Source organism: Acanthochromis polyacanthus, chromosome 1 (genome assembly GCF_021347895.1).
Source record: "Acanthochromis polyacanthus isolate Apoly-LR-REF ecotype Palm Island chromosome 1, KAUST_Apoly_ChrSc, whole genome shotgun sequence".
Classification (NCBI taxonomy): domain Eukaryota; kingdom Metazoa; phylum Chordata; class Actinopteri; family Pomacentridae; genus Acanthochromis; species Acanthochromis polyacanthus.
The window spans coordinates 25,093,445-25,237,623 of record NC_067113.1 but is presented as its reverse complement, the minus strand read 5'-3'; the positions used below and the strand labels follow the sequence as shown (position 1 = coordinate 25,237,623).

Below are 144,179 nucleotides of genomic sequence, written 5' to 3'. Positions count from 1 at the left end.
AAGTAAGTGAGACCATTGTTGTGCTTCATACATGCCAAAATACAATGACAATAACACAAAAGGCTAGGTATGTATTGTCAGTGAAACATCTTTTACATGTAACACCGCTTCACACTTTTCAGGTGCCCCCCTATTGAATAATTCAGTAATTACAGAAGCTGTCAAAACACAAGATATGTAAGCATTCAGCAGCTCATATCACCTGTGTGATGACACCTAAGGTCATCTAATAATCTGTGTTTCAATTTGGCTCTGCTCAGTGTGGTTCTGGGTTATTACTGATCCTCACAATCCCATACTGTTCCTGGCTAATTTGGCTTTAATTTGGCTTGATTTAATTCAATAAAACATCCTTTAATTTGTATCCTTGGTGTGTCTTCCATTTTTGTTGTTGCCATCTGAGCCAGGCCATAACACTGGCACCTGCTGTGTGAGTCTGAATGTCTTTTTGATGAATGACAAACCTCATGTCATTACATTAGTCAGACAGAAACATGTGGGAAACCACCATGCAAGGTCAGATGTGGCCAGTTTATTAAGATTGTTAATGCCTTTCACTGTCGGACAGGACGACAAACTGAGTATCTCTGAGTTGTAGATTGTTGATGAGGCAAAATAAAACAGTTTACCATTTTACAATGGCGCACATTTTACAATTTTGTAAAGCTTTAATGACAAAATGATAATGAAATGAAAAGCTGGTTGCTGCCTTATGTTGCTAAATCAACTACTCGCCTTTTTTTACTCCAAAATTTCATATTATTTTGAAAATCTTGTGTCTGTATCAAACCAATTTGGAGCTCAACACATTTTTGCAGCATTAAAACACACATAAACAACTAATTAGATGTTTCCAAGGCACTGAATTTGCATGATTTTGCTCTTGTTCTCAGTTCACTTACATACTGACAGTCTCTCTGGACACTCCTGGAAACTTTTCCATTGTTGTGACCAAATCTTGTCTGTCATCCTGATCTGTGAAGGAGAAGGTTTTATACACTTCCACCTCGTCTTCTCTCTCTGGCCACATGCAAAAACAATGACAAGTGAGACTGAGCATCTGCCCAGAATTGACGATTTAGGCATAGAACAGCAGTAAGAGAGTGAAAAAGTGACGTTATTCCTGCTAACAACCACATCTGCTGCAGGTATCATCACAATTTGACTTTGAGATGTGCAAACAGAAGTCTCATGCTCCGTGCACCATCTAGTCATGTACAGTGGGGAAAATAAGTATTGAACGCGTCAACTTTTTTCTCATCACATTTATTTCCAAAGATGCAATTCAAACAAAATTTCTACCAGACATTGGTATTAACTCAAATATTCCACACATGAAAAGAAATCATGACATTCAAGTCCATGAATAATGATTATGTGGAATTAAGTACAATAACACAGGAAAAAAGTATTGAACACACCATGGAAAGGCTGTATACTTTGGCAAGGAAATGCACCATACCACCTGAAATCTGTCAATAATTATTACTTGAACTTCCAATTAGTGCAAACCAACATCAGCTGGGCTAGAGCAAATTAATGGTCCTGTAAAAAAGGTTGTTTTTTCATCAATTCAATTCAATTCAATTTTATTTATATAGCGTCACTTACAGTCAACTCGTCTCAAGACGCTTTACAGAACCCAAATGCCTGACCCCCAGAGCAAGCCCAAAGGCGACAGTGGCAAGGAAAAACACCCTTTTAACAGGGAAGAAACCTCGAGCAGAACCCGGCTCTATATAGGGGGGACCCATCTGCCTGCTGGCCGGGCGGGTTGAGAAGGACAGAAGAGGGCAAGGGGGAGGGATGGGAGAAGAGGGAGGGGTGGGAAAGCAAGGAAAACACAACACACATTTGGATACATGCATGACAGGATATGTGACACAGACAAAGTATAAGCTAACATTGAAAACTGACTCATAATTTACTCTTATGATGTACGGCTCTGACATTAAACATACTCCTTATATAGATAGCAGTAAAATTCAAACAGTATGTAAGTTAGCATAACAGTATAGTGAAGGCAATGCAGAGTTGACTGGTGGAAAAAGGGAGTTGGAAGCAGAGGGCTGGAGGAAGGTCAGCAGCAGCATCCCACAGTGGACATGGTGGAGACTGGACCAGTTGGTGGAACATCAACCGCAGATCTGAAGCATCCAGCTCTGGGACCAGGGACACTCGGAGAAATAGCACAGGGGGAAACAGAGTGAATGTACTGCAATAACGGTATACATATTAAATGTAAAGGTAGATAGAGAAGGGCTCAGTGCGTCAAGAAAAGTCCCCCAGCAGCCTAGGCCTATAGCAGCATGACTAGAGGCAGAACGAAGGGACGTCCAAGAAGGAGTCAGCTGTGCAAATGAAGACACAAGCCGAACCCCTGTGGGTCACCCAGTCAGCCCCAACTATAAGATTTGTCAAAAAGGAACGTTTTAAGCCTGGTCTTAAAAATAGAGAGGGTGTCTGCCTCCCGAACCCAAACTGGGAGCAGGTTCCACAGGAGAGGCGCCTGATAACTGAAGGCTCTGCCTCCCATTCTACTTTTAGAAATTCTAGGAACAACAAGTAAGCCTGCAGCTTGAGAACGAAGAGTTCTACTAGGATAATAAGGTACTATCAGATCTTTAAGATATGATGGAGATTGGTTATTAAGAGCTTTATATGTCAGAAGAAGGATTTTAAATTCTATTCTGGATTTAACAGGAAGCCAGTGAAGAGAAGCAAGTATAGGGGAAATATGATCTCTTTTGCTAACTCCTGTCAGTACTCTCGCAGCAGCGTTTTGGATCAACTGTAGATGTTTGAGAGAACTATTTGGACAACCCGATAATAAGGAATTGCAATAGTCAAGCCTGGAAGTAACAAAAGCATGAACTAATTTTTCTGCATCACTCTGAGACAGAATGTTCCTGATTTTTACAATATTACGCAGGTGCCCAGGTGCTTCATCAAGCAGTTAAATACGACACACCTCATGATGGGTAAAGGCAAAGAGTTCTCTGAAGACATTCGCAACCTGATTGTTGCTCAGCATCAGAATGGAACTGGTTACAGACTTATATCAAAGCACCTGAATATTCCAGTCAGCACCGTTGGGGCCATTATTCGCAAGTGGAAGAAGCACCACCTTACCATCAACAGGCCACGCACAGGAGGTCCTTGCAAGATTTCTGACCAGTGAGTCAGAAAGATAGTCAGACTAGTACTCAACGAGCCAAGGACCACCCTGAAAGTGCTCCAGAAAGACTTGGAGGCAGCAGGTACAATTGTTACAGAGAAAACGATAAGCAATGCACTCCACCGCCATGGCCTCTATGGACGCTCAGCCCGCAAGACTCCATTCTTCAAGAAAAGACATGTTGAAGCTTGTTTAAAGTTTGCTAAACAGCATCTTGACAAGCCTGTAGAATACTGGGAGAATGTGTCTGGTCAGATGAGACCAAAATTGAACTTTTCGGCTGTCATACTACTTACCATGTTTGGAGGAGAAATGGCACTGCACATCACCCAAAAAACACTATACCAACAGTGAAGTTTGGAGGCGGAAGCATCATGGCATGGGGTTGTTTCTCATCTCATGTATTGGCAAACTTCATATAATTGACAGAGCAATGAATGGAGCCATGTTTCGGGAAATTCTTGATATGAATCTGCTGCCATCCACCAGGATGATGAAGATGAGACGTGGCTGGACCTTCCAGCAGGACAACGATCCAAAGCACATGGCGAAGTTGACTCTCAAATGGTTTCAAAAAAGAAAATCAATCTGTTAGAATGGCCTAAATGGCCTGACTTAAATCCAATCGAACATTTGTGGAAAGAACTAAAGAAAAGGGTTCACCAGAGGGCACCAAAGAATATTCAAGATTTAAAGACAATCTGTGCAGAGGAATGGGCTAAAATCACACCTGAGCAGTGTGGGCGATTAGTTAAAACATACAAGAAGCGTCTGGAAGCTGTCATTGCAAACAAAGGCTTCTCCACCAAGTATTAGATGAGTCTCAGTTAGCGTGTTCAATACTTTTTTCCTGTGTTATCTCACTTAATTCCACATAATCATTATTTATGGACCTGAACGTTGTGATTTCTTTTCATGTGTGGATTATTTGAGTTCATACCAATGTCTGGTAGAAATTTTGTTTGAATTGCATCTTTGGAAATAAATGTGATGAGAAAAAAGTTGACGCGTTCAATACTTATTTTCCCCACTGTATATCCACAACCCCTCTCTCAGAAAATGCAACCAAAACTATGCAAACATTTGCAGGTCATTCAGTCTGCATACAACAGATCTGTGAACTTACTGCTTCACTCCTGCCTGCTTTTCTGAATTTTAGCTCCCTCCGCCTCCCGTCTTCATTCAGTCACATGCACATTTTGACGATATCTTTTTGTATGTATTCATCAAACATCTCACTTGTCTCACATCTCTCCTGCAGCAGCAGTTCCCAACTGATCTTGCCAAACACTGATCTAGCTGTCCTGGATGATGAAGAAACTCCCATGCTTGTGGATATATGAGGCTCTAGTGAGCAAAATGCTAACATCTGCTTTAGCATGATAGATATTTTAATTAGCCCTCAATGGGAGAGCAAGTGATGCTGTGGTAGGGACCAAGAGAGAGCTGAAAGACGGGGAATACTCGGCTAACATTCCCAAAATGGAACGAGAATGTATTATTATTATTATTTTATTAGATCTCCAAATCAAAAAAAAATGTTATTGATAAATTTTGATGAACTGTGTGTAAAGATGTTTCAGCTTACATAATCTAAAAGTCCCTGAAACTTATCAACACGCTGCCACAGGATTTGACTGCAGGAAGCTCTAAAGGAATCCATCATTTAACACCATTCTTCTTTTCTACAGACTGTCAGCGCTGAAACGTAGGGCGAAAGGAAAACTCCTAACAAATACACAGATGTGCAAATTATTGTAGGAGGTGACGGAGACCTTTTGAGGTGATTCTGTCACGTGTGAAACCAGTTCACCTACAGCCTCCACCTGCTGTACAAGAAACATTTCAGTCTGCAGAAATAGCTTCGCATGACATGTTCATAACAGTATGGTTCAAGTCAAATCAAGCTTTCATGTGTCTGCTTTTTCCCCATCCCTTTCTGTCAAAACAATTCGAAGAGACGCTGAAACAGAAAACTGCACTATATGTGGTTATTCATATGTGTATCTTTGTCATTATTCCTGGTAATAAGAATAAGGCAACAGATAAAAAAAAAAGCAGCCGCCGCTGTTTGCTCTTTTCATCACAGAGGGTTTGGTTTGTTCTTCTGTTTGGTTTTAAGATGTTCTTACTGAGCGAGGTTTATCTCGCCGCCACGCTTCGATGGTGATGGCAAGAACAGCATGCATGCTGGTATCTTTATTAAAGCGAGTTAGCGAGGAATCGCCCTCATGCATGAATCACGTACCAATAATGGCCTAATTTTACACATAATCCAGGATGATGACGGTACAGAAAAATGGAAAAGCGTAGCAAAAGCAGCACAGTGCCAATATTTTGGAAAGCCCCTCATAATTTCTCAAAATGTGTTTGTAGTGGAGCTTGTGTTTATCTGGAGGAGTTAAGCCCTCTTGGATTTATACCATCTCTGCACTATCTAGTTGTTTAAAAACCCAGTTATAAATGCGTTCCCTTATTCATGCATTTTATTGAAAGCTTTCAGACCAAGACAGACGCTGAAACTTTCAGTTGTCTCCTGTGCACCTGTTGCTCAGGTGAAAGAGCAGGTCTACCAGTTGGAGAGTGGGCAGTTCGATTTCAGCCTCCTCTGCATGCCCAAAAATGTACAAGGCATTGAAGCCCAACTTCCTTCTTACATGGCAGCTCCATTAGTGTGGAAATAGGTGAATAACAAAGAGTTTTGGAACTGCAAAGGCAACACAATGTGCTGTATAAGAGCAGACCTTTAAGACTATAGCTTTAATACATTCCCTGCATGCATCACTTCTCCACATCTTTACGTTTTTCCATCATACAGAGCTCCAGATTCTCTTGCTCTTATAGGGAGCCCTTCAGGTGCAGCAGCCTCCTCCAGTCTGATTGTGTGCTCTCTTTCCCCGCAGCCCAAAGCTGATGGAGACATCCTTGTATTCGGAGAACAAATCATCTGTGTTGCCATCTGTTCTGCCACCGTTTCAACTCTACTTATTCTTTTGATCATTTTTTCACTAGGCCTTCAGACCTAATATCAACTTCACCTTCCACTTTAGCATGATCAATGTGAGCACATGCATCACGTTCACCTGAGCACCAGTATCAAGTTTATTTCATTGTTCTCTGAGCCCACATTCGCTGTCCGTTCTCCTGCTGTCATTGTGTCCTTCCTTGATTTTGCTGCACCAGGGAACAGACTGTTCTTTCATTAATGGCGTCGTCTGAATGTTTGCATCACTTTGTACTTGGACAGTGCGTTCGTCTCCACACCCGTTGCATTCAAGCTTTTCTTTGTGCTTTTCTTTTGCTGCTGTTTGCCCTCCTGTGTATTCTTATTGTCTGCACGCATCTGTTTCACTTGTGTCTTAGCAGTTTCTGATGCTTGACAAATGATTATGGCTTTTTCCAGGGAGAAATCCGGAACGTCTCTCAGCAATGTCTCGCTCACGGAGTCACAATTGATCCCACACACTCCTTTTTCTCTAATTAGATGTTTCCAAGGCACTGAATTTGCATGATTTTGCTCTTATTCTCAGTTCACTTACATACTGACAGTCTCTCTGGACACTCCTGGAAACTTTTCCGTTGTTGTGACCAAATCTTGTTTATCGTCCTGATCTGTGAAGGAGAAGGTTTTATACACTTCCACCTCGTCTTCTCTCTCTGGCCACATGTAAAAACAATGACAAGTGAGACTGAGCATCTGCCCAGAATTGACGGTTTAGGCATGGAACAGCAGTAAGAGAGTGAAAAAGTGACGTTATTCCTGCTAACAACCACATCTGCTGCAGGTATCATCACAATTTGACTTTGAGATGTGCAAACAGAAGTCTCATGCTCCGTGCACCATCTAATCATGTATATCCACAACCCCTCTCTCAGAAAATGCAACCAAAACTATGCAAAGATTTGCAGGTCATTCAGTCTGCATACAACACATCTGTGAACTTGCTGCTTCACTCCTGCCTGCTTTTCTGAATTTTAGCTCCCTCCGCCTCCCGTCTTCATTCAGTCACATGCACATTTTGACGATATCTTTTTATATATATTCATCAAACATCTCACTTGTCTCGCATCTCTCCTGCAGCAGCAGTTCCCAACTGATCTAGCCAAACAATAAACATTTTATTTGGCAGAATAAATTACAAAGACGTATAAAAGGAAACAAATAATGATTTACACATCAGTCAGGAGGAAAATTTTTCTTCAGATGCCTATTAATAAACCACAAAACATGACAGTACACCAGCTGCTTTTCCTCGATGTCAGATCAGAATTTTTTTTTACGGTATCTCTCTTTTCTAGCAGTTCGAGCTAGTTAATTCATGCCAGCACTAATGGGGTGAAGCTTCCTGTTGTACTGCTGCTGCGAACACAGAATGAATGCCCTCTCTGCAGGTTCACTACATTTTTAGATAAAGTTTAGCAATCTTCAAATTGACTTCAAAGTTCAGTTCTGTTTAGTTTAGGTGCATATTTTGGCTGTTGTGTGTCTGTACATCTCATCCATCAGCTCTACCCTTCTGATCTCAGCAGCCCTGCTGTCCTTAGCCAGCACCTCGCTCACATTGGTGAACAGTTTGTCTTTAAAGTCACACAGTCAGGTGTCCACACGTAGTTTTTCAGCGGCCTGCTGTGTCCGGCTACTGATTGGGAACAGAACGATCCCACAGATGTCCCACGCAACCATAAACTTTGGCCCAAACATGTTAAACGCTTGATGTGCCGAGTTCTGCTCCACTTTGATGCTCAGCGATTTGCTGTAATGGTCACACCACTGACAGGTGAAGGGAAGAACATTGATTGTGCTGCTACAGTGGCGCCTATCAATGTGTTGGATGTGTTGGAAGCAGGGAAAATGAGTAGCTAAAGGACCTGAGCAGCAGACATTGCCCTGGTATGCAGTGATTACAGCCTACTACAGGTGTTTCAAGAAGCATGGTCACTGATCACAAGGCTCACTGATGTGCATGAGGAGCGAATTCTGCCTCATGCTATCCCACAGAGGAGCTAGTGTAGCACACTCTTAATACTAGCGATGATAGGGAGGGGTCAGAACATACAGTGAATCATAGTTATTTGATGTATAGCATATGGACCCGCAATTCCGCTGACCACAGCCGAAGGTGGAGGTGAAGAGTCAGTTCTTGATGTGTTGGAAACAGAGAATTGAGCAGTGTAAGAATCCGAGCAGTCAGTTTCTAATGGCTGGGTTACATCATTTTCCTGGTATGCAGTCTTTCGTACCTACAAATGGTGTCCCAAGAAGGTTCAGTGATGTGCATAGGGGATGAAGTCCTCGCGTGATTCCATATAGGAGCCACTGTAGCACAAAACCTTCATACAAGTGTCAGAACGGGGCTGTAAATCTGCTGTCCACAGCCAAAAGGGGCAACGAGAGTATCAGAACAGGACCATGAGGCAATGGAAGAAGGTGAAGAGTTGTGTGTGTGTGCATCCTTTACCTGGGAAGAGATGGCAGAAAGATGGGAAGAAGGGAAGATAAAATGCGAAGCTGTGGGTAATGTTCGACTGGGAAACCTTACCTTCATGTGGATGTCACTTTGACACGTCCCACCTACCTAATCACTGCTGCAGACCACATACTGCATGTTACAGAGTGTGTGGGTATTTCCCTCATGTCCTTCATGAGTGTTACAGTGCCCTCCAAATGTTAACAGTAGAATAAAATGTGATGTTTTCTGCGATTAAATCGAGAATTTTGTTATTGAAATCACAGAGATAATTGTGTTGTGTTGATTATACCGACACTTTCAGGTCTGCGAAAGTGAGTTCATGTGTGACTGACAGGTGTAACTCATATCCCAGGTTGTTTCATTTCGCCTGTTTGCACATAAAAGGAAATCTTGTCTTTTCATCTGGAGCCAGAAGGCAAACGCCCACATGAAGACCGGAGAACTGAGTACGACAGAAAAAACAGCTGCGAAAAGAGGTGAAAACAAAAAGAGGCACTGAGAACCAGGATGTATGAAGTAAAGCAGTGTGGAAAAAAAAACCAAAGCAAAAAAATAAAACAGTGATAGATTTGACAATAAGCACATGACAGGTCGCCCACGGAAAACAACTGCAGCTGATAACAGAAAAAATAAATAGATAAATCCTTAGAGCTGTGAAGAAGAACCCGAAAACAACGGTCAGCGACATCACTGCCATTCTGGAGAGCGTAGGCGTGAAAGTATCGCAGTTCACAGTTCGTGGAAGCAGCAGCAGGATTACAGAGGATGTACTGCAAGATGCAAACCTCTAATTGGCAACAAGAAAGGAGAGATTGCCAAAAAAAGAAAAGATACAAAGACAAAACTTGAATGAACAACTGAGGCCAAAATGAAGCTTTAGCAAAGTGGTAGAAAGCCAAACATGTAGAAAAGACAGGTCCATCATTCATACCATTCCAGGTGAGACATGGAGGTCATTGTCAGGTGGCTGCTTGTGAAACTCAGAAGTGTGTAGGCAAATTTTATGCAGCCATGTGCAAAGCGGTTCTCATTAACCTACACTCTGCGACTAAACAATGACCCCAGACACGCTTCACGTCAAACAAAGCTTCCGTCGGGGCCAAAAAACTGAAAGTTTATACCCTAATGAGCAATTTACCAGCTGGAAAGGAGACTGAAATAAGCGAGCATCCGTCACATACATCAACGGAAAGCAGGTGCTTTGAAGGCCAGGAAAAGCATTTCCAAAGGAAACACTGAACGTTAAGTCGTGTCAGCGGATCGCAGACTCGATGCCGTCATCGTATCAAAGGACTTCGCAACCAGATATTAGACTTTGTCACTTTTTTACATCCTTTGACTTTCGCTCTGTTAACTTACATTTGTGGGAAAAAAGGGGGGACTCGACATTAAAATAGCTCTTTGTATTATGTGGGTATAAATAGTCTGACATAAAGGATAAACGTCGGTCTATGCTTGTTTTTCTCGTTGCTGTATTTTGAAGTTCAAATGCCTAAAGTAGAAAAATATCACATATCCCTCCTCTGTTAACATGCTTTTGGAGGGTGGCGGGTATTTTCAGATGATGTGCCCTTCATTCTTTCTCTCATGGGGCATGAGAGCTTCTCTGTGAACAGCGATGCACCTCACATCCATAAAGACTCTCTGATTGACACTTACTGTCCATTGTTGTTGAATCAGCAGGACCCTTGAGGAGGACCTCATGCTGTCCGAAGCTTTGCAGTTGGAGAGCTCCATGTTGAGCTTTGTGAAAGGCTGGAGTCGCTATATTCAGGGTACAGATGCAGACAGAGTGATAACTGAATACAGAGACAGCTCAGTGTGTTATGATATTATGACAGTATTAGGACTCCGACATCAGGACTGCATATGCCAGACGTCTAGTGCAGGGTGACTGATGTGAAAATAGAACTGTTTCTATGGGTGCATTATCTATCTGTTGTCTATCAGTGAATAGATGTTTCAATTGTAATTTTCCTTTTTTCTTTGAAGAGATTTTTCACGCCATCTCTAATCAACACTTTAATTGGAACCCCTAGAATTGGTTTTAATTAATTTGACCCGTTTCCACGTTTGAATTGTCTCAAATTCAGTTTTTTCTCTCTTTTCCTCCCTGAAATTCTTTCACTTTGTGGCGAGGACACGCCGACAAAAAAAACCAAAAAAAACAATGTGTCTTTGTTGTTAGAACTGATTTATTCTGTTCACTGGTTCTGACTTTACATTGCTGCAAGAGATTAAGCCGAACAAAACAGACACAGCAGTATGCTGTGAAAAACACTGCATTCATCTCCTCAGGGTCGGACGATTGCAACTCACTGAACCTGGGTATTGACCAGACCTCATTATTATATTTACAATTGGGGCAGAATGATGCTGCAAGACTCCTAACTGATACCAAAACATGGAAACCATGACAAATGGGTAGCAGTAGCATCCCTGCACTGGTTGCCTTTTGATTACAGAATCAATTACAAGTTTTTTGTTTTGTTTTTTTAAATTTGTGGGCAGGTTGGCATGGTACAACTACTCTGCTGCTACTTCACCACAGCATCATTTAGATCCTCAGAACAGATGCTTAAAAATCACTTAAATGTTCCTCCTCCAATGACATTCTGAAGGAAAATCTCAAGGTCTTCACGTTTTCAGTTCTTGCTTTTGCTCTTAGTGGTTTTGATATTTCATTATTTTATATTAGTTCTATTGTACAATATAAGTTTTTACAATGTTTTCTGTCTTGTTTCTGCTTAAAATGCAGTTGCTGCCTGTCTTATGAGGCTTACAGCACCAACTCCGGCGGCTCTAAAACATGCTCTATTAATGGCCTTGATTTAATTGTCATGTTAGCACCACATGTATGGAAATGTTGGTTTGCCCGTGTACCACTGTGGTTCAGACTGGCAAATCCCTGCAACTATTATAGAGAATGGTTCAGATTTAGAAAAAGAATTCTGCTCCTGCATGAGGCACAGTGACTTCATAAAATGTCATGTTTTCTCTATTCTCTGCTGTCATGTTGCAGATTATTCCTAAAGTTACCAGCCAGCTGTGGCACTGAATTTGAAATTCTACTGTTCACTTCTGAAGCACGTCATGGTTCTGCTCGCGGCTACGCTGCTGAATTGCTGCTCCCCGTCTGATCCAGCCTCAGATCCTCAGGCGGAGCCCTGGCGGCTGCACCTCAGTCTCAGTGTAAGACTAAAGGTGGCCGGGTTGGAGCTGGAGCTGCCTCCCCGCGGATCTACAACCTGTTGGATCAGTGACATCCTTCGATTTTAGTGCAAACATGTGTTCTCTGTTTTATTATTTATCTTTACTGCTGAAGGTTTTCCTCCCGTATTACAGCTTGATTTTATTTGCCTCAGTCCCAAAATCCTGGTTCAACCATGCACATCACCCTATAATTTTGTTTTGAGAAGTGCAGCGTAATTCAATTTTACCATTTTTGTTATAAAGTATGCCAGTAAACCACGGCAGAAGGAGCTTCCCTGTTTTATGCTCTTGGATTTACTTTAAAACTAGATTCAGAAGCAATAGGAGCACCACATTTTCTCACTTACTTTTACTTCCATTTCACTTGCCACGGTTTTCTAATTGCTGTGATCTCCGTGGGACCTTATTCTTGTTCAATTTAGTAGCAGTAATGGGTTTATTTAGGCCCTAACGAGCAATTTTCCAAAATAAATGCACACAGAAACAAATAGCAATAAGGCATTAAATGAAAACAAAAGAACAAAAGATGTAAGCGGGAGATTTAGATTATTATAAGTACGCTTTTCTACACAATATTCTGTTTCTCTTCTGGTTCAAAATCTGCTCCCATGAAAATAAAACTATAGTGAACATCCAATTGCACTCAGTGGCCCATAATGACAAAGCATAAACAAGCTTTTATTATTATTCAGATTAAAAATCCAAACCCGAAGTCTCTCATTTACAAAAGTATTCAGACCAAATGAATCTAAATTGTGGTCAGCTGCATCCTGTTTGCCTATTATCTCTGAGATGTGCTGCTGAAGTGGCTGCTGCCTTGAAGTGGTCCTGCAGAGGCCCCTTGACTTAAACCCCTCGGAGCATCTTTGGAGAGACCTGAAGACAGCAGCTCACAGACGCTTCACATCCGATCTGATGGTGCTTGAGAGGATCTGTCAGGAAGAATGGGATAAACTGCACAAATCCAGCAGGAAACTAGCCCAAGAAGAATCATAGCTGTGAAGGATGCCGAGTTCTAACTTCTGAGACTTTTCTGAATGAGAGAATTTTGGATTTTTAATAAATTTACAAGAACATTTGGGTAGATTGATGGACAACAGCTGTTCCATCCATCATGTGTGAAGATTTCTTGGAATGTCCCACTACTAATTGTTATTCATGTTCCTTAAATACAAATAATTAATGAACTATTCCCACCAAAAAGCATCACCTGTGCAGCAAAAGCCTGATATAGTATTCTTCTGTGCTGCACAGCTCCAGTGTTCGAAACCTATTAAAAACACATCAGCTAACATCACCCCTGCACCCTGTGACGTGCTCCTTTATTGCATTGCACTGTAGTTTATTTTGACTCAATCCCAAATACAATGTCCTGCCGCACTGAATAACTCACTCAAACACGAAAATATTCCCCTACGAAAGCCGACTGCTGACTCCAGCCTGAGTAATGCTTGCGAAAAATAGGAGATAAAAATGCTGTAAGAAATGAACGTGGGTGGACAGAACTGGAAGTATTAAGGCAATAATACCATTAGAAGCAAGAAGAACATTTAATTTAAACAGAAAATACTGCACATTCTTGTATAAATATAAAATTCACAGCACAAAAACAGAAATGAAACAGTTTGGTTGCTGCGGATTTTCAGTGTAGTTGTGATGGATAGAGGCAATTTTGGACAGGAGTTCACTCCTGGGCCCGTTTCAGCGTCACTTCCAGGAGACGCTGCGGTAAAAAGCCTCTTATTTGCAGAGTTATATCAAGATATATGGACAATCTTGTTGCAGTTGTCATAGTTATTTTTGGCATGCGGGCGAAGCAATAAAGCAAGATGATGAATTGTGACTGTATTTATATTTATAAAGCTGCCGGGGCGCCACACTTGAACTGTCTGCGTATGTGTGAGCGTGGCATTTCTCAGGTGTTAATAGCTATAAATTACCATTTTAAAGCACTGCTCTGTTGAGACCACTGGCTACAGATGCTGTAGGCGTAGAGAATACAATGAAAAAGATATAGCAGAAAATGTATTATTATTTTTACCTAATTAGACACTGTATTCTACTTTTTACATTTTGCACTGCAATTTGCATTTTCAGAGGTTTCTGAGCGAAGAATAATATGAGTCATGGATTCATTTAGATGTTTTTTTTAAACCTCTGATACTTCTGGGGAGATTGGGGATCAACAACAAAACATCTTCTTTTAAAATCTTTATGATGGAGTTTCAAGAAAAGTAGTCGTTACCTCCTCTGGAATCAAAGTGACTCCAACTCTGCAAAGCCCCTCCTAGACATTTATTTGTATTTTGCTCTACCCATTACCAGATAATGTGAATTTATCTGCCTATAAATGCAAACAATGAATGTTTTGCATGTACAAATACAAAAATTCCTTGTAGCCACTAATAAGTCATCTTAAAATGCCTTGTTGCAATCTTATTTTAACAGCTGATTGGACTCAGGTTGCAGCCAGATATTCTTTTTTTTTGGCTTAGGAAAGTAGGCAATAAAGAAGCAATAAAGATTTGCAGTGCTTCTTCGGATGCTGCAGGTGAAGCAGCTGGTTGCTGGAGGAGCTGCCTAATGCTGCAGGATTCTCATGCAGGAGGTGGAAGATGTTGTCTCTTAAGGATAAAAGCCTTGCCATCATCCTTCTGTCTCCCACTACCTCCTCTGTATCCAGGACGGAGCCCCGATCTGTCTGCTGATGAGATGCTGCTGCTTCAACAGACCACTGCAGAGAATAGGTCTGACACCACCACAGAGTCATAAAAGGTCTTAAGATTTGCCTCCTGCACCCAAAAAGAGCTGAATCTCCTCAGCAGATAAAATCTGTCCAGGCCTTTCCTCTACTGTGTAGTATATTCATATTGTTGTCCTTTTTATATGCTTTTTCATGGCGGCTAGAGCTATAATGTGCTTGTTGTAGCTGAGCTGCAGCTGCACATCTGCTTGACTAGTCGGGCCTAATCACAGCTGTATATAAACAGCTGGATGAAGCTGAAATCTCATTCTTCTGACACTATTTCTACATTGTTTCCCACAGTTGGCACCCACTTCTTCAGCACTGACTGATTATCTTGAAGTTCTCCACTTCTAATATCCCTCTGAGTGCTTTTTGATGTGCATCTATTGACATTACCATCATGGATTTAGTTGAGCGGCCAAACACTGAAGCATCGCTGTGTTCACATTTTGGTTTTGAGACAAATTTAAAAGTCGGGCCCAGTAACTTGGAGGATTTGCAGCAAGTAGGTGGTGGTAAAAAGCACTAAAACCACTAATCTAAAGCTAACAGAGGCATACAATGTACAGAAAACGTCGATTTGAATGTCGATTGCAATTATTTGTAAGGTATTTAGTGGTCAACTAAAATCTCATTGTTGCGACAGCCTTGTGGGAGGAACCTTGTATGAAAGTGAAGAGAAAAAAAACTTCATGTTTGTGTTTTGATTTGCTTCAAAAAAGGGGGGAGGGATGAAAGCTGAGATCTATCAACTACAAAATGATTGTCTGGGCTTTTGCCAGCTTTTCAAAGGCCACAGCGAGAGAGTTTTCATGGCCAAACATATTTCTGGAGCTGCAGTGCTGCTCGTTAATGTTTTACTTGTATTGAGGTGAAACATCCTTGAATTAAAAATTAAATAAAGATCTTAAAAACTAAATGTGCTGTAGATAGTAACAGAACAAAAATATGTTGCAATTATGCCGCTGTGATTCTTGCAAAACACTTCTTGTCTAGTATCTCTTAGACTGCGTCCTGTATGCTGTAGCAGAAGCAAATCCAAATGATTTCTTTCTGGGTGTCTTGACTTGACCTCTTCTGTGTCTCTAATTATTTTACATGGATCATCCTGAGTACTGTTTCTCTTAAAGTGTGACCATATCTGAGAGTGAAGCTGATTTAGCTACCACATTAAAACACCCTGAATAATACAGCGCATGTCCCTCCTGTGCAGCCAAAACAGCTCTGACCTGTCGAGGCATGTGCATGTTGCCTCTGGGGGACCCGAGGTTTCCAAGCAGAACATTACATTGTAACAAGAGAATTAATTAATCTGTCTGTGGTTTTAATATTGTGGCTGGCTGGTGTATAAACCCCCAAAACCCACAAGAAAGTGTCATTTTTTTTACGCCTTCCCACCATTTTTGCTCTGTTTTCGGTCTTTCTGCTGAGCTAAGTGAAACCAGTCTTCTTACAAATATAACAAATGGATGTATTTTTCAAAATCAAGTCAAGCAACCCTCAAAAGCTGCTGCTTTCAGGTCGTCTCGGAGCAGGTATTGATGGCCTCTCCTTGAGGATGCATTTATGTGTAGAGGCAGAGTGTATGCAAAGCCTTTTTTTTCCCTTTTTGCTGTATGCGTGGTGCTTGACCTCGGCCCTGACAGAGCATATATCTGAAGAAGAGGCAAAAGGAGGTTAACCTTCATTGATTTTTTTTTCTTTTGTGCGTGTGTGCATTCAGACTACATTACAACCACTGTCGGCACTTTATGACATCTTATTTATACAAGAAAAGACATCTGTAGGCACTTTACTGCAGATTCTAACATGCTTTTAGTAGTTTGTTTAAAGATAGAGACACATTAATATGTTGGATAACACCCAGCTCTTGCTCTTGTGTGGTGTGAATGCACTAACTGTAAATCACTGCTGACAAAAGCACCGGCAAAGTTAATTTAATGCAATTAATTTAAACCACTCTGTGCCCCAGGTTGGACAGAGTGGTGATCTCTAACACCAGCCTCTGCTCGGACCTCAACCACCTGTTGCACAGTTGCAGTCAGGAGAATTTTGTAATGATTGACTTCATTTACAGGCTGACTTCAAAAAGAAAGCCATAAAGGACAATGATGCACAAAAATGCACAAAAAACAACTTTTTCCTCGTGACTGCAAACTCAGCCTCCTCCTTAATTCTTTATTAACTGTAAGAGACTGAATCTATTGCCTCATATACACTGGTCACTTCCTGCTGTTTGCTCTTTTGCACTGTCATTTTGAGTGTTTTATTGTGTCTTTTATCTTTATCTCTTTATGGATTGCACTTTTTTGTTGCATGTTTTGCACCATGACAAATAAAGGTCTATGTATCTTGTGAATTCTCAAAGAATGAAAGTGATGTGCACCAGTGTGAGCAGTTAGCCACGATCAGTGCCACGCTTTGAATATGATTTATCATATTTAATGGGGATTTATTCTCTACTCTCTACCCATCAAACCTTGAATTCATGTTCTGCAGACAGGCATATTCCTCACTGAGAACCACATCCTTCCCAAGCAAGGAAACTAAATGGCCCCCTGCCTCAGTGGAGGAGGGATGTCAGCCTTTAATATTCTATAAGTGGGAGCCTGACAGAAAAGCGGGCATATAGAAGGTGATAGTTCAGCCTTTTCAGTATGGAGATTTAATCCCATTTAAAACCAGTATAGTAAGAATGGGCCGCAGTGCTGTGATAATCGGTGAATTACCCTATTTGTAAATGCCTCACTGGATGGCGGAGGAGACTTCAGTGCATTTGGCGCTTGGGAAGTTTGGAGAGCGGTTCAAGATTCCACCTGAGTTGTGTCGTATAATTCAAACTCCACTGAGCTCCCCCGCCGTTCAGCCGCTGGAGAAGATCCATGCCGACGTCCGACTGTGGGGCTTCAAAGACGAGCTGATCCCAAATGTGAGCAACATGCTGAGGACAGCGGGGCTTTTGTGTTCAGACGGACAAAGCTGGTGGATGGCATGAACAAACACCGAGGGATGGAGGTATTTAGAAATGATGTATGTTTATTTCAGTTATATCTACAGTATTTGTAGCCATATGAGCGGAATGTTTCTACAGAATGTATCTTAAAATGCACTGGAAAGATTGCAATTAAATTTTGTGCAAACATTCATGATCCCCTGAGGATGAATCTTACTGCTTTCTGTAATCCCGACTTTTCCTCCAGTGACACCAGCACTTCAAATATTCACTTATGCAGTGACAGATCTCTTGAGTGTTTTCACGCTACTTTCAGGTCACATCTCACCTGCGCTTTGTGTTTAAGTAGTAATGTGAAACTCAATGATTCAGAACTAATCTTTAAAATGACAAAAGGATCTCCGTCTAATTGAACCACACCTAGTTTTCTCAAGTAGTTTTTCTCTCCTTATTGTGCCTTCACTCACTACCGTTGTGTATTACTATTATTTCATTTAACCGCCAATCAGGAAGCAGCATGTGGACAATGTAACGCTGCCCTTCTGCAAGTATCAACTGACTGAAAATAGCCGAAGCCAATCTTTCCTCTTATTCTTCAACAATTACCACATGATCAATGAAAGAGCTGCGCTACTGAAAAGCCATTTGAAATCTCTGAGTTTAGAAATTACCACCACGTTACTGAGAAATATTGTTAAACCATTAACGCTGCCACTTGTCGTGACGCTACGGCCCAACGCTGTCATTATCTCTGTGCTGTCATTATTGTCACGCTGACATTACCATTTAGCTCAAAGCACCTCTTTGCCTCAGTGCAGCCTCACAGAGCTGCTGCCAATGACTCTTAGTGCTGTTTAATTGAGCTTTTAGCTAAAGGTCACGCAGGAATACAAAGCCCATGCCGATATTTTGCAGTCTCTTCTGTCATCATTATACTTATTTTGTCTATGCTGTCTTTGCAGGTAGTACTGTTTTGCTCCTTCAGCGCCACAACACCACCGGCATCGAGGCCCTCAGGGATCTGCGACCGGCTCTTTAGAGTCTTAATCCTTACCGATAGATATAGCTGACAGGATCTATGCTGAAGTAGTAAAAATGTGTCACTACTAGTGCTGGTACCAGACAATTTTTATGGGGTTTGTCAGACTGAGACCATTATTCACATTAGGATGGCAAAATGTCTTGTTAATTTGTTTTTTCAGCAAACCGCCGCAGGCTAAATAGTCAATTTTAGTCACTTACTCCAATAATTTGCTTATGCAGGCAATACAAGCACATATACAAGCACACGAGAAGTAGCACATAGTTCAATGCACTTTTTTATAACACTCTTGAATGGTTGCCAAAGCTATGATTTAGTTTTAAAATTGCTGATAAAGCTCAAAAGGCTATTAGAATTTAAAGTACATTAAAAAAAAAATTGGAAGACATTTACAACCATGAGTGTTCCTGTTCTGCTCAGGAAACCCACCAGTCGAGACATCACGCTGCGTCCTTTGGGCCTTTTGTTGCATTTTCTGTCTTCTGGCTGCAGGTTCTGGGTCAGTGTTGCATTGTTCAGGAGTTTCCAAAGTTCTTCGCAGTAGGTTTCATCCACACAGTTGAGTTAAATCCTCAGGTAACCCTAAATCATAGACATTTTATTATAAACATAAACAACAGGTTCTTTATTTACATATAGGAACAAGTGCATTTTGTACTGTGTAGACATTTTTCAGGAACAGTGATACAACATCTTTGAATTTCAACAAAATCACGGCTTGAAAATCGGAAGCTGTTTAATTGCAAATTTTGAACAAACAGCACGTAGCAAGAGATAGAACTTAAAAGAAAACCAGCCCAGTTTGCATTCAATAGTTGGGACTGCTGTATTGTGCCACATTCATGAACAAACTTTTCCCTCTCTTCTCTCCCAGCATAAAGCAGGGGGCTTGTCCTTAGAGTTTAAACTGGCCAATCAAGATGCATCTAAGATCCCGCCTACTCGGAACCTATAACAGAGCTGCTCTGGAGGCATGGCCCTTTTTTTAACCTTCAAGACAAGATGGCCTCTGCAAAGAAGAAGCTCAGGTGAGAACTTCTGTTAACTTCTGCACTTTCTCAACAAGATACTTGCTTTAATCAGACAATTTCACTTTAAGAAGTACTATTTTCCTCTGTAGCTACTAAGAGAAAAACAAAACAATGCATGGTTCAGGTCCACCTCTCTACATAAAAGGTCTGCATGTGCTCAGGTGGGCAGATTGAGCTTCCTAATGAGATGCCAACATATTCTGTTTGGTCAGAACTACTGTGTTGAACGTGGTTGAATCAGGGGTGGTTGTGCTTTTAAAGTACGACTGAATGGAAACAACTGTGAAGTAATGGATCTTGGAAAAAGTTTCGATTGCATTCAGCTTTATTGTCATTGCAGAGTACAAGACAACAAAATGCAATTTAGCATCTAACCAGAAGTGCAAAAGCAGCAAGATAGTGTACTATTTACAGTGTGGTATCTACAGTAAAGGATACACATTACTGCTGCTTTTGCACTTCTGGTTAGATGCTACACTTAAAGTTGCTGGATACAGCTGCAGTTCTGTGTGTCCCTCTAACAGGCTTCATTATTTGTTTGCAACAGTGTCTGTATACCTCTTTGTTTTGCACCTGGTTTCTATTTTGTTGTTCTAAATCCTTGATGAAGTTTGCATGTTGTCTTGATTGTGTTTTGACAGGATACTAGATTCGTCTCACCTCAGAAATACGCTGTGTGCACCTTGAACACCCACCTGGGGGAAAATGGCTACATTTAAAGCCTATTAAAACTAGACAAGCTTAGCAAAAGTTTTCTCAGATCATCTTGGATCATTAATCATCCCGGTAATTGCACACCTTTGCTGTCTGAACTGTTGTCAGTCAGCTGATTTTGCACAGTTCAAATGGCTTAAGAGGCTGCCGGATTTTCACACTTTCACATTTACGAAGCTGATTCCATTCTGCAAATTACTCTTAATAACCTGCCCAGACACTAAAGAGACACCTGAATGGCTCTTTTAAACCCCAAGCGCATCATTTCTGCATGTGTCCATATTAGAAACGGGTACAACATCCCAGTGCTCCACTTGGTGAGTTTCCCATAAGGTGTTTTTTCCCCCACATCCCAGAATTTAAATATTTGTATTTAATGAGAAACCAGTTATGAGAAATTACACTTAGTTCTAATTATGGCTGACAGTTTTGGGCTTGCCAGCCAGACAAAAAGGTACGCGGTATACTAAAACCAATGAGGCAAAAAATTAGCAGAAGATTCAAATCTAATCTTGCTGTACATAATAAACAGTTTCAGTAGTTGCAGCGAGTTTCTGTCTTTGGCTGTTTTTCACTTTGAAGCATGCATTAAAATGTTGTTTTTATGCTAATGTGGTTCTGCTAAATTACATTTATCTGAAAGCTGTAGTTAGAAAATAAGACATAATGTCAAAAATGTGATTATTTTATGAAGTCGGGTGCATTATTATCAATCAGCTCCGCCTCAGAAAAAGCTACACTGAAATAACATATTCAGGCAACACAAAACAGCATCTTGCTTTTGATACTTGAGTATATTTTGATGGTAATGCAGTTCTAAATTCAGGATTTTTAAATGTAATGGGCTTGTTTTGCATATTAAACTTGTCTGTTTCTATTCTTAGTTAAGGACAGAATCGGAGTATTTCTTCCGCTGGTGGATTGTTACTTGTTTTCTACCTTTACCTTAACTATTGGGAAGCTCTGCGCATGGTTCGCTTCACAAAGCCGGTAACGCCCTCAGATGCATCAGCCAGAGAGACAGAGACGAGCTCAAGTGAGGAAATCACAGAGATTGAAAAAAAGAGGCTGCATGAAACCCTTTATTCTGCAGTCAGTGCTCCTGCATCAGGAGGACAATACACATCAGCTTTCAGTAAGACAGTGCTGATAATGTATTAAAAGCACTAATGCACCAGAAACTACCTGCATGTTAAAATGTGGTTGATCAAAATGTGTTTAAGCCCACTGATGAAAAGATAAATCTGCTAATTATGAATAGAAAATTGGACGGTGGCACTCCTGTGAGCCCCATGATGCCTTTAATCACGAACCTATTTCTTTGAAATGTATCTTGCGCTTCTGTAATGTGCATATATTTGTTGCACTCAATGATTTTCTCAGAGATTTGTTGCGAATCATGAATGCAGTAGTCCAGTGCTGTTGGTGAAATATAGGCAGTCTGTTCTCCTCTACAGTGATAAAAAAATTTCCTGAATTCGCCATGAATACTTATGAATGAATTTGAGCACAAACATGATTCATAAATTAACAAAAACAAATAAGACACATTTCATGCTAAATGAATGCTGTGTTCACCATATTATCATCATCATATGAGTCACTTTGCACTCAGCTGTCACTGCATTACAACACATTAGTGCGAGGCTGTTCGCTCTCACAAGCACATTATAGGAACCTCGTTTGATCCATAAACAGACATAAATATTGAAGAAACAATCATGTTAGATCATTAGCACGTGAAACCAGCCACAGAACATGCTGTCGATACAGGGTTTGTTCTAAAGATGTGTTTTTAATATAGTTACAAATCTCTGTGGGGATTTGAATGAGGTTTTTGTACTTTCTCGTGCAGATCATCGCTTGTGTTGCATCTGCTCTCAGATGTACGTCACTTTGGATAAAAGCGTCTGCTAAATGAAATTGTAGAATCTGAAAGTTGTGGTTCCACTGATGCTCTCTATTGCTTCTTTCCATTGCAGGAACTCAACAACTTCTTCCTCCAACCTGAACCTTTGGGAACTTGTGGAATAAAGTAAGTTTCTTCTACATTACGGCTGTTGCTAGCAGTTCATTGTCTCATTTCTAAAACAAAATCTCTAAGCTTGTTCTGCAGAATTTAACCTTTTATTTATTCATTTATTTTTTTGAAAATGAGATGAACTCCTAATGTTGAATCACATCTTGCTTTTGCTCCTGTGTGGTCTGAATGCACTTATAGTAAATCACTATTGACACAAGCATCAGCAACAATTAGTGTAGTGTAATGAATTTAAACCTTTGGTACACTTTGCCCCAGGGTTTCTGGGTGTGGACAGACTGCTGATCTATATCACCAGATTAAGGCCAGACCGGAACGCCATTCTGCAGAGTTACAGTCAGGAGGGCTTTGTGGGAATGCTTCCTTGGCCCATCAACAAGCATCTCGATCCAAATTTTAGACCTTGTGAACCTTGAATTGCCCATTTGAGCCCATTTTTTGTAGCATTGCAGTTAGTGTCCACGTAGCTATGATAAGGTTTGTGCATATTTAGGTATGTTGGTGACATCAAACAGGTTTGAGATGACAACTTTAAAGTCAAACTGTAAATTTTCCACTCATTCTCACTGGACTTTTGGTTTCTTATGGGTAGCCTAACCTGCCTGTATAGCTTTAGTGTCCAGCTGAGTCAGAAAACTGATGCTGGTTGCCTTTCAGTTTTCTGAAATCTGACGAAAGATGGAATTGTTTCCCTTTGCTTTAATAGTTGCTTGACTTGTGGATGAAGTCTCTATTGAATATGCCAATTCACACACCTAAAACCCATTGAGAAGCTGTTAAATACATATATCACAGTCAGAAATGCAATATTTGCCCAACAGTTGCAATGGAATTCAAGGCTATAGTAGCAGAAAATGAAAACAACCAATGGCAAAGATGTATTACAGCACTTGAATTGATCCTTTACGACTGGTTAATATTGTTTTTGTTTTTTTTTGTAAAATCTTACTTTGGACTTCTGAAACACTAACTACAAAACAAAGCAAAAGAAAACTCTGCAAAAAGAAAACTATTTAAAGACAGCATGACTTCATACAGAGTCATTTTGTTGTTAAACTGACATTTAATTTCCTGTGTTTCAATCTGCGAGTGACCTTTTCCTGAGGGGTGGGAAAAAAAACACCTGTTAAAACTGCTTTTAACTGCGCAACCATTATGCAATGTGTAGATAATCCTTTGTGTGTGTGTGTGTTTTCCACAGTGCAATATATGAGCAGTATGTTTATTTTAATCACCTTTTGTCTGTCTGCTTTCTGATTGTTGCAATCAGTATTGCTGGTTGTGGTAAGAGAGTTAATGGTAATCGTCTGATTATAGTTCTTCAACAAAAGCTTTATTTCCGCTTCTAAAGATTAGTGTTGCTTTCCACCAGCAGATGTCACTGGAGAGCAGACATTTAAGCAGGATTCTCTGTTGTCTGTGTCTGTCTGGGCCTGGCTGCCATGTATTTGTTGTGCTCACATCCTGACAGATGGCACTTAAAAAACAGCCATCTTTGATATGAGAGATAAAAATACATCTTATTCCATAAAAGTCGAATCAGATTGTAAGATATATCGTGGGCTGCGAGTGAACACACTGTAAAAATGTAAATATGTAAACAGGCAAAGCTGGGAATCCTTTCAGTGTTCCAAAAAGATTCCCTCCATTCTTTGAAGTCACTGATTATTTCCCCACAGAGTTTTTTTTTTCACAATCATGAACTGGATTATCCATATTAGGGAGGGAGCTCCAAGGCAACAAAAAAATTCTGTTGTGCCCCTTTTATGCGTGTGCCCAGTCACTTCCAAGTTGCAGCAGAAAGCACACAGCAGACTATAGAAGGCAGTTTTTATTATTCACCCAGAGACTAACCACTAGTTTGTGACAATTTGATTAAACAGAACTTTATTTACGAATGTGACCACTGCGAATGCAGTATGAATTATAAAAGTATTAGAGTCTTAAAAATAGAATTATCAGAACAAGTTTCCAAGTTTCCTATTGTGATTTTAGGTTTTGTTGAGCCAACTAACACAAAGAAAGCCTGGACATGTTAACCCTGCGCCATGGTGCATTCTCCTTGTGAATATGGCTCATTTTCATGTTGTGTCTCGACCATCTCTAGACGAGGCATAAAAGACAACATTTGTAATTATTTGGAATCTTGGTCACGTCCACCTAATAAATGTGACTCCCTTTTAGCTCTGTTTTGGTTTCCACCAACTCCAAACAAAATAATTGGCTCCTCAGTTGCAAAATACTCCATTTCACCAACTAGTCAGTAACTTTTTCTGTCTGCTGCTTAGTGCTGAGCAGGTAGTGTTTGCATTGGGTTTTTCAAATCCCTGTACAACCCCTTTTTGCTGAACACAGCTGCCTGCAGCTGGGAGCAACAATGAGATTAGTGAGAGTGAATAAAGAAGTCGAGGGCCAGTAAACCCACACAAAGATGCTAAAAAGCTCCAAAAAAGAAGCATTTTTCTGTGTGATTTTCACCACAAACAACCATTGACACATACTTTTTTAAGCAGCAGAATAATCAAAGTAAATGTGAAGCCCCTGGAGAGAGTTTTATTTATTCAGGGAGTTTCTCTGCTGCTTTCCCAATGTGAAATGTTGAGTGACCTACTTTGCCAAACGTGATTCTTGTCCTTTATCAAGAACATTCTGACATCCAGACCTGTCCTTACTCACACGTGCAGATGTAAACAGCCGGCAGCAAAAGGTCATTTTGTCATCACTGCTCTTGCCAGCTCAAACTCTGCTGTTTAGTCATACAGAGCAGGGAAGGAGTTGCACTTTTATGTTGTCTGTACCTGTCATATCCAGCACACCACCTTTCCCTCGCACTAAAGGCTGCCTTTATCAGTATAAATCTATGTATACCAAGTGCAATTCCTGAAGAGTTTGAATATGAAAAGCTGATGTTCAGCTGTCGGATTCATTTTAGTTTGAATGAGTTTCCTTATTAACCTGACTTCAAGCCAGCAAAGGAGTCACAGGAAAGTATTAAAGGGGCGCATGCAAGAATCCACCAGTCATCCAGACGTCTTATTAGCATTTGAGCAGGTTATGTAAAGTGAACTGCTGTGCAAAAGCAACTTTTGTTCTTCTATCTGCATATGTTTAAACATATCCTCGAGCCCATTGTGGTAACTGAACACCACAATGTCCCCCTACCGAAAAAAAAACAGTGCCTCCGCTTGCTGCAAAAATCTGCAGACACAATAATTTATCATACACAGGATAATTCAACTTCTCCTGAACTTATAATGTAATTTTACTATGCTTCAATGTTATCTTCTGAAAAGCTTATGAGTCTACATATTGCACCACCTGTCATGTTTTTCCAGATGAGCTTCCATAGCAGTAGATTAAGGTGCATCCTTTACAATGTAAAGTGAGATTTATCTGTCTATTACACACCCATTTTATTTCTGCTTGTTGTGTCCTGCCAAAAAATACCTCAGAGAAGATACACATCTCCATCAATCCTTTAAGCCCGAGGCTATTTTTTGAAACTTCCACCTGAAATAACATCCCAAAATGTAGTCCGTAACAGCTGCAAAATTGCGAGGCCAGAATGAACAACAAGAACCACTTGAGGGGAACACAATAAGTCTCATCAACCTTATTACACAGCCAGAGTGAGATGTGGAAATCCTCCAGCAAAAAAATGACATTTTCAACTTCCACATAATCTAAACTGTATATTAGACAGTAAATAACAGCCTTTTAACAGTGACTCAGTGACACCGTTGCTACTGAACCTGTCCTTAAAATTTTCAGTTGCAACTCTGCTAAATCTGATGCAACAGAAATGAAGCATCAAATATGACATCCGTTTTAGCCATGGGGGTAGAAGGCTGTCTCTTCACTGAATGCATCATGCTTGGCAAATTTTTAAAAAATGATACAGATTGCAGTTTTCTAACAGATACAGTGCGTATGAAAAGTTTTCACCTTCTATTGCTTTTCAATTGAATCATGGTCCGTATAATTTGGCTTTTTTGACGAGATATTATAGACTCTTTCATGTCAAAGTGGAAACCGGTTTTTATAAAATAATCCCAATTACTATTACCTTTTTCACCATGATCAGATCAAAGGATGTTCTTCCAGTTAGCGTCATAGTCTCCCACATGGCTTCTTTCCATTTCTATTAGACATTTAATATGAGCTTCTTTAAACAGTGGCTTTGTCTTTGCCACTGTACAGTAACAGGCAATATTTGTTGTATGTACAGAGGAGGCATAGGTGTCTTTGTGTCTTCTCATACTACCTTCTTTTTTGCAAGGTCACTCACTTTTTTAAGGATGGTCTTCTCGTGTTGTATTCCTTCGATTTCGTAGTGATTGATTTAACTGTGCTCTGATTTTCTTGTATACTTCCCCTCATTTATGCAATAAATAATTTTATATTTTTAGTTAATTTCCTGGCCTGTGTTCACTTTGACATTAAAGAGTCTTTATTGTGAAATTGGGTTTAAGAAGCTGAATTAAATTCACTGTGGTTTAATGTCGAAAAGCAATAAAAGAGGAAACAATCAAGGGAGGTGAATGTTTTTCACAGGCACCTTCAGGGACCTCCAGAGTGAAATGAGTTAGTGTTTTTACTGATTACACCACCTCTTTTCCCACAAGGAAGGTGGAAAGATGGGTGGAAGATCATTTTTCCACATTACTGAAGAACTCCATAGCTGGATAAGCTAAAGTTTTTGACCCAAGTTAACATATTTAAAAACACTGGGAAATATGCGGTTTAACTATATTATCATTTTGGCAGTATAGGCAGATAGATAGATAGATAGATAGATATCATTAAGTCATTACTTCCTTTCTAATTCCACGAGCAGGTACCATGCAAATACAGTAGGATTTTAGGACAAGAACCTTGGCTTTCATCAGCAAAATTAGTATTGGTACATCTGGTTCATCGGTTTCCTGTCATGTTCAGCAACTCTTGTAAACCTGAAGTTCAGTCTGTATTCTTGGAAATAAATTGCTGCTGAGGTAAAGAGTACTCCACTGATTTAGCATTGCACTCCTGTAACACTGTTGTACCGACGATATAAAGTTTTAAAAATGATCTAAATTGGTACAGAAGAGCCAGAGAGATCTTTTATATTCCACATTTTCTATTCTTTCGCTGTCGAGACCCAGCATTTATACACCGATCAGCTACAGCATTAACCTCAAAACAGCTCTAACCTGTCAAAGCCTTGACTTCTCAAGACCTCTGAAGGCATCCTGTTGTATCAGGCTCCAAAATGTTAGCAGCAGATCTTTTAAGTCTCGTAAGTTGCGAGACGGGGCCGACATGGATTGTGCTTGTTTTTCAGTGCATCCCGCAGATACTCGATCAGACTGAGATTTGGGGAATTTGGAGGTCAAGTCAACAGTTTAAACTCCTTGCCAAGTTTGTGAAACCATTCCTGAACAATTTTGCAGTCCAGCAGGGTGCATTATCCTGCTGAAAGAGGAAACTGCTATTACGGAATACTGCTGCCATGAACGGGTGTACGTGCAACAATGTTTAGGCCGGTGGTACGTGTCAAAGTAAACTTGCTTAGCTAGTCCATTCTGCAGAACATAATAGTCTGGTTGCATCACATTATTATTTTGCTAAGTGAAATATGTGGCCTTGGTGTCCCCTCAGAATAGTGGCGGATGGAATTGTTGTGGTGGAACTTTTGCATGCAGGGAGATAAGCCCCATTAAATTGGATTATCAACCAAAAAAATACTAGCAGAGTGGTCTTACTGCATGAGTCCTTGCTGAAACTTTTAGTTTAAGTTTCATTTAGGTTGCTGTCTGGAGGTTGTGCTGGTGTTTCCTGGGGACACAAGATAGACACAGATAGCAGAAGGAGGGGAGAATGCAAACTGAAATGATTGGTCAAAGGCATTCTTATGCCCTGCATCCTACATCTGTTGAGTCAGACGAGTGTCAAAGTACTCTTCACAAGAATTCTTGGTTGGTTGATTGGTTGAGTTTCTTCCCATAATGCATTCTGCTGCCATCTCTTCTTAAGCTTAACACTCCACATGATGCAAAAGAAAATCTGATTCATTAAATTAAGTCACCCTCTTCGATTGCTCCATGATCTAGTTATATTGTTCAGGTGTCCATTGTAGGTGCTTTCACTGAAGGATAGGTAACAGCATGGGCACTCTGCCTGACCTGGATTGGAACAACATGCTGCCATGCACAGTGAGTTCTGACTTTGTTGGCTGGTACTGAACACTGGGAACACACCACAAGACTCCATTTTGTAGATTCTGTGACCCAGTTGTCTATTTAACACAATTTTACCCACGCCAAAGTCGATCAGATCCTTATGTTTGCCCAATATTCCGGCTTTCAGAACACCAAACTAAAAAACTGACGGTTTACTTTCTGCCTAATTTTAAAAGTTCTTCAAGAAGTGCTTGGCCTTTTCCCAAAGAAAGGGGTGAAACTCACTTATTTTCATAACTGTAAACTCTAAAGCCTTATGTCCCTGTCCACAAAAACTGAAATGTTTGAAACAATCCAAGAAAAAAAGAAGAGAAAAGATTGAAGCTGGCATGCTGTTGCTCCAGTGTCCATTTAAACAGTACAGGTGGCAGAAGCAGCCAAATGTGGCTTTGAATTCCCACTTGTGTTGATGCCATTTTCAGATTGGTAAAGTCATGCATGCTGTTGAGTATCTGGAATTCAAGATGTGACCTTCTTCGTCAAAGGAATAGTGTTGCTGTGACATCAGTGGATGAAGGGCATGTATTTAAAGAACACTATGATGACAATTAAGAGCAATCTTCCTCCTGTTTTCTGGTGATGCTTAGAACATTCTTGAAGTACCGTTTGTCCTACCTGTTTACCATTATATCCAAATAATCAATGTCCTTCACCTTACCTGTGGTTACAGTGGTTTTGATGTTGTGGCAGATCAGCATATTACAAAAGTGGAACTTGAACGCCAACAATTCCTCTGGAAATTCAGGTGCGTTCATGCTTACAGTGGCTAATGTAGCGTCAGAAAAAGAGGCGTACTGGTTTGCAAAGTGAGCTCACTTCTTTCTAAATCAACCCCAACCAACAGTGACTTAAGGGGCATCAGTTGGGGTAATTTTTCATGTTTTGCATGGCTCCCTCAGCAGCCACAAAAGGCTTCACTTTTTCACATAGGTGGTAGAAACTCCCCAATATGTGTAAACAGACAAAGCTACCATCTTCCTCCCACCCATAACAAACTTAATTAATGCTACACTAAGAGCCTATCATAGCAAATTATGTATTAATCAAGTACAATCCAAGAGCTCCCTATAGTAGCATGACATGAAAAATACCCAACCATTAAGGTCATTAGGAACTCATTGAAGCAAGTAATATAGTTCCTGTTTGAATATTATAGGTTAAGTAATGGTTTTAATATACTGCAACCTGCTCTCTGTGAGGAATCAAAGGTTTACACACAAGGAAAGCACATTAACGCCCAGTTGGAAGTCAGATACCCGCGGAAATGTGCTGGCTGAGTTGCTGCAGTGATCATGAAAGATGAAGATGGTGACTAAGTCAGAGCACACATCTCCACCACTGTCCTCAACCTGTTCAGCGCTTCTGACAGCCAGAAGAGATTGGATCAGATAACTGTTTAAACCACGCAGTAGATATCGTCAAATTTGGCTATAATTTCTCGCCTATTTGGAAGTTTGTATCCGTCCTAATTCAACATTCCTGCTCTGTTCTGTGATCCATATGAATAATAGAACTTATGTGAGGCTAATGCAAGGACATCGAAAAGGACATCAGACAGGAAAAAGAGGGAAAAATACAGCTCAACCCAGGTATATAAACATCACAAATTATAACAAGTTGCCACGTCTGGATTGGATGAAGCAGTTTTCTTGCAGAATAATGCTGCCTGTTGCAGCTATAATGGGAATGAAAGCATGTATAAGCTGGAAAACCAACACAATGATCTGAAAGATGCTAAGCTCCACTGTTGAGTGTTTATTTCTGTGCAGGTTCATCACCACTGGAAGCTCAGTTCACATCAGACTATGACTAATTATTAAAATCCCTCTCAGATCATTGATTTTAACCTCTAAAAATTAGTATCTATATGTTAAAGGTCAATACCATATAAGTGTTTTTTTCATGAAAATAATGTGTTCCTGCATTAAAATGGCTTGGATGTAATTCCACACCGTCGCTTCCTCTAAATATTTAAAGTCTACACCTCTCTCCACATTCCTCCCCACTTACTGAGCACACCAGCTCACCTGCTGGTAAAACATTGCGGAGCTACTGTGCACTACATGATGACATATTGTAATATAATGGAGTCATTCAGCCACATATGTTCAAATTGAAAAGCAATTCGGAAGGAGAATATTTACTTGGAAAGCCCCAATCTGCCAATTTACAGGACTGATTCTTTAGGCTTGTTAAATATTAAACTTTTAGAGGTCAGAATCTGTGATTTTAAGGTGATCGTTACTACGTAGCAGCTTAAAAGTCGATATGGTGTCTGTTCACTGCTTTTAGCCCATAAAAAACTTTGCATGGACATGTTAAAGTAAAAAGAAAAGGAGGGAGTCTTCATTCGAGTGCATTCTAAAAAATACCGAGTTTAATTTGAGCTAAAGTATTTGTCTTCAATTCGAACTGTGTAATGGAAATTCTTTAAGATCTGTGAGTCCAAGTAAATCCTACTTTCAGGATTTTACAGGTGTATGCGATTTTCATTCAGTCAGATTTGAGCCCAACATGAAGGGGGCTTAAGTAATTTCGCTGTCTTGTATTTATTCCACTCTCAAGTGACAAACTGTGTTGCAAGAAATGGCATTTTACCTCTTTGGTTAAAAATATTAAAGCTACCCTGTGGAGTTCTCCTGTAAACTAACCAAAGTTGCATTCAGTGTTTCATATTCAATAGCTTTCATCAGTATTTGAAGTTGTGCATTGCTTCAATTTATGTTTCCTCGCTTGCACTTTTCTCCTTTGCTGCTTTTGGAAGTGCATTGCAGCACTTCTGTCAAAGAACAGACTGAAATCTGAGGCAGGACTGAGCTGCTCACGTGATGTGCGCCGAACAAATAAAATGGAACGCCATCCTAAAAACATTGCTTTATTTTGCTCTATTAGTGGTTAAAAAAAACTCTCCGGGGTACCTTTTAAACAGAGAATATCAGAGCATAGCATGTTTTCTTGTAAGTCTGATCAAAGTTTGTGCTTACCAAGCCAAACTGAATCCTGTGGTTTTGCTGCCTCCATGCTGTTGGATCTGATAGCTGCTACTGTTCTCTAATCGTTCTTCGGTGGAGACTCGGGCTGCTGTTTGTGTTGTACTGCAGCATACATCAAACGTGACAATGATTTATGCTGACAAGTACATTTTATACCACATCTTTAATGTATCTGGGACGTAAAAGGACAAACGTCTCTCTGTTTTTTCGAGCCCATCAGATCCTATCTTTGCGACTTTGTTTTTTCCTCACATCCCCTTCAATCCCACACGCACAAAGCCACCGATTTGTTTCGCTATCTTTATTACATCTGAACACAAACACTCATGCTCAGTAATCATCCCTTAACTTTGTTTATGGAAGAATGCCAAAGTCTGATCATTGATTTTCATGGGAGTGCTGCCTTCAGACCATCCTGGTGGTGTTTGGAGCTTCAGGCCACAAAGACGGAGCGGTGCGTGTTGCAAAAGGAGGCTTTAGAGAGCCTGCTTTGCATTTGATCGACCTCTCACTCTTTCATCAGCAGCGATGAGAACTTCTCCTCAGCCACGATTAGAGGGGCATGTAGAGAGATGTAAATTTAGACAAGATCATAGAGAAAGCTGCAAGGCTTAGCCAGCCAGAAGTTAGACAGATAAATCAGGTCAAACAGAACAGGGGACAGAAGCTGCAAGAAGCAATTGTAGAGAGTTTTTAATTCAATACTGAGGATCCATCACTTTAAAAAGCAGTAGCACACACCCCTGACGAAATGCAAATATGTTCATTTTAATCTTTATTTACATATTCAGGTCCTGCGTGCACAATGCTTTCCTGTCAAACCCAAATGTAAAAGCAGACGGAAGAAGCAATATCCTTGTTGCACAGTTAACTGTGTTTTTTTTTTTTTTTTTACCTGCGTCCTTTGTGCATCTTTCTGGATTATCACCTTTGTTAACTTTGTGTCTCCAGATCAGTTAAGATTTGCAGTGTGTTTTTGTAATGATTGGCTCATTCACAGCTTTGCAAGTAACATCTAATCATATTTATTCAGGTGTAGTGCAGACAATACAACCTGTGTGCTGATCATGCTTGCACCAACTTCCTTCTTATTATTTTTGCTGCTCAGATTCATGGAGAGCTTCCCCGAGAGTATTTTCTTCCAAAATATAACTGTTTGACCATTTGTTATAAACACAGACTATGCATCAAAGATGGATGTAGCCTTTGAGCCTGAAAGATTAGGCCGATATGGAACCTAAATCTGCATTCTTACCAGCAGGGGGCGACTCTTCCATTTGCAATTGTATAGATCTCTATAAGAAAATGACCTTACTTCTCATTTGATTTATTTGCTCAGTAAACATTATTCTTGTTAGTTTATGGTCTCAAACCCTATTTTTAGATCTTCTTCAATGCAGCATATTGTTGAGATTGTAAATTATGATCGAGTTTAGCGTAAAACAGACATAGTGCCCTCTGTTCTCACTCAGATCCACCCTTCGCTTTTGGTTCCCCATGACCAAGACAGTGACAGCCATTGGTTTGTAGTCCACAAACTGGTGGCTATGTCCATCTTTTATATACAGTCTTTAGCTATGAATCAATAAAGTATATTTGTCACTCGAGCAGACATCATCTCTACAGGGTCCAGTACAAATCAATATACACTATATCGGACATACAGGCGAGACACAATTAATAAATATATAACATCACTGGAAACTCTGAGGAATTAAATACAGTTTTTTTTTTTTAACTGAAATTTTTAGGAAATTAGTACTTCCCATCTTGCAGAGTTGATCCATTTAGTGACACAGTTGGAGTTGATTTGACACATCTTTTTGCTCTGGTCGCTGTATATGCCACTAACACTGACTCGTCCAATGTACCACTCTGTTCTATTTCACAGGAGCGTCTGTGAAATCAGTTTAATAAAGCTGTGCAAGAGCCACATACTGCTCTGTGGTTTTAATGAGTCCAGAGAGCTCCTCCAGAGCTAACATATTGACAGGCATCACCTGAGGGACACCAATTATCCAATTATGCTTGTCTGTTTTATCGGTGAAAGTCTTATCAAAAAGTTGACAGATGCCTTTTATTGGTTTTGCGGCATTTTCTTGCGCAGGGAATTAGGCATTGTAATCATAAAGTTTTTGTCTCCTCCTGTTAAATTCCTCCACCAAAACAAGCTTCTCTTTGTCACTATTTTGCATAGGCACATTCCCAGCATTGTGTAGTACAGAATGAGCTGGCTAAGCCAGACTACATCTGGCTATGCAAGACTAATAAGGTAATGACCCAGTAAAATAAATTGTCTGTGCATTGCAAATGTTTATCTCCATTGTGTTGGAGTGAAGGTTGCAAAAGCTGTCTCAGAACTCTTGCACAGAAAGTTCTTTGCATGGTTTGTGCAAGTAAAATACGTTTTGTCTTCATGTTAACTGACCCTTGAATATGCAATTTACAAGCAGATCTAAAAGAACAAATCTTGAGTTGGATGTGCAGGGTTGAACAGCAGTTAGATTTGCACAAGCTGAATTTAGTCTCTGGTTACTGCTTTTACAAACATTCACACCTGGCAGTAGAAACCTCTGTCTGCTCCCGTCGAATGCTGAGCAGCTCCACTGGAGCATGTGAGTGCTAACTGACTTTCTCATTCTTTTTTTTCCCAGAGCACACTTTTCATGAGCTGACCTTGGCAGCTCAACCGAGAATTCTTAGTCTCAGGCTTTTACCTTGAAGCTATCAGAGCAGTGAAAATATTTCTGGAATTAGTTAAGTCTTGAGCAATGTGAGATCACAATTTCCTTTCGGATGGATGCGGAGATAAGATAGTGACACTAATACAGCACCTCTCTACGTAGATTCCTAACACGATCATGCGTGAGGTACAGTGAAGTGCTCGCCCACTTTCCCTGGGAAAGAGGAAATTGACAGATTTGGGTTTCAACTCCAGAGCTTGTTGTGAATACAGTGCAGTAAAAAAAAAAAAAAAAGTCAGACTAACAAACAGGATTAGCTGCAGCCACAGTTAATCCCCATTTTATTGCAGATACCTCTGTGTGTGTTATCTATGTATGTATGTGTGCGCGTGTGTGCATGTACTAATACACAAGTGCATTTGAACATGTGTCTGTGTATTTTCATGTGCTGTTCAGGTTTGAAGGCGTAGTGTTGATGAAGGGATTCAGTAGCTTTCTCCTTTTTTTTAGACTGAATAAATTCTTTTGCTGGCAAACATCTGGGTCTGTATGTATCTGTGTGTTGCACATGTGTGTGTGTGTAGCTCAACGTGGAACACACTCCTGCACTGTAAATCAGCTCCCTGAGGTTTTGCCACCTCAGCTCTCTTCACAAGTGGTTTAACCTCTTTTTTTTTTTTTTTTTTTTTACCTGGTGTGCACAGACGTGTTCATGTAAGTAAAGAAACCGAGCATCAGTGGGTGTATACATTCATGCTAAGATCATACAGTATGTAGATGTTTGCACATATAAGAGGCACACGGAGAGAATAAAGGGGAAATAAATAAATAAAAGAGCAACAACAAACACAGGGAGCTGAATAATGTGTTTGATGAGGGGAAATGTGTAAGTGAATGACTATATCGTTGCCTGTTGTTATACACGCTAATTGACTTGATGTTTCTGAGCCGTTGCTGTGTGTTTCCATTGGCCAAGGGGCAATTAGCTTATCAGGCGAGCGCACACACTCTGTAAAACGACACACACATGCACCTACACACAAACATAGATACTTGACAGCTTGATCAATGGATGCCTCACTGACCGTAATGACTCAGTACGGCCCCCTTTCAATGCAGCACAGCTTGAGTCCGAACACAATAACCCTTTATCTCAATCTAATGCGCACGCACACACCAACAGCAAATAAAAGGCACATCAATCACAATCATAGCCACCTTTAAAGACAATGCAGCTGAGAAGAGACGGGAAATGACATATCCCTAATTACTGTCTCACTGTTGTTTACACCCAATTATCACACATAAACACACACATGTACTGCAGGAGTGCACGCTCTCACACTCACACACATGCATGCAGACACTCATGCACTAAGGGAGGATGATGAAGTTTCTTTGAAGAGAAATGACTCGTCGTGCCACAAATCTCTTCCCCTCTTCTCTCATTGTAAATACAATCTGTTTTCTTTCCCTCTCACACATAACTCAACAGTTTCATGGATTGTTGTTGCTCTTCTCCTTCCCCCTCCTCGAGTGTAAGCGATCTATCGATTAGGTGGATCTCCGCCAGTGACCCACTACTGGGTTAGGAGAGCCGAGGAGGTTGGAGCAGCAAAGACCGTCTCCCATTGATTCAAATGTGTTAATCAAGAGCACCTTAAGATTGCTCTTATTTTCCCCTTTCAGCATGTCGGTGTGTCTATATTTGCATTGTGCTTGTATGTTTTATCAGTGGGGGCTTCCTATTTGTGTATTTTGTACACCGTGTTCTGGTTTAGCTATACTTGCCATTGTTTTTAAGTGGAAATGTTTTGGCTTGTTTGCACAGGTATTTTTAGAAGCAGCCTTATTTATTGTCTTTCCCAGAGTTAGATGAGAAGATCGATACCACTTTTATGTCTTTGCGTTAAATGCGGACCTAAATCAAGGAGGCATAGCATGGAAACAATAAGTGGGTGCTTTTTATTATATGCTTCATCTCTTCGCTTCCCTCAGCTTCTCTCAGTGAGGAGGCAGAAGCGAGCGAGAGGCAAGAAGACAGAAGCTGCCAAATGAAAAATTCTTCCTGTGACGACTACAGCTGTATCACATATCACGTCAAACCGACACCCCAAACTGTGCCGCGTTTATACGTCACGCCACTTGATGAAAGACTTTTATGTAGTATATGCTTGTGTTTCTTCCTCTGGAAGCTTCCTCTCTCCTCTCTCTCTGCTTTTAAGTAATTGAAAGATCCTCCACAATAGCGGACAGGAAACAAATTTTTACGTCATTGGAGGGGAGAAGACGTAAGACGGCACATTTGCACTCGTTAAAATGCCTGTTTGAGTCCAGAAATAGTAGCACCTGTAAGGCAAATACATCACCATGTTCTCTGTTTTATTTTTCTTTGAGGTACAAGTAGATTTTTTTTAATATCTAAAGACTAGACTAGCTTTCCCCCCTGCTACTAGTATTTCTGCTAAGCTCCATCCTTAATTCAAATACGCAAGTGTTGATCAATCTTGTCATCTAAGGAAGCAAATAAAAATGACACTTTGTCATCTGATGTCTTAGTAATTCTTTGCTTATCCAGAAAACAATCTGCAACATTAACATTGACAGAACTGTTTCTCTAGTGATCTGACATACCGACTCACAAATATTCCACAATCCTGATGAAATAGGCGCCAACTTTGTCTGTGTACATTAGCTTACTTTGGTCAAGCATTCTGGTGGTCACAAAAGCGGCTCAACAACCCAGTCTCCTACAAATGACATTTATTTTCAACTCGTTTGCAACAGCAAATAAGATTTGATGGAGACGTCACTGAAACTAGATCATTTTTCTACGAGAAAAAGTTAATTTACATATTTGGCAACTTGTAAATACATTGTAAATGAGCAATAATTTTGATATCTAATCTTCCACTGTGCAAATTTTCCATTTGCAGTGACCACAGCATTATTAAACTTTGTTATGCTTTGGTTCAGTCACTTGTAAGTCCTTGGGAAAAGTAGTTTGGAAACGATTGTGGTTTCGGTTTAATGTGAAGTTGTGTATCAAGTCACTCCAAGCTTTATCTCTATTAAACCAGACTACAAGCTGAAGTGTTTTTGTTGCCTAAACCTCACAGCAGACAGGGAAATGCATGTGAACCCTGCTCTGTGGTGTGACAGATGTGTGCTTTTTACGCCCACCATCTACCCCAACCTCCTCCTGGCAACTCATTAATGTAGCATTTCATCATCGGCGTCTCTCAAACCCGGGATCACATAAATAGCAACACAATACACTCATATGTGAAAGTAATTTCTAGGAGACAGGATTTGGCCCAGCAGTGACTAATGTTGCAATGCAGCGAGAAGGTCTTGGTTCTAAATTCAGCTCCTTCTGTATGAAGTTTGCTTACTCTCGCTGTGTTCGTGTGTCTCCCTCAGATGTTCTCGCTTCTTCCTCCCACATCAAAAGACATGCATGTAAGCTTTTGCTCTTATGTCTGCTGTTGGGAATGGTATTGCAAGTGGAAGTGTACCTCAAACACTTACAGATGTAGTCTGAGTCACTGGATGTAGACTGCAGGGTGTAGACTTGTAGCTGCACTGCACCATAGACTGTATATAAAGATGGACGTAGCATCTGGCTCCAAATTTGAAGCCCGTCCGGAAGTGTCAAAAACTTGCAATATCACACCGTCCGCTAGGGTTGGCTCCAAAAAGCTTTTGCTCCATAGACCCCAATTCATCTGATTTTCTACAGCTCAGGATTTTTTTCCCGTTAGTTTTCATGGTCAAAATGAGAGATCAGGTGGCCGATCTTAAAATAAATCAATACTGAATTTTAAATAAATCGTTAAAGTTCGCACAGCCAGGGGGCGTGGCTATACTTGATAGACAGCAACAGAAGCCTCTGCGTTAAAATGTGGGCGGGATAAGAGAGTCCTCAGCCAATCCTGCCCCTAGTTGCTCTCCAGTCCAGTCTGTTTGACGCTTTTTACGTCACTGGCTCCAAAAAAAACAAAACGGCGACCGGGAAGTAGCAAAATCCGGGCTTCATTTTCTCGGCATTAAAAAACAACGGGTGACATCACGGTTAGTTCACGCCTGCACTGCACCTGGTAACGTATGCAGATTGCATGCAGAGTTGATAATGCAACACTACATTGTCATTGTAATCAGTGAAAGTGACAACACCAGGCATGTGAGCAGGGCAGAAGTGGTTCGTATATGCCGTGGAGGTCCACCCTGCAAGCTTAAAACGTCTCCTTATATTTGTATGTGAGGTGTGCAAAGCCTTTATACCCTGAAATGCATCAAAACTGTCTAGATTTTTAATATTAATGCAGCAGTATACTTGAAACGACAGCCTTATATTAAGCAGGGCTCCCACTTCAAAGTCTTAATCATGCCGTCTGCATTTATTTGCCAATACCAGCTGATGATTGCTGAGCATCTTTACATAGTATGCTGCAGTCAATGTCAACTTGCCCATATTACACAAACTCAGTGAAAAGCTGGGTCCAGAAAGTGAAGATACAACAATCCCAGAATGAAAGCTTATCATCTTATTCTGCAATAAAGTTTTGCTTCCATGAAATGCCAGAGTAGCCACTAAGAAGAAGTATTCTGCAGCACATCCACTCCTCGAATGGTCTGGCATAAACCTGCTATTTCCACCACACATTTCTCTTCCCTTGTCACTGTTAGCGCGTTACTGCTTTCTCCTGGAAACAACAACCTCCAAGCAGCATCCAGCACAAAAAGCCTGATAAAGTTATTTTTCACCGAAACAGTGAAAGAAGAAAAAGAAGAAAAACAAATGGTTTAAGCTGAAATATTCAACCACGTTTCTGTTTAAGACTTCATTGCCCATGTAGCTGCTAAGTTGTTGATTATTACAGATTTTATTATTGTTGTTATGTATGAAATAGGACTAATTGCTTAAATTTTGTAAAAATTTTTGTCTTTGCATACATTTCTGAAATTTTTTTGGGAGGTTATAAGAACATTGTGAAGTGAAATTGCCTATTTCAAAATAATAATGGAGGAACAAAAACAAATAGTTTAAACTGAAATATTCAACGAAGTTTCTATTTAAGACTTTATTACGCACAATCCAGCAGCTGATTCTGGACTGCAAACATGACTCAGCTCTTTCTGTCAGCTTAATCAAATCAGGAAACGTGATTTTGACTTATTTTATTTTTAAAGTGTGCTTCATTCTTGGTTCCCTGTGTGCAAATGTTACTCCAAAGCAATTCTCCCTGATGTTTCGAGAGGCACCATCACTGCATCCTGGGCTAAACACCGACAAAGATGACCAGGATTCATTTATAGACGTGCAAATGAGAAGAAGCATTTTCTTTACTCATGCTGCTGAATCTTAATGAAGTGCTGTCAGATACATTCTCCGGTGCTGACAGGTTTTGTCTATGTGGGACTAACAGAGCTGTAACTACTCACTGCTCATAAATAGTTAAAACAGATCAGATAGAGAGGAGCAGCTTCCCAAAACATGAAGCTTAATATAAATTTAATTATGCAGGAGCGATCTTCATTCCTAGCTGTCAAACCAACCCTCTTTTCAGCGTGTTCACAAACAAACCCTTGTGACTCCTCTAAAAATTGCCTCTGTGATGTCTTTTGCTGCCTGGTGGCTTGAGTCATGCTCTAGACTCGTGATGAATGATGCATCGTAATTGACCAAAACATATCTAGGCTAGCCCACGTGCTGATTCTCAATTTAAATTGTACCCCAAGTCTGCACAGCAAAGGGGTAGCTAAATCTGGCGGCCACGCATGAAGCCGGTATTCGGTATTGCATTGCCAGAATGCGCCCTGAAACTCAGCTGCAATACCTTAAAAGGTTGCATGAGGTATTTTCTCCTTTCCCCTCCATGTCCTAAATTTGCAGTGTCTGAGCTACAGCGGGGGGTTTGATGAGTTCAAAGGGCTCTATTATGAGCACAGTCATTTTGTTTTCCCAGCATGAGTCAGTTAGTAATATGATGTCAAAGTCATTTCTTTCTGTTGGTTTAGGAGCTACAGGACAGGAGGGGAAAAAACAACTCATTTTATTAAAACTAACTTTACATCCAAAGATAACATCGAAGAAGCTACAGGATTAGGAACAAAGTTGGATTTAGGCTACGCTGGGTTTCGACGATGAGTCTTTGAGGTTTAAGGGGTTTGGTAAGCCTTGCAGCAAATGAATTGTGAGTCATTATAGTCTCCTCTCAGGTAGATTAACCAACATGTGTGGCAAGTGTGAAAATGCTCATGCAGAGAGGATCTTTTCTCTTAGGCCTGTGGGGATTCTGGCTACAGCCTGCATTGATTTTCTTCGAGGAACTCAGCTGCTGTAAGTGGAAGGTTTTTATTGGATTTATTTATCTGATTCTCCTCTTTCTCCACATCTCTTGTTAATTTGTCCCCCCTTTGTTCTGCCTCTTCCCTTTCATTTAAGGCATCATCTTCCAATATGTTGTCCGTTTCCTCCGATGCTTCCCCTTCTTTTCTTTCTCTTCCCTCACTTCCCCTCTTTCTGTGTCTCATTTCCATTCTGCCTCCGTCTCCCTCTTTCACCCTCTCCTGAGTCCTGTGTTTTCGTCCTCTGCAGCCAGCGCCGCTAGACAAACAGGACAGTAAATTTGCATTGCAACGCCGAGTTCGCCATCACATTCTGCACTGCAAGTAGATACAGCTGAAACAGGAGGCACCTTCCCGACCGACCCCCCCCCCCCCCCCACACACACACACACCTCCTCCTCCTCCTCCTCCTCCTCCTCCTCCTCCGTCTCGCTGACGTTTCCTCCACCGCCTCTTCCTCCCCTCTTCATCTCCACAAGAGCTGCTGTCGACAGGCTGCAGTAGGATAATTGAGAGTTCTATAGATCGCATGGGGAACATCGATTCCCTTCCACCGCTCTATTCTCTTCTTACTTTCAACTGCACCTTCTCCCCTCTCTTCACCTGTTTTTCTCCCTTCCTCCCTCTCCACGTCTGTCACTCTCTTCCTGTCTGCCTGCCTCTCGTTCCTCCTGTGATCACAAGTTGTAACTGCTGTGATTCGCTGCATAGATAATTCAACCACCTCCTGATCTATCTGTCTGGTAATCTGTCTGAGTCTCTCTCTTTCTGTCTGCCTGCCTGCATGCACAGCACACCATCCTCTATTGTGGCCGAGAGCAGAGAGATGGATGGCAAAATAGCCTCAGAGGCTGACAAAAGAAATGAAAAAAAAAAATAGAGCAGAGAAGAAGAAAAATAGGAAGCGATAAGGTGCAATTACACAAATATTGAGTTGCACTTAGCACTTGTCTTTAGGATTTACCATTTTCGTTAACCGACCTCTTCCTCCTTATTTACATCCGCTTGTTAAAATTTGAAATTGATGAGGTATTGTGGCTTTTATTTGCTCCATTTCAGCAACGAAGGTGTCTCATTCTGCAAGCATTTAAGTAATAATACTGTCATCATCCATCTCTACACCCGGTAATTATAATCTTTAACCTTAACGGACAAATAAATGCCAGCTTTTATGCTCAAATTTTGCAGTTAAAGCATCACAATAGTGACTGAAATGCTGCAGCAGAAGGAGCAGTTTCTCAGGAAAAACAGGATTGCTTGCAACTACAGCTGAACAACATCAACATAAAATCCATGAAAAAAAAAAAAGACTTAAAACGCTCAATGATGAGTGTTCTCAGCAGAGTAAAGTGCATAAACACCAGAGCAATGATGCATCACAGACGGACAGGTTCTCACAGACTACAATTTTAATATTTCAAGGCCCAGACTTATAGAAACTAAACATTTCAGAAGCATAAAACGCATTTTTTTAGCCGTAACTTAAGATAAGAGTGCAGAAATGGGGAAAAAAAGAAGTCCTCTACCCAGAGTCAGCCGTTGTGTTTTCTTCTGTGTTGCAAGGCTGGGTTGTTTGCACATTGATCTGCCTTTCACTACTCTGCTTCTCTCCTGATATGGATTCTTTGGCTCGGCCTTGACTGGCTCGCTTATGCTCAGTCATCTCGATCTGCTGCCGATGCTAAGCAGCAAACAAAAACAGCCGACCCTCAGCTCATTTCTCCCTCTGTCTGTTTTGCAAACACTCATTGTTTCACCTTCAAGTGATTACTTACGCGAGCTGTTTTCCCCTGTCATGACTGCAGGTGTGTTATATGAATGTCCACTTCAGTTAGAGCATGTCATGGGAAATATCTTCATGCTGAAAGTCCAATTCTGGTGACTGGCACTGTAGGTTATATTTATATTTTGCTTTCTCTTTGGCTCCTGAATCCTTCTGGCGAATGTCACAAACGCATTGTCACCCAGGCAAAAGTAAAATAGTTTTTTCTTCGTCTGTGAGAAGTTGACATTGCGCTGATAAAGGGGTTTCGCCCAGAGCTGGACAGGGGCTCCAGAACATGTCAAGGATTATCGATATTATGCCACAACTGCTGTTGAGCTCTTGTCATGGAGGTCCTCAGTTTGGAGAATGTAACTGTGGCCACATGTCTGTCAGCTGCAGAAGATCTAATCTGCAACACATGAACCATTAACCAGTTTCATTACAAATAAATGACACGTGCATTTTTAAAACTCAGCCCACCGTTTTGAATCGTTATTGCATCATTTTATTTCAAAAAATGTTCTTTTTCAAAAGCCGATTTTGGCATTTCCCCGATGAAATTTTAATTCTACGTCACACTTCATTTCAGAATGTCATTTTTCATGACAGTAAAGATGACACCAGAACCCATCTTTCTAAATTTTCAGCCAATCATGTGTCAATCACACGAGGTACTTAGTGTTTTTACTCTTTGCAGAGTCTAGTTTCTTCCTGAGATGATACAACACTTGAAGTGATGACATGTGTCCACAGTATCTGTCATTTCTTCGCTTCGCATTCGTTGTCTGGTAGCACCGCATTGCGTTTCGAGTCATATTGGTTGCTCCTCATTTACATAAAGTCGAGGTTTGGACTAATTTATACAAATGAGGGGCGTCCGCTGCCACTTGCTGCCTCTGGAAATTCCTGGAAAAAAGGTTCAAACTATTTAGATTCAGAAATTACATGATTTATTATTCCACTCAAATGTTTTCAGAAGCAAAATCAGTTGAATTATTTTTGTAATATGAGAGAAACTAAATAAAATACATTGAAATGTTTCATAAAATGAGTTAGAAATTGTTCTTGTTTACAGTAGCAGCTAATTGGATGATTATTAAATATTTTATTATTGTTGTTACGTATGTAATAGGACCAATTGCTTAAATTTTGTGATCCTTTTTGTCATTGCGTACATTTTTGAACAGTCTTTGGAAGATTATAAGAGCACTGTGAAGTGAAATTGTCTATTACGAAATGAGAATGAATATCTTGTTCTCTTTCTCACCATATTTCCTGTCTTACCCTACAATGACTGTCAAATAAAGGCAAAATGCAAGGTTTAAAAATTTATCCAGCAATTTATTGGGTAGTTTTACTTTATTAAAATGCACTCTATTAACGTCTGAGGGTTTTATTAAAGATCTCCTGCTGATGTTTTAAAACAGATAAGTGCACTCTGCTGTTAATAGTACTTTTGTTTGATTTCTTTCCACGAAATGTTCAATTATCTTGGAGGGAAAAAAATCACAATACTGCAAATTCTACTTTTCTCTTCCAAAACTTTCACCACTTCACTTCATCACATTTGTGTAAGCTTCTTATTGGACCACGACCGGCTTCTGAACTGGTCATAATGGTAAAAAAATGCATGTGCATGTCTAAAACTGGGAACACAGTGAAACTTTCCCTCTTCAGCAGATGAATGTGAAAACAGCCGTCTTGTGCTGGATTCCACACAGTGAAGGCTGAACATCTCGGCGAAGTAACAAAAAGCAAAATACATTTTAGAGTGTGGAGGGATTTTTAACATTGAACACCATGGAGTTCTACAGTAAGGGTAGCATGGTTGCTTTGTACGCAGAGCTCTACCTTGTACGCTTTGAAAAGTTATTCAAAAATGCTATCTTATTTTTGAGGGAGCCTGGCATTCTTTAAATATTTTCTTGGAGTTGTTTTTCTTTTATGACAGCACCTGGCAAAATCCTGGATTCTTTTTAAAGACTTATTTCCAGTCAAGGTGTTGTTTATCTTGTGCTTTTAGAAGTCATTATCACTTAGCTTAGCTGCATAGCTCCATAGCCTGACCTGTTGCCGAGGCGCCGCCACGGTCTAACCTTCTATTTCAACTTGAAAAGAGTTCGCAGCTGAAGGCACTCCATTTTTTTTGTGTGTGGTTTTCCATCTACAGTTGGAATACAAAACAAAATTTTCTCTTTGAAATCGGTTAGAATTTTAACTCTCTGTGCCTTCACAGGGTATGTGCTGACAAAGGGAATTTACAGTATTGAACAATGGCAATTAACAAAAACGCAGCAAGGAAGCGGCTGGGCCTGTGGAGGCAACCTCTTAAGGAGAGATGAGAGACCCTTTACTTCCTCATCAGTAAATCCTTGCTGACGGGCACGGAGGATTCGCTCTCCCTTCTTTTTTTTCTGTTTTAATGAGCACACACACACTTTCACACTCCCCCACATGCGTACACTCCATTCCTTTCCCCTCATGTTTGCGTATTTCTTTCTCCTCTAACACACACACACACCCTAAAGAGCAGAGATTGCCTCATTCTATCATCATTGGCCTTATTTTGAGCAAAGCGTGCGCAAGCATACACTGCAGAAAAAGCGTAAGTCAGGAGAGGAGAGCAGCGGCTGGTTTCCACCAACAAAGAATCACATTACATTCGGAACCACCTCCTCTGTTTGGTGTTAATCTAATGGCCCATTACCCCACCTGTCATCAGGAGAAAATATGGAGGTTAAAAAAAAAATCTACCTGATGCCTGTCTCCTACGCTTGAATGGGAATGTGCATCTTCTTGTCATAGTGTGTGTGTGTGTGTGTGTGTGTGTGTGTGTGTGTGTGTGTGTGTGTGTGTGTGTGTGTGTGTGTGTGTGTGTGTGTGTGTGTGTGTGTGTGTGTGTGTGTGTGTGTGTGTGTGTGTGTGTGCATATCAGTATTAGTGTGTAGCAGTGTGTGCACAGACGAGGATTGTTCATTCTCTGGCAGCTAGAACTATCTAAACAGTCTAAACAATGCCACTTTAAAAATCCCCCTGATGCACACACACACACACGCTAACACACACACACGCTAACACAGACTCACAGAGGCACAGTGTTTGTGATCTGGCATGTGATCTGTGAGAACAAACCCCAGAGTGGACACTGTGAGGGGGGCGATAGCTGTTGTTTATCTGCCGACAGAGCTGGGTGTTTACCACAGTAACACGCAGCCGAGTGTGTTCATATGCATGTGTGTGCGTATATGTCGGTGCACTTGTGTATGTGTGTGTGCGTCTACATCTGGATGTACATGCACACACATGCCTTTTGTGGACCAACTCAAGGCTTCTGGTTGCCTGGCAACCAGATGGAGAAACTTGTACCTACAGTAGAAATGATTTCTCCTCCTCGTTGACAACACCCAAAATAACCAAACCTGAGCAAACACACCCACCTCCACGTTAACACACACACACACGCACTGTACAGCACTGCTATGAAAAGTGGGATTAACTGCATTGTGACCTTTGTTTTGGTCATCTGTACAATGCTGCTCATGCTCATCAACAGGATCCAAAATAACCAAAGCTGTGCAAACACAAAGACGCAACGCTCATAATACAGAATTGTAAATCAAGAAGCCTCCATTAAGTATGCAAAGTGTGAATAATGTTTTGTTACAAGCTTTTCATGGACTTAAAATGTGTGTGGCTGTGCGCAGAGGCGATTGTTTCCCTTTTTGTGTGAGTCCTTGTAAAGTGAGCTCCAGTGTTTTCGGCGCCTTACACTTTCTGTTACGCTGCTTAACTGATTTGAAACCAATTGGGGAGAAAAAACATAAACAAAACAACACCAACGACATAAAAAAAGGCCTCATTTTTGCAGCCCTGCTTGCAATCTCCTCTCGCTGTGTCTGTCGCTTCGCCCGCCACCTCTTGATCCCCCCCCCCTCGACTTCCATCGAGAAAATAAATGCAATCCATTATCATTATAGACAAGAAGAGATACAAGGACAAAGAGAATGAAATGCCTCGCATCGCGTCTTTTGACACATTTGTCACAGTTGTGATGAGCAGGATAGGGAGGCAGAGCGCCTCACTCCAGCGGCTGACACAAGACCGGGTAAGACTTGGAGACCGGAGAGGCTTGAAGTGACGCCCACACTAATGTTCTAATCTCATTCTTGGGCCTATATTTGGAACCCACCCATGTAAATTTAGCCTCACGGATGCCTCGACACACCCAAGGCGCTCCAGTTTCTATCTCACATTTGAATAAGTCTGTTTTTCATGAGCAAATCTATTCCACGATTACACAGCGAATAATTACCTACAGCTGAATACGGAGGATGAAATCATTATTCACCGTCAGATTATTAATCACTACTCCAGACCTGATCTGGCTCCTCAGCTGTGAAATTATAGTTCTACTTTAGCAAACAACAATAATGGACTGTACTCAGTTGAACAGGGTGAGAAAGGAGGGAGCAGAAAAAGAGAGAAAGAAGAAGATGGAGGGACTTAAAGGGAAACAGACCGAAGGGAAGGAGGAGGGCGAAATATCAACCTGAGGGAGGGGGGGGGGCAAGCTCAGGTGGAAAACGACAGATAGACGGAGGCAGGGAGAGGAAGACAAACAGCAAGAACACAGGGAAAATGAGTTTGCCGAACAGTGTGCAGGAATCCAGAGTAATAATTACTGCACTGCTCCCTCCATTGTATGTCTTGGAAAGCCAGATCCAGCCACAGCCAATTTCAATTCATCTTTATTGAAGCTATTGTCAGCAACCTGGTTGGCAGAAAGTAAGGCGAGAGATGGAAAAACGGGGCAGAGGGCCGTGTTCGGGCAGAGGAGAGGGACAGAAGGCATGGCTGTTGTTTTTTCACGCTTGACACCCATTGACTGTTTGCTATAAGTCCCTCCTCCTTCAGTTGTGCTGACACAGTAGAGGGACTTAATCATGATAGCACGGTGCCATCCCCACCCCCTTATCCCCACTGTCACCCCAACCGGGCAAGGCAGATGGCCCCCTTCCCTGAGCCTGGTTCTGTTGGAGGTGTGTTTTTCCCTCCATAATCAAAGGGTTTGTTGTTCCTTTCCACCGTCCCGCATAGGGAATCCAAAGGCAGCTTTGCGTTGTTGGGTTTTCTGTTCTCTGTTTATATCTTATAAGGTGTGTACCTTAGTGCACTTAGTGCTGTGAGATAACATATGTTGTGAATATCCATCCATCCATTATCTATACACGGGTTAACCCTCATTAGGGTTGCAGGGGGTGCTGGAGCCTATCCTAATTGACTTACGGTGAAAGCAGGGGACACCCTGGACAGACTAACAAGCACACTCACATTCACACCTACAGACAATTTAGAATCACCAATTAACCTCAGCATGTTTTTGGACTGTGGGAGGAAGCCAGAGAACCCAGAGAAAACTCAGGCATGCACAGGGAGAACATGCAAACTCCACACAGATGGATCCCAGGCCCAGGCCAAAATGTGAACCGGGGATCTTCTAGCCATGAAGAACTGTGCAGCCCATGTTTTGAGTTGACACTATATAAATAAAATTGAATTGAATTGAATTGAACAAGGGCTGCACAGTGGCATGGTGGTTAGCACTTGCAGCTAGAAGATCCCTAGTTCGTGTCCCGATTTTCTGGAATCTTTCTGCATGGAGTTTGCATGTTCTCCCTGTGCATGTGTGGGTTTTCTCCGGGCACTCCGGCTTCCTCCCGCAGTCCAAATATATGTTGAGGTTAATTGATTACTCTAAATTGTTCGTAGGTGTGAATGTGAGTGTGATTGTTCGTCTGTAGATGTAGCCCTGCGACAGACAGCCGACCTGTCCAAGGTGTCCCCTGCCTTCACCCATAATCAGCTGGGATAGATTCCAATTCCCCTGTGATCCTAATGAGGATAAAGCGGTGCATAGCGAATGGATGGATGGATGGATGGATTGAACGGTGGCAGTAGCATTCTTAATAAAATAACATATATTTGCTGATATTTTAAATCCATAATATCTGCATGCTGGCTGCATACAGACAGGTGACAAATCCAAAGGAAACACCTGAACTCTTGACTCCTTCAGTGAGGCAATCCGGTGACTCTGTTGCGCAGCAGAGGGCATTTTACTGGCATGGTATGAGTCCGATTAGAGAGACTGCAAAGTTGTTCTGAGTGATCCCCTTTAGCCTGCGATGAAACATTTCCATCCTGATGGGTGTGATCTCTTCCAGGATGACAATGTCCCTGTCTGTACGGCACAAGGGGCCACTGGATGGTTTGATGACTATGAAAATGATGTCAGTCATATGCTTTGGCCTTTGCAGTCACCAAATCTCAACCCAGCTGAACACCTATGGGAGAGTTTGGACAATAAAGCACAAAATGAGAGAAGAATAGTGTTCAGTAGAGTTCCAGACAAGTGGAGAATCAATTCAAAGGTGCAGTGAGGCTGTTCTGGAGGCACGTTGTGTCCCAAGATAGTACTGAGAAACTATATATTGGTTTTTCCTTTTTCTATTTTGTCCCCTATCTGTACACAATATTTGCAAAAGCCTGAGGTTATAGCTGTCAGAGCAAGGGAGTCACACATGTCAACAAAATGTCACTGCAGCTTTGTTCATGTATTGCAGAACAGAGATAGTTTGCGCTAGCAATAGGCACAAAATTAAATCTACAGGCAGCAGACCTCGCCCTGCAGGACAGTGCTTCCTGCCACACTGCATAAACTGCTCAGGAACTGGTTGAGAACCACAACCAAGAGCTCAGGGCATTGACCAGGCCTCCAGACTCGCTCGATGTTAATCTGATCGAGCATCCACAGGACGCACTGGAGCAAGTCCAAACTAACCCAGCAATATGGCCCAAGGATCTGCTGCCAATATCCTGGTGTCAGACAACCCACGAAACACCCCCCCCCCCCCCCCCCCCCCAAGAGGTTCTGTGTCCATGTCTAGACAGGTCAGAGCTGTTTTGGTGGCATGAGAGGTCACCTGCATATTATTAAACAGGTGATGTTAATGTGTAAAATGTTAGCCATTCGAATGTTAGCAGTGGATGGTTCTAGTTTAGTTTCAAAGCATGTTTTTTTTTTTTTTGGCCTTTTTTTGCCTTTATTCATAGTGACAGCTGAAGAGAAACAGGAAATGAGGGAGACAGAAGGAGCAACATGCAGCAAATCGCCGTGAGCTGGAACTGAACCCAGGATGCTCCTATAAGGACTACAACCCTGATACATGGAGACCCGCTCACCCAGGTGAATAATCAGGGTGCCCCGAGTATGCTTTACTTTAAAAAAAAAAAAAAAAAAGTATATTGAGGATGAGGAATAATCCATGAACTTGGCAAACATAATTCCATTTAAATATATGTCTGGCAGGAGCTGGCAGGCCAAATCCGCCAACATTAGCTTTAATGCTGGCTGCTTTCTACGGGGAGGATGTTCCAATTCTGAACAGGTATTTTATGTGGCATGTAAGGCCAGAAAATAATGTAGCTAATATGCTCCTGGCTTTATTTACAATGCAAGGTCACTTGTATAATTAGTAAGTTGGTTAGCTGAACAGATTAACACACTGTCTAATCCATTTCACACACTTTTGAATTTTGGAAAAGACATCCATCTCCAGAATCTGTAAATGTGTAATAGCATCCTTAGACTTGGGTTATATCTTCCAATGTTTTATGAATATGTCTAGATATCTTTTTTTTAAAACCAAAGTCAGAATAATAAAAAAATATAGAAAACAATGCACAATATTATTTTACTGTTAGTAGAAGTCAGTAAGACAAACTGAAGACAAACCTGTCCTATTTGACTGAGCTTTGTAGCAATAAAACACATTTAATTGATTTATTGTAAGTTGCTGTACTTGGATTATAGTTATAATCAGACTAAACATGGGGCAAAAGATTCATTCTGATTATAATAAGGTATTTGTCATATTGTGTTATGGGACATTATAGGTCAGCGTTTTCTACTTACCAACAGCTGCACCTCTTCTGACAATTTTAAGGTCAGTCACCCACAGCATGATATGATTACACCTCTGTAAACCATCATAAATAAGACACAGTGTGAGTAATGCTAGTCTAACAGGCCTGCACTCACAGCGACATTAAGATGAGACATGGGCCCAGCATATAAAGAAAATGGTATGACCTTACATTGCCTCGATCACAGTGCCTTACATTTATTTTTTACTCTGAAACAGCTTGGAAATGGTGGAAAGATCCTAACAACCCCGCTGATGGTTACTAGGATATTGTTGAACAATCGCTGCTCAGTTCAGCTCAGGTCAGATCGCGTCTGCTTCCATATATTATGCACGTTACTATCTCTCAGTATATATTATACATGTCTCCGTCTGCATCTGTGTCTCTGCTCATACCGTTGTTGTTCCTCCTGCTGCAGGGAAACAACTTCTTAATTCCTGGAGGCTTGCTGGGAGCCATGACGAGTGATGCGTCCCAGAGCAATAGTATTCAGGGGCTAGTATTTTACAACATCCCTCCTCTGTTGGTATTGAAGCACTTGGAACGTCGTGCTGCTCATTTTCATACATATTGCCTTTTTCTGTCTTCTTTTGGAGGCACCTCTACGAAGATCCATCACAGAAAGAAAGTGTTTTCTTTAAGACGTATCTTACCGTAGTCAACACTGCTGAAATGCCCCTTTGAAGCGATTTTTCACAGCGGCAGAATGTTTTCAGTGCTTTTTTAAACACACACACACCTCCAGAGGAGCTCAGGAGCAGTCAACCTACAACACTGGCAGCCTTGGGAATCGGCTGTAACCACCAGCGTTCAGGCTTCTTCTTTTTTCCCCCCTCCTTTCCCTTGCACTCAATATAGATTGTTGCAAAGAACATTCAAGTAAAAGCATGACTCGCTGTTAGAAATGAGCACACAGTGGAGAATTACATGCTGCTTTCTGGGCTTGAATTGCTATGTGTGTTAAATATATACACGTTACATGTATAAATGCAGTTTCTTTAAAGCAGCAACAACGGAGTGCTGCTATGAAAGTTATCTTGCTGTTTATGGCTTCCTGTGGAGATGTTCGTGCTAAAATCTGCAAATAGAAACAACTGACACTCACTTGCACAGAAGTAATTGCTGGCATAAGTGCGCGGTCTATTATCTGCAAGTCACACTTAAGATAAAATAAATATAAAATCTTTAAGCGAGTGGAATGCCGAGAGTTATTGACTAATATATTTCAGGTCACAAAAAGCTTCCCTAAATGGATGTGTAGTGTTTTGGAAGAGCATGTCCTCCAAAAGCGAACAAAATAAATAAAAGAAAGAATGGCCCTTTAAAGCTCACACTGTAGAGATTAACAGCTGGAAGGTTACTGACCCTATTTCTTAGTGTAATCCACAGCAAAGCCTCAAAGTTAAGCATTGTACAAGACACCATATAGGGATACTTGTGTGGAGGATTATAAGGTGTCATCAGATAATCAACCCACACAAACCATAGAGCCGAAACCACACGAGAAGACAACATCCCAGGCGTCGAGTCTCAGCCCCCTCGGGCCAAATCTGCAGCCCCAGATAACAGCATTGCCTCCGCATTCAGCAGAGGGTAAAGGGGGTGACTTCACTTTTCTTGTATGAGTCTGACCACTGAAGGTGACCATAGCAGGGGGAAAAAAGAGAGAGAGATCCTTATCCTTGAATGCTCTCCTAGCCGTTGGTTGACATTCATCTGCTGGCAAAGAGCCCCGTCGTTTCAGTGGTTAACCTGACCTGCCATGACACTGCACTAATACTGTTTCAACAGGAAATAACATAAGGTGGGTGGAAGTCCTTGTCCAGCTAAACACCACCTTGGAGTTCGCTTGACACGTTGGCAGTTTCCAGGGTGTTTTATTTAGACACAGCAGTTTGTGCAGCTAAAACAGAGGAAAAGGTATCACACTGTGGGGAATACACTAAAATTAGACTGAAGCAGAAAGCAGAAAGAGAGAAACTACTTGAGATCAGACTGCTAACAGCTAGTGACAAGAGGAAATTAACAAAAAAAAAGGGTGAATTTTCAGATCCTCAGCGGATACAAATGCATAATTGAATACTACTGACAGTGCTGCTGTTGTCAATTTAGTCTGAGTAACAATGAAGCTAAATGTTCTCTCACATGTAGAATTTCTAGTATTTTAAAATGGCTGTAATCAATAATTTCTATCAAAATCAGATGGCAAAATGCAAAGAATGAAACCGGCAGCTCCAATAATAATTCATATACAGAAAAGTAGCTTTAAATATGCAGACTTTCCCAGCTTAACAGATTTTTTTTTTATTGCATCGCAGCTCATTATTCATCTGTCCGGCTCTAAACTTGGAAGCCGCTGAACACTACCTGCTCAGCATCAAACGACAGACAGGCACAGTTAGCGCCTGGCTGCTGAACATAGCGAAGCATTTAGCAGCTCCAGAGCCAAATAGTTCCCCTGAGAGTTAATGGAGATAGAAAGCAGAGCTGAAGGAGACTCCTATAACAACTTTAAAGGTGATATGTCAACTTTGTGTTCCCGACTTGTTTCCACTGACCCCAAGTGGCCGACAAAAAATCAGTTAATGCACTTTCAAAGCTGAGGGAAATGTAAAGTTCTGGGTTAAGCAGTTACACCGAAGCTGGCATGAGCTTTTTCAGACACATGCAGGGGCTATGGTGGCTGCAGAGATACAGAGTGTTGAAAGTGATAAAGTAAGCTGGACATAGACCTGTTAGTCTTCTGTTTTACAGCAGTGCAAATCTAGCAAAGGCTTCTCCATTGGAAACCTTGTACTCACTGTGATACCCACTCTGCATCACAGGCCTCACAGCTACGCAGGAGCCTCCAGTAATGAAACAAACAGTAGTTACTTGCATGCAATTCAAATACACTCATTGTCGCTCTGCGCTGCAGACTAGTAGGTGTTATAATTAAACAGTGCAATGTGATAAATCGGTCTATTGTTGCCTTGTGGCTGTGATCAGTGACTGCAATCTTCATTATTTCTGACATTGTGACTTTTTTTCCCTCTAATTTTCAATTGTTTTTCTGAAGATGTGTCCTTTTTATCATGTCTTACTCTTAATACACAGCCCTGAGAACAGTCAAGGCTGTACAATAGCAATAAAGCATCCTTGAGAGCAGTCACTTTACATTTGACTGCACATACCGTCTGACGCGTATGACAAATAAAAACTCTTCAACCTTGAAATAAAATATATGCCTAATTTAAGTGGAGACATTTGGACTGCAATTAACCCCTTGTTTCAAGTACAGCTTTATTTGTACTGTAACATTGTAAAATAGGAAGATATATGCATTAAGCTACATCACTGTAGTTACAAAGCATAAGTATGTCAACATCAGAACAAAGCTACGGATGCTTTAATATTTCTCCTAAATATGTTTATTGTACATTTATCACAATTAGACACCATTATCAATAACTTAAAGCCTTGATTGCACTTCCTTGTTGATACAGACATGGACAGCTATGGACACCTCAATGCCTATCACTATACTGCATTTCAAGTTCATTAGGGTTCACTTGGAGTTGTTCATTTCATACATGGACAATATGAACATATTCTGTGTAGCTGCTGCACAGACACAAATTTGCAAATGTACATAGCAAAGCCCATGTGGACTCTGCAGTCTTGGGGAAATGATCTGCACTCTTGCAGATATAGAAAATATGAAGTCCAATTCCTGATTTCCACATGCCCCATGCGGCCTTAAAAAGCCAACAATGGAAATGGTTCTATTCATACTACAATAGGTACCCATCTGCCGGCTACGTGTCTGATGAATTAGGACTACGTTTAGGCGCTGTTAAAGGAAAGCATGAAAAATCAAAATACCTTAAATGTGTGCGAACGATTATTTCATATATAGCTTTTTAAACAATGGAAAAAAAAAAAGGGGTTGGATAGTGGGAAATTTCCTCACACACCATCTCCTACTAAATAGCATATGCCAAAGCAAGCATTTGCATGTGCACAGTTCACACACAATCACAAATTTTGCGCTGCATGCAGACATCTACAAAGGGATGGATGACCGTGAACTTGTGAATGTGAAAAGCATGATTCGGCCGCAACACTGGCTTAAGGGTCATTTCATGCTTTCCACGTCCTACTGTGCAGACCGATGTGGACTTTGACAGCATGTTGCCCCTCATATCAAACAGGATATAACAGCTTCTTACAGATTACGCTGCTGTAATGTGCCAGTGAATATTCCTAAGGTGTGTCGAGCACACTGGGCGGACATGGCGCAGAATTTCTGCAGAGGTTTGTGCTCTGCGGATGAAAAGCAGCTGCAAAGTCTTTTAATGATTACTTCAATTAATTCTCTTTTAATAATGAACTATAAACGAGAATCTCCTACAGGTTTGGAAAGCATGTCGCTGTCCGTGGTGCTGAAATAGCAGATGGAGAAGTATGTATATTGTTTTCTCTCAGTCTCACTATAATATTCTATAAACTATGCACTATAGATAGACGTGGATCTGTTTTTTATGCCATATTTGTATCATATGTAGCCTTTATACTCCACTATCAAAGTGGCAAGTCATATATGCAGTTGTGGAAGAACAAGAGCATCATAGAAACACAGCATTGCCTATAGTATTCCTATTGTATTTCCTATTTCTATGATCATTCAGTGGAGTCTATAGTGCTAAAAATATACTCCATGCCAAAACACTACTGTTATGGTATGTTTATCAGGCAGCATGACTAAAGAAATAGTTTGGAAAATAGATATTCTGAATAACCTGGGAGTGGAGAGAGTAATTTGACTGTACTGCAAAGTGATAAAATTTGAAGTCAATGCGCTTTGAAAAATGTGCACATCCACTGAAAGAATAGGCTGACACAAAGTTTGCATTTATCCCCAAAGCAGCTCTATTATATTATAACCCCTATGCTGATTCTATTGTGGATGTCTCCTCTCTTTTTGGGAAGCCACGCTCTAAGAGTTTGGAGCTCGGCTGCAGGGATTTGCTCCCGTTCAGCCTCAAGAATTGTGGTGAGGTTTGCCACCGATGTCGTGCAATCAGGGCCAGCAGTCAGTTTGACTTCCAGTTTATCCCAAAGGTGTTTGATGGGGTTGAGGTCAGGGCTCTGCAGGGAAACCAGCATTTTTATTTTTTATTTTTTGTATCAAACTGGGATTTTTTTTAATGGACCTAGTTCACAGGAGAATGTTGTTTGAAAAAGCAAGAAACAGACACTCAGGGTATATTTTCCACAAAGTGAATTTAATTTAAACTAACAGCAGCGAACAATATAACGTATAAGGGGAAATGTGGATCATATAATATGCTCACTATATAATTCCCAAGTAGGTTAAGCCAAACACGAACCCATTATAACTACAATCACACACAGTATCTCGTCTCAGATCCTGATCCCAACATAACACTGGTGTACCATATCTCCCAGCTCTCATATAAAGTGATGAAGCAGAAGAAAAAGAAGAATTACAAACTGTGCAGCTGAGATAAAAATGGGACTTCTAAAAACATTTCACCCTCTGTTAGTTTTGACTCCTGACTCCCTGCTTCCTACGCTCTCCAAAATACACCTTCCTTCCAATCACATCACTTAAAATTGACAAATGGACACAAGTATATTTCTGGAGCTGCAGATATTGGAAAAAAAAACCTCAATAGTAGAAATCCAAAAAGAGGAGGAGAAGCTTTGACTGAATTGTGCTCCAGGAGAAACTCTAAGACTTTTTGTAATCATTCTAATTCAACCTCAAGCAAGTTGAAGGCAGTTTTTCCACGGTGTGATTTTAAAAACATATATATTTTAACATTATTCCAGATTGAATGCAGTAGATAGTACAGGAGTGAAGCGAGGCAGTGGAGGTGGAAGGCAGAGAGATGATGGCATTCTGCAAGAGCTCTGGAAACAGATTCAAACCCACAAAATTATAGGGGCACAAGGCTTGCTCCCGCTGAGCCCTTTTGATCCACCAAATTGACCTTGCATCAGTTTCGGACTACAGGGAGCTATTTGTAAGTTGGCAGCCATCGAGGCTGAAAAATGTCTTGCAGTTCCCCGACAATCAGCCCCACAGAGCTCTGACCAGAAGCGGAGCGGCGAGATGGGCTCGTATGGCTGTGCTGCCGCCACCGGGGCTGTCAGGCTGTTTGGGAACCAGTGAACTGTTGCAAACATTAGGATGCTTTGTCAACGGGCCCGTGAGCATGGGAGAGTAACTCTGGAAATGAAGATGATTTGTAACACGTGAGGAAAGAGGTGTCACTAGAGCAGAAACCTGCAATGAGGACTGTGAGCAGGAACCTCTTCTTTAAACTGCACACTCTTTTGGCTCGTTATTCGTCATTAATCCAAAGAAAAACTTAAACAGCTACCCTGAAAATGTCTTTAGCATGCTGAAATTAATTTAGAGTGCATGCAAGAGTGAATAAAACAATTAATCAGCCACTATTCAGAAAGGTAATAGGAAAGAGCGAATTTAAACAAAATGTGAATCTTATCAAGCATTCTGATTCTACAACCGCTCTCCTTTTGTATGTTGTCAAAACTGTAATTACATTTTATATTGTAAACCTGACAGCGCATTAAAATTTGCTATTCTCCAGCTGACAAAATGCTTCATTATGCTGTCTTTATATTGACAAATTTGGTTGATGAGCGAGTACTTAGAGAAAAGACTATTTCAACAATACAATAAAACAATTTCTTTCTTGTAGTACGGAAACCGACTTTGTGCCGCTGAATGACACATTCTCCCCGTCGAGCTTTATATTCTGTTTAAGATGTTACTCACAGATGGTATTCGTAGGTAGCTCTGAAAAAACATCAATCTCAATCTGTATTTGCCATCTGCGAATTGATGAACTGCGCTTCACAGGCATCACTGCTGGAAAGACAGGATTTTAAAAACAAATACTGATGCAAAGAAAACATAATAACCAAGTCAGAAAAGAGGACAGGAAATGCAATCTGCATCTGTAGTAAAATGCGACACTCTGGGCTACCACATGTTTTGTGTTAGTTAAAATGATGCTCATCATTAGTTAGAGGGGCTACATCTCCTCCAGTTGACTGTTTGCAGAGAGCGAAATCACAAAATGACAATTTGATGTGATTTGTAATTATGTTTCCAGTTTTTTTTCCGACTGAAAGAAAACCGTGAATTTAAAAGAGGCACCGCAAGAAGCATCCTAAATTATATATCCAGTGACATGACATTTATGTATTATACGCTCAGAGAGAAACACAAAATATGCTTTGCTGCAGCGCTGACATGATGCAGTTTATTCTAATAGGGATCGCAGGTGTATAGCTAACTCACTACATTATGCTGAAACATGCTGTCGTAAACAGTGGTCTACATATGCAAGGTTGCAACCCAAATTATTGACTCCTTCAGTATATAACATGATAAAAAAAAAAAGAGCCTACAGTGTCATTAGTTGCTCTGCAAGACTGAACATTTACTCACCGTTAAGCTCTAATGACAAAAAAATGCAGCAAGTGCAACATTTTTCATGTTCACTGTCTGAAAGTATGAGCAGGTTCGTGGGTTTTATTCGTTTTTTTTTTTTGGTAAAGTATCGCACAAATGGAAAAAACAAATCCTTAAAAGTCCTGTCACAATTCATCCTCAGGGGAATCCGAATGTTTGTGTTCAATTTCATGGCAATCCATGCAAGAGTTGTCTACAGTCATTAGTCATCAGGACAAATCATCTGCTAATGAGGAGGAAAAACTGGAGAGAAAAGAAAGACAGTTCCTCTGAAGGGAACGTGAGTGTCGGATTCCGATTTCAATGCAATTTGTTGAGATATTTCTGCCCAGTCGGCGGTCACATCCATAAAACCATGCTGCAAGTACAACTGTACTCTGTCGGTTGTGCAAAGTGCTGCCATTACATTTAATAATAGTCTGACCAAACGGCAAATGAGTGCAGGCAACACAGATAATCAATACATTGTCTAAATGAAGAGGATCGATACAACAAACTGATATAAATACATCCAGAAATGACCAACAGTTACTTAATTCTGCTCAGTAGAAAAGTCTGACTGCAGACACTGCAATGCTTTAGCAACATTTCCTTGTTCTCTCCGCCTGAAATCTCCCTGTTGATCAGGTAGATTATCACTCCATTTAGGCCTCTCTCTTTGATGTGAATCTTTTAAAGGCCTAATGAGTGAATCGCTTTTGAAATACTCATTTGAAAGCAAGGGACCGGGTGATGGTTTGAAGTCAAATATCAAGACATTTATTAGGACACTTTGCGACATCCAATATGTATGTCACAGTAAAAAACGAATAAAATGTGTTTTATTCTTTGCAAGCAGCTTTCAAGGACCACAGTGGAAAAAGAAATGTAGCTGTTATGTAAGAAGCTCTTGTCCACGTTGAATTCTAAGTTCTTTACTTTGTCTAATGTATGAAATGAATGTTATGAATTTCTGGTTAGACGTGCTACAATGACTCTAGACTGGGCTTTTAATTCACATTAACCATGACATTTTGTGGAGATATTCGTGGTTCTCAAAGGATGAATCTTACTGACTTTAGTCATTCTTACTTTTCCTCTAACTTTACCATGAAGTTCAAGGAGAAGTACTGCATGGACTGCCATGAACCTCGGTATTTTCTTTCCCTTTAGTATCAAAAACAGGTCAAAATACTTTTGCATATGACACTAAATACTTGCAAAACGAGTGACATTCCCACTTTGACTGTGAATAAAGAGGAACAAACCATCATTAATGTTACTCATAGGGTACCTGAACTGTAGTTTTCAGTGTGATGCTCCAGTCATTGCATTCAAAGATGTGGAGTGTGAGTGGAGCTGAGGTCGCTCATTCAAACCTCTCTGGACCCGTTTACAGCACCCACTTGTTTTATTTATCCTTGCTTTGTGTTTTAAGATTTTAAATGAGTTTGCACCGTAGTTAGCAGAACTCTTCAACAGTCATGATACCGCAGGTAGAAGCTGACCACCAAAATGCTCATGGATGTTCCCAGATTTGGCACAAAAATGGAAGTAACTGAGCCTTTGCAGTAGCTGCTTTGAATCTCTGCAACACTTTCCCCTTTCAAGTGAGAACTGCTCAGATTTTAGAGACTTTTAATGCGCTGCTGAAGATTCATTTCTCCTCTTTGACATTCAAGTGACTCACTTCATCTAACATTTTGCTGTAGCTTTTATCCTTCATTATTTAGTTGCTTCTTATTCAACTTTGACCGGTAGTCTTTGTGTCTTTGCATACTTTGGTTGAACTCATTTTGAAATTTGCATTGTATATAAATTAAAGGGCCTCACCCTTAATTAGGCATAACTTTAAGCCTCAAAACAATTTAAATGGATGAGGTTCTTAAAAATTCACCTCTTGTACAGTTTTCATATATAAAAAAAAAATGGTTATAAAGACCAAAATCATTTTGTAAACATGCTTGTTTCTGTTGTTAAGTTGGGCGTTTTAACATGGAGATCTGTGGGGAATGACTCGCTTTTGGAGCTAGCCTCAAGTGGCCATTTGTGGAACTGCGGCATTTGGCATTTTGTAGTTGGCTAATTAGTGAGTGAGCACTATACCTGCTAATTATAAGCATTGTCCCTTTAAGACCTGCTAATTTTTTGATGGAATTTAGCCCCAAGTACTTTTGTGACTAAATAAAATATCGCTTTTGTTTTATGTGACTCTTATATATGCAGTGCTGTTTTTCCTGGTCTGCTTCAAAAAATAGATAAAGTAGTTCAAGTGACTTGCTGTTGGAGATAAAATAGAAAATAAATCAACACAATTCTAAATGGCTCTTATCCTTGATGTTGTTGTCGTTGTGTTTAATTTCCACTGTGTCTTTACATCAGCTAAACCAAATGAAAAGCGTTTCACTGTTGAAATGTTTTCATTGAATCTAGACTTTTTTCGTTTTTAATTACAGCTTCTTCTGAAAGACAACCTGAAATCATTATACAACCACAAATCTGTAATAATTAAACTTCAGTTACATAAATCATACAACAACTTTGACCATAAATCATGAAGAACTGTCTGAACTTAACTGTTAATATTTATTGCTGTTAATATTTGTGGATATAAAAACTGCAAACGGTGTCAAATCTTCCCTCAGGCTCTGGGCAGAAAAGCGATTTTAATGAGGACCTCTGACAGCTGGAGTTTCTCTTTCCCCCCCCCTTTTTTTTAATGATGTCATTTACACAGTTTCCATTCGCCTCGAGTTATCAAACTCATCGGACACACAAAAGGGAAACGTCCTGTCTGAAAATATAAACATTTACAGAGCGTGTAGACACCTTTTTGGTGTTATCTTCCAGCAGGTGAAATAGCAGCACAGGTTTGGATGCTACTTTTAGCAGCCCTGAGCTAGTAGTAAAGTGACTACCAGCTTCTTCTTTTTTTTTCCTCTCTTGGTCCAGTGACAGCCCACCAAGAAGCCTCCTGGCACTCCAGCTGGATGCTCAGTTATTGTGCAGGCGTAATAACGACGAGGCTCCTGTTAGCTGCGATAGACTCTGACTCTCATCCCGATCTGTGGCCTCCCTGTGCGGCCACTGGGCCTCTTCAAAATCGTGGCCTCTGATACCGGAGAGGAATCGGGGAATATAGCAGCAACCTGACGCTGAGGCAGGCAGACAGCGACGGTGGAGAAGGCAGATGGACACACACACTCGGAAACTCGTATCCGTGCAGACACACAAACACACAGACTGTGCCCACACTGCTGTGACTGTGAGTGAAAGCGTGACTGTGACAGTTGTGCTGTGGGGTTATCACTGGCCAACAGAGCATGCCCAGACACACGCATACACACAAACACATGCGCAATACACACACATACACACACACACACACACACACACACACACACACACACACACACACACACACACACACACACACACATACACACAAACACACACAGAATCCTGAGGGCTCTCCAGTCCCTGCTATGTACAGTCAGAGCCTGATGGGAGCAGACTTTGCCTTTTCCTCGCCTGCCATCATCCCTCCTCAGCCTCTTTTTATTCACCGTCTTGTACCTCTTTGCCACCCCCCACCTTTCCTATCGCTCACCTCCTCCTCCTCCTCCCCCTCATCCTCCTCTACCTCTCCTTCCCCCCAGATCCAAATTATCCTCTTAAGTAAAACACCCCAATCATTCTTCCCTCCTGTCATCGGCAACTATATCGCTGAGGTCACGCCGAAGAAGACAGCGCAGGTGGATGCTAGCGAGGCAAATATGGGTGTCATCATCTGAGAGATCATACCGCATGAGCAGGAGTGTCTGTCTGGCTCCCTCCCTGAGATTTTTTTTTTTTCCTTTCCCTCTCGCTCTCTCTCTGCAATAACAGTTTCACACTCCCTTCCCCTCTCCATTGGGAGACAAACATTAAAGAGCTTTCTCATAATGAGGGAAACTACAGAGAAAAGACTTAAACTACACACACACACACACACACACACGCACACGCACACGCACACGCACACACACGCACGCACGTGCACGCAGAAACGTGTTCGCATCTCCCAGAGTTACGTAAAGGTTACGTAAAAGGCATTAATATTAAAAGGAATGCTAGTACTTGGCTGTCATTAAAAGTGTACATACACTTGTGTGTGTGTTTGTGTGTGTGTGTGCATACATTTCTGCGTCTGACCGTCATTATAATACCTAATATTTTATGAAGGAGCTGGATAGAGGATATCCTGGTGGTGGTAAATTAGAGCTGGTAATGCAGGGAGGGGAACTCCTGTCAGTCGGTGAAGTTATAAACGAGCATCCTACAGTCGATGGTGCACCTACACTGAGTTTGCAATAGCAATAATAACAATAAATTTGGTATAGATGGCACTTAATGGGCTATAGGTGTGAGGGCGGGGGTCTGTCTGTCTAGTTTTACACACGTTAGGTTGTGTGGCATCAGTCCTGTATGTGTGCAGGGATAGGATGTGTTCATTTAAGATATAAAGCTCCACAAACTGGGGGTTACAGGTTGACTGAAATGAAATAAAGCATCACTTTTTTTATTGCCGTTTGTAAGGTTGGAGTCCTTTGTGCTGCAGCGGGTCAATGTCACGAAAAAAATCATAACAGTTGTCAAGCTAGGCGAGAGAAGGCAAGAAAAAAATGTACTTTTTTTCTTCCGCACGGCGTGAAGTGTTCCAGATGCTGGGTTGGTTGTCTTTCAAGACAACAGGACACCCTGCATGGGATAAAACAAGCAGATGTCATGCCTGATGCTCATTTTTTTTTGTTCCCAATGCCTTTGTCTGTCCAGTCGGGTCGCTACAGGCTGTTCCTGCAGCGATACCGGCAACGTGCTGTGCCTTCAAACATTGTTCAAGCACGTCCCAGAATTATACTTTGAAATCTGGTGGGGACCCCAAAGTTTTGAAAAGATACCTGCTACTTTAGGCTGCAGTTTGAGGAAACGGTGTGAAAGGATTGACAAGAAAATGTAATTTGAATGAGTGATGCATCTATTTAAGATGAATTCTGTGATTCTAGTGAAAGACAATTATAATATAATAATAACTTTATTTATATAGAACCTTTTTGAACAAAAAAAGGATTTATGAAGCTCTTTGAAGAAAGAACAAACAAAGCAATCAATATTAGAATGAAATTAAGTAAAAACTAGATGACAAAAGAGACAAAAATGTTTATCTAAATAGATAAAAATATGACAACTAATGAAAACTTTGAAAACTGGCTTTAAGAATTGATTTAAAATGTGATTTAAAAGAATGCACTGATTATGCGAGCTCCGTATAGGGACAGATTCAATGCCTCATTCCCTCATTCTTATTTTAACTTTCTTTTTGTGTTGTTCTGTCCTGCGCAGCGCAAACATGCACAGGACACCTGGGGGGATCATTTTGAGCTGTTTTCTCCAGGACTATGGACGCAGCACACACAGAACCAGAGTGAACTATGAGGATACATTTGCTGAATTTGACAAAACATGCACTGAAGTGTAGCCAATCCAGATGTTTTTACCTGTTGAACTACTTTAGAAGGACCTGTTGAACTCATAGAATGCAGTTTTACATTTGCCAAATTCTGAGTGCTCCCCCTACATTGAGACCGGAAAGACTGGTTTCATCCCTGAGGTTATATTTTGAAGATAATAGAATAGAGTACAATTGCAAAAGATGTAATTTCTTAATTTTATATATGAAAGGCATTCGGAAATGGTAATTGCAGTCTAAAAAGAACATCAGACACACCATAGCCTAAACACTAGGGGAAAAAAATGGCATCACCTACAATTATCTTAAATGTCAGGCCTGATTATATAAACTGTGACAAGGTTAAGTTTCACAAAAGTAGTTTTGCTGTGACCACAGAAACAAAATAATGCACATTGTCACATTTTGACTGTTATTGTTGTAACTGATAACAGATGCTTACTTATACAACAAGAAAAGCACTCAAGGAGCACACCACTCCGTCAAGATTGTTCATCCATATGGCAGATAAGCAGCATATTTCTATAGAAATGCAGCATTTATTTATTAGTTACTGATGATGAGAAATCATGACAACATAGAATGTGGCCATTCAATATAGATGTACTCACAAACAAAATGGCCTTGCGCTGAGCACAGGCGTGTTGTGCATTTCATCTAAATCCAATATTTCGTTCTTGAGCAATGTTGTGCGCAGGCAGGCAGACAAACATACCATTGTCACACAACTCCGCCGGTCCTTGGCGGATTAAAAATGCACAACACAGCTTTAACATGAAGCACAATCATTTTTTTGAAGGCTGATCGGTTTTTGGCACAACACCAACAAAGAAAAGCAAGTTCCTAATGCACACACAGGTTCTTCTGAGGAGGAGATGTCTCAGTCCTGTGTCCAACTTTCTGCCCCTCTGTTCTTCCTGCCAATTGGAATTCGCCAAGTATTATTATTGATTGCCTTGGCTGTCCAATGGATGATGAAGTTTCTATTTGTTTTGGAGGCCTGGTTGAGCTAGGCGTTAGGGAGTCTGGGGACTGTGTTTTTTGGAAACCAAATCCTGATTACAGGCTTTGCTGACCCTCAAAAGGATGATGTGGCTTCATAGGAAGAAAATTGGAAAGACTTTTGTGGGAAACAGTGCAGCTGCAGTTGTTTTGAACATTTCAATCTTCTAATCTAATATGAAAATATATCAGTTCCAAACACACAAATGATCTGTGTGGAAGTACATTAGGCTAACTACGTTAAAGGGGAACTTCGTTTTTTTTTCAACCTGGGGTCTGTTTTCATATGTCATTTCATACATGTAAGTGATGGAGAAATGAATTTTCGACATTGCTCCAGTATTTAGCCAGGCAGGAAGCTTCGCAGCTCAGCTAGCGAAAAGTATGGGGCAACTGGCCCCCCCTACGTCAAAGTCCGCCCTAACGTGCTTTTTTCCCCACACTGACCGGCTCGGATAGTCTCAACGAGTGTCCCACAACATACTAGAGATGAGAAGTGAACGAGAACCTCCACATTACCTGGCGATCGCTCTTTGTTGTGGTCTGTATCCAAATCTCAGGATGCTAGAAAGCAAATCTCGTTCCGAAATCGCGCGATAGCTCGTGCGATTTCGGAACAAGATTTGCTTTCTAGCATTGCACGATTTCGGAACGAGTCAGTGTGGGGGAAAAAGCATGTTAGGACGGACTTTGACGCGGGGGGGGGGGGGCAAGTTGCCCCATACTTTTCGCTAGCTGAGCTGCGAAGCTTCCTGCCTGGCTAAATACTGGAGCTATGTCAAAAATTCATTTCTCCATCACTCACATGTATGAAATGACGTATGAAAACAGACCCCAGGTTGAAAAAAAAAATGAAGTTCCCCTTTAAAGGTTTACACTATCATACTATTTATACTACTTACTGATAAGTGAATGTGAAAAAAAGAGCATTTAAACAAAGGAATAAAACATGCAAAACATGCATATATAGATGACCTTTTCCACCACAAAAGGAGAAACCAAATGTCAAGGGGCTGAAAACATCATCTTAGCTGTGAAGAGGAAAACCCGCCTTTTAAAGTAGATGTTATGGTATGAATATAAAATTAGATATGTTGCATAAAAATAAGGGAATATTTCACGAATTTTGTTTATTTCATTCCAAATGTTTATAGTATTATGATTTTTTTACTAGACATCATAATGAGGATCAGCCTAATGTAAGCTGCAAGCAACTTGCGCTTTCAATAAAACATGAACTCATAGTGTTCCGAAAGGTATGATAATATATTTACAGTTATTACAATGGTGCTTGTTCTCTTTAGCAATGCAGAGTGCAGTCGAGGGACATACTTCGCCTTTTGGGAGCCACGCCGACTTGTAAGATATAATCCAAACAGACACTTTGGCTGTAGTATAAACAGAAGCGCTTTTTTTTTTTTGGTAGGTGTTGTTCCCACAGCTCATAACGTTTGCCCGTACCAGATTCCTCTAACTGCTGACACTGACCGAGGGAATATAAAAAAAGATGAGGGTTAATGAGGTTCAGGTGTCGCTCCTTGTCCAGCCCGCCCCCGCCTGCTGCAGCCGTCTCAACGCCAACTACAGTTCAAACTGCTCTGCAACTCCTGACAGACAGAGAGCAGCTGGTTTGGGCGGCAGAACTGACAAAAGAAGACTTCAGTATTTATCACCTGCCTCAAACAGAAGTATCACTGCTCCAGGAGTTAGTGAAACAAACTTAATAGATGGTTTCTAACGCTTATTTTTACTGCTTTCAGCTTTTTTTCTTTTAGTCATGTTTTTATTGATCACATCACGTCTTGCAGTCAAACGTAGCAGAGCATGAAGTGGACCAGATTGCCAAATGCATTTGAACATAATTTGCCTTAAGGCTGCAATCTCATAAAGAATTAAACATATGTGTTGCAATTTTGCACCAAATTCTGGGGATCATGAATGTCTCTACATGAATTTTATGACAATCCATGCAATAGATGGGGATATATCATGATGGATCTATTACTCATAAAGGCATTAAAGCGCAAACTTCCACCATCAAGGACAGTTCGTCTGAGGTTACATCACAAAAGTCCATCATGTTTTCAGGTAAACCTAAAGACAATCAAAAATTTTAGCATTTAGAAAGATTTGAGAACAGAAGAAGTTTTAATATGTAACCTGAAGAGGAAATATTTAGGATTTTGCTTTACTTCAGTGTTAGCAAACAAACCAAAGAAAATTGGCACAAAAGGTTGAAATTCTACATTAGCAATCAAACCAACGTTAGCAATCAAACTAAGGAAAACTTGCATAAAACGTCTGATTTCTACGTTAGCAATGACAGCAATGTTAAAAATCAACTACAGAAAGCTTGCACAAATGGTCTACTTTCTAAGTTAGCATTCAAACCAACATTAGCATTCAAAGAAAAACTAGCATAAAAGGTCTGATTTCTACATTACTAATCAGCCTGACATTAGCAATTAAACAAAAAAAGGTTTGATTTATATGTTAACAATCAAACCAATGTTAGCGTTCAAACTAAGGAAAACTTGCACAAAAGGTCTGAATTCCTTGAGTTGTATCCTTCCACTGAAGCAGCATTCAGGTTACGCACAAGTTGCTTTTGACTGGTTCACGTAAATCACCCTGCAGCCATTGTCCTGCTGTTGTAAATATGGCTATCCCTTCTCCACTATCCACAGCTTTACTAAGCAGCATTGTAATAGTGGGAAACACAGCATCAGATCTAAGTGAAAGTGTCAGAGGTCAAATTGTTACTCTGAGACGAGAGGCTTTCTTAGAGGCAAATCATGGCTAGACTGAAGGTGTCTAAAGGGGCAATGCAAGACAGTCTGAAACGCTTTGGGGAAACTGAATCAGTTGCATCTAAAGCACGATCAGACAGACCAAAAGAAAACACACCATCGGAAGATCAATACATCAAGTTTTGTTCACAGAGAGATAGAAAAGCAACTTCATTACAGATACAGAAATTGCTAAATAAAGAACACTAGATTCAATTTAGAAAAAGTCTTGTCAAAAGGAGGATTTCTAAAGCACTTCTTAGTGGATGAAACAAGGTTAAACATTTTGGGTTGGACTGAGAAATCCAAATATTTTTCAGTGGATGACTGGGGAAAAAAAGTCCTATTTAGTGATGAATCCAACAGTAAGTGGATCAAACCAACATGGAGGTGAAACATAGAGGTTTCACTACTGAATTTATTTGCCATTGACACCAAATCAACTCTATCCAAACCAAGGAAAACTTGCACTTCAGTCTCCAGAAACATGCTCCAGCTTCTGGTTTGGATCTTTGTAAAGAAGAATTCATTCTACAGCTGGAAAATGAGCCCAAACACACATTAAAGCTTTGACAAGAAGACCAAAGAGACTTTCCTACACCGCCAGCTGACATTAACCCCACTGAATATTCATGTGGGCACTTGAGGAATGAGGAAACCAAACATTCCTGACATTGTAAGAAGCTCTTTGGAACATTGTCAGATAATGTTGGGTTATCAAATTCGTGGAGTCCATGCAGCTCGAGTTGCTGCTCTCATTAAAGCAAATATTCTGACTTTCATTTTGCAGTGATTCCACTTTTTACTTTAAATTGATGAGCTGATTTTATCACTTGTAATGAAACATACAAAACACATTGAACATGCATAGTAATCAATCAAATCACCTCAAATTTCACTTATTGTCTCCTTATCAGACAGTGTTAGCCTGAGGATTCGAATTCAGGTCTCATCTCTGGACCTCTGAGCATTTTAATAATACAAAAAAACCAACCAAAATCCAATTGGCTGTTTCTTTAATCAAGGTCTTGCTGTCCTCCAAATTTAATGAAAATCCTTTCATATTTTGTTGAGGATATTCATCCTTGGTGGAAGCAACAAAAAGACTGTTACATAAACTACTTCTTCAGATGCCTCATCATTTCATACTAACCCACACTACTAGAATAATTTAGGACAGACTGCTCTCATGCAACATTGCGCCAATGACATTTGGGAGCCAGCCAAGTTGTATTTGAGTAGCAAATATGTCGACTCGACACTTGACTTGCTTCTTGTCTTTACTGTCTTTAAACTTGACTCATCATTCATGAGAGCCTCTCAAAGATCAGCTTGGCTTGCACCAAAAGGAAGTTTTATTTATTCCAAGTCTTTCCCTCCCAAACCTGTCGAGCTGCAGGTGTTTCAAGCTTTAGAGAGGCTTCCAATGGATTTGTCTAAGTTATAACCTTTTGCATTCAGGGACTTCAAAGACCTCAGGCTACACCGTGTTAAAAAAAAAAAGTGTTATGTACAGAATGTGGGGAAAAAAACAGACAACATTCAACTTTGAAAAGCTGAATAAAAAAACACATTCAGACAGATTGGTGCTTTCAGCTGTTAGCTCTAACTTAGCCTTGAGCTCGTGCCACTGTGGTTTTTCCTGTTGTGTCAGATGTGTTAGCTGTTGTTAACACTGTTCCAATGTTGTACCTTTGACAAGCACTGATTTGTTTCGTTGTCAGACACTTTACAGAAACGGTTAGCTTGCATTAGTGTACTTCAGAAATAGTGCAATAAATAGTTTCTAACTGTTGAAGTCCATACAAAGTGCAGCGAATAGAAAAAACTGTTTTTCAAGGCACTCAGCAGGTAAAGTTTATGCAAGTATCTTCGAGAGCTAAACAGTTTTTCTGCAGATTTAGATTGTCTCATTTGCTTCTCACTCTTCATGTAATCCCAGACTGACTTGATGATGTTGAGATCAGGGCTCTGCGGGGATCCCACCATCTGTTGCAGGACTCTTTGTTTCCTTGTGACTGCTGTTGGGTCTTTATGACTCAGGCTGAATGTTTGGGCTCATTGTGCTGCTGCAGATTGAATTCGAGACCAATCAGATGGCACTGGGTGATGCAAAAAGCTCTAAAATTGAATGTTTCTAACTCCTTTGATACTTTCTGAGATTGAGGAGTGGCTAATGAGATTTCTTGTTTGATGTGACCTAGATGTAAGAAGTAGTAAGTTATCATTACCAGAGCAACGTGTACTACTGTGACAGTAGTACTGCTTTCTAAGGACTTTTTAGTAGTCTTTATGAACAAAAAGCAACTTTTTGCTACCTTGTAAATATGACTATATGGTGTTTTTCAAATGCTAGAGGACGCCATGAGTGAAATAAACAAATGTCAACTCAACTCAGAGGCACAGATTCAGTGTGAAATCAAAATCAGTCATGAGCTCTTAGGTTATTATTTATCTATATGTTAGTTCCATGTACATGTATCTATGTTGCTCTTGAACCCTTTCCGATAGTAAAGCAACTTCCCATTAGCTCAGTATAATTGTCGAAGAATTACCTCAGGGTCAAGAGTTTAGGGTTTGAGGCAAACCAGAGAAGATGTGTTTACACCTCTAAAGGGGCTTTGGGTTTAGGAAAGAAGGAATCAGCAGTTCTTACGTGGCATGGAAACTGATAACAGGGTTACATTTACATATGTGAAAATGAAAAGGAATTTCTGACTGTCTGACAATATTAAATCTGCCAATGACTGAGCAAAGTTTTGTGTTTTTTTTTTAGTTCAATGATACAGCAAATTTCCACAACGTCAGACTTTGGGGCTGTGTAGCAAACCTCAAGAACCACTCTTGTCAACTTGTTGGGTCAGGCTTTCCATATCATTACTGGTTGCATGGCTGAACTTCCATGGTATTACAACTTGTCATTGGGTAGTAGGTAGGTGAGCTGGTGTGCTCAAGCTGCAGTGAGTATCCGGATGGTGGATGGAGAAAGAGCCACATGGATCATAAATAGTTGAAATTCACACCGAAGCCATTTTAAGGCACAAAGGTACTATTTTAATGCAAAAAGAACTTCTAAATTTGTAACTTTGATACACAGACATGAGTTTTTAGGGGTTAAATCAACAAGGAACAAAATGTTAAACTGATGCTTCATATATGTTCACCATTTTACCTTAGCATGTTTGCATTCCAACAGTTGCCAAAACAAACCACAGCTGAGGCTGAAGGGAAATGTCCTCAGTTTGCAGGTGTTTGGTAATTAGCCTAAAGTATTGGACACACTGAATAGTTATGCATCACAGTTCATTCTGTTCAGAGCATGCACGTATCAAACGACATTGCAGTCCTTTTTAATATTCATCAAAATATTTCACTTCTGACCAAAAATGTCACCATGTTGGTGGTGCTAGAGGTACGGTTCTTAACATAGCAAATTCAGTTAGAAACAGGACGCCCTAAATTTCTGTACAGCAGTTCAATCCAGTCCATCTTAGGGTTGCTGCGATATGTCAGACTGGGTTAAAGTGATGAACTGACAAACTGCACTTCCATCCCTAGAGCTTCATCACTAAAAATATTCACGGTCATGAATTATTTTTTTCAAATAAAAATCTCACTGAGGAATTAAAGTGACTTTGCAACCCTAAAGTTCTTATTAGAGCCCGATCTGTGAAGCATTACTGAATTATTAACATTCGTAAAGCCAAAAATTTCGACTAAACCGCTACATAAAAAGTGCCTTATTAGAATGGTTAGCTTATTTTTTTACCATCTTTGTTGGCATGATAAGAATGGAATATAAGAATGAAATTGATCTGAATTTTAATAATGATTAATGAAAAGACACATAGAGTCCTCTGAAAGTGAAGAAGAGGTTTGTAGTACAATAAAAGCTTTAATCTGCACAAAACAAAAACTTCAAAATCAATATTTTACAAGTGTAGAGGGAACAATGTAAAGGTTCACCAGCTTCTGTCAGTTAGTTTTGGTCGTCCTCCCCCTAAACAGCACCGCAGTGCAGAGCATGTCTAGTTTTCCCACAGTTTAAAAAACTGAAGTTGTCTAATGGGTTTTTTGTTTCATTTCAAGTTGTAATTGCAGTGCCTATACACCCTAATTTAATATTAATGGCATACATTCTTCCACAGGGGATATTCAACACTTGTTAGGGGTGAACAAAATGAAAACTTGACTTGAATCTCTGCACCAAATCAGCTGCTTTACATTTCCTCTGTGATTCCTCCCAGAGCTTGCTTATGTTATGCTTGAGATACAGAAGAAAAAAGCAAAAGTGGATCTCTGAGGTCAACGTCTTGTAGAATTTCTGAGAGAAAAAGAGCAACATTTCTGCGGGTTGAAAATGCAAGATGCTTCCCGGCAACGGAGCCGAGGACTTTGAGAACACCAGAGAGCAGTTGTGCTAAGTGGATTATCGCGGTCAGTTAAAGGAAATGAGTCCGGTTCAGTCCGGTGCGCGTGAACCCCTCACCCTTTAAGATCGCTTGTAAACAGGTGCAATTCAGCTTCCTTGATACACTGCTTGATGCTGAGCGAAGGAAAGTACGAGTTTAAAAGTGCACCACGAAAACTGAGGCAGATGATAGGAGGGATGATGAATGTTCCTATGAGGCTGAAATCAGAGGAGGAGAAAGACAGATCGAAGGCAGTCAGGTGTATTAAAGCAATAACTGACTCTGGAGAAATCCTGGTTCAATGGGTAAACTCACAGAACAAAGGAGGCTTCTGAAAATACCACCTGTCACGCGACAACTCGTAAAAATAATGCTGTGCATGAATATATGTATTTACTAGTTTGTTTCTCTATAACAGAAGGTGCAGACTCAGAGCTGCAGATGTGCTAATGCTTCATTTACATTGCAATGTTTAAAAAAATACCCCTTTTGGCTTGGAGTGAGTTGAACAGAACAGCACATCCTGCTTTTTTATATTTACTGTGCATTCATTTGATTCTACAATTGGGTATCTGTAGACTTCTAACCTCTCTTGAAGCACGCAGGGCAATATTAATTGCAAATTCGGTGTCGTAAGAAGTTTCGTCGAGCTTGAGAAAAAAAATTCAGAACGGGGGGGGACCGGTGCAGCATTTGGTTGGGATCTTGGGTGGCTTAATATGTTTTGAAATGATTTACCGCAGCATCTCCAACTGCAGCAAGTCAACATCAGTGGCGCCCCGGTCTCCCATCGTCTCTCATCATCGTGGGAATGAGTGAAATTCATTTTGCCATCAACTGTCCACATGTGGCTCAAGTATACGAGAGCTGTTTCTATAGAGGCAGGAACAGTGGGGGAGAGACAGGAGAAGAGTGTCCTGTGGAGTGACAGAATGAAAGAGGAAAGTAAAAATGAGGGCAAACACAGCAGACTCCGAAAAAAGCATTTTCAAACGGAGGTTTTACACCTTCCGAAAGCACCTACGGCGTCACTCTAATTCCTCTGTTCTCATCAAAACAACACTGTAATCAAGACTCATATAATCCATCATGCTCTTTAGTTCTTGAAACAAGGTGTTGATTAAATAATTAGCAGATCAACAAAACACTGATTTCCAAGTATTTTGATAGTCACTTAATCAATTAATGCAAAAAAAAGGCCAGACCTGAGTTGGTTCCTGCTTCTTAAATGGGAGTATTTACTGTTATTTTTGAAGGAAGTACGTCAGGGTTTTGAATTGTTTGTTGCGAACTGAAGGCATCAAGTCGAGCTCTGGAAAATTGTGACACTATTTTCTGACACTTTACAGACTGAACCAGCAGTTTTCAAACTGTGTGACGACTGGACAGAGGAATGGGGTGCGGATTAATCAGTTTCACTTGTGCGAAAAAAACAACCTGAGTGCTTCTACGCTGGCAAAGCAGTCCACACAAGTGTCATTTAGACAGACAAATGAGACGTAAAGCAGCAGATGGACAGATTCACGGTACTATAGTAATTAATCAAAACTGAAGTGAAGAAAATAGAACTAAATCTTTCTTGCTTGCAGGTTCAATTCGCTGTCAAGGGAACAGTGGAGCCATGACGTCTTTTGTGTCTAAAACCTTGGCAGCAGACAGAACATCTTCTTGAGGTAGTGACACCTCAATTAGATTACACATTTTTGCTGAGAGCCTGTTATCAAGGCTGAAATAGTTTTTAACAAGTTAAAACAGGCTGAAAAGTATAATTGATATGTGCAATTTCTGCATTGAAATATCTACAAACAACACAGTTTTGCTCATTTGTGTACTGTAAATTTCCAACAAAGCTGAAATTCTGAGAGATTTTTCATTCTTTTCAATGAAATGGGGCATTTTATTTAGGTTGCCTGTCAATGGCGTCATATCGCCTTTACCCCCTGTAGCTGGAGGAACAGAAAAAACACCGGATGATGCATCAGAGGGTGCAGAAAGAAACAGCAGCTGAGCACACCAGCAAGCCGCTCTGTTATTTTTTTTCCCCATTCTATTGTTTGTATTGCTCACTCCTTATGGATCAATTTTTTTAGCATGATTTTTTTGACCATGGGCAAAAGCCCTGGGCTCCCTATGATTGTTATCTCAACATAACTTTGGCTGCAGTAGCTGTATTGGCAGTTAACTAATTTAATGGGAAAATAGCAGCTAACTTTACGAAATATAAATATTGTTACGTGCACCATCATTGTTACAATAAAACTACATAACTATATGTGATGTGAATAAAGCTTCACCTCATTCTTTAGCGCAATGTTGAGTCAAGACAGGTAGATTTTCATTGGCAGCAGCAATGAATACAACAATTCCCATAATCCCTTGCTGTTGTGCAATGTCTTGTGTTATTGTTTTGACTGAGAAACACTGTAAAAAACAATGTTTTTGTGGTGTTTTTTGTTTAAAAAAAACACCAAAAAATAAAAAAAGTATTGTAATTTAATAAAAACAGGGAAAATCTGGAAAATAATAGCTTAAAAAATCTCTGTCCTTATTTTTTTTTACATAATGTTCTTTATAATAATGGCAAATGTATAAAAAATGGCAAAAAAAACCCATTGCTTTAAATAAAGTAAAATAGTCATCTTATGATCAAATGTTGTAGAAGACAATAAATTAACATTTGTTAAAAATAGAGATTTTTGATGTATATGTTATTTACATATGTTTTTTCAGGGTAAAGGGTAAATTATCACACTTTTCTGTGCTTTTACTGGATATTAACTGAAATTTAACAAAACAAAGTCTGTAAAATAAAAATATATGGGTTAAAATATTTAAAATGTGCAGTACTTTAAGTTTTCCTTAACTTTTCTATCCTTGTTGAATGGGTTGTCATACGAGAGCAGAAACTCTTTATGCAGGTGTACTGTCAGAAACGGGAGAAGTACTGGTGCATGTGTTGACAGTGCAGCCAAACAGACTCGCTGTTGGTTTAAGGAAGAAGTCAGTCAATAACTGTAGCCACAGTCTGATGTTGTGCTGCACGTGATGCCAACAGTATTTCACACAGCAGCAGTGACATTGGTTCCTTTCCTGAGGAGCTGGATTTGTGCAGCCTGTCACCTGCAGCTCTTCAACTGACTGCTCACTGTGCCTGCAAGAAGGACTGATCCTGTGACCAAATATATGGTGAATGTTTGGGGTCAGCGCTAATCACATGGACAAATGCAATGTGGTTGCTTCCCAATAAAAGCCACTCTGTGTTTTGCAGTTGAAGGATTTCAGCGTCAAGCAACAGCAGTTTGATATTTGATAGTAGCAGGAATTTCAGTACAGAGGGGTGAACTATGCAGCAAGTTTAACATAGCCAGGCTTTCTTTGGGTTAGCTAGTTGGATAAAACCTAAAATCTCAATGAGAGATAAGTATTTTCAGTGGTTTTCAGACTGTGTGCAAACTCGCATAAAGGGGCATTTAACACTTCATTTGAGTCTTCTTCTGCACAAAACCAACCAATTCCAAGCCACCTACGAAGAATAACATTTACCCTAAAAAGCACCGTCACTGCTAATGACGCTAGAAAGGAATGCTGGCAGAAAACTGCTAATCTTGTAAGTTAATATATTTATTCCACCACCCTCAATAACCGCGCTTATTTGTAACCTGACAGCCTCATATTAGAGCTCTTAAACTTTACACTTCACACACACTGCATTGCATTACAGTACATTTAGGTCTGACACTGTTCCAGAATAAAGGATGCAAGAAAATCCCTTCAGTTTTTTGCCAAATCAAAGCGAAATTAATGTCGTCGGATGAATATTCTCTGTGATAAATACCAATAGACTGATCAATTTTGTGTCACATTAACTGAGAATTTAGCTGTGTAAAATAGACTTGGCAGCAATTCAGAACCAAGCATTTCAACATATTTATGCATTTTCTGCATAACCAGCTGAATGCATATAGGTTGTTGTGGCAACACGCCGCATCTAGTTTACCACTGAAAATGCACGGCTTTGTTTAGCGGTAGCATAGAGCTCAACGGGTTTGCAAATTTAATGTATTCCCTCCGCAAATAATCTCCATAGAGAATATCACCAGGGAAAGAATCTATGAAAGGGTGGTGGTTCGTAAAAAAGATTGAAATCCCAAACTCTGAACAGAACCTCCTCCAAGGCAGGTTGGCAGTGTAGCATAAGAAAGCCACCTTCTTGACACTGAAAACTCTGGCTTTAGGCTGAACACATTCTTTTTCCTTCAGAGTACACCCCTAAGGTGTCACGGTCTTTGGGCGTTTTTTTTTTTTGTCATTTTATTCTACAAAGATCCCTTTCCTCATGTTTCTCTTCTTGTTTCATTTCCTTCCTTTGAGCGTTTTCCCTCCTTTTTTGATCTTCTGCCATTGACTGTCATTGGTTTCACCCGTTTCTACTCTAATCAATCAGCCCCTGTGGACATATCACCTATTTTAGATGCTAGTTGATCTTTTGTTTGCCTGCCTGACTTCTGTTTTTTTTTTTAATCCTTTTGATTTACTCAGTTTCTTGCTACAGTTTCTTCGGCATGCTTTTGTGGCCTTTTTTTTATTTTTGGTTAACCTTTGCTGCTCCCTATCAGTTTTTTGGATTAACCTTTTGAACTTTGGCTATCTTTGCATCAGCTTAGTTACTAAGGCTCGTTTTGTGTGATTGGACACCTGTTTCATGTGTCTGTATTTGGGTTTGCTTCGAGAAAAACACACATCAGCAAAGGCGGAACGTGGAACTACTAATAGAAACCAGTTACATGAAATGACTATTTCATAGAAGTAGAGACCACAACTATTACTAAAAATCTTGAGTTATAATTTTAACTGTAATTTTTTTATTTTTTTTTTTTTGCTGTGTGGATGTTAGATGAATGCAAATCAGTGCAGTGTGCTGAAAGGAATGTCTTTTTTCTGCCATTAAAGAGACTCATGAGGGTATAAGGGTTTGACAACCGCTGGAAAATAATCACCAGAAAGAAAACAGTAATGAGAGTCATCATAACACTTGCTCATTAAGGAACTGCATTTGATATCAAGATTTCAATATTCGGGATGTAGCCGATGAAGACATCAAATTAAATCAATCGCATAGTTGCGAGCAAATCGGCAGGAAAGAGTTAGAGAGTTAGAGCAGCTTGAAGAGGAAATCTGTCTCAACAACAGCAGCAGCAGCAGCACTCAGTCGAGTAACAACTGGCTCATGAACTGTGAACACTCCCAGCCTCTGGGTTGTGTTTGCTATTGTGGCCCCCGATCCCATTGTCCCACCATTGTTAATGATAATGTCAGTGGTGATGGGTGTGTGAGGTGTGTGTGTGTGTGTGTGCGCGCGTGTGCATTGCAGTGTGTGTTTGCAGAGCTTTTGTGTGCACAGTGTGTATCAACAGCAGTGTGTGTGTGTGTGTGTGTGACCAGAGGTGACCCAGTGGTGTCCCTGCTGGTCCGGAGCAGGGATAACACCCTCCGGAGGCGACGCTCATTAATCATCCCATTCAAACACGCAGAAACGCAATCCATCCTCCCATCCTCTCCTCCTCCTGCTCCTCCTTTCCCTCCTCGCCTCCTCTTCCTCGGCACCGACGCTCCGTAATGGGGTCACTGCTCCCATTTAACAGAGACAGACAGAGGAGAGGAGAGGAGAGAGAAAGGGAGAAAGACGTGGAGGGGTGGAGTGAGGAGGAAGGAGGTGGGGTAAAAATGAAGTGAGATTAAATAAGAAGTAACGAAGGGGGAAGGACGGCGAGGGAGGCAGAAATAATAAAAAGAGGGGGTGGGAGACGTGGGGAGGAAGGAAATAATTACAGAGGGAGGTGTTTGAAAGCAGGAGCGATTAAGAGGAGAGGGAGGGGAAATACAGTGAGTGGAGTAAAGAGGGACGAAAGGGGGTTAAAAGAAAAAAGTGTGCTGGAATAACAGTAAAAGCCCTGATTAATGTCATGCAAGGGAGAAGCAAAAACATTGTGTTCTTTGGAAATGTGGAGAAGATTCTTTGGAATATGCCGCTGTGGGGACCCAGCACTAATTATGTGACTGTGTGTATGTGTGTGTGATTCATTCTAGTGCTGGAGGACAGGCATGTGTACATAACCAGCACATGGAGAAGCACAAAAGCTGGCAGCGGCACATAGACACAACTAGCTAGCGAGCGATGCCAGGGGACCTCGGTAGAACTAGGTTCCTCCTCCTGCTGCATTATTCTCTTTGGAATGTTGTTTTTATTTCCTGGTTCGAAACTGCGGTGCATCGCCCCCGGTTATCCAGCATCACACACACACACACACACACACACACACACACACACACACACACACACACACACACACACACACACACACACACACACACACACACACACACACACACACACACACACACACACACAAGCTGGAGCGCTTCACTCATCCTCGTCCCACAACCACTTTCGAGAAAACAGCCTCTGACAGATGCCCCAAACAAAGAGAGAAACTCGAGGCCAAAAAAACATCTGAGGATGACAGAAAGCGTCGCTTTCTTTCCCTGTGTGTGCCCTCAAAATAACAAGTTCATTCTTTTTTAACTGGTGGACAACGGAAGTCTTGCAGAAGTCTTTTCCCTTTTGCACTTAAAAGTTTGGGAAATATCCTCATTCCGAGAACAATGATACCGCTCCTCTTTCTCTGTGCAATAAATATAAAGCAACAGCCTGTTAACCTAGATTAGCAACAAAGGCTGGAAGCCGCAGGAAACGACTAGCCTTGCTGTGTCCAGCAGCAACAAAATCTGCCTACCAGCATCTCTAATGCTGAAGAATTAACCGGTAACGTTTCAGTTGCTTAATCATCTGAGTAATCTGGAGGTTTTCCCAACTGTGAGAAGAACCTTCAGGAGAGGGGTGCGGGCAGTGTAGTAATAGAGCTGTGGAAAGTGGTGGGGGAGATGCCAGGTGGAGATACTGCATGGGGTGAAAGGGACAGGTGCATGCCGGTGTTCTAATAACAACTGGAACTTACTGTGGTTGGGCCTGTTGATTTGGCCTGCTTATCTGCACAGCGAGCACTCAGAGCAACAGCAGTGGTTGTGACATGCAGATTATCGAGGCAATTAAGGTTCTTTAAAACCTTTGTGCAGCACCCAATTACTGTAGTTTGCATCAGAAACAGCACTATTTCACCTTGTATCTCAAGTCTGATGCGCATTTCTTGGATTCATTAAGACATTAAGACGCTTAGTATTATATCGGATGTTCATTGCAAATGAACTAAAAAAAAAAAGGAAGCTCAATTTATAGCTCACTGAATCCTGTTTACATCCTTAGGGAGCAAGCTTGCCGTTTCCTTCTGTTTCCAGTTTTTTTTGTGCTGAGCAAAGCGAACATTATATCCGGCGAGAGTCCATCTTCTCCACTAAGTGTTGTGCATATTCTCCCAAAAGGTCTATTCTTTCGCAGCGGCCAAAGAGAAGATCACGGCTTTGCCTTGTAGTCGCAGAGATTTCTCCCAACCGAGTACAGAGAGGTCTGGGCATTTGGTGTCGACACAGAAAGCTCTGTCTGCCAGAGAAGAAGAAGCTAATTTATATAAGAATGGGATGGAGATTAAGACCTCTGAGGGTATTATGGATTTGGGGAATTAAGCATAATGGATTTCATGTAGGGCTTTCTTTTACGAGTCCCTCGTTGGAGAGAGGTACGCAGTCTTGAGAGCAGATCTGATTCATTCCACGGCAGGAGAACTGGCACATGCACATACCAACCGGCTCTCATTCAGTAAAACACACACACAGACACACAGACACACATACATACATTTGCTACGCCCGTATTCATATAAACAGCAGCTCCCCGGGATGAGCCATGGCTCCCTAAACTGTCTGAACTAAAATGCCTTTTGTCATTCCCAAGTGTATATTTATGAAGATTTTACACTTCTATTTCACACTGCTCTGGTTTTTGAAACACAGATTGCCGGAAATCATCAAAACGGCAAACAAATACGACACAAGTGTTATGTTATGTGAGACAAAGTGGAACCGCCAGAAATAAAATCAGGCAACACTTTTTCTTGTAAACAGCCTTAAAATTGTCTCCTCCGGTTAGATTTTGAAGACGAACTGTTCAAAGTGGAAAAAAGAATGGAAGCAATAAGAAGAACACCTGTACAATTTCATGCTATCCAGCACAATAACTACGCAACAACAGCTTTAAAAGGTAATATGAAAATGAATTAACTGCAAGTTCAGGCTGAGAGTAGGTGCAACACATAAACATTTGTGTTAAACATTAAATGTTACGATTAATAATTGCTTTGAGTGATATTAAAATTGCATTGACACAGTATGTATAATGCATTTTGATGGCTGTGTTGCTGTCATCTCACACATTTTAAACAGATAAGGGAGGATTTGCTCTGGATATTCTGCTTTTTCCTGAATTGATGTTCAGTCAAGACTTTAATAATCCTCTTAGCCTTGCATTTTTAATATTTTGTTATATTTACCGAAGGCTAACTAGTGAGCTGGTCTTGATATATTAACGTTGTTTGCCTGTTTGTTGTTCTGATTGTCTAAAGGCAAGTTCTATCAACGGGGCTTGAAGCAGTATTGATTTTTTTCGGCCAGTTGGGGGCAGCGTAACAAGCCGTAAGCATAACATATTATCACCCGCAGAGCCGGGTGATAATTCTGCTGGTTCTTCACCACCAGCTACTCCTTTCACATTACACTTGATCCATTGTTAATATAAAAATATTGACCGTCGTGGCTTTAAAGATTTGTTTTTCTGTGCGATGGTTTGCTAACTACTGCACGGCGAGGGCTTCATAACTCTCGCTCGTGTCAATATTTGCAGTCGATTCGCTTGTTACTACATTATGATGGATAGGTTGATAAAACAGCAGCAGCCTAAACAAATGTTCTGTTGCACTGGGCGCGTTTGAGTCTGTCGTCAGTCTATCCAGCGCGCATGTTGGTGTTTGCATATAGATGAGTGAGAGGAAGGCAGCGTTTGACATTAAACTATTCAGTTTCGGGCATCAAAACATCCTACTAGTCCACATGCTTTCTCTAACTATATTTCCTGTCAGCTTCTCTGCTGTAATCCTATTAAAGAAGAGGCAAAATGCCCCTCAAAGAAATCTTTAAAATACTCCCTTTGGGCACAGGAAAGTTGGGTTCAGGCCTAAATGAATCAAGGTGAGGTTTATATTTTTAAATTTATATTCAGTGCAGTATTATGGAATCATTAACCCCTTGTTTATTCTGAGTGGCTCGTTCATCGAGGATTATTCTTCTGAACTTTTGGTTGTGGCTGGGTGGATTTAGATGTTCGATGCCACAACTGCAGCGTGAAAAACTACATCGAGGGTCCAGATTTCCCCTCTGTGCACAAGGACCCATAAATCACTGTTACGGCCCTGCACTCAGACACATAAACACAATCGCACTCCCAGTTTCAGCGCAGCACTTGGAGGGAGAGAAGATATTCTGGGTTATCTCAGTGAACGGGTGCCTTCCCCTGGCTCCCACTCCACTCGCCTTCCCCTCCAGATAAACATGTTGTTCCAAACACTGGTTCAACACACGGCGACGGGCGGAGATTAAGACCGACTTAAGTTTATCATAAATGAAGTGCAAAGTCGACAGTTGTGTGGCCCACTGCCTCTCAATACTAAAACCACCAGCTGTGTTATTTAGGAGGTGAAGGGAGCTGTGCAATAGAAGCCACCAGGCATTCCAGTGCTGAGGTAGGCTCTAATCCTCTGCTCCTGGCTCGCTCCTGACAGAGGAAGAAACAGCAGAGAGATGCGTGCACAAATCAGAATTTATGGCGGCATCGACGCTGTCTTATAGCTGTTGCAGAGAGACACTGATCCTCATCCTTTGTACTTTTTTCTCAAGTCTCAATCCGGCGAATAATTGCTATGAAGTCAATATTTAAAAAACGGTAAAATGGATTTAAAGAAATCAATAATGCCCATATCCGAGGGAAAATAATATTTGAAAAATACAATTTTAAGCATAAAATCACCCCAGTTTACCTATTTATTTATTTCTTTGTTTTATCACTTCCAGGAGTGCGTGATCAGCATGTCACTTCCCCGCAAAATCTTTTCTATTGGTGGCAGCATTTTCTGGAAAGTTGCAAGAAACCTGAGGTGAGCAGTGTCTTCTTGCAGCAGGAAACACAAAACCTCTTGGATGTGTGGTGCAAGATCTGTTCAAACAGATCTACTTTTCTATTCTTATGTGGAAAATCAGCCATATTCTCCTTATTCTGCCTGTCTCTGATCTTACACTCGCACAAAAAAAAAAAACGTCACACATCCATGAACGAGGATATAAAACCACACACACACATTTCAGCACAAGGCCTGCAAAGCTCATGTGATGCTTTCAACGTCAACCGGGCCGGTCCCTGCCATCTTAGTGTCTCCACACCAGCTTACTGCAACAGCAGAATGACACGGTAACAGACACATATCAGCTTACTATAATAACACCTAGCCAGCACGCCGAGTAATCCGCCATTTTGCTTCACAGCACTGTAAATAAGTATTGTCATGCTACACTGGAAGGCGCAGAAATCTTCATCTTTTTCGACTGTAACTGTTTGGCAGACACGTAATTGAGCTCCAAGTCTTTTACAGAGATCATGTGGGTGGCGTCGCGTGCCAGAGAGCAGACACAAAGCAAAGGCGGCCGGAGATGTGTGTGTGCGCTCACAATGGCAATATCCGAATCTGTACTTTATTTCTTCTTCTCTCTGTCTTGCTACCAACTGTAACTCTCCTCTCGCACACAAACGAACAAGTCCTCCAGCAGCCTTAAGCCTGGAAACACCCGCTCGCTGATCTTTCTCCCCTCCTTTTCATCTCCTCCCATCCTCCCTCAGATCTCCCTCTGTCCTCTTTAGTCCCCCTCTTTCCCTCCCTTCCTTCTCATCATCCTCTCCCTTCCAGCGTCCTCCTCACTCCTCACCTCTCTCGCTCCCTCTCTCCCTCACACATACTCTCTCTATGTCTCTCGCTCCCTTTGTAGGAATTTCCCTTGCTGATGTTGTCCATTGAGAGCCAGTGATTGTCTGTGGGTGAGAGCAGAGGAGAAGAGTGGAGCCGATTGCTGCAATGCAGAGCAACCAAACAACATCACAGCGCCGCAGCAGACGCCGCGTGTTTGCATGTGCGCTCGTATGTACAGTTTGTGTACATATTTAAATTTACTTTGTTTACTCGTGCATTTGTACGTGCCAAGTGTGCACACGTCGGACACAACGATGTAAATGTTTATGAGTGTGCGCGTGTGTGTTTGGGAGCGATGACCAGCTCAACCACAACTATTTGTCATGGCCAAACACCAAAGCTTCTGCAGCTATGCACCATGACTTTTAAATAGATCTCTTTTCACTGACATCAAACCATGCCCAACTGTGCATTTTTAATACCCTGCATGTTTATGCAGAGAAGAATATGGTTTCATGCCTACACACACACACACACACACACACACACACACACACACACACACACACACACACACACACACACACACACACACAGGCGCTCACTCAGAAAAGATCTGCCTATCGCAGCTCAGGCTAAATCTATTATGCAAAATGACAGTGTTTTAATCAGGCTAATTGTCCAGCTCCTCGCCATGTCTCTGCCATCTCTACTTAACCGATGCCACAGCCGCACTGTTTTTTTCTTCTTCTTTTTCTTTTTTTTTTTTTTTAAAGGAATAAATGACACGGTGGTGGAGGAAGAGCGAGAGGCAATCTAAGCCACAGAGGCCCACAGGCGTTTGAAGTCTAAAGACTCTTTCATCCTCGACTCTGGGAAATGAATGATTTTTTTCACACAGTGACAGGACAGCTCTGACAGGACCCAAACACATGAACCATGGCAAAGCTGTCAGATAGTCAAACACACATACACAGACACACACACTGTGGGGAAACACAAGGGCAAAATACATACAAATACACACACTTGGAATCGGTCCAGAGCCAGAGAGTGTTGCAAAAATCACCACGTTCACGGGTGAGGAAGTGAGAAGGAAGTGTTAAAAGTGAGGAAAAAGAGAGTGAATAGGACCGAGAGAATGATGCTATAATTAGTCGTTTGTTGCCTTAACTGGCATTTAGTTTTAACTGGGCTTCTTTGTCTGTAGACACAATGGGGCTGATGTGGCATGAGTGAACTACACAGCTTAGAGGATTAAGGCTGGACTGAGGCTGTGTCGCTGCACTCGCTCGTTTTCGTCACGCACACACAAACAAAACGCGCGCTCAACACACTTTCTTAAACACACACACACACACACACCTACAAACAAAGGCACACCCCTTTGAATACACACACACACACATACGCAGAGAGAGAGTCCCGAGTGTGCACACACACAAACGCACCCACAGGGGGATTATCTGTGCAACAGTGTTCTGAACACTGAGAGTGAGGAGGCGTCTGAAGAACTGCACTCATCACCGAAGGATGGAAGGAGCACAGCAGTCAAAACACACACACGTATACACACACACCAAGCACACACACACTTCAGTGTGAGCTACCTGTGTGTTGAGCAGCATATAGAACAGCATCTCTCCGTGTCCGTCCTGTGAGGCTGAGCTGACAGCCAGAGCAATGAGAGAGAGCCAGGGAGAGAGAGAGAGAGAGAGAGAAGGGGAAATAGAGGAGAGAAGAAAGAACAAAAGAATAAAGGTGAGAGCGGAGGAATAAAAAAAAGGCTGAGGAGAAAGGGAAGAGGGGAACGAATCAGAATGAGAGATGAAAGTTGAAGAGAAAAGGGGAAAATCATTACAAAAAGAAACACAAGCGGGAGAAAGATGGAGCAATCCGTACCCTTGGCCTCGGGGCCACCAGCCTTACATGTCCTTATTTCGCAAATAGATTGTATTGATTTTATACCATTAATGTGGTACATTTCACACTGTTAGCTTCTATCTCCACCCTTTAGTGTGTGAAGAACCCTGCAGGCGCTCAGGCTTTGCTCAACTCTCATCTGATCTCTCCAACACGCTGCATGGACAAGCTTACAGGCTTAGCGTACCTCGAGCCGTTTCTTTAATGTACTATTACGGCAAGAGAGTGAGTGTGCATTTATGGGGGTCAGGGCATACGGTTGTGTGTGTGGATCTGTCACACAGTAGCTGCAAGCAAAAGGGTTTTTTTTTTTTATGTAGCACCCTTTATTGTATTTTGTGGGTCGGCGGTAAGAAGGCTGAACCAGATGCAGAATCATCCTATACATTAATATAACATGATCCCTTACAGGAGAGCTTCAACACGCAAAAACTAAGAATAAATATATTCACAACTGCCTCTACTATTGGTAGGAGATGAAAGCATAAAAAGGTACCTCCGTAAAAGATAATAATCGATAGTTGATAGAAGTGTCTGTCTTTTTTTTATCGTCAAAAAAAATGCCTTTACGTCCCGGTTTTTTTGTCCATTGTTCTTTTTTTTTGCCATTCAATTTTCCTCTGAGAAATATTTAAAAATCAATACAATAACCTCTGTGCCTTTGTCCGATGAAAGAAAAACGTGGAGCAGAGGTCCTTGTGGGCCCATTAAGTCTGGCTGATTAAGAAATCCAAAATGCATCCATTTCCTGCAATGTCCTTCTGCGAATCCTTTGTTTCCTGTTGCATTCAGAAAATAAAAATAATTGTATCCTTTCCTCCATAAAACCTTTTTAGAATTTCTCACAGCAATCAACTATTCCTGGATATGTCCCTCATCATATCACATCGTAGCCCTGTAAAAAAATTCAACTGGATAAGCAAAGTAAGTTAACTGGATGAGATGATGAAAGTGAAACAGAACTGCATACAAACAACTCCAATATTGACTTGGGTATATTATTATTTTTGGCTCATCCAGGGAATGCAATTATTCGGCGGGTTTTTGATTGGTTTTAGTCTCAGTCGTCCATCAGCGTCCCATCCATTGGTAGTCAAACCTCTTTGTTTAGATAAATAGATCTGTATTCATAGAAAAATAAGCATTGACCACACTGCTGGCTGTTCATTGCTAAGGCACTTGGCTGTTTTCGGTTACTTCTCTTCCTCTTTTGCTTCGTCTCTGTCATTCCTCCATCTTAAACTCGCTCCACACCTTCACCTTCTGACTGTCCTAGGGTATGACTCTGCGTTTGATGTTGCAAAGAGCTGGTGTGTTTCACCTCCACGCAGGCCTTTCGAGAGTGATAATATGAGCAATAACGCCCACTCCCCACCACCACCACCATGCCGTCTCCCGTTGTGGTGCTGAGTAGAAAAACCGCGCCCTCGTAACTTTATGACCATGGAGGGAAAAAAATACTGTAGTAGCTGCAGCTGCCTCCAGGCACAGATCTGGGATCAGCTAATCCTTTGCCAAATACCAACCTATATGCCAGTAGTGGGGAAAATACAAAAATCTGACCTCAGCTCGTTATCCAGGAATAAACATAGTGTGTGTGGTGTAGTCCCGCTCCCCCACAGGCTCCTCTCAAAGCCCCGCCAACCTCTATACAGGAGTCATTGTTACTGGGTGATTCATCACCAGAGAGGGAGATGATGAGGAGACAAGAGAAGAGGGGTAGCAGGAAGAGGAGAAATAGGAGGAGGAGGGTGAGGAAGAGGAGGCGCATTAAAACTGGTACGAGCGGTCCAGCACCTCCATGTAGTCCGGTGTGGTCCTCAGTCTGGCTCTCTGCTCTCCTGCCCCCTGCTCGGTCTGGCTGCCGTGGCCACCGCCCGCCGTGGAGCTGGCGGTGGTGACCACGAGCGTTTGGTCGGGCCTCGCTTCCTGTTTGGAGTCTTGAGGGTGGGGATAGCGAGGCGGGGGCCTCGCATACCTGTCTGGCAGATCTCTGAACTCGGGGGTGGGGAGTCTGAAGAGGCAGTCCACCAGTTCCACCTTAGGGGTGGGGCCCTGGCTGTCGATGACTGTGGGGCACAGGATCCCGTTCCCGTGGAGGCCAGCGAGCGGCCCCATCGCCCCCGTCACGGTGTTGATGGGTGACGAGGACACCTCCAGCGCCCACTCCCTCTCCTTCTCCGCTGAGGAGCAGTATCCCCCCTCGCACTCGCTCGAAGCTGCGAATGTCTGTTGCTGCTGCGGCGGCCGCTGCTTCACCGCCGCGTCCTGCTCTTCTTTGTAGATGGGGTTGCTACACATGTGTGAGGCTGCGGCTGGATTGGCACCTTTGGCCTCCGGGGGCAAGATGGTGTCGTAGACGTGGTTGTGTTCGGCTGGAGGTAGAGGCGGCATCTCCGGGAGGCCGTGGTGATGGTGGTGGTGGTGCGACTGCTCGGTGAAAATTCCACACTCCATCTGGATGCCAGCCAAGTCTACCTCTCCCTGGCGACGGAATGGCAGCTTGTCCCTCCTCCTCAGGGCGTAGGCGATTAGTGCCGCTGCCGCGAAGAATGCGGAGACAAACAACACCAGCAGGCTAAGCACTAACACCGACAGAGGGATTGAATCCTTCCCCGGAGGGATCGGGGGTCCCAGCCCTGACCCGGGGTAGCCAACCGATACGCCGCTGTCTGCCGCTGTGGAGGTGGCTGTCTGCTCTTCGCGCTCCTGGTCCTCCTGGGGCTCCAGCTCGGGGCAGAGCAGCTCCATGGAGAGCGAGCGCAGGTCTACACCTTTGGTCTTATCCGGGGAATGGCACACCACCTCTCCCACCACAACCACTGCGCTGAGCCCCTCCAGCCAACGCTTCAGTGGAGCTGCTTCACAGTTGCACTCCCACGGGTTCTGCTGCAGGTCCACCTGGAGAAATACAGCGCATTGTCACTGTGTAATAGTACACTAATTACTGGTCTGTCGTTGCAATGCAAATGCATGAATCATTTTGTGGAAGGTAAACAAAAATAGATAATTTTGTAGATGCCCTTGCAATATTTATTAGTGAATTTGTAAATATATGTTATGCTGAGGAATACGCCAGTAGCACACACTCCAATGAGATGACACCAAGAAAAACGATTTTATATCTGTTACCTTTCAGCAGCAGGAATATATGGAAAGTGGGTTTTTCAGCATTTACATAATAGAATACAGCTCTCCGGAATGATGATTTTCAAAATATGCAGGTTATAAATAGCTCTAATTAATGTAAAAATGTCATTGTAGGGTCAACAGCACATTTAGGCATTCACATTTACTGAAAGGCAGCGCACAGGCTTGATACGTTCTCAATATTCAACTTGCACCACACAAGTGCCCTCTCAAAAACCTGTTCACAAATGCTCTACAGCAGGTTATAGGAAAATTTTAGTTTACAATAAAGACCACTCAGAGTTTACACAAGTGGTTACTCAAAAAACTCACCAGCAGTTTCGGTGTGACAAGCATGCAGGAGCATCACAGCACTTTGCTTTTAACAACAGACGAGATTCGATGCAAGTCTCCCCTGTGCTATAATCCAATAGGTATGCGCGCAAATCCATTTTCTCATCGCCAGCTATTGATTGCGTATCCTAAAACAAACTCAAATATTCACTTTGCCACACTTTGAAAACGGCTAAAGCAGATTATGCACAAAGGGAATCACATCATGTTGTATTGTCTGCAGAACTGATCTGCTCCGTATCTTTAGCAATGACATTGGCAATGAAAGCTGATATTCTCTCTGTCACACTTCCAAGGAGCTCGCACAAATGTTGTCATGCTAATTCGGTTAGGCCATCTCCCCGGCTTGCAGAAAATAGATGGATGCTTTTCGAGATGATTCAGCATTGCTGCTGTGGGAGCCGTGGTGCAGCTACTTCCCCATGCCTCACGCTGAACAACCGGATGCTCCTTCACTTTATTGAAGTTAGCCCACTGTGGGCTTTTGTGTGGCTTTCATAATGACATAATTGCGACTGGAGGGTGAGTAGAAACAACACTCAGCTGCAGTTTGAGCTCAGTTAGTGCACTTCCGCAATAGTAAACTTCCACTGACGAGTGCAATTTTGAAGGTTTCTGCACCATTGTGACGCATCTGGGGCTGTAATGTAGCATGATTGAGCAGAGAGACATTGGAAATAAACACTGCATGAGCAAAATGTCATCTTGTTTTTGCTGTTTCATAAAAACAATCCTACATCTGGTTGAAATTCCTGAAGCATTTTATTGTTTGCCTACACGCAGATCCCAAGGGCTCTTTCCCCGTCTCTTTTGCAAGCATCTGTCCAACGCATCCAGCACTGTTTACGATTTATACGCCTGGTCACCTAGTGTGTGATTTGCTGTCAGCTCGTCAGTCAAAACTCTGCTGTGACGGAAAATTATAGACCCTCAGTTAGTCCGACAGGTGCATGGAAAATATGAGCGTGTGAGGCTGGCAGTAAACTCATCCACAAAGTCAAGTACAGTATGTTAATGATGAAGTGGGAAACACTGAACAAGCCAACGCCAGCATTTTGTGGGGTTTTTTTACCTCCAAATGTTACAGTTATGAGTGTAGCATTCAGTGTTTTTACACATTCAGGAAACCCTTTTCTATCCATTGATGCCGGGTTCACCCCGGACCGGTTGTCAGTCCATCACAGGGCCAAAACAGTCACACAGACAACCTTTCATTCTCACATTTGTGCCAGTTAAAGGTGGAGTATGCAATTCTAATCCAGCACCATTTTAGTTTCTGCACAGCTCTGGCTCTGGGAATTGAATGTGACCGATTCACACATCAATTCAAGCCTGTGCTCAGTCATGCTCAGAAACAGGACAAGAGGAAAAAGAAGACGTGATAGCAACAGTATAAATATGTAGCTAAGCCTCAGTAATGTCTCTCCAGAATCACTCCATGTGCTCCACCTTTTTTTGGTTAATCAACTCTTTTTTTGTTCATTGCAAACTCAAAAAAAAAAAATCCTTAGTCATTGACGTTCATAAGAAAAATCTCAAGTGGTAGTTCTTAATGGTTCTAATTTTAAGTGTGTCTTATACCTTGTTATCCTGTTTTGATTCTCATTCTGACTTTGCCTTGTTTTAATACGTATTTCAATCCTTTTTCATTCTCTTTAACAAACTGATTGCTTTTTGCACTTACTTTGTTTCTTCCTGACTGGTAATTTAGACAGCACTTTGTTCAATTAAGCGTTTTTTGGTGAATGTGCTGTATACATTAACTTGATTTGACTGTGACACCAGAGCATCCAGAGAAAGGGTATGCAAGCACAGGGAGCAACCCAAAATTACATTCCTATACATCTAATCTGCATTCTAAATTAAATTTTTGAAAGGAACATAATTTTGTTATGCATTTAAATGCAATTTGTCATTTGTGTTTGAAAGAGAGACAAAGTACAAGCTAGGAGGCAGAAGGGGTGGATGGAGGCATAAAGCAGTGACTAGACCTTCACGCAGAAGTTCAGGGTTTGCATCAGTCTAAGAATTTCTAAAAGTGTCATATTGTTTACTTTCAGTTTTCACTCACTTTCTGGTCACGCTTAGGCACAAAACCTATGTGGCTAGGTTAAAATATTACATTTTGTTTGACACTTTTACGTGCTAGAAGCCTGGTTAAGGTGAGGCTTCAGAAATACTTGGTTAAGGTTAAAGAAAAAATCACAGTTTGGGTCACAATGCATGATTTCACTACATGTTCTGAGTGTATTTTCCAATTACTGGGTTACCAGGGTGTCACCTCTTCTAATATACACTGACAGTCATTAAAAACTTTTAGACCATATTTTTCAACAGAATTTTTATTTTGAAGCCCAAAACTGGATTTTCTTCATATGAATCATTTGTTTAGCATATTGGCATACAGAAACAAAAATCTAAAGTTTCAAGAATGATTTCAAAATAAAGAATTTCACAAAAGAAAACGGCACCTGCCAAACACAAAGTCACAACAGTCAATACCGAGTATGGCCTCCATTTGCTTCGATGCAGGCAGCAATCCGTCGGCGCATGCTTTGGACCAGGCTTCTGATTGTGGGTTGGGAACAGCCCATACACCTGGCTACATCACTGTAGCTCAAACCGGCCTCCACCATACCCAGTGCCCGGAGACGTTGTTCATGTGATAGACGCGGCATGATGCTGTTCACTGGACTAACAATGGTGGCCTTTTTTGGGCCTTTATATAGGCCTTCAAAACCCATTCTCAAATTGTGCAGATACTCACTGAGTATTGCTTGGTGTGTATTTGGTTCACTTTTGCAAAGTGACCAACCCATGTGCAATGAATTATGACAAAATGACAACTCATCATTATCTCAACTACCAGGGCACTAGATCATCAGTAAATCCACAATGAATAATTACAACCCCCCTACAGGTAGAATTCTGCGTACATTTCTACCTCAAAGTTTCTATTCACTGTCAGTATATAATTGGCTGACTGAGAGATACACTGATTCTAAATGTGTTTTTTAAAACAATACAAATAGGCATTTCCCTCAAAACATAATTTAAAATGCACTTTAGCGGTAGAGGAGTGTCATTTTGTGCCGACTGTTGCAGGAAGAACTCGCAGACTCCACACAGAAAGCCTCCACCTTAGCAGCAGGTTTGAACCGAGAACCTTCCTGCTGTGAGGTGTCAGAAACCTAGCCTAGCCGCGCTAGACAACCCACGGCAACTAATTTAATTCTCTGCCAGGGAGGGTCTAGTTACCCTCCATAAGGCTCGAGGCTGGATTCTCCTAAAACTGGCCGGACCAATCACCATAAAGTGTAGAGTCAGAAGGCGGGCGTAACGAAGTGACGACAGAGGCGTGACGATTCTGACAAACAACCGGCGCACAATAAACAGTTATCTTTCGACTCGGCTTTGGCCACAGCCCTTAAAGATTTGAAGCTAAAATTCAACTTCAAAGATAAACAAAGGACGGCACTTAAGTGTTTCATTGAGAAGAAAGGCGTATTTGGACTTATGCCGACGGGATATGGCAAATTCTTAATATACCAGTTGGCTCCGCGGCTCCGCTGGTTGGGAAGCTAATGGGACTTAGCCACAATCCGCCGGTGCTCTCGGAACCACGTCAGCCTATTCGTTGCGCTGATTGGTTGTATACCTACCCAATTGCTGCAGAGGGATTTGATAGACAACCTTTTAGCCCGCCTCCCTCCCTGTCGAGCTTCCCTAGACCCTTGTGCCGTCAGAAACATGGGATCTAGCATGGCTAGGCTATCAGAAACCCTCTTTTGTCAGAAAAATGCATTCAACTTGACTTAAATAGTGAGTGCCACGCTTTATTTTCTCTTGTGGGTTTTTATCATGATGACAGAGATCAAAGATCAAGCAATAATCGTCCAAAATTTACTTCAGGAGCTATAAAAAATTCACATCAGGGGAGACATTCAGAACGTTCTCGCTGAACTGTGTCTCTTCTAATTGATCACTTTGCCCAAACAGCAATAACCTGTCAGTCATTTGAACTGCTCCAGTTAGTTCACAGAAATATAGTCAATATAAGCAGGTTTTGGAGGTTCTGGTGCAGGAGATTTTTGCTCTAGTCTCTGGTGACAAGACGCCCCTGAGCCTCGGCTTGCCAAGCCCTCTCCATACTGATGAATGTGCTTCATTGTCTTTTGAATAATACACAGAGAGAACATGAAAGGAGTGCATTTGAAGAAGAATCTGCAGTATACGCAGAATTTACTTTGGCTGAAAAATGTGTCTATTGGAAACCTGTCTTCATGGCTAAAGTATGTTATACATACAAAGCCAAGGAATGCCGCCAAAGCAGTTTACGCATGGATTCTTTGCACTTGCACCGTTAGATCTCATGAGCTTATGATGCTGAGCGCATTCCAGAAGATGTTTTTTTTTTACTTTCTGAAGCATTGTCATTTACTTTCATAGTGCACTTGCACTCCCTTCGCCTGTATCGTAGACTTCTACCTCAGATAGTGATTTCCCATATTTCCCAGAGCGACATCGGCAACCCCTCGAGAAGGGGCATGAACTTGTTCTATCCAGTGGTTTGTGTTTCATGTAGGTGGAGAGAGAGTGGTAGTAATAGCAAAGAGCGAGAGTTTCTGGTCCATCGAGGCTATTGTCGGTGAAGAAATTGGCATCTCTGCCTCTGTGTGATAGCTGAACATCAGCGCAACATGGCGAGTCTAGAAAGAAGCCCTTAATCTTTTATTCGGAAGGAAAACAAACACTGACTTTTAATGCAGCCGTAGTAGGGATCTGGATTTTCTTCTGTGTTTGAAATGTGCTGCAAACTGTTAGTATGTAGACATGGCATAACGAGAATGTTTGGTCCACTACTTACAGAAAAATACAACACTGAACAGCAACCAGAAATTTGAGGTTTTTGTACCATGTAAGAAACACTCCAGAAGAAATAGTTTACTTTTCACAGTTGCTATATACAGTTAACAGAGAATCCAGCAATGCAGTTTATAACCGCTTCACACGTTAATGTACTCTGGAAATATTAATAATTTCAAAATGCAGTCACATGTTCCTTGATTTAAGTATGATTTAAAGGCATGTACATAAATTATTTTTCACCTTAATTCTTGCTGTATTCAGTTGTAGAAACTGCAAAATCCATTACATTTTGCTCTTTTGAAAACTGAATATAGCAAACATTTTAGGTCAAAAAGCCATTTTAATTTGAACCACATCAACACTGACTAAATACGAAAACACAGGCTATTGATCTTGAAATAATCCTGCAATAATAGGTCTGATACTAATTAAGTCATGGCGTATTATCCACTCCTACACATAATTGAATACTAGTGCTTATTAACACTACATTACTCTTATCTTAATAGCGAGAATATGCTGGCTTTATTTTTCAGGGAAATTCATCTAACAGTCCAGTAACATGAGCTAAACTGACTTTGTTGGCATTTAATGCTAAATGAGACTGACAGTCAATGAGTCCATCTTCTGAGCTGAAACAGAAAATATGCTTGCCAGGAGACTGCAAACTCTGCAACTGCTGCTAAAAGCCTGTTAATTTCAGAGGCTTTTACTGAGCTACTGTATTTATGCTTAAAACACCTGTGGTGGGGAGTTTTTTTGCTGCGCTGTGCAATTTTCCCTAAAATGCTGTTTTATATAAAAAACAGATAGAACTTGTTTTCACTGCATAAACATATTAACTGCTTTTTATTGTGTTGAGAAGATTCAATGCACAGGATGCGGAGTGGAAATAATGACTATCAGTGGACTTCTAGAATTGGATCATGCTATTAAACCCACTTATTGCTCACCCAGAAGTCACTTAGAACTACGAACCACAACATCACCAAGAATACTAGCTTTAATCGTGAAATTAAGCATGACTTTAATGATTAGGATTATTCTGTTCAGCTCATATTAGTTCATTTTCATGTGAACTAGTCACACAGCACATCACCACAGATAAGTATTTTGTATCAAATATTTTGTTGAAAACATTATTCTAGTGCAGAAAATTCACCTCCTGTCATCTTTACATCTCACTAAGACCTTATGTCTTTTTCTTTACTAAACCATCTACAGCTACACCAAACTGTAAAAGCAACATTTACAGCTATCCTCATCCACAACCAGACTAGCCGTTTGCCTCGTTTCCACCCTTTGTACCGAGCGATGCTAACCAGCTGCTGACTCTTACTCTAATATTTGAGGAACAGATATGAGGGCGGTATCAATCTCCTCATCTTCGTCTAATAGCTTCGCAAACACCTTTTTGCAACAGGGTTATCACATCATGATTGTTTCTGTAGCTTTCCCTTGTCTATCAGTGAGATTCCACCCAGGAAGCATCATGTTGTGTTTATCAAGACTGATCTGAAACCAGTGAAGGATCTCGACTGCTAAGAGCTGCTGAGTCGGTCAGAGGCAGCGATAATTCAGGAAGTTGTGGCCAAGAAAGAGTGAGTGGACTATAACACTGCACTGAGAGTTTCTTTATGTCTTTTTGGACATATTTGACAAACAAGGAATAATTCATAATTAGTGAGCTTTAGAAGTGTTCACAGCGGATTCTGTTATTGCTTCTGGGCAGATCTGTCCAGACTTTGTGCCACATAGGTATATATAAACATAGATGTCACATCCGGGCTTGTGAGGATGTAAACACTGTGTTCTAACCTATTTCCATAGAAAACACTAGATCTTTGTGCTGCTTTTGGAAAGTGGAACAAAAGCAAAGCCAGAACTAAGGGACATCAAGTTATATTTTACAGGTGAGAAGTTGTTTTACATTTTAGTGTTATAATCACTTTACCAGAAATTTTGCACCTTGATTGTACGACATCAGTTTAATTTTTTCTGTTAAATGTAACGTCTGTCTGTCTGTCTCTGTCTATCTTTTAAACTATTACATGTGTTTAATAGTACTATTGTAACATGCATGAAAAGTTAAGCTAGTACAAAATCCCGTGGAGTTGCACAAAATTATTCTTGTGTGATTTAAAATGTAAATTAGCATTTATTCCTCGACTACAAAAAAATCTGAAAAAGACTATACTTTGCAACTAATTATTTGGGTAAGCCTCTTATTAGTATCTACATAAAATAAAGCATTTTTGGTGTGATAAAATGCCACTCCCCATATGATCATTCCTATACATATTTATATGAAGATTCATAGGAGGCATCGAGCTCGTAATCAACAGAAGCAGTGCCTCGAACACTGGCTGCTTTGAAGGTACTCTGTCCTCATAACCTGAAACTGCGTTCCGAGAAAAACTGAGCAATACCTCCTCCAGACTCCCCAAAAGTCTTAATAAGGACTAAACAGAGCTATCAGGTTGTCAGAAAATTATGAGAACATCCTGTTTTGAGTCCCCAAACTCCAAACTTGGCAAAGACATCCCGCTTTGTTGAGTAAGAACGTCTAGGTCGCCAAATGGGGTAAAGATAGGCAACTGAGGGACGTATTATTGGTTGATACTGTTTATCAATAACAGATGTCAAAACAGCAGGAAAATCCCCATTGGTGGGCAATAACAGAAACAGGAGTGTCTAACAGGAAGTAAGGAGGAGATTTTACCATAATAATCCCTGGTATATTTTGTACAATAATTGGGTTTTGAATTCTGCGGAAGACATGTTCGGATTTTTAGTGTAATTAAAGGCTATTTCTACTGCAGATTCTAAACAAATATCCTGTATCAACCTTCCAAAAATCCTGCAAATTCTAATAATTTTATTGTGGATAAACCTCCTGCCTCATGCATTAGGAAGCTTACCCTGACAAATAGGGTGGCTCGGCTCTCCAAGCTATAAATAAATATATATATGAATTTAGGTTTCTGCCAAACAAACCCAATCAGCTGCCGATTCAGGCTTCACATCAAGCATGAAGATATTAGAGTGCTATTGATTTTATCATCCAATTTGCTGGACCAAAGGGAAGAAGCATTTTTCCCTTTAAAGATTCATGTGCTGAGGAACATGACCGAATGAAGACTGGCAAAGTTATGTTAAACGTTACATGCGGTAGTTTCTGTTCAACACCTATCATGTTATTTCCATCGTGACTTTCCTGACCGACAATTGGTTTTCTATCTGATCACAATAAGGTGAAACGTGGCCAGGGGCGACTTTGCTCATTACAGCTGCCAGTGACAACAAACTGCCGTAATAGACAACGTGTTCTGTACTGAAAACGACATATGTATTCCTGAAATGCACCTATTTCTGGCATCCACTCAGATGCTGAATCACCACTTGATAACCCCCCCCTCCCCCCCGACTAGTTTTAAGGCTCAGTTGCTCTTGTGTTGCCATTAATTTTCTAGTTACGAAATGATACACACCACAGCAATTTTAATTTTGTCTTTAATGTCACACTAATTGGTTTTTTTTTTTCGAATAACAGCCATATCAAGGAGCTATTTTTCATATCAGCGTATGCAAGTGGGTGTAGCTGTGTAATCCTGTTCTTGATGGTGACAATGACTCTAAGCTATACATGCTGCTGCTTTATGATTATCAAAATGGACTGCTTTTTTACAGCAGCTGTGAGCTAAACCCTGCTGCCATCTGCGTCACCCCTTTGATTTTTTTACTGTGCAAACTCTGGCTCCGAAAGCACACGCCGGCGCCCAGAAAATCCCAGTTTCCCGAGCTTCAAACAGACCAGCGTTAAGTCAACAGGTGATATCATTGTCACATTATTTTTTGCAGACCACGGGCAGCGCTAATGTGGCTTTGTCAGAGTAATAACAACCCGGGTAAATGAATGAATTCAATTACTGTGGCACAGATTTGGAGCACCACAATGGTGACACCGCTGGGCTTTATGAATATAGCCTACTGTGTCCTTCCATTTGGTGAATGCTTTAATGCTCTCGGACATCAGAGGTGTATAACAGCGCAGAGAACATAATACACTTCTACGTGGTTTCCGCTAAGCTCCGTAAACGTCGTCCTTCTTTCCCCCCCCCTCCCCGAAGCAAACATTTAGAAACAGCCTCTGAACTGCCAGCCTCACCCACACTACCTTGGATCAGGAATTTTTCATGGAGCAAAGTAAAACAGAAATTCACAATGACATTCAGGCTAATCTACACCCACCTTACCTCATTCAACTCTGGCTGTCTAAGAAAAGCCTGGTACACTAAATTTGCTGAAGTGAGAGGAGGCAGGATAGAAAAAAGAAAGTCAACGGCAGTGGTGCCGTCCTTATCGGCGCATTGTGTACAGCAAACCAGTCACATAATGCTGCAGTCAAATGTGCGAGGTAAGGTGGAAGGAAAAGGGAAGAAAAAAAAAAGATGAATATGACACATACAGCGCAGTCTGTTTCCTGAAAAGGTGCATTAATTACCACCGTGCACAAAAACTTGAGGAGTTCAGCTTTCTCCAGTTTAGCTCTTGATTTATTAAGACCACTTATGCAAATCAAGTCAATTGCAATTTTCCAATTAGAATACCTGAGGCGCAACCATAGTCCCACATGCCACAGCAGAGCTCTCAAAACAACAGACGATGCAGATGACGGAGGAAACTGCAGCTGTGCCACAGGCCAGGAGATCAGGGGCTGCCAGAAGTTTTTCTTTTTAAATATGTGGCTTTCGCTTGATCCAATATTTCAGCTTGTTTTGTTTATCTTCATCAAGCTGCGATAATACAACGTGTCTTGGCAATCTATTAGTTCTCTGTAATCTTATTGTCTGACATTTGAAATAAATATACTTTGTGTAATTAAGCGCACTTTTGTTTAGTAAATTGACGGGGAGTGATCAAATTTAATAATCTCCGGGCGCTTTTTTTCCTCACCCTGCTACTGTCACTCAGCGAAAATGCATTTTATTTGGCCTAAATTTGTTAAAAGCCTCCTGCCAGGTATCTGACTCATTTACACACTCACAGGTTAGCGGATCAGAATTGTTTATCCAAGCATCCACCTGCAATGAAACCCGCCGCAATCATTGGCAGTAATGTAGTAATAGAGGGTTACACCAACCTGCACGAGGCCGGTGAGGTGTTCCAGCACGCCCTCCATGGGAAGCTGCAGGAGGTGATTGTTTCTCAGATTGAGGCGAGCCAGATTAACTCTGGAGAACACGCCGAGAGGGAGGCTCCGCAGTAGGTTGGCGTTGAGGAACAACAGCTGGAGGGACGGCATGGAGTCGAAAGTGCCAGGATCGACTTCGCGGATCTCGTTGTACTCAAAATAAAGGTATCTAAAGACAGGAAATGAGAAAGCAGTGTCACGGTGTTTGCATGCAAGGAGACTAAAAAGAACATGGAAAAAGGCAAATAATTGAACCAGGCTTCTCCCTTAGCACAGTATGCCATTTGCACACATTTAATTTTGAGGTAATCTGAGGGTATTTTGGCTCTCCCTGCACCCCACACCAGTTAATATTCAAGTCACAAAGTCATAACAGAAATTTAATTTAATCTTCTCATTCCCTGTTCACAGCTTATAAACTGATCGGTATCAAATGATATTGTGTAATTTTACTCTGATGACTACTTACATTGGCCTTGGCACGCCTTAATATCTCATTAAATCATATTAAGCAAACGTTGAATTTTTAAGTTTTTCTTTTTAAATAATAGAAATCAGCGTGAAGTCTGAATGGAGACTTTTCCCCCCGCATGCTGGTCGCTGAATATACTTCCACTGCTGAAACAGATCTGGTTTGAATTACTTATCCCGCTCTCCCACCATTAAGTCACTAACAAAGGCTAACGAGAGGTTAAGAGGTAGACATTTTGAATGTCCAGAGAGGATCTTTATTATTGATTAATAGTCAGATTAATGGCTCTGTAGATTTTCTGAACCTTATCTTGAAATATAGAGACAGAGGAGCTGAAAAGGCTGAAAGACGCTGTGAATATGAAGGTGTCATGGCACAAAGCTGCTCATTCTTTCGACAGCAGAGCGCGGACTGATCCGTTGTCTTTATCAGTGTTTAATTCACTGAATAAATACTGACTGTAGATATGCATTATTTGGAAATGAACTGTTTTTTTAAAGCTTAATCTGACAATGATGCACATATGCATCACTCTGACAACCTGTTTTTTTTTTTCTATTATAAGCCTTCTTCCAAAACACAAATTCCTGGCATCACCCAGACGTCTCACTGCCTTATCAACACCTCTGTATGCAAATACAAAAAAACATTAATTTTCACGTTGTCACTCATACCAGGCTCACACCTCAACTGAAGCATGCCATTAGGCAGCGTGACTAACAAATGACACTCCTGGAAGAGAATGGGCACCTTTCATTTCAATCAAACTCGAGCATAATGGTAATCAAAATGTTCTGCTCCGTGCTATGCCAGTATTACAGTGAAATTAATTTCCACATACTCCTAAACAAATCTCTAAATACCTAAGCTGACATGTGGTTTCAGCTTGTGCATTCCTCTCAAGTACAGTGAAGGGAACATGCTTGAAATGCTGGGGGGAAAAAAACAAAACACATCCTACCTTAGATTCTGCAGCCCCAGAAACATGTGGGGGCTCAGTCTCTCCAGGTTGTTTCCATTCAGGTAGAGACTCCTCAGGCTTGTTAGGCTTGAAAAAGCCCCCTCCTGGAGGTAGGAAATGCGGTTGCTCCCCAGGTGAAGCAGGTCAAGACTGGAGAAATTCCAGAAGTCTGTGCGGTAGATCCTCTGGATTAAATTTCCACTCAGGTAGAGCTTGCGGCCGTTGAGAGGCCGAGGAGTGAGCTGGGACACATTGAGGAAGCCGTTCTCTTTGCAGTTGACAGTGAGGCCCAGATCTGTGATGTGTAGGTTGCAAGTGCAGCCCAGCGGACAGATAATAGGGATGGGGGGCCGTGTTTGGTAACCGGCCACGGGGGGATTCTGGTTGGGCATCAGACTGCGAGGTGTGGGAGATGTCCTGGATTGCCGGGGCCTTTTAGTCGGCCTCGGCTGCCTCTCCCTGTCGTTACGCTCCGCCGAGGAAGAGGACGACGAAGTGGAGGAAGTATGAGTGTTCTGGCGGGAGCCATTCACCATAGAGGACGGTTTAGTTGGCCTGGCTCGCCCAGGATGCGGGTTGGGTTTGGAGTTAGGGGGCCAATGCTGAGGCTGTGATCCTGCTGCTGGACCACCTCCCTCTCCTTGTAGCTCTTTATCCGGGAGGTCAGCACACAGCTCTTTGCGGGGGATTTCCCTCAGGTCCTTGCCATGAAGGTGGAAGGGATATTCGCAGGTAACCTCCCCAACTACAGCCGTGTAGGGGATCTGACCCAGCCACTGCTGTAGTTGCACTGCCTCGCAGCCACAGATCCAGGGATTCTCCTCCAGCTGCAGCTCCATCAGGGAGCGGCCGACGTACTCCAGGGTCCCAGCATATGCCAGGCTCTTCAGACGGTTTCCCCGCAGGTCCAGATGAGTCAGAGACACAGATCTGGCACAGGAGGAGGAGGAGGGAGATAGTTAGCTAGGTTAGATGAAAGGACAATGTGATAGTAAGATAAAATAAGGGTTCACACATTCCATCGCACAGAAATCTGCTTTTTATCTGATGATTAAGCTGTCTTTTGTGATGTGAAATAGTATGGCACAGAAACATTAATTCAACAGCACAGAGTGACTAATTGTGTCTGACACTGATATTTCTGCAGATCAGTCCTGGTGTAATTCAAAAGCGTCGCAGTAAAATAATCAGAATCTAACCTGAACAGATGAGCAGGCAAGACTGGGATCAGGTTGTCATTTAGGATGAGAACTCGAAGCTTGTAGAGGAACCTCAGAGCGCCGCTGTCGATTCGTTTGATCACATTGTAGTCGGCCTGCAGGTAGGAAAGAGAAAATGTGATGAACATGTAATTGCTTAAATTGGGAAATAGACTGAACCGAAAGCTGAGGCACTCTCATTTGAAAAATGCACAGAGATGTTGAGGCCGTTCCGTCACCCCGGCCACCTGCTTCCCGTTGACTATTTCTGTCACAGCTATCTATTGTAATCTCGGGCAAATTTGTAAATTATTCAGTCAGCCATTGATAATCAATATGGATCATCGCCTCAAGCCTACCTGGAGGTATTCCAAAGCCTCTAAGCCGGCGAAGGTGTCATTTCTGAAGACCTCCAGCTTGTTCTCGTGGAGGTACAGACGTCTCAACTTGGCCAGCCCGTGGAAGGCTCCCACTCGGATGTCCTGGAGCGCATTGTTGCCAAGGTTTATCGACACTGCGTTGCCAAGGTGCTGAAACCCGTTGCTATAGAGACGCCTCAGAGAGTTCCTCTGGAGGTTGAGTTTGAAAGGGCGGACCCATGACTGTGACACCTGAATGATTAATTAAAGGTCTGATTAGTTATCTTATTAATTACATGAATTTAAGAGTCCAAAACACCCACAAGCCACATTACAGACCGGATATTAGATGGCGTTTTAATAAGTTAAAAGACGCTGCAGTAAAGTGCAGTGCAGTTTCCACGGACACGATGGAGGAGAGGGGTGAAGAAGAGCGATACCTGGCTGACGTTGGTGAAGCCCCGCCCATCGCAGTGCACGTGCAGCACGCCTTCTTTGACCTCGCACGTGCACGGCTCGAAGCACGGCTCGTCCACTTCCTCCTCAGAGTTGTCCACCAGAGGGGTGTGTGTGGAGGTGGGGGTGGGGGTCGGGGTGTGCGATGCCCGGGACAGACACACACACCCGAGGGCCACCGCTAGAGTGACCCACTGCATCCTGCTGCTTCTCCCTCTCAGCTCAGCAGCCTGGGGCTACAGCCCGGCATCGGCCCTTCACCGCACTGCACGGCGAAGCCGCAGCGCAAAACATGCACACATTCAGACAGAAAACACACACACACACACACACACACACACACACACACACACACACACACACACACACACACACACACACACACACACACACACACGCATGGTTAAAAGAGGGCAAACAGCCAGGGAGGCAGCAGCAAAAAGTCAGTTCAGGATGAATCAGATTGATGATACATCACAAGCATATTAAAGCAGTCAGGAAATAAATGTTAAATCACACAGACTGCAGTGCCGAGAGGAAAGAATTACATTATATTGAAATAATGATATATAGGCCAACCGAGGGCCACAGTATGCCATGATATGAGCCGAATAGTGGTAAACGTGTCAGATGTACCATCCTCAGTACAGCAAAACAAGGCTTTAGATACAGAGGGTTTACAACAAGAAAGAGGACAGATGAATTCAAAAACAACAAGCTCAACAATCCCTTCGCCTCTCCAATGTTGAATTAAAAATTCAAATACTGACATTGAAAATGCACAACAAAGGCACACATGTGGGCTTGATCACCTGTGAATTACATTTTGTCATTTTCAGAGTGGCTTTTTGGACAAATGGGGGTAAAAAAAAACAGTAAACCTTGTGATGAATATATTCATCTGTGTTCTCAAATGCCCGGTGAAGCCGAAATGTCACGGATGTGTTGTTTTAATGCATGCAATATGAATATGGGTGAATGCAAATCAGATTCATAATGCCTCTGTCTAATGAACTGCTTCATTTAATAAGATGAATGGCAATCAGAGAAGAGGAGGATGAGACACCAAATACCCCATATTATCAATCAGCAAAATACGTTAGGCTATCAACAGCCATCCAGTCCTGTCATAATCATTATTGTGATAATGACAGTGGAGTGAAAGCATCGCGGCGAATCAAAACTCTTCAAAATTTTCAAAAGGGCTGATGTGAAGGCAGCGCAGTGACAGACAGGAGCATGAACTGATGGTGATAGTGATGGTGGCGGTGATGATGATGAGAATGGCACTGTAATAACAACAGAATGAGAACGGAGTTGCAGCAGTCCTGGCCAACAAAAAGACACACACACACTTACAAAAAAAGAAAGAAAGAAAAGAAAAACAGCTGAGATTCGGAGGCTTGCATGGGGATATTTCCTCTCAAGTCTTAATGAGATCTAAATTGGATAAAGCATCTCGATCTGCTCATACAGTGTTGAACACTGCCATGCGAAATGCAATAATGATCATGATGGTATGGTAGCTGTAATCATACAGCAATAATCTAGCATCAGCGAGTTAGACAAGGAGGCAGCAGTGAAAACATCACCGCCCGGGAGAGGAAGAGCAATCACAGAGATGATTATGACGGGGGGAAAAAGATGAAGGGAGAGGTGGAAAAGAGAAGACGGAGAGGAGGAGGAGAAAAAATGGGAACAAGGTGAAGGAATGGAGTAAAGGAGCGACAGACGGAAAAAGGAAGAGTAACGGGCAGAGAGTAGGTACAAAGGGAGAGGAAATGGGTGAGGTGGGAGAGAGGAGTGGGATTGCATAAGCAGTAAGAAGTCAGTCAAGGCTGCCACTCAGGATGAGAGCTCACAGTGAAACAGCTGAAATCTGATATTGATTACATCAAAGCCCTCCTCTCGCCCTGCACACAATGTACGCCCGCCTCACAGAGAAACAGAGCTGGAGCCAAGTTTCATGCCTGTGTGTGTGTTTGTGCTGAAGACAATGTGAGAAAGGTCAAACCATATCCAAAAAGTATGCTTTTATAGCCTGCCAAGTACAGAAACAGGTAGCTAGACACGTGTAGATGAATGTGAGCTTTCATAACAAACTGCTGCAATACTTGTTGGGCATTCTTCGAATAAAAAAATAACAGAGACAAGTGAGAAAACATAATTTCTCTGGGTTGAATGAGGAACATTCACCCAGTGTATGCAGCATTTATGCTTCACGGGACATGCTCAATAGTGTTTGACAAATTGGAAAACAATACGAAATGCAAGCCATTCACAATCCCAGTAGGCCTTCGTTTTCATCTAAGAAATGCATTGTTTATCGCCGGGCCTGAAGCCCCCCTGTATGGAGGAGATCAATACTGAGTCCAGATGGACCACTGGGATCCCTCCTGTTAGATTCTGCTTTGGTGGATGGCCATCTCTGCTTAATGAGAAGAAACACAATCAACACTCAAGCCTCTTTCTCCAGTCAGCCAAGTGGACTAGTCAGCAGTCGGCATAGCTCTGCATCATTATGGTAACGAGAAAGACTTGTGCGTGGACTGGTGACAAGCACAGCAGAAAACTCTCCCCGTCTATCTGTCCATGTCTCCGTGTCCATCGAAACACAGGCCTGACACAGGTGTGGCTTCCCTCCCTGTCTTTCTTGAGTCTCTCTGACTGAGTTTTTTTTCCTCTCTTTCTCCCTCCTCTCTCCTCTAGACCCGCACACTGACGCAAGCGAACCAGAGATGACGGTCACTGCTTATTCTTCACCATATTATTCATGTCACATAATTCCAGTGTCTACCTCTCTGTCCTCTCTGTCCGTCAGAACATGCACACACACACATACACACGCACACACACTTTCGTCCCAGCTTCACACAGGCTTTTACATGGGCCCCTGCTCTCAGCACAGACCTGCACTATCAGGCGAGCAGCAGCATCAGTGATCAAATGTATAGAGAGGGCTATCAGGCTGGATAGCTCACAGCCCTCCAAGAAAATCAATTAGCCCTCTCACATTACAGCAAGCACATTGTAATAGTTAGCAGAATTAAGGCATGACCAATTAAACAGCCTAGTCATTAACAGAACCTATTAAGACATTTACCAGGCTATGGTATGAAAATCCTTGGCAGAGTAACGCAATCCAATTGCATTCCTCATTGTCTGTGTCTTCCCCACCAGCCTCCTCTGATCCACACAGCGACGCTTAGCAGAGCAGGGATGCGGGTAATACTCACTCAGTCCGCCGCCAAAGAATTAGGGAACGACCGAGAAAACACTTTAGAGGCTGACTGTCGACATGTCGTTCACATTCAGCCGCACTCTCTTCTCTCTCTCTCTCTCTCCCTCTCCTGTAGCGGCTGAGGCGGATGGGGAGGGAGGGGGACCAGAGCAAAGAGGAGAGAGAGGGAGGGGGGGACGTGATAAGACTGCAATGAGGTGGAGGATAAAAAGCGAGAGAGAGAGAGAGGGAGAAAAAGAGAGAGAAAACACCGATTGGCTTTAGGATGCAGGTCCGTGTCTCCACAGTGCAGCCCGTGGGAGCTGCGGCAACTGGACCGCCGAGCAGGCGTGCAATGAGCGGAGTTGTAGCGCTGCGTAATGATGGAGAATCCTCTCCACATCTCGCAACACAACTGGGTAATTCATAGAGGGAGAGAAGAGGGGATGGAGGGGGGACGAGGAAGAGGAGGAGGAGGAGGAGGAGGGGGGACGAGACGGACGGAGGGACGGACGCAGGCGCCGGAATTAATCATACAATAAGGCGGCGCGCAACTGCTAGTTTGGATACGAGGCGTAAAAGCGCGCAGGGTGGGTTCCTCCTCCTCCTCCTTATCCAACCGGCGAGAGGAAGCCAGTTCACTTCTTCATCGTTAACAGATCACCGGGAAAAGACACAGCAGAGTTACGGATAAACTTTCTCCTCACGTTGCCCGCGTGTGCAGCCTTAACAAAAAAATAATAATAAATAAATAAAATAAATAAAACACCCCGACTGTTCAGCTATACCGACAATAATTTATAATCTCATTAGTTTATTCATCCCTCCTCTTGCCCTTAAGCACCCACGGATTTCGTGAAACCGGTGTGTGTTACCATGGCGACTCGTGCCAGCTGGCTTTTTTCGTCGCTCGCACACACACACGCACGCACGCATGCAAATGCGCGCGCACACTCGGGCACGCAACACAGCAAACCACCAGTCAAGGTGGTGGTGGTGGTGGTGGTTGGGGGGGGGCTGTGGTGACTTTTTCGATGAGGGGGAACAAGCGTAGATTACAGCGAGGCCTGGAAGTGTGCGTCAAAACACCTGTCCTGCCAAATGGAGGCGGTGGGCGCAACAGATGCCGCGGGGATGCAGTGAAGTCCCCCCCCCCCGACCACCACCATCACCAACCACCATCAGGACTGGATTTAGCTTCCCACATCGGCTAATCACAGCCTGCTGTGCGGCTGCTGCCACCATCCATACAGCCTCTAAGTGGCAGCTATAGGGCCACTTGTGAAGTCCCCTCCCTCTCCGAGTGGACCCAGTGGACTGGGGTCTTCCATCGAGGACACTATGGCGAGGCCACGGTGATGAAAAACGTGCATTCCAAAGCGTTCAAATATCAGTCAGCCGGTTTCATGGCCATAGGAAAAGATTTAATAACAACATGTCTTCCACATTACTGAGCTGAAAGTTCAATTTTCAGTTCAATTTCACATTGATTTCAGCGTGCATTAAGGTGAATCACCTTGAGGAAATGGAGAGGTGCATCTCTCCCTCATGCACACCCTCCTCCCTCCTTCCTCCTTCCTTCCTCCCTCTCTCCATACCTCTCCCCACAGCAGTGGAGGGGGAAAGCTCTCCCTGGAGATTCCTATCAGAAACAGTAACAGAGACGGTTCCAGTAATATCAGGGAGATGTAGATGATGGTTATAGATTTCAGGGCTCTCAGGTGCATTAGTCTGTATTACAGCTTCCCCACAAGGCTACTTAATGCTCGCTTGCAATGGAAACAGGCTGGCAGACACAGGGGCATGTATGCACAGCCACATGAACACATGCATTTGGTTGGAGATTGCTTGCAGACACATGCATGCATTTAATTCTTCCATAATGCGAGGGTTGTATATAAATAAGCTAATAAGGGGTTGTTTTTTTTTTTACAGCTGAGATATTATTTCCACCTTTGTGAGTGCTGGTGCCAAATCTGTGGCAGAAGCAAAGTGATCCCAGACCTGAGGTTGCACTGTCTACTACCTCGCAGTGCAACAATACCCGTGACGGAGAAATCTGGGAGAAAAAACACTCGGTTTTCTCACAGTGGTGTCGTCGTTGAACCGTGGAGGCTCCCTAAATTAAGAAAACAAACGGAGAGGAACTGAAAGAAGATGGTTATCGGGCACCATCAGATACCTACGCGTCTGTTCTCTCGGGGTAGGAGTCGCTCTGAGCACATAAAGTACTTTTTTGGAGTGTTGATGGGGCCTGTAAAGTAGGGGATCTATTTATACTGGCCTAGTGCTGTCTGTGGAGCTGTCCAGTGCTGAAATGGATGGGGATTCATTCTGTTTCATTTCAGCCACTTCTCCTTTCTTCCTCCTCCGCTTTCTCCTTCTCCAAAGTCTTTCCCTTTCTCCCATCTGAATTATTTCTGTCAGATCATACTTAGATTTCTCATATTCCACACCCCTTTCTTCCTTCCTTTCCTTCTCTCCCTCCTTTTTGTTTTCCCTTCTTTACTTTCGTACTTTGATTCTCCCGAGGGCTCTTGTCAATTCAGGCTGGTTTACATGCCATTCTTTCTTTGATTCCTTCCCTTTAGTTTTCCCTCTCGCTGCTCACTGCTTCATCTCCTTCCGCTGTATTTTTTTTCCCTTTGCACCGAGCGGTCATCCCAGTTTGGTAGCTCTCTCCAATTATGCTTTTGTTCACAAGGCATCCACGGGGACCAGCTTGCATGCGTGACTGCAGACACAGTGAAGACTCGAGGACAAGCAGTCACGCTGACAAGAGTAAGAACGTGGATTATTCCTCTCCCCTGCCAATCCATGGGTCAGGCAGCCTCCTCAAAGCTACATGTTGTTCACATACTGTTGTGCCGTCCCCGAACACGTGTTTTGCTTTCTTTGGGGCCCGCACTGCCTCAAGTCCCCGGTTACTCAGTGGGATGAGGCAATCAGAGAGGCAGGCAAGGGCACCCTGTACTCTGTGGGAAGGAGGAGAAAGCGACTGGAAGTGGAGAAGGGGGCAGAAGGAACAAAAAGGGGACAAAAACAGGCCAGCTGTGGGAGAGAGCGAACAGGAGACAATGAGCAGTGGGAATTTGGAGGTTGCTGAGGTGTACGGTGAAGAGTGAGGCAGAGTGGGGGCCCCAACAGATAGACATGGAGGGGAGAGGATGGCCAGGAGGGCAGGTGGGTCTGTCATTAGCTCCAGATTAAAGCAGAGGGCAACTCCAGAGGACTCACCTCTGATTCACACAGTGGTACTGCAGGCAAGGACAAGCCTCCCGGGAGACATGAAACACACACACACACAGGAGCACACACAAGCTGAAAAGACACAGCAGTGATTCACAGGATTACCCACAGGCTCCCGAACACACGCACAAACACACACGCACACATATAGGCATATAACACCCCCTCCTCATTTAGCATAACTACGCACTAAATCCAGCGTGACTCACGAGAACATGCTGACTCCCACACACATGCCACATACAGACAGCCATGCAACACATACACACACTCTGAACTAATTAATCGAATCTCCTGTTTTAATTAGGATTCAAATCAGTTGCCATGGGAACCTTGCCCTCTTGGAGTCTTAAGGTAAAGGCTCTCCTCCAATGACTCCACAGGAAGCTGTCCGAGGAGGGGACAAATTCTTAATACCCACCATGATTCAGCCGGCTGCATTCCACATTGCATTTCCACGCAGACACATTTTTCTGGGGAGGCCGGAGGTGCCCGATCTGAACTTCAATTTGGGCTCGAGTCATAGAGAGGGGAACAAAAGTGGAAAAAATGTGGAATTATGATGGCTCATGTCACAGCCCCGCTAATACAATCTACCCCACCATGAAAAGGCCATATGTGTCGGCGTTAAAGGGGAGGTTCATGGCTCACAAGAGGCCTGGCCAATCGATCACTGGCACCAGCCTGCCATTTTTGCCTCTGAAACTTTTCACGTGGCGACGCACGTAAAAGCACTTTCACGCAGTTCTAATAGGCTGCTTATCCTCGCTATTACCGCAGCCTTGCAATTTCAGCTGAGCAATAGCTTTGTGCTCGCATGCCTTGTCCCAGAACTTTGAAAAAAAAAAAATCTTTCACAGTGTTTTCACGGGGGCTCCATTAGTGATCAATAGGATATGTTGGTGAAAATCTCTTATTAAAGTGCCAGCTCAGTGCTTTCACTTCTCTGCGCCGGAAAAATCAGCATATTCCAACATTTGTGTTGATATTAATCACACAGAGGAAATATTTATTCAGTGACTAATTCCTGAGCTCTATTTTAAGAAGGTTTTTTTTAGCGTTAAGTGTTTCATCTCACGTGCTGGTAAATGTACCATCAGCTTGGTATCTGAAGAGACAGGATGAGGATGAGCTAAGGGTGCAGCTGACGCCTGCCTTTGTCTGTCCCAGCTCAGGTAAAGGCTGGACTCGATGAATTAAAAGCAGGAGAGGATGCCAAGTGAAGCCATTAGGGTACAGGAACTCAGGCGTGTGTCTGGCTCACCGGTTGTCATGGTTGCGGTGTTTATCACCTCTTTTTGCCGACAGAAGCCCAGGGGCAAATCAGATTGGCTTCAGACAGAGAGACAGAGAAGGGAGAGAGAGCTGGTGAGTGAGGGGGAGGACATATTGGCACAGCAGAGGGGTGAAATGCCAACACGCTGCACAGTGAAGACTGAGGATGAGCATTGGACAAATGTCAACGTGACTTATTCATGATAAGATTTTTGTTTATACCCATTTCACAGCAATTTTAGTTTCGAGCTACAGTTTATTAGTCAGTCCAATTTACTTCAGATCTTTTTTGTTTATCCACATGAAAGTTTCTTTGGCTCTAATTTCAGTAACTTCTTTTTTTTTTTGTGCAAAATAAACCACTTTATTTCCCACTGTTGCTTTTACACCTGCAAATGTTGCACAATGCATTTCGGATGTCTTAAAATTCTTTAATAAAAATACAAATAACTACCTCTTAAACGTGACTCCTAAGAGGCATTTAAAGGTTAGATCATCCTGAAAGACCAGCACTAAATTATTCCCATCCCCAGTGGCCTATGTCTGCCACCTAGCGGCCCCTAAACCAACCACCCCTGTGTCTGAGAGCCTGGTTGGATTAAGAGATGCAGGGGGTGGCAATTTCCATGGAGTGCAGTGGCTTTTTTATGCGGCTAGGTGACAACATAATTTACATCAAATTCAACTCTGACCGGCTATATTCGCTAAGGAGATTAAAAAAGGGACCAATTATGACATTCAACGGCTATGACAAGTGGCCGGTTGGACATTCTCAATCTAGCAGTCATAATCATAAACAGATGGCTCGCAGCTGGTTGCATCCAGGTGGCTACTTGTCGCTGCCTGTCCCATCCTCCCCTGCAGCTCATCACAGTGTAACCGCTCCTGACTGCACGTGTTAACGCTCTAACCACGCCCCTGGGAGACTACAGCCAATCATCGGGCGTCTTAATGCAACCTTTGGCCTTATCAGCCAATCAGAGCGCTGCTTGTTGGGGCGACACTCCTTCCAACAAATGCGGAGGCCCTTGTGCTGTCAGCAGGCAGGAAGAAGGTATGCTTTCATTGCTGTCCTCATGAAATACTTTTTTTTTCTCGAATTTAAAGTATTAAAGCTTCCTGTTACCGTGTGTATATATGTGTTTGTGAGTTTAAATGTAACTTATTTATTTTTTGCTTGTTTTTGTTGGTTTAAGTAGCTCTGTCTATGAGAGAATTCTGTTTTGGTTTTTTGGGGGGTGGTCAAGCTAGGTCGCATTTTAGCTGACATCCACTTGAATGGGGCGAAACCACCAGACACTGTGTGAATAGCTGCATTGTGAGCGCTGGTTGTGTGTATATGTACGTGTGTGTGTGTGAGAGAGAGAGAGAGAGCGAGAGAGAGAGAGAGAGAGTTCACTACTATAGGCCACAGAGTCTTGGCTAATGTGTGTTGCTTTGGTCCCACCAGGTCCTGAGCTTTCATTTTCGCCACACTCGTCTGTCAGCCAGGGTCTTCGTCATTGCTCTGCTCGGGCTGACACGGTGTGTCGCCGTGCTGAGGAGTAAATTACCGGTGACAGCGAGCTGTCCTCTTGTTTACGGTCGCGCCTTGCTGTCAGCCCGCGGTGCCAACGTCTCATCAGCGCCGAGGATGCCGCAAACAAACAAGTCCAGAAACGCCCCGACTTCTGACTCCTCGGGCTCCTGTTTGCAAGGCGGAGCCTCGGCGGAGGACACGGAGCCGGTGTCACGCCAGGAGACTGCGGGGGAGGAAGGAGGAGGTGAGGGAGAGGACAACGTGGGAGACAGCGAGATCATTAAGTCACCCAGTGACCCCAAACAGTACAGGTAAAGATCTCCTCCACTGCACAGCACCAATCCAACAAGCTGCTGCTATTCTGAGGAGTGTTTACATTAGAGATGAACAGATATGGTAGTTACATGCACATTTTACATTTATACTGTTTCTACTTTTGTCTATATTTGTCTTACATTTTTCTACTTTTGTTTACCTATGTATTTTGTACTGTTTATATTTCTCAGACTTTGAATGGAAGCAGCTGTAACATAAGATATTTACCCTCTGGGATCAATGAAGTATTTCTGATTCTGATTTTTCAGGGCTGATACCGTTTATTGATCAAGAAGGCTGGTAACTAATATCTGAAACTGATGTGCATTTAAAGTAATGTTTGAAGAACATTTGAGAGCAAGGAATCTGTCATTCATGACTTGGCATCTTCATTAATAAGGGTGATTATTCCTGAATATGTAAAATAGAAACAGAGTGGTTAAATTAGGATGCTATCCTCTGTTCATATGAGATCGCCTGAAATTGACCAGATTGTCCCCTGGAGTGCTTCTCTATTTTTATAATCTTTCATTGATCTATCACTTGTATTGCCTGCTAAGCACCATATCTTCAAGCATTACTTAATATTCTTGTTTTCCAGACTCAGTTTCAGAATATTTTGTAGCTGCCTTCTAGCTAGACTGATATGGGGTTTCCAGGGCTGATACAGATGACGATTATTTCTACTCAGGAAAAGCTGATGACCGATGTTTGGGTCCGATGTACATCAACTGTAATGTTAATGCATCTGCTGTTCTTCTCCATTTTCTTAATATTTCACTGATCTGTCACTTGTATTGTCCACTGAAGTCCGCATCTTTGAGCATTAATAATTATTGTTTCCAGACTCTGTTTCAGGGTAATCTGTTGCAGCCTTCTAACTTAGCTACTCGCCGTTAGCATAGGCTTACACACTGTGAGAGTAGCTAATTTCCTGGTTTGTGGCAATGACATGTGTTTCTTGTTCAGGTTTTTTGCCGTCTCTTCTTGAGACATTTCTGAAACCGCAGTGTGTCTACAGACAGAGAGAGGAGGCTGTATCAGATCTACAGTAGTGCATTTAATTTATCAATAATCGACTAATAAAAATAACAATACAGATAATAGGAAAAATGCCAAATATCTGCCACGATAATTGACCAGGCAGATAATAGGTCTATCCCTAATCTAAATTATGCATTATACCATGGAGTTGATTTATCGTCTCTATTGTGTAGATTATTCTCAGTCATAGTTATTAATCAGATTTTTTTTTTACTACTATGAAACACATCTTGGGATGCTGTTTCCTCTTTTCTCATGAAGTGCTGAGAAAATGACCCAGATCCACTAACCCAGATCCAAAGATGATATCGTGCCTCTCTTCCAGCTGGATCAGAACAATATTATTGTAGTCTGATGGGATGATTTCATGCTTAAAGCACACACCAGTGCCTCAGGCCTCTTTGGGCATAGAAAGAAAATTTGCTGTGAAAAAGCTTAGAAGAAGAGAGGCTCAAAGGGTATAAGATGCAGTCTGCAAAATGATACTTGATTTAAGAGCCTTTTCAAAATAAGAAAAACCAATGAAAGTTGTGTAACTCCAAAGATACAGTAGAGTTTCTCAAAGTCTAACAGGCTGTCTCATCTTTCAGGTATATCGTGTTAGACAACGGTCTGCGAACGCTGCTCATCTCAGACTACAGTGGACCAGCAGAAGGTGAAGATTCAGATGGAGAGGAAGAAGGTGATGAAGAAGAAGAGGAGGAGGAAGATGAGTCTGGAGAGGAAACTGAGGAGGAGTCTGAGGAAGACGACGAAGACAGGGGCAGCGATGATGATGATGATGACCATGAGGGAAAAAAGAAGAAAGGAAATGCCGAGAAACAGGTACTGCAAAGACGTTCTGATGTAGAGCTCTGTTCATGTTTTAACTAATGTCACGATAGAAGGGACAAATGCTTCAGTCGTGTTGAAACTACATACATTTGTGCTGAAATCAGATACACAACCAAATTAACACACAACAGCACAAACTGGGAGCTATGAAAATAGACTTTTAAATACCTCAGTGAATAACATAACATTCAGTGGAACTCCATTTTATACTTTTACATGATCACAAGTGACAGATACAGCATTTTAACATCACATGACTTGGCTTTCAATTACCATTATTCCAATTGATAAGAAAAATGAATCATCTTACTAAGAAGACAGATGAAAAGTAGCCCCTGCTGCCTGCTTTCAGTACCCCAGAGGGCCAAGATTGTTCTTCTGTTTTGTTTTATGCCTGCTGGCATCGGGGAAAGTTTTTTTTTTTTTTTTTTTTTTTTTTTTTTTTTTTTCTTTCCCTTTATCTTTTAGTTAAAGTGACTGACATTTATGATATTGTGCCGCCACGCTTGGATGGTGATGGCAAGAACAGCATGCATGCTGCTGTCTTTATTGAACCGAGTCGGTGATTAATCGCCCTCATGCGTTAATAATACATCAATAATAGCCTAATTTTACACATGATCCATGATAATGAAGATACAGAAAAATAGAAATGCAAAGCAGGATTTGTTTGTCCAAGTCGCAGTACTCTGTGAATTCCTAAGCCTCTCTGCGACCTTCAACTTGGTTCTCAATTGTTCCTGCAGTTGTTTTTTTTCTTCCGTAAAAGAGTGCATGCAGTTCTACAAAACAGGATAATTCTTTAAATTTTTAACATGTATTATTTAAACTTTAGCCTGGATTAGGTGCTCTTGTGTGTTCAGATGGAATTGCTCCAAACCTATAGTGCTCATTGTTATTAAGGAATCCTCAACATTAGACTGAATTCCTTGTTGGTTTTTGGTATTTTTATGGTCTTTGTTGAAACTTGTTCTTGCAGTACATCATCAGGCTCAGAAATAACTTGATATCCTGTGTTTCAGTCTGCAGCAGCGCTGTGTGTAGGTGTGGGCAGCTTCAGCGACCCCAGCGACCTCCCTGGCCTCGCTCACTTTCTGGAACACAGTAAGTAATTATTTCAAGAGAGTCAAGACATTCTTTGGAAAAGTATTCAGCGTCTTTCTGTCTGGAATTCAGTGGTTTGCTCTTCACCAGACACTCCGATGCCCATTTTTGAATGCATTTCAGGTGCAGTGTGTTTTAATTATTTAGTGTGCCCCCTTAGCCTGTTTTGTCTAGTTTAGTATCATTTTAATAATATGTGACATATCCCAGAATATCGCTCTCTAAGGGCCTGATTAACCCACTGTGGGGCCACAAAAATGAGCTTTTGGGCTCCTTTTGACCCACTTTTCCTCCTGTTCTCTGTGCATCTAACTCGCTATTTAGTTCACACGGCAGATATCACATAATAAGTAGCCTCTACGTACAGTAAACAACAAAAAATATTTTAACAGTCTATTTTGATCATATACAGCTGTTTTAACTGTGAAAATAGCAAAGCAATCAAGTAAAGAAGTGATTTTCTTGTTTTAAATCAAAATCCCTAAGTAAGTGAGAGCCTCAGGATGCTGAAATGAAGCAGGAAAGCAAACTTGCAAATAATTAATTACTCCAACCTAATAACACAGATTGAATGTGAGACTTTGGGAGTGAGGTAGGAGTCTGCGGCTGGTGTCCGCTTGGCCTCGCTGATAATTCAGGCCTGCTCCTATCTGAGAAGGCATGAGCTCACTGCAAGACAACAAGACATTTTCCAGTCACAGAAATGCTAAACTTGCACAGTGCCTCCCATCTTCTGAATTACAGACTGCTGTATTGATGCTACTCTCGGCAGAGAAATTGTTATCTGTCTCCTCTAGCGATGTGATTGTTGAACATTGTTCCTAAATGATCAGGCTGAAAGGAAACCCTCGTTCATTCTCATAGTCTGTCATCGAAACCCTCACCAAATGCTCACAGAACTATTTAGAGCTATTTTTTACAGCTTTATCTGAGACTAAGCTATCAAGTTCTGTTATGGCTGCGCTAGAAATATGATGCCAGGCTGTCTGTTTGGCTCATTGTCCACACAGATAAGAAAATCACAAATGCAAGCTGTGCTGCTGTAATGGATTTCTCCTTATATATTCCTCTATATTTTTGATGCACAGTTCTCTTCTCCCGGCTTTTCCTCTCCCTCTGTTTTCCCCGTTGTGTCCCAGTGGTGTTCATGGGCAGCGAGAAGTACCCCTCAGAAAACGGCTTTGATTCTTTCCTCAAGAAGCACGGCGGGAGCGACAACGCCTCCACTGACTGTGAGAGGACCATCTTCCAGTTTGACGTTCAGAGGAAAAGCTTCAAAGAGGCTCTTGACAGGTGAGAAAGGCTCAGAGGTGGTTTTTTTGCTGTTGTTGTTTTTGGAGAAGTTGCCTTTAAGAGATGGACGACTTCTTCTTCTGCTTCTTCTTCACGTGGTTGTTTCTTTCTTCTCCTCCTCGCTTCTCTTTTGTCTTCTTTTTTTTTTTTCCTACCTGCCAGGTTTCCTCCTGGTAAAAGGGAGTATTTCCTTGCCATTGTTGCCTTAGTGCTTGATCTAGGGGCTTTTAGACTGTGGATTCTTTAAGGCGTCTTGAGACAGTTTTGATTGTTTTTGCACTATATAAATAAAACTGAATTGGATTTGTAAGAGCCGTCAGATGAGTCGCAGATAGAGGCAAAACACAGAAGTAAGAAAGGGAGAAAATAAACTTAAAAGAAGAATTGGTTAAAATTAAATCCAGTCCAATCCATAGCCATCGGCTCTGTAAGCAGACACTCACTCACAAGCTGTAACACAACTTATCCAATTACTGTTGTAGAGCAGCTAATGATACCAGTGTGTACATGTTAGTATCACTTTGTTTTTATTCACACTTGTTTTAGACTTATTGGTTTTCATAGATGTAAGAGTAACTGAGAAATATCTGATTAAGCTAACTTGGCATGCAGTTTTGTAATTAGATGTACATTATCATGTGTTCCAGTTGAAAATGTGTTCAATAACAACAGAATCTTGTTTTGTCTCAACGCAGACCTGAAGTAGAGCGTTTTCAGATTGTGTAGATGAGCCATAGTCCTCAATTTATCCATTCTTCGGATTTTTCACGTTATAAGAAATAGTTATAACGATGTAACAAGAAATGCTTCGTCATATAAAACAATAAATAGTATATTGTTATAACCATTCATTCATTGCTTTAACATAAATTAACATGCTGTTATTTTGTCAAAATATCTTGCTGTAGCATATCAAACGCTATGTTTTAGTGTCAAAAGTTGAGTTATAACCTGGAATATTTCATGATATAACAAGATAAATAGTATATTATTTTCACAAGAAATTTAGCTGTTTAGCACAAAAAAAACTGCATGTGGTAATGATGTGAAGATGCCTTAAAGTTATAACATGAAAATATGTTATGTTGAAAAACAGCATGTCTTAAGGTGATAAATCTTGGTGCACTATGCCAAACATCATGTTGTAAAGTAAAAATATTGAAAAATGCTGTTATTATAACCCAAAAAATGTCTTTATTTAAGGTCCAAATACTGTGTGAAAATGTCTTCAATTGGGAAAAACTCTATTTTATAGCTGGAAAATATTTAATTATTACAGGAAAATACGTTGTTTTAATGTAAAAACATCCTGATGTAATATGAAAGACTTTGTGTTGTAATCTGAAAATATCTTTTTATATTGAGAAAAAGATCTTGCTATAACTTTGAAATGTTCACATTATGGTGTGAAACAAATCCATTTTCCTTTTTTCTGTCGTGACAACAACAATCTTGCTTTCACTTCTAAAGCCTCACATATTAGCAGCATAAGCTTTGTCGGCTGCAGAATTCTCTCCTTACTGAGCAATTATAACCGAGCTAATTTTAAACCTAAAAACCGCTGGCACAGCTGGGGTTACACCACATTCTGTGCTCCGTCAGATTCTGTGACATGATTAGGAATTTCAGCTATACTTGTGCTCACTGCTTATTTCGTACCGACACAAATGTATGCTTTGTTTTGAACAACTTAATGCTTGCGTCGCATTTGAATGCGTTTTGTTTACTGTATAATCTGTGACTCTGTATGAGCACTGTGTGTGCATAAAGTATGTGATGTGAACTGAGGTATGATAAAATGATTACAGATGCAAAACAGCTGAAATTCATATTCGGGTCTCAGATTCTGGAGATTATAGTGTAGGTCTTGTACTGTGATGTGTATCGGCGGGCGAATATTACAGAGTCAGTCAGTCAGTCACTGTTCTGCTCTTGTCTGATGCGTATCAGTCTCCATCTGATTACCGGTGTCCTGTCTGTCCGGCCGGCTGGCATGTGGCCTCTGATTATGTCCTCTCCGTCTTGTCTCCCTCTTAGGTGGGCGCAGTTCTTCATCTGCCCCCTGATGATCCGAGACGCCATCGACAGGGAGGTGGAGGCCGTTGACAGCGGTGGGTCTCGGCGCCTTTTGTGCGTCACTGCTGCATTCTGTGAAGTTAAATATCAGCTGCCGCGTTTCGAGTCAAACCTTTTATCAGCCGCCGCATTTCCCTCGCACAGCTCTTTCCTCATCGTTTTCTGCCATCTTACCTTTTTCCTGTCTCTCCCTTGGTCTGACAGAGTACCAGCTGGCTAAGCCATCTGACTCCCACAGGAAGGAGATGTTGTTTGGCAGTCTGGCCAAACCTGGACACCCTATGGGCAAGTTCTGCTGGGGTGAGTTGGTAAACACAACCGCTGGGACACGTAATACACACAGGGCCTCCTTGGGCTATGTTCAACAATAACAAACAAGAGTGCTGAAACCGATGCCAAGTTACTTTTCTCGCAGATATCCTTCCATTTGTCAGCCCCTTTTCTTCTGTGGTGTTTAATAATTGTGCGGGAATTGATTGTTCACTTGTGTCAACACCAGGGAATGCACAGACGCTGAAGCAGGAGCCCAAGAAGAAGAAGATCAATGTCTATAAGCGGCTGCGTGCCTTCTGGAAGAAACACTACTCTGCCCACTACATGACGCTGGCTGTGCAGTCAAAAGGTCAGAAAAATCCATCCAATTTATTACACATCAAAAATCAGCTGATTAACAGATAGAAATGTAATTGATTTCAGTTATTTTGTACACCGAAATGAACTGATTCATTAAAAAAAGCAATCTGTAGATTAATCAAAAATTAAAACTATCATTAGCTCTAATAAGGATCTACTTCATCTATGTTCAGCCAACTGTAGATAATCATTCTCAAATCAGCTCAAATTGCTGTATTACTCAAAACAAAGTCAGACACAAAATATCGAACACATTTTCAGGGTTTTCACAGAAAATATCACACAGCTAATTAAGTACCGCGCACAAGTAAAATGATGAGTGCTGGCATTTGTGCTGAGAAATATCCTTGTGAAAGAGCTGAATTATTGGTCCTGGTTAAATTCAGATTCTTTCTCGTTTCAACCTCTACTGTTTGATGAAAACTCTTTTAAGTAAACATCATCCACTGTGAAGTAATGTAACAGTGCTAACACTTAATAGTAATACAACAGCAAAAATATCTGTGCAGAGATATATAAGCAGCGTCTCAGTGTGAAAGCGATGCAATAAAACATTAATGAACAAGAAAAAGGAAAAATAATTGCATGCAAATGTTTCCTTTCACATAAGAAAGGTTAAAAGCAAGGGTAGGCAGAAATCTCGAAAATGCTCCCACCAGACAAACGCATGAAAATGTGGCTTCAGTTTGGGTTTACCGCCTGCCACAGCTCTAACACCCCTGAAACCACTGATGGGTATATTAATCGATTAAAAAAAAAAAAGCTTTTCTGTCAAAGGTAAAGCGGGCCTGAAATGCTTAGAATGTGCAGTTAAACTTTCCTTATTGAGTTGCAAGTCGTAGCTTTTTGGTTGTCGTTGATTTGGCGATACCTGTGACTTCTGATTCCAAAGGCAATGTGTTTTTAAAAACGCATGCCTGTTCCAGATGGCTCAGTTGGTATTGACCAGAAAACTCACAAAAAGAGAAACCTTGTTTTTCTTTTACAGCATGACTAACCAAACTGGCCTCATCATTATGTCACATTGCTTTATTAAAGCTGCATTTGGCAAAAATAAAAGCAGGAAGAAAATGCCAGAATTTCAAGATGCAGCCTTCCTCCTGCTTTTTCTTCTCTCCTCATTTTAAATGGTTGTTTTGTTAAAATTATTTATAAGATATGCTGTTTTTGTGTATTTTTTTAGTGTAACTTGTTCCTCCTCCTTCTGTCCCATGCTTTTAACATGTCTCCTCTGACATTTTTACTGTCTGGTTGTCTGTTGATATTAAATGTATGGACTGGAAAAGCTACATATGCATTGCGCTTTGGGAGAGAAGAACAGTGGACTCAGAATCTAACTTAAGGCTGATGCAGTTGCAAAGTTCTCTCTAGCTCCTTCAGTATTCCTGCCAATTCTGATCCGTTTCATTGCATTATTTTAAGAGTATCTTATCTTTCAGACTCTTTTTAATAAAGTCTCTTTTGGGTTACTTTGCTGTGCAGATGGCTGTTGCCAGCTCTGGAATAGCAACTTTTCCTGCCGGATTTTCTCCTGATTCATGCATGCTCATCTGCATTTGTAAAACAGCCAATAGGGAAAATCTCATTCTTTGCAAACACCTGTGACTGGCAAAAGTCTGTCATTAGGGGCTGCATTTTCTAAAGCCTGAAAACAGGCACAGAAAGCTGGTTTCCCTTCCAACCACTAGAATTACAATATGCTGAAAGGTTATTACAGTATTTCGGCCCAATGACACCAAAACAATTCTGCCTACCCCAGCTTTAAAGAAGAATGTCAGTTCCCATTGGGATAAATTATTGTACGAAGAATAATGCTTAAAAATATGCATGTGTCATTGTGTGTGAATTTAATCGAAATTCCACTTATAGTTAAATGTCAAATTGCAGAATATCATGCAACACTTTGAATAGTTATTGCAGAACAAATGCTTGTAAACGGACATGTCTGCCACCTTAACCCTTTAAACTGCAGTCAATTCCAGCCATTTTCAGTACAAAAAATCGCTAATATTCTATTTTTAAATTACAAAAAATGACGAAAAATGCAGGGAATATTGTCGTGCATCGCGAGGTGCATTTCCTTGAAAACGACCGATTCGTGCATTTTATACCGACTTCAGGACATGTTTTGGACAAAATAGTTTACTGGCTTGTGTCATCTGGATGTAAAAGGTTGGATTATGGCCGTTTTTTGTGGAATCTTTTTTTCTGTGTGTAATAATGAACCCGGAAATGTGAGTCGCGCTGTGTGCTTTGAAGCCGTGTATAGAGAACGGATGGATGAATATTCGTTTTTGTTGGACAAATGTGTTTTTCTCACCCGCTGTGGTAATCCCATCTGAAAGTGGTTTATACCGGCGGATTCATGAGAATCTAAGCTTTCCATCGGCGTATAGTGTTTATATAATCGCGTTTGCAGCCGTCGGACATTCTTGAAATTCCTATGCAAATTAGTAGGTGTACCGCCAGCGGTACACTGAAGTTTAAGGGGTTAAAGAAACAAACCAGCCTTAAAGAGCAAAATAATGTTTATTTGTACAGCTTTATTGTTTGTGTGCATTATTAGCAATGTGTAAAACTTTATTTTCAATTAGTCATAGTAATGGAAATGAATCTGTAGGGCAGCCAATTCTATGCAAAGGGCATTTAAGGGCAAGATGTAGTCACTACTGTCGGTACTTTGAACCAAGTATTCTGCATTTGCACTGAATTCACCCCTCAGAATTATGAGTTTTCAGCCAGAATTACTGAGACACACTCAAGGTCTAATTTATCCTCCTTCACTCGGTCTGTCCTTTAGAGAAGCTGGACACTCTGGAGGAGTGGGTGAGAGAGATCTTCAGCAAGGTGCCTAACAAGTAAGTATGGCAGAAGAGGCTCTCAGTCACTGTGATGAGGTGCTGGCGTTGTATAGACTGAGTCTCAATATCCTTTGCTCAAATGTAAATGTCAAGCCTTCCTCCACCTCGTTCCCTGCTCTCTTCATCTCAGACATATTTTTTTTTCCTCTCCGAAATGATACACCTGAAAGGGATCATTTCTTCTAAAAGTCGAGCTGAATTAGTGTTTTCTTACAGAGCTGCACTTCTGTTTGCTTTGTGAGTCAGTGCAGCATTTCTTTTAGAAAATCAACATGCATGTCGCGGTTACATGAAAACCACATAACCTCCAGTTTTTATGGCTTTCATTTCAATTAAGGGATTACATGCGTATGTATGGGCTGATGAAATTCCTCGCATCTCTGCTCATGAAATCATCTCAAATGATTTTAACTCTTTCAGATGAGCTGCATTCATTTTCGTAAAGCTTAAAATAGATGAAATGTGAACGTTTGAAGCCTGACAGTAATGTTGTGCTCCTTCTGGGAAGTGTAAACAATAAATGGAGACAGCCACAACTACTTCTTGGAACTTTTTTCATTAGCTCTTAATAAAAATATTAAGTTCAACTTCAGTACAACAAATGTTTTCACCGTTAGTTTAAGTCCCATTTAGTGACGTGTTCACATATTGCCATTGTTTAATTCTCCTAATTCTGTTTTTGTCTATGCAGTGGTCTGCCCAAGCCAGATTTCTCTGATATGCCGGATCCCTTTGAAACACCAGCCTTCAACAAGCTTTATCGAGGTACTGATCCACCTTACTGCTTGTGTCAGAACACATCTGGTGTAGTGCAGTTCCCAGCCTATAAATAAGTCTGAGGGCTTTGTGAAACTGTTCAAAGAACAGTAAAGTAGAAAAACCATTTATTTTTTTTAGACTTTCTTCTAATCTTTGCTTTTTCCCTGTCAATTACTGGATGCCTGCACCTCTTCAGGCCTCTAAAAAGCCTTCGTATGTCTGAGCGCATCTGTTGTACTGCAGCTCCCTGCCCTTTAATAAGTCTGAGGGGGTTGTGAGACTGCTTAAAGGACAGTAAAGCTGAACAAAAAAATCATGTATTTTTTCAGACTCTCTTCTCATCTTAGCTTTTTTCTTGTCAATTACGGGATGTCTGCACCTCTTCAAGTCTCTAAAAGGCATTCATATAGAACAATCTTAGATGGAAAATGTGTTGTTTGGTTGAACTGCTTAAAATGTGTGAAGAGATGCAAACTGATGAGATGCTGCAGCGACAAGATGCACCGGCACGCCTTTCAATCAGGGTGTTTCCTCTGTGTGTCTGTGCATTTGCAGTCGTTCCTGTTAGGAAAGTTCATGCTTTGAATATCACCTGGGCTCTTCCTCCGCAGGAGAAACACTACAGGTGAGCGACATGCAGCACATGTTATGAGGCACATAAGTGAAGAATTGATAACAATAGATGCTTTCGTTTCACTTGAGAGAAATTGCATCAATAGCTTTTGTCTTTTTTCCCCTGCCCCTGTCTCCTTCCTGGAGAGTGATGTCTCTTCATATAAACATCGAATTAGACCAGCCAACAGACGCCACGCTTTGCCCTGATTGTGGATGGATTGCGTCAATGTGTTTTTGTTTCTCTTTTTCATGTTCTTCCCTCCTCTTTTCAGAGTGAAGCCTCTCCACTACATCTCTTGGTTGATTGGCCATGAAGGCACAGGAAGCATCCTCTCAGTGCTTAGGAAGAAGTGAGTGTTATTGCTTCTGTCTGTTTGTTTTTCTGATTTGAGGGCACTCCAAATCCCAATTAAATGCTCTTCAATTTGCTGGGTATACATGAGCTTTTTGTAGCTCTGTGCGAGCCCTGAGTGTTTGAGCCCTGTCTTCAAACTGTACACTTTGCCATTCCACTTGTGATTCATGCATTCTCATCTCTGGATGTGGTTGTACAAGAGCATTTCAGCCTCTTCTTGCTAAGTGGCAAAGTGATTTGCCAAACCTTGTGCTGTCCCATGGCACCGAGAGCCCATCCAGTAGTCCCTTTACCATCAGCACCACTTGGAGCGTTTGATAAAATATTCCTATTTGCTCTGTGTGCCGTTTTCAATTGTTGATAAATGACAGCAGTGAAATTTGAGTGTACTCAGGCTCAATTCCCAGTTGAAACAAACTGCAGAGGCAGTAGAGTGGTTGTTTTTATTGAGTTCAGACAATCCCGACCTCAAGGGCCAAAAGGCTGGTTTGAAATTGGGCAGTTGTTGTCTCACTCTGTGAAATCGGAGAATGGTCTTTTAGTTTTTCTGTCAATCATATTCGCTGTTTAGAATGCTACTGTTTAGATGCTCTAAATGACCATACCAGTGTTTTTGCAGGTTTTTGTATACTCTATAATAGCCAATTCGAAAGGTATTTTCTAAAAAATGTTTCTAAATTTGAGGTGTATTTTTTGTCTCACTGCTCTGTTCCTTTTCATGCTGTATGAAAGTTTTCAGATATGTAAAACTGGCTTGGTGTGATCCATTGCAGTGATTACTTATGATGCATTGCTGCTGTTTGGAAGCCCTGAATGACCATATCAATGTTTTTGCAGTTTTTTTTGAACATTTGTTTTCCATAGAGTTTAAAAGGTACAACTTACGTTTTTGTTTGTTGTTGTTTTTTTTTTTTTCTTTCAAATTTCCATGTGTGTTTTTTCTGCATCTGCTCTCAGTTCTTTTGGAAAACCTTCAGAGATCTAAAACTCGCCCAGTGTGATCCACTGAAAGGATAATTTTGAATGCAGTGTGCCTTTATGCAAATAAACACAAACATTTCACTTTGAAAGAGTTCCCTGAAATTCAAATATCTGCAAGCAGCTTGTAATTTTAAATGAAAAATGCGGGGTGCGGCGGAGACGGCCCAAATAGTCGGATCCGTTCATCTGGTCTCCCAGGTCCACATTTTGCCCTCGTTTAGTCTTTAGTTAAACTGAAGAATTCCCAAACACCGGTCTTCAGCATCTTGTCTTGTGTTTATGCAACGAAGTGAAGCGTGACTTCAGAGTCGGCAGCCACCCGGCCATTAGGGTGGTGTTTACAAACACGAACGGAGGAGCCGAAATGAGCCGAAGAACACGGCGGGACGAGCCGAAATGGGCCGAAGGCGCAGGGAAGAGATGAGCTCCGAATATTTTCATCTGGGGGTAGGAGGGGGTGATCACATCGACATGTGTATATGTTATAGACATATGTGTATATGTTTATGTGATCACAGGACGAGATGAGCCGATGTGGGCAGAAGGCGGAGGGAAGACGGTAACGCTGCATATTCTTTCCGCCCAGTGACGTCCGACGGTGGGGGGGGCGAATATTCGGATACCAAATTAATATCCGGATAGTGCCGTAGCGAACGAATATTCGGGATATTGGGGTCCAGCCCTACTACTCAGTGACCGAGCAGGAGCACAAAGTGTTTGGTAAATTGTCTGCTGCCGTGACCTTCTACTTAATGCCCTGCACATATTTTGACTCTTAATGTGCATTTGGTTCCAGTTTATGGCAGCAAATGAGTCTTTGTCTGCAGACCTGTTTTAGTATCGGTGTTATTAGCTGGTGTGTGTGTGTGTGAGTTCATGTCTGTGTTTGTTTCTGTAGGTGCTGGGCCCTGGCTTTGTTTGGAGGAAACAGTGAAACCGGCTTTGACCAGAACACCACTTACTCCATCTTCTCGATCTCCATCACGCTCACTGATGAAGGTTTCCAAAACTTCTACGAGGTAAAGGAAACGCTCTCAGTTCTCCTTTATTGCGTTTCATTGTAGACAAATGCAGACAATCAAGCAAAAACAAAGGAAAAGATTCTTTGATGATTGTTTATGATCTGACAACAAATGATCAATCACATACTTCAGACGAGTGTGTAAACCACTGATTGATTTGATTTGTTCAGTCTGGAATCAGTGCTGACATGCTGATCAGTCACAAGAATTAATATCAGACACACAGCAGAAGCTGAAAGTAGGACCCCACTGGCCTGTGTGTTTTGTTTTTACTAATACAACAGGTAATTTCAAGGAAGCAATCTGCCTTGTCAGTTACCATGACGACTCTCGTGTTAATCATTGACAGAGTGGGCGATCATTGAACGGGAGGACTGTTTTCTACTTCTAAGTGCTTAATGGATACATTTTTCAGTCCACAAACTCATATTGGTATCAGCTGCAGCCTACAAATGCAAAAATAGCCTTTTGAATGTCGCTTGCTTTAATGAAGAACACTTCATTGTCCTGTCCATTCTGAAAGGAACCTGGATCAGAGGACACTACCGTTTTTTTTTAATTATAGTCACTTAGGCAGTCAAGTGCAAGCAAAGTTATTGGCATAGCTTTGGTAATTCATTTGCTTGCTAGAAGTGCACAGCGCAAGGCTCACCTAGTAACTATGTAGGATCAGATGCATCAGGGTAGTAGATATGTGCTTGTGTTCATGGTTGTAACCATCATAGCGAATCATACCAGTGTATTTATGATTTTTTTGCATCAAACTTTTGCTCTTTTTGAATGTGTTTTTCAAAGCTACAGTAGGCAGAAATCTGGAAAAGACAAAAAAATATGTGCTTGTGTGAAAATATACATGCAAAAATATTCAATCTAAAAGTCACCATTCAATTGTGGCTTCATAACATTTGGCCTGGATGGAAAGGTGTTGGCTACAGTCTCCCCATCGCAGGCTAGATTTTCTAAAGCCTGAAAATGGAGGCAGAAGGAGGTACAGAAGTCTAGTTTAATCTCATACTACTTGAAATACAATACTGAACAGTTATTATGGAGTTGTTTTTTTTTTTTTTTTTTTGCACAACTACGGCAAAAATTCTGCCTACCTCAGCTTTAAATTGATTAATTTGAACAGAGAGAGCACCAGGCTTAGAAACTGGTGCATGCAACAAAAGAAACTCCACTGCTACTCAGAAAATTGCTCCCTCACCATAGACTGTGAATAAAAGATGGATGTAGCAACCATGACGGCACCCATTGGTTTGTGAACTACTATTTTTTTTAACCCTCTAATTTGGGAATTGGCATTTTGGTTATAAATACTGGATGTGGTAAATACAGGCACTATATGGTAGCAACTTGCCAATCCGTATGCATCATAAAAACAAAAATACAACTATTTCATTGTCTGTTTTACTATAAATAGAGTCATAATTTACAGAATGAACATTATGCTGTATTGCAAGAGAGTTAAAACTAGAGATTGAGATCATAAACTTAGTAGGAGAATGTTTACGGAGGTAACAGATCAACTGAGAAGTAGGATCATTTTCTCATAGACTTCTGTATAATCTGACTTCTTTTTGCAACCAGAGGAGCCGCCTCCTGCTAGCTGTTATCAATTCTACAATGGGTTAGCTTTGCTAGGAGCTTTCCTTTGTGAGCTCATTGTACAGTACAGCGCAATACAAACAACTCTGTCACATAAATGAAACACATTTGAATACCATAAATATATGCTAAACGCAGAGTAGGTGCAATAATTATGGAGTTAATGCCAGCGGCTCGCTAACTTATCTGTACATAAAGACAGGGAACTGGAAAACAGCTAACAGAGTTCTGTCCAAAGGGGACAAAATCCACCTATCTTTGCCTGAGATGCTCATTACTAAGCATGCCCTATATCTTGCTTGGTTAGTCAGTGCAAAATCACGGGCTTATATACCTGTTGTGGACACTATTTAGAGAAGGAACAGATTTGGACTTGAAGCCAAGACCAGTAACCTTTTCTGTATTCTCCGCTGGTTGCCTGGCAACTAGTCTTTGCCAAGAAATAGCCTGGTACATAACCCCACCGCAAACAAGATGTAATGTGTTAATTAGTGAGACTGGAGTATTTCCAGCTATTGTGCTAGCTAAGCAAATCGGCTGCTGGCTGCGGCTTCACATTCAGTTTACTGACATTAGAGTACATGGTGTCAACCTCTCATGAACGTCTGGCATGAAGGTAGAAACTTACAGTCCAATAACCTAGAAACAAAATAAAGTTTTACAGCACAAGAGACAGCAAATATACGTCCTGCTTAGTTTTCTGGATGCTCTTCGTCCATAACCGTCATAAAAGCTCCGTCTCAGTGTTTTCCTCCTACTAACAGATCACACTTGTTTACAGATAATTATCATTTTTCACTCAAAGGTGAAGGGGATATTTTCATTTACAGATTTCAACCTATAACTGTGAGGGAATTAAGTAACACATGAGTCTGTATGATATCTAAATCAAGCCACTTTTCTCAGATGCTTTCCATAGCTTGCTCTAATGACTGTAATGAAATTTCTTCAATGTGTCAACATGATTGGCAGCTTCGCTCTTGCATCAGTATAATTCTTATGGTTGAGGATATGCAACAGTGCTTGTCCCTGAATTTGTAGAAACACCCACTGAACATGTTGTTGTTTTTTATTAATATTAAAACTCTTTCAACTTTGATGTCTACTAAGCTTCTCTGTGGTTTTTAACAGGTGTCTCACCTGGTGTTCCAGTACCTGAAGATGCTGCAGACACTCGGACCACAGCAAAGGTATTGTCTCGCACACAAGCACACAGTTTCACAAAACAATGAGGTAGATTTAGCTGCACAGAAGTAGTTTTCTTTCTTTTCTTTTTTTTTTAATCAAACATGATCTTTTGTCTGCCTGGCTTTATTTATACTGTGGAGGAGGAAGTAAATATTGCATTATACAGGATGCTGACAGACTAATGTGTTTGGTTGGCGCTTTGCTTGCTCATTTATATATTTATAGCTTTATTATTTTTGTTATTGTTGGCGGCTTCAATCTGTCTTGAGGAATATTGGTGCCTTGACATTAGAGCTTTCGTCTGGGATGACTAAAAACAATATTTCTCTCTGTTTGTTCATACATTCAGAATATATGAGGAGATTCAGAGGATTGAGGCGAATGAGTTTCATTATCAGGAGCAGGTAAGAATTAAAATGCCCATGAGCTGCCAGTTTTGGAGGCATTGTGGACAAATTGTGTTTTAGCATCATGGTGTTGCCAGTCAGATAAAACCTGCATCTGATTTTTCTCTTTGTCAGATCGACCCTATAGAGTACGTAGAGGACATCTGCGAAAACATGCAACTTTTCCCTAAAGAAGACTTCCTGACAGGAGATCAGCTGATGTTTGAGTTCAGTCCAGAAGTAAGTAGTTCAGTAGTTCTGGGAGTGAACCACTTTCCATGTTTTATTCTAAAATGCAATATTTCCTTTTTTAGAGAAACATGTTAATGAAACGGGTCACTCAAAAGTGGAAAAAAAAATATAGATTTTTTTTCCCTCCTATCTGATGTGTTAATGATTTTGGAGCTAGCACCTTTATGTGCCCAAAATATATTTCCTACAGTCCTGTCTTCTACCGGCAGATGTTATTTTGTATCAGTCTAATTACGGCTTTGCATATTTTCTGTGATGACAATAACTTCTCTTCAGGTTTTCTGCATTTTATTGTGACTGACGGCTAAAATCATTCTCACATAAACAAGTAATTTAGAAAGTGAGGTGGGAGGGAAAGAAATGCTGCCTCTGTCTTTGCTGCAAACTTGACTTTGTTGTTTTTTTGGCTGTGTGTGTGTCTTTCCGTTTGTGTAGGTGATCAGTGCAGCCCTGTCCCTCCTCACCCCAGAGAAAGCCAACCTGATGCTGTTGTCACCAGAACATGAGGGCCGGTGTCCCCTCAGGGAGAAGTGGTTTGGCACACAATACAGCGTAGAGGGTGTGTGTGTGTGCGCGTTTGTTTACTGTCAGTGTAACGGTTCCTTCTTACAATGTAGGCATCCAGTGAAAGCATTGTCTTTTTTTTCTCCCTTGTGTGGTGATATTCAGTCTGATATAATGCAGAGCCAGCAGCAGAAATGCCAGCATTTATCTCTGTCTTTTAGATGCTGAACAATAGTGTTGGAACAGAATTTAAATAAAGAATGTACAAAACCAGTACCTCATTTTTGTTGTGATAAAGCGTTCGGGTCACTCCATTTAACACAGCAAGTATTTCTTGTGTGCTAATAGATGTTTAACCTTCATACAGACATCCAGCAGGAGTGGATGGAGCGGTGGACTGGAAGCCTGGAGCTGAACGGCGACCTCCACCTTCCTGCAGAGAACAAGTTCATCGGTAGGTGAATCAATTTCTTTGTACACCAAAAAAAGGTAGGTGGTTTTGGCCCAAAACTGCTGCGAGTACAGCGTCTGAAAAGTGCCTAATGAGATGATCATGAACAAGATGTGGTCCAGCAGTTTGTACTTTTGCTCTCATTCATCCATCCAGCAAATACAGTAATCAGATATATTGACTAAACTCAGGGGAACAGTGTATTTTGGCAATGCTCCCTTGTTAGTCTGCTCTAACAGAGGTGTTATAATTCAAGCTCAAGTTTGTGAACTTATCTGCTTATATCTCACCATTTAGACAGGATGTATTCCTCTGGGGGAGGTCGATTGATTTTAAACCCGTTTACAGCTCATGCACTTTGTTCTTCACCCCAACCTCGATAATAATTACAGCCGCAATTGCATGCTGTTTTCCAGCAAATTTGCCAGTTATCCCATAATTTAACTCTAGTGGAGAGACACTTTGCATTTGAACATTTTGCACTATATCTTTGCTCCAGAGTTTCATTGGCTCAGCCTGAAGTTTTAGCAAGAGAAGTAGTAGAGGAATATGTTTTTAACCTGATAGATGCCTTTTTGATTTTGCTCTTCCACCTTTCTATATTTAAACTGATTTTATGCTTGGGGAGTTATGTATTTAACGTAATATTCCTCTTCTTGCGGTAGCTGAGCTGACATTTAGAAGAAAACCCATTTAATCTTCCAGACCCCAAAACCTGCATGCAGGTTTGAAAGGCTTGTAATCTTTAAAAAGAAATTGTCAAGATTCTACCATTTATCAGTCAGAAACTGTAAAGTTGTAAAGAATTGTCCCTCTGACATTAAATGAGCTGCTCATCTGCAAGTTTAAAATCATTGTATTTCTTCAAAAATTACTTTATTCTACAAGTCTCATTTCAACATTTTCGCAAACAAGATTCTGTAAAAAAAACTAAGCTGTGACCAACAGTCACGTGACAAAAACTATGTGGTTGATCTGCAGGCTGTGTTTACAGACAAGTATGGAAACGAATTCAAATTTTAAATTGTACATATCTATAGTATGTTTTCCAGTGTTGGTAGCATCTTTGGGTAAATGATGTAGATGTATATTCCAACTTTTTCTTTATATCAATTTTGGTAGAATTAGTGATCTAAGAAACAAAACTTGATTATTTTCGTGATTTTTGGCATCATACCTACAACTGTATCACGCGGCTCAAATGGCATTTTGGAGTTCTTGCTGCTTCTAGTCATAGTTGTGCTGTTTCCATAGAGGTGCAGGACTTTATTTTGCAGTGAATAATAAGCCTGGTGAGTAAAAATGTGCTGGCAGTAAAAATTTCCCAGAAGCTGCTTGGGGATCAGAGGATCAGGTAGTTTAAAAGTTTGTCTTAGTAATTAAATCGTAGTTAAATAATTACAAGTAAATACTAGTATTAGTACTCAACTGATAGCATTGTACTTCTATGACTGAAGGACTTTAAATGGATAATTGCAAACAAAAAAGTCAAAACTGATGAATCCGAATTTGACATTAGCTATCTCCTTGTTTCACACTCTTGTCAAAACCTGGTAGCTACATTACCCACAATGCAACTCCAGCCCCAACAGTTTTGTCTGGGGTTCAGGTGTGTTATGCTAGTCGCAGCTAATGCAGTCTGAAGTCTGTAGCCTTAGGCAGAGATGAGTAGCCGACTAAAGACATCTGTTCAACTCACTTATTTCTAACTTTGTTTTTTTTTCTTTGTCAAACTTGTGGTCTTCAGCCAATGCTGACTCAAGTGAAGCATTTAATCAGATTTGTGCAGCACCCTCGGGAGCCTTCTCAAGCTTTTTTCCTCCCATGTAGTGTAGTACTAGAGATCTGTGAACAGACAAAAACAGTGCACTGTCTGTTTAAAGATGCCAATGAAAAAAATGTTGTTTAAAACTCCAGCTGTGACACAAACATTGTTAAGCAAATCCAGCTACATTTGTAGATTGCCTTGATCAAGAAGAGTAGCATAATTAAAAGTCAAGATTTTAACTGGAAATTAAAACACCTGTCAGCCAATTCAGCCTGAACTTCCAGGGCTGACACTTTTTGCCGTTGTGTTCTGCTTATCAAACTCTGTACAGCGACAAACCTACACGGCCAGCTTTGCTAAAAGTTGGCGACTTCACTTATTGGCCCAAGGGTTCTTGAATCATTTATTGGGGGGCGACATCTTTCTCTGCTTTGACAGGCTGCTGCATGTTTATCCCCAAAGTGGACATATTGAATTGTTGAAACTCACGTATTATTTATGAAACTGTACCAAGTGCAAGGATGATGAGTCATTGTGTATGTGCATTTGTTTAGCCACTGACTTCACCCTGAAGCCCTCTGACTGTCCAGACACCGAGTTCCCGGTCCGGATAGCCGACAGCGACAGGGGCTGCCTGTGGTACAAGAAGGACAACAAATTCAAAATCCCAAAAGGTAAGCTGTGTGTGAGAGTGTCCTCTTGTACTGTACGCATCAATTAGCATGCAAGATGTTTCTGTAAGGACATTTAGTATCATCACGGTGGTGTTGACACCAGTTTGTCCTTTCTACTGCTGCAGCCTACATCAGATTCCACATAATCTCTCCAGTAATCCAGCAATCTGCTACGAAGTAAGTTCAAGCTCAGATATGACCTTGTGAAAACAGTGTTTGTTTTCTGATGTCACCTTTCTTAACATCTGCTTTTCTGCCATCCTTTTTTCTCCTCTCATTTGCTCTGCCTTCAATTACATGCATCTCTTTGTGTGTTTTATCGCTTTATCTGTTTTTGCTCCTATTCTATAGTCTTGCTTTTATTTTTTGCCATTCTACTTCCTTTCTATCTCACCTGTCTCTTCTGCTGTCTTGTTTCTTGCTCTCTATCCTCCTTTTTCCCCTGCATATCACATCCTTCTCCACTGCCTCCCCCTCCCACACCTCATTTAATTTTTTCCCTTTTGATCTTTCTCTTACTAGCGTGGTCTTGTTTGATCTGCTGGTCAACATTCTGGGTCACAACCTGGCAGAGCCGGCCTATGAGGCTGAAGTGGCCCAGCTGGAGTATAAACTGCTGGCCGGTGAACACGGCCTGGTCATCAAGGTTAAAGGATTCAACCACAAGCTGCCTGTGAGTGAACTCATCCTTGGAAATTGCACATACGAAGAGACGTTTGTGTAATAGGTTTACATGTGATTAATACATTGTGGCTCACTTTTGACGGCCTTTCTCTGTGTAGTTGCTGTTTCACCTGATCATTGACCACCTGGCTGATTTCTCGGCCTCCCCCGACGTCTTCAGCATGTTCGCAGAGCAGCTCAAAAAAACCTACTTCAACATCCTTATTAAACCCGAGAAACTCGGCAAGTGAGTTGTTTACCCTTTTGTCTCTTTCTATTTTTTCCCTCTTGCCATTTGAGTCATTACCAAGTCTGTATTGCCTTCTAGTGGTGAAATGTGCGACAGCCCTAAATAGAAACACTGTCTCCTTCATTTTCTCTGTTGGCCGTCTCTTGTCTTTCTCAGAGATGTGCGTTTGTTAATCCTGGAGCACAGTCGCTGGTCCATGGTGGAGAAGTATCAGGCTCTGACAGCCGGTCTGACCAGCGATGAGCTGATGGAGTTCTGCCGGAGCTTCAGGGCTGAGCTGTACGCCGAGGGACTGGTGCAGGGAAACTTCAGCAGCGCCGTGAGTGGACAGCAGTCGGCTCACAGACAAGCGGACTGATTGGCAATAATATTAGCTAATTGGAATGAATCGGCAGATTTTTATGTCTGCACTGGCGGCGTTTGATGCTGAGTGTATTTGACATTGCCCTCATGTGTTGCCGAGTCCCCCTCCTCACCCTCTTTCTCTCCCTTCTCCACCTATTCATTACTCTTTATTGTGTTCCCCCCACAGGAGTCGGTGCAGTTCCTCCAGTATGTCACGGAGTAAGTTGGCTATTACTCTGAATGCACTTCCTAATGAGAACACCATAACTATACAATGAAATAAATTTGTTTGCCACCATGCATAGTAATTCGAATCATCTTCAGTTGTTCAATTCATGATTCCCCTTTTGCCTTCTCCACCTCCTGCTTTCAAACTTTCTTCCACTATTCTCTTTCTGCCTCTCCTTTTTTTTTTTTTTTTTTTTTTTAACCTTTTCCTTCATCCTCCAATCTCTCCGTTGTGTCTCCTCTGGCAGTAAGTTGCAGTTCTCTAAGCTGCCAATGGAGGTGCCGGTGATGTTCAGAGTGGTGGAGCTGCCTCTGAAGGACCACATCTGTAAAGTTAAATCTCTGAATAAGGGAGATGCCAACTCTGAGGTCACTGTTTACTACCAGGTACACATCTGCAGAACATCAGATCTTTCATTTGTTTAATGGTATTACTTTAATACCCACCAATGTTGCAGAATATGTTTTTTTTTTTTATCCTCACTAATTCACTCCCCTCTCTCTCTCTCTCTCTCTCGCGCTCTCTCTCTCTCTAAATATTAATCTAGTCTGGCCCTAAGGCTTTAAGGGAGCACACACTGATGGAACTGTTGGTGGTGAGTATATTCATCTTCTTTTTCTTCATATATTTTCCTTTTCATCCTGTCAGTCCACCTCCACCTTTGACTGAGTTGTTGCTGTTTTTCAGATGCACATGGAGGAACCCTGCTTTGATTTCCTCAGGACCAAAGAGACTCTGGGGTGATTTTTTATTCATTTATTTTTTTGGAGTTATATTTCCATGAACACTTCATATACAACCATATTCATAACAAGGATGAATAACTGTGTGTTTGTGTTGAGCTTACAGTTACAGGTTTTACATAAAAACTTGCTTCTACTTAGAAATCTACGGTATTAATTAGCACTTACTTTGTGTTATCTTTATTCATTCATCATGTCTTTACTAGTGTATTACTATATTGAATTCCAAAAGAACAAACCTGTGCAGATCTTGCTAAGAGAGCTGGAGGATTTTTATTTTGTTGTGTCTATAATGTGCAAGCTAGTAATGCTTAAACTCGTACATCACTTTTCTAGTTACACTGCAGCAATACTTTGCACATTTAAATTCTAATTTTGTACTTTCCAGACTAGTGCAAAGCATGTGTGATGTACTTTTTAATGAAGTTATTTCCTCTGTTCTTCCTCTGATCCCTGCTGCCTTCTTTCATGTCTCTCTCTGCAGATACCACGTCTATCCCACCTGCAGAAACACCTCGGGCGTTCTGGGTTTTTCTGTCACCGTGGAAACACAGGCCACCAAGTTCAAGTGAGTCTGCAACACAATCGTAACCTTTAATTTGCCAAAAGCAAGATACAATTTATCTTAACCGCTTTCCCAAAACCGAGGTGTAATCTGTCTTACTGCTCGCCCAAACCCAAGCTACAATTTATCTTTGTGGCCCTGGAAAGAGAAGCGAGCGGAACTGATAAATGACTAAAGGAATCAAATGCGCCCCAAAGCCTATTATATATCTCTTACCTCTCATCTCTCGCAGCACCGAGCTCGTGGAGTTAAAGATTGAAGAGTTCTTGGCTTCGTTTGGGGAGACGCTCAATGCATTGACTGAGGAGGCCTTTAATACACAGGTATGTGTATTATTTTGTGTATTTGTGAGTTCCCTATTGTCACCAAGAAGTTATAGCAAATGATACATATTGAAAAAGTTTTCAAAATGGAAAAAAAAGTTACATTTGTAACACATTCCCTAATCCTGGTAAGACACAGCCGCACATATAGATCTCCTGTTGTATTTTGTAACAGTTATATGAGAAGAAGAACATGTACAAACCCTTATTTTTCTGCATGTGTGCGTTTTATACAGGTGACCGCTTTAGTGAAGCTGAAAGAGTGTGAGGACACACACCTCGGCGAGGAAGTGGACAGGAACTGGGCCGAGGTGGTTACACAGCAGTTTGTATTTGACAGACTCAACAGAGAGGTGAGAGCAACACAGTCATTTACACACATACAGAACGTGTTTGTTTCCTCTTTATCCTGTTCATTTCCTGACTTCAATGTAGAGATATTCAGTTTCTGTTGGATGGGAGTACATCTTCTGTCTTTTTTAAAAAAAACTTTGGTTCCCCTTGCTCCCTTATTCTTTACATTTTGCCCTTTCTTTGTCATTTATATTTCATCAAATACACAAATCACACCTAAACAATAGTTTCAAGTGCCATTCTTATTGAATACACACCATACAGTGGAGCACCAGTGTGTATAACTTGCTCCTAAAGCTGCTAAATCACTAAAGTAAAATAGATGAGAAGAGTGCATCGTAAATATTGCAAAAGGAAAAATTTGGCACAAGTAGCAACAATAAATGCAACACACATACCACAGGATGAACAGTAAAGTCGGGTAGAGAATACAGAGTAAAGCAGTGTAAATTAAATTGATTTGTAACCAAAAATACTCAGAGGTTACAGACTGAGGTGCAGGAAGAAAAACACACTGATTAATGCCTCTGACTGATCATTTAGTTGATTATTAGTCTGTTTTTAATTTATTGCACTTTTGATTATTATGTTTACTTGTGCATAATTTTATTTTCGTACACGTAGTTTTTTTTGTCTTGTCTGCTGCTGTTGTGTACTCGCGTGTCCCGCTCTGTAGAGTCCAAGTCGATCTGTCTGTCTCTTTATCTGTCTGTCTATCTTCATCGTCACCAAAACCATCTTAGAAACACTAAAGGAAACCGGGGGATATCGGGTGACTGCTAGCATTGCATTTGGTTTGAAAATTCTATCAATTATGCAATCGAGGACCTCGTGTTCGTATTAGTGCTGCTTTCAGTCAAGTCAAACCTTAACTCTGTCTGGATCAGCTTGAACTCACTGTGTAAAGCCATAAAAGACAGATGAGGAAATCTTTCTTTTCTGTGATGCATGGGGTTGAATTACTGTATAGAGAACGGTTTGAGGAGTAGGCACTTGTTCAGCTGTGCAACTAAATTTGATGATTTAATTGCACTCCTTTCTCTTTTGTTTTAGCTTTTTAACAAATAGATGGGCAAAATATCCACAAACACATAATTACATTGATATGTTCTACAAAATAAGAGCATGAGTAAAAACCGATCCAGACAATAAGAATATACAGAAAGTTGAAAGATTGTATAGTACAGAAATCTTGAGAGTATGATCCAGAATGTTCTTAGGACACAGAATGCAGCATCTCCCCAAAGCTCTATAGTCAATGCTTTCCTTTGTGTTTTTTAGTTCTTTAGATAGACACTGTCAAAGCAATAAATCACTGAGAACTCCAGAATGAATTACAGAAGACTTTGAAAGACACTGTCAACAATAAACCACATTATGTCACATTTCCAGTGAATGGTATGTGTGTTCCCATTTATTTGTGTCTCTTAAGATCGAGGCTCTGAAGCAGATGACCAGAGCAGAACTCGTCTCCTGGTTCCAAGAACATCGCGGACAAAATTGCCGCAAACTCAGTGTGCATGTAAGCTTTGTTCTGCTTTTTCCTTCAATCTTCTCTTTACTTTAAGGCACATATGTAAATACACTAAACGCACCCCTGTCTCCTTAAAGGTGGTGGGATTCGGTGCTGAGGAGAACGATGAGGACGGTGGTGGTAAAAACCAAGAAGGAGAAGAAGGCGACAAGAAGGATATAAGTGGCTCTACTTATGGGGAAGTGTCTAAGCTCACTTTCCTTCCCGCCTCGCCCAAGATGGCGGGAGCCGTTGCCATCATGGACATCCCTGCTTTCACTAAAGACCTGCCCCTCTTCCCCTACCACAAGATCCTCGAATAAACTTGCGCTCAGACTCTGAGACAGACAGACGGCTGAGCTTTGCCTTTTACTGAGCCACGTTCAGGGACTCTGCCTCATTAGAGATGCAGACACTTAATATGTGTTGAGGGAAGGTTAAAGCAGCTTTGGCTCCTTTCTGTACCTTGATTCTGTCTCGGGGGCCCGGCTGTAGATTTTACCGACACTGTGTGCATAAGCGAATCGCCTGGGAGTGATTATAGAGTTTTCTTTCAGCTAAGTGTTGGTCTGTTCCACTATCTCACGCTGAATTATTTTATATCCTCAGATCAGGAGAGTGCAAAGTGCTCACTGAATCCCTCTACCCCAGATTGACTCAAAATATTTGACTGAATGCTTATTGATTGAGTTCTCTGAGCTCTGCTGCTGTTAAAGCTTGATCCCTGTCCTCACTGATTTTTGCATCGCCATTTAAAAACAAAAGCTAACTGTGAAAACTGCGGAATTGTTGAGTCGTTTGAACTCCAGATGTGTGACTTTTGAGTGGGTGTGTGCTGGATGTCATGCTCTGGTGTGCGCTACGGTTATCGGATGACGTGGATAGTGCAGTGGTATGAAAATGTGAAAAGAAATAAATCAGTCGGTGATGAGATGAGCGGATGAAGGAAGCAATTTAAGCTGAGTCCATGTGGTTTTTCTCGGGGCATTTTCTCCACCAGCTCATCATGCTAAAAATGGAACAAATTCACATCTAGATGAATGTGACATTTTGAAATTTTACTCCTCTGTAAATGCCAACTTAAATGACTCACCTGCACATTTATTAACATGCAGTCACATTCAAACAAGCAAATATTACTTCAATCCACTCTGAGTAACAACGAGGTCATTTTAACATCACCAGGGTTTGCATGCTGTTGACTGAGTGCGGTGTAATTTTTACAGCTTTAAATTATGTGTAAATGAAACATTTCTCGGAGACTTTCCTGCCTTATCCCTGAAGAAAAGGTTGTTGCAGGCGATATTGTGTCGGGCTACTGGTTGGTGACACCATTGAATGTAATTAAAAACTAATCTGGAGCCCAGCCCAGCAGAGCGTGTTAACAGAATTGACTAATATGCCCACAGGGGCAACTCGCATTGTAGCAAAGTCTTCACCTGCAGTCTGCAGTGGCCACACATAAGTGGAACTGTTACCTGTGTGATGGATAGAAAACAGATTGTTTGCATAAGCAGGATAAACTTCATGTACAAACCTCAGCATATATTATATCTGCACTACAGTAAATACACTATATTTACAGGTGTGGACACCAGTTGTTTCACCCTCACTGCACTGTTTAACTTGAGCTTTAATTGACTTCCCTAACAGACTCCACTGTTCTGCTTTCAGGCTTTCCACCTTGTTTCGGAGCTTGACTGCAACAGCATTAGTGAAATCGCCTGCTGACGCTGGTTTTCTGTCACATTTCCAGTTCACCCCAAAGGTGTCGGACAGAGTTGAGGTCACAAAAGGTCACCATGTCTAAAATACATTGTAGGCTGCAGTGTTAAACCTGCAGTCTGGCCACTTGAGGGCAATGGAAACAAGCTGCAAACACAGCAAGACTGTCACTTCCTGAGTTGAAATGGCAACTCGCTGGCCAACAGATGCCTGTTCAGACACCCAGAGGGATGTCAATCATTTGGAGGCTTTGGAGTGTTTCTGACTGCCTGGTGACTCCAACGTTGCTTCTCTTTTTTGCTCTCCACAAGCTAGATTTGAATGATTTATCTGAACTGTGTACCAGTTCCTCACTCTGGGGTAGGTAGCAGCACATAAAGGCATTTTTATAAGGGAGAGATTTGAAATTTATAGAACAGCTACGTAATGTTAAAGATTGCGGTTTTATGACACATGTAGTGCTTTTCCCTCATAAAAGCCAATCACCTGCTTTGTTACAGATAAACCGAGGGACATCCAGCCAATCACGTTGCAGCACTGACCCTACTGTGGCGTCATGAAGTAGCAGAAGTTTCATCTGCAGGGACGAACACTTTTATACCTTATTTGGGGCCAAACTTACCGAAGACGGTGCGTTTTTGTATACTACATTTGACTGCTGATTCTATAAATGCAGTCTTTATGTCTGGGTGACGACTGAAATTGCAGTTCTAACTCTCTCACTTTTCATTTATGCAGGACCTTGGTCTTGTTAACTCAGGATAACTGCATAGAAAGTGTTACCAAGATGACTTTTGAGCGGTGAGACTTGCCTGTAAGGACTTTGGCCAGTCTACCATGGTCTGTTTTCACATATTTTTCCTTGAGAAAACTTGAGAGTGGTGAGAGTGAGGCACCAGTAGAGCAACAGTGAAGACTGAGTTCTGAAGTCTGTTATTCCTATGAATAATATATGTGCTGTAGCAGAGTTTGGCTTAGGACTTCAAGTTGGGACAGTGGTAGAAGCGAAGTGTATTTACTCCAATATTGTACTTTAATACAATTTTGAGGTATTTATACTGTACTTGGATATTTCCTGCTACTTCGTATCCTCTTAAATTTGAAAATATAGCTTACTTTAACCTGTGCTGTGTTTATTTAATAACTTCATTTTGCTTTACAGATTCTGACAGTAATACCTATTTCTACAAAACATAATCCAGTAATTGCATATTAGAATGAGTAAACATATACTTTATTCTCTCCAAGTGGGAAATTCACAAGCTTCATTGCGCTTTTAGATCAATAAACTATTTCCAAAAGGTAGTAGTAATAGCACTGGCAGGCCATTACTCAGACTTTGTCTTGTAATTTTAAAAAAGCTGAATATTTAATGGTTAATGAATAATTTAAAAAAATACAGTGACTGTTGATTAATGATGTATTTATGGTTAAAATAGGATGTTTTGTGTTATTTTATTGTATAACTATAGTATAAAAAGTGTATATGTTGAATATATCCGTAAAATAACCAATAAGTACAGTCAAAAGGATAATTACTCATGTTAAAACACTCAGTTAACAATGTGTCCATGATAATAAATAAAAATACAAAAGAAATAAGTCATTTTCTGTGTTGATAGTGTTTGTAGTTTAATAAACACACTCTGTTATTGAAATAAATCCATAATTTAACAGTGGCCGTTTATTACCTAGACTTGTTCTTGTAATTAACTTTTTCATTAGTAAATTTTTAAAAAAGTTACCATTCCAACCACTGATGGTATTGCTGTGGGAAAATGTAGAAAAAAGAAAATGCACAATGCAAAATTAGTTTTACAATATACAGTCATACAACTGTTATAGTATTTCTTAGAGTGTGGCTGTATGTTTCCAGTGAAAGACACATGAATGCATCAGTAATTATAATCCATTAAAATCAGACATTCTTCTTAACAGAGACTTGAGGTTTTTTGCTGCTGTAGGTATATGTTTTATTAGGTTAGTCCAGGATGACACCCTAGTGCAGTCTTGTGGGCTGTATTGTGGAAACCCAGTAAAAATGAAGTCAAATCTACCTGTGGGAAACATCTCTGCGCTGCTTTTAATGGTGCAACGTGGAATTGCTTTGACAAGTTCTGGCTTTATATGATAGCAGCATGCAGGACTGCAGAGCCCCACAGAGCATTCCTGGTGATGACAAACTGATCTAATTAGATCTCAGCTCATTGTGATCTGAGCTGCGCCTCCCTGGTAGATCAGCTGCATTAATCTGCTCTGTGGAGAACACAGGATATTAAGCAAAGGCTACTTGTGCTGCAAAAGACCAATCCCAGAGATACTGCAGCTTCGACAGGCAAAATGGAAGAAGTGCATTGTGAATATGAACTAATACTAAAGAGGCTAGCTGGAGGAAAGCTTCAGTCCTCCTTCATTGCCGCTGCTCTTTTCCTGAGCTGTGTTCGCTGCAGCCCAGAAAACATCCTTAAGGTTGAGCTACTTGAAAATCTGTTTTCACACTTGGCTCACTGGCCCTCCAGGATTTCACATAACGGTGGAGTGATGTTTCAATCCGGTGCACTCAGAGGCCATTGAAATCACTTGACTTCAGTTTGGTGTTCATAAAAACGCGTGGGAAGACCTTTTGGCCTGTGAATGAATGCTGATTGCTGGCGCTCATTGAAATGTGGTGCGAGGCGGCCGGGCCTGCAGCTTGACATATTCATCTTTTACACTTTATCCCCCCTTTTTTTTTTTTTTTTTTAAATCATTTGCTCTCTCCTGTAGCAACACTGTATACAAAAGAGTGGGATTATTAAGAGATTAATCAGGTTGTGTTTTTAGCAGCATAAGATTTGCTGTGGCTGTGCTCTCCTTGTCAGCAGATAGCAGCAGAACACTTTGCCTCCCACTGGCAATAAAAGATCCTATAATTTATGTCACCTTCTTTATTTGGAGAAGGTTTGGTTTCAGATTCATGTACAGAGACGTCCTCTAGAAAACATTGGGTATTGATAATATCAGATCTATAGATATTGTGCTTTCTGTGTTTACAGAAGAGTCAAAAATAAGGATCCCATTCTCTACTAATGTTTTGTTTCTGTGGTACAACTTGTACACCTGCTCAATCAGTTATGAAAGTTTAATGGCAATAACTTTATTTCAGTTTTTCTAATCCAGTGGGGTTTTTTTTTTTTTTAGATTAAAAAGTATTCTGTAGGTTTACTTCGCATTATTATGACACGCAACCACATTTGGTTCAGAAAGTATCACTAGCTGACTTCTACATTATCAATGCTTCTGTTAATGCAAGCTCAAAGATAAGACTTTTCATGACCGCTATAATATTTTACTCATATTTCAACTCACTCACAATCAGAAATGGTTGGATGTACTTATCCAACATTGTCAATTCTGAATCAATTGTAAGAAGAGAAAATAACAATTTCAGGCTTTTTATCTGTGTTAGTTTCTGAGATATTGTCATTCAAACATAGCCTCAAATTTCAATGTGAAAAAAAATATGCTAAAAGTGGATCAACAGACATTTATTTATTTTTTTAATTAATTAAGAACGTATATCAAGCTAAAATTTCACAGGTATCTTAACAAATATCTATTTTATGGAAATCAGAGATGGTCAATTCCAAATTGTTCTGAAAAAAATAGTGATTTGAGATTAAATGGCCCAATGTAATTTAAACTCTGATATCAGCAGTTGGAAGCAAAAAGCAAAACTTGGAAAACTATGCCGGATTTTTTTTTAATCAGTTATGTGATTTTTTTTCCACACACATGCACTAAGACAAAACAAACAAAAAACTAAAAAAGAACCAGATATCAGTTTCTGTGCCACCCTGATGTGAATAAAGGTTTCAGCCTGACCACCCCTGTTAAAGCAATCTGTCACATTTGGGCAAGGCGCCACTACAAACTACAGGTGTGTAGTTAGGATCAAAATGAAGGCCGAGTCAGAATGTGGGTGAAGTCTGACTCACTGGAATGTCAGCATGTTAATGGACAAGACATTTTGTGGGGGCTTTTTCTGCATCATTTTGCACACCTCCACGCCAAACAACATCAAATATTAACTCACAATATGGCTAACACACACACACAATCATATTTTGAAACAGCTGGAGCTTTTTGCACACCCTTCTGGCTATATATACATTTTTTTTTTTTTTTAAACTTTTGGGGTAGTGGAGGTGTACTGTATGAGGCCTTTACAGCAGGTTTAGGAGGGTTTATAGCTGAAACTGCACGATGTGAAAATATTAGACTGATTCAACAGATCTGGAAACACTTCACCTGTTTTGCCAAACTTCTCTCATGCCATGTGTTAAATTGTGACATAGAATAGAAAGAGGTTTTGCGTGGTTCTGGGTGTGATGCCATTTCAAGTTGGCACTGAAGACAAAATGCAGCGGAGGTTGGTTGGAATAATTGAGAGTTTTGCAATATTGAGAAAAAGCAAATTGAAATGCTGGACTGACTGGTTTTGTCTTTGCAGAGCCAGCTGGAACCATCTTTTGGGAACATGAATATCTGTGCAAACTTTCATAACAGACCATCTATGAGTTTGGATATTTCAGTGTGAACCAAAGTGGTGGATGCTGCTCATAGAGTCTTGTCTAGTCTGGCAAAACATGCATTTACCATCCCTTTATCTCCACTTGCTACTTAAAAAGAAGATAAACTTTCTTGAAACAAACCATAAAGCGTTGGGTAACTGTGCACTTTGAAAAAGAATATATGCAACAGCTCCTCCATACGTTCTCTGCTTCCTTCTCAGCTTTTGAGGAAAACAAGCATTAGCATCTCTGTGTTGTCTGTGCAGTCGAGAGCAGCAGCAGCGGCGGCATCTCAGCCCTTCTTTAGATCAGAAAGTCATGATTCAGCCTTTGGAGTATGTAACTGTGTCACTAGTAGTATTGCCAGTAAATGAGCTCAGCCGGCGCTGTCGCCAGTAACTGGTGGTCCTGCTAAGAAAAGCTTTGTGACTTTGTCCCGGAGAGTCATGCTCATGCTGTGTTCCACTGTCAGAAGCCATTCTGTCTCGTTCGCTCTCTGTCTCCATCTCTTAGACTGAGTACAAACGCAAAGAGGAAGTGTATCACAAATGCATGCAGACAAGCTTGCCCGTGAAGCAGAGAAGATTAGATTTGCACACACACGCACATATACACACATACATGCTCTCGCCCTGTGTAAACTTTCCAATGCTCCACTCTGTGTCATTCCTGTTGTCATTCTAATTTCATCTGAGGATCCCTGCCAAGGCTGTAATGAACTCAAGTCATGAGACCGAGGCCGTGGTGAGAGCTTGTATGTTCGTGTGTGTGTGTGTGTGTGTGTGTGTGTGTGTGCAGCACGGAGAAGGTGTTAAAAAAAGACAAAGCAGCACTGGTTCATGTGTGTTGTTTGTGTACATTGCGTGCTCTTATGCGCCATGTATAACACTGTGCTGGTTTTAAATTAATCAGTGCACTGGGGTGTATCGTCTAAGCCTCTGTAATGTGTCGTTTCTTTTATTCAATTTGAGCAGTAATCTTAGAGCTCCCCACTGGCCTCCCTTCATCAACCCCCTGCCACAAAGCTAGCTTAACTTAGCCACAGAGACACACGGGAGGAAGGCAGAGAAATGCTAAAAGAGATGAGCCATTTTGTGGATCAAGATTACACTTAAACAAGTGTAGCCGCGGCTAAATCTCCTCATTATATGGGTATTATGGTCAAGATGGACCTTGTTTGCAGGAGCGGTCTGATGTGGTTAGCTCCAGCTGCTTTAGGGAATTACAGAGATGAAGATAGTGTAGCAAAGATTTGTGGAATAATCCTCCAGTCACATGTATTGGAGGTAAAGAGATTATTGCTTTTTGCATAGCAAACAGCACCATGGACAGCAGTATTCTTTCACTCCCGAACTGTTTTCCTTTGAGACTTACTGCTCTTTCTTCTGTGTAAATGGAGTTTCTCTGCCTTTTTTTCCTGAGGTCAGTGACCCCAAATGTATTCTAATCATAGACCATTTAGT

The 144,179-nt window shown here is 41.4% G+C and overlaps 2 protein-coding genes across 3 annotated transcripts; one reads left to right on the top strand and one right to left on the bottom strand.

Annotated features, from left to right (window-relative positions):
* Positions 1 to 76,101: 76,101 nt before the first annotated feature.
* On the bottom strand, positions 76,102 to 105,156 carry LOC110951067 (SLIT and NTRK-like protein 3). Of its 2 annotated transcripts, none has more exons than XM_022193985.2 (7): positions 104,574 to 105,156; positions 101,455 to 101,735; positions 101,015 to 101,266; positions 100,656 to 100,771; positions 99,457 to 100,386; positions 97,973 to 98,192; positions 76,102 to 87,378 (listed from the first exon to the last, which is right to left on the bottom strand). In XM_022193985.2, the coding sequence occupies exons 2-7, from the start codon at positions 101,668 to 101,670 to the stop codon at positions 86,248 to 86,250; spliced, it is 2,865 nt and encodes a 954-aa protein (XP_022049677.1). In that variant the 5' UTR covers positions 101,671 to 101,735; positions 104,574 to 105,156; the 3' UTR covers positions 76,102 to 86,247. The 2 variants fall into 2 exon arrangements, with proteins under 2 accessions (XP_022049677.1, XP_022049685.1); XM_022193993.2 differs by having other exon boundaries at positions 104,707 to 105,156.
* A 5,028-nt stretch (positions 105,157 to 110,184) lies between these two features.
* LOC110951054 (nardilysin-like) lies at positions 110,185 to 137,396 on the top strand. The gene is made up of 32 exons (XM_022193971.2): positions 110,185 to 110,268; positions 110,665 to 111,044; positions 112,683 to 112,917; positions 113,949 to 114,030; positions 115,170 to 115,323; positions 117,361 to 117,434; positions 117,604 to 117,699; positions 117,899 to 118,021; positions 120,833 to 120,890; positions 121,585 to 121,658; positions 122,208 to 122,277; positions 122,540 to 122,617; positions 124,502 to 124,622; positions 127,362 to 127,420; positions 127,768 to 127,822; positions 127,940 to 128,044; positions 128,492 to 128,615; positions 128,928 to 129,014; positions 131,334 to 131,453; positions 131,579 to 131,630; positions 131,976 to 132,126; positions 132,236 to 132,363; positions 132,523 to 132,685; positions 132,899 to 132,930; positions 133,188 to 133,326; positions 133,488 to 133,535; positions 133,628 to 133,680; positions 134,168 to 134,251; positions 134,481 to 134,571; positions 134,808 to 134,924; positions 136,358 to 136,447; positions 136,537 to 137,396. Exons 2-32 carry the CDS (start codon positions 110,848 to 110,850, stop codon positions 136,759 to 136,761), a joined length of 3,285 nt encoding a protein of 1,094 aa, XP_022049663.2. The 5' UTR covers positions 110,185 to 110,268; positions 110,665 to 110,847; the 3' UTR covers positions 136,762 to 137,396.
* Positions 137,397 to 144,179: the final 6,783 nt, after the last annotated feature.

Excerpts from the sequence above, each read along its gene's own strand:
- LOC110951054 (XM_022193971.2), top strand. The coding sequence starts at position 110,848 with ATGCCGCAAACAAACAAGTCCAGAAACGCCCCGACTTCTGACTCCTCG. Across the intron at positions 115,324-117,360 it reads TTCAAAGAGGCTCTTGACAG|GTGGGCGCAGTTCTTCATCT; the intron begins GTGAGAAAGGCT and ends TCTCCCTCTTAG. Across the intron at positions 122,618-124,501 it reads CTCTCAGTGCTTAGGAAGAA|GTGCTGGGCCCTGGCTTTGT; the intron begins GTGAGTGTTATT and ends TTGTTTCTGTAG.
- LOC110951067 (XM_022193985.2), bottom strand. The coding sequence starts at position 101,670 with ATGCAGTGGGTCACTCTAGCGGTGGCCCTCGGGTGTGTGTGTCTGTCC. Across the intron at positions 98,193-99,456 it reads CTGGGGCTGCAGAATCTAAG|ATACCTTTATTTTGAGTACA; the intron begins GTAGGATGTGTT and ends TCCTGTCTTTAG. Across the intron at positions 87,379-97,972 it reads ACCTCACCGGCCTCGTGCAG|GTGGACCTGCAGCAGAACCC; the intron begins GTTGGTGTAACC and ends GTATTTCTCCAG.